Here is a 139,982-nt window from a genome sequence, read left to right on the forward strand (position 1 = left end):
ATTGGTTCATCGGAGAGCTGGTTGTTTAAAAGAGCCTGGCACCACCTCCTCCCTCTCTTGCTCCCTCTCTTGCCATGTGACACGCCTACACGCCCTTTGCCTTCTGCCTTGATTGGAAGTTCCCTTAAGCGCTCACCAGAAGCAGATGCTGGCACAGTGCTTCTTGCACAGTCTGCAGAATGGTAAGCCATATAAGACTCTTCTCTTTATAAATTACCCAGTCTCAGGTATTCCTTCATAGCAATGTGAAACGTGCTCACACAACAACCAGATAGCTGGTAAACATTATTTTTGGGTGTGTCTGTGAGGGTGTTTCTGGAAGAAGTTAGTATTTGAATTGTAGACCAAATAAGGAATATCTGCCCTTACCTGTGTGGGCAGGCTTCAATCCACTGAGGGCCTGACTAGATCAACAGGGTGGAGAAAGGGCGAATTTATTCCCCGTTTGAGCTGGGAAATCTGTCTTCTCCTAACCTCAGACATTGGTGCTCCTAGTTCTTTGGGACTTAGTCTTTGAACTGAATTATACCACCAGCCTTCCTGGTTCTCCAGCTTGCAGATGGCAAATTTTGGAACTTCTCAACTTCAATTGTGTGAGCCAATGCCTGTATTCAGAATCAATCTCTCTCTCTGTTTCTCTCTCAACAGTCATTCTTGGTATCCATGGGGGTTTTGTTTCAGGACCCTGTGGATACCAAAATCTGAGGATCCTCAAGTTCCTTATATAAAATGACATAATATTTGCATATAACCTATGCACATTCTCCTGTATACTTTAAATAATCTCTAGATTATTTATACTATCTAATACAATGTAAATGCTATGTAAATAGTTGTTATATTGTATGTATTAGGGAATAATGACAAGAAACAAGTCTGTACATTTTCAGAATTTTTTTTTTTGGAATATTTTCAACCCACAGTGGGTTAAATCCATGGATGTAGAGCTTACGGATACGGAAGACTGACTGTGTGTATTGGCTCTGTTTCATTGAAGAACCCTGACTGATAATAGTTCCTGGCCTACTTTTTAGGGTTGTGGTTGTAATAGCAATATAGATTTCAAAGCCTATGCAGAGCTATTCTGGACTTTGTTCACCTGGTACCCCTGAGGCTCCTGCTTGATTCTGCTGATCCTGCCTGCAGGGGTGGAGTGTACTTTCTCAGGCCTGGTCCTGCCAGTTGAAGTGTGGGAGATGCTAAGCCACGGGTCAGTGAGTGTTTCTGTACCCCTGCCCTCTGGGATGGCCAGTGCCAGCCAGGCTCTTGCTTGATCCTTACTGGTGTTGCTTGGTGGTGTGGGGAGGTGGAAGGTGCTTTTTGCACTCCCTAGTGCTAGGTGATGGGTGGAGAATGCTGGGCCCGTGGAATGGAGGGTGTTTCCCAGGGCCTGGTCTCTAGGTCATCTGGTGCCAGTGAGTTTCTTGTTGCATCTTGGCTAGTATTGCTGAGGAGGGAGGCATCTACCTGGACTGCCTTCTGCCACTGGTGTTGGAGGGGAAGAGTCAGGGAATAGTGGGCATGGGTCATCCTATGAGTCCGGAATCTGGGAATGGCTTAGCTGGATCTTCTGCCTCTGGATCTCCTGCCTCTGGATCTCTCACAAGGCTGTAATCAAGGTGTTGGCTGGCATTGAGGTGTCATCTGAAGACTCTCCTGGAAAAAGATCTGCTTCCACGCTCATTTATGTGGTTGGTAGCAGTATTCAGCTCCTTGAGGGTTATTGGACTGAAGGCCTCAGTTCCTTTCTGGCTATTGGCTGGAGGCTGCCCTCTGTTGCTTGCTGTGAGGACCTCTCCAACATGGCAACTTGCTACATCCAAGGCAGCAAGCAAGAAAGTATACTAGTAAGACAGAAGTCACAATCTTATGTAACCTAATCCTGAAAGTGACATCTCATCACCTCTGTCATATTCTCTTGGTTGGAAGCAAATCACTACATTCAGCTCACACTCAAGTTGAGGGGTTGGGGAGGCAGATTATGCAAGGACATGAATATCAGAATTGGATCATTAAGGGGCCATCATAGTCTGCCTCCTATAGTCATCATCAGTATTCCTTATAATTTTACTGTTTTCATGGTCAATAGTACTTATCATTTATAGAATACTTACTAAACCTCAGTTTTTTCTCCCACAAAAGGAGATTATAATAATAACTGTGATTTTAGAACCTCCAGTTCTTATAATTATGTTATAATATCTCACTAAATTTATGAAAACATAATCAATATGACTACATATTCTTATGAAGGTGGTTGTTCTTTTTCATGAACCACAATAGCATTTTAGCCATGTCTTCCTTGTGATTTTGAGCACTTTTAAAATTGCAAAAGAGGCCGGTCACGGTGGCTCACGCCTGTAATCCTAGCACTCTGGGAGGCTGAGGCGGGTGGATCGCTGGAGCTCAGGAGTTCGAGACCAGACTGAGCAAGAGCGAGACCCCGTCTCTACTAAAAATAGAAAGAAATTATATGGACAACTAAAAATACATATAGAAAAAATTAGCCGGGCATGGTGGTGCATGCCTGTAGTCCCAGCTACTTGGGAGGCTGAGGCAGGAGGATTGCTTGAGCCCAGGAGTTTGAGGTTGCTGTGAGCTAGGCTGATGCCGTGGCACTCTAGCCTGGGCAACAGAGTGAGACTCTGTCTCAAAAAAAAAAAAAAAAAAATTGCAAAAGAAATATTTGTGAATAATCTTATCTCCCTTGCTAGACTGTAGGCTCCTTGAGGACCAATTATGTTTTTAATATTTTTCCATTTCTGACTGCATCCAGAAGAGTCCATTTACCATGGAGTTCAGTAAATATCTATTTTTAAAAAATTCCCATACCATTTTAAAATATGAACTTAATATCTCTCTTTGTAACAATAAAAGTAAGATACATATTTGGTACAATATCTATTTTTAAAAAAACATTCCTATAGCATTTAAAAATATGAACTCACGGCCGGGCGTGGTGGCTCACGCCTGTAATCCTAGCACTCTGGGAGGCCGAGGTGGGCGGATCATTTGAGCTCAGGAGTTCGAGACCAGCCTGAGCAAGAGCGAGACCCCATCTCTACTAAAAATAGAAAGAAATTATATGGACAGCTAAAAATATATAGAAAAAAAAAAAATTAGCCGGGCATGGTGGTGCATGCCTGTAGTCCCAGCTACTCGGGAGGCTGAGACAGGAGGATCGCTTGAGCTCAGGAGTTTGAGGTTGCTGTGAGCCAGACTGACGCCACGGCACTCACTCTAGCCCGGGCAACAGAGTGAGACTCTGTCTCAAAAAAAAAAAAAAAAAATGAACTCACCATCTCTCTTTGTAACAATAAAAGTAAGATATACATTTGGTACAATGTAACAATAAAAGTAAGATACATATTTGGTACAGTGTCTCTAAATTCAATCATATACTAAACAGATTGAATACAAAGGAGGAAATTAATCACAAGCAATATATATCCCAACACTGGAAAATATAGTAAATGTCTGATGAGGAGTGAGTTGATGGATATTAAATTTTTTCCTTTACACATATCCCTTTGGCAGTGTATGTTTGTACATCTATCTATATTTTCTGAGCCACAGTCTGCATGTGTTTCTTCATAAAAAATCATTTTACGCCTCCAAAAGTATTTCCACATTATTTATAGTACATATATAATAACATCCCATTACATAAGCAACAAGATTAAATTATATCCATTTATTCTTTATCCAACATAGGTAGAATTAGATGGTTCAAAATTACAAAGAGAAAAATAATTTGGAAGATTTTACAATTTTGTAAGTTTCTAAGAAGCTCAAAATTTTATAAATTTTATGTTTGAGGAATTATTGTGATTCACTAGTTAATCCATAAACCTAATGGTATAACCATCAAATTCTTTCTGACTTCCATTCTATCTTAACATGTTGAATTTGTGAAGGGGTTCTAAACTTTGGATCCCAATTGTATTCTGGTGATAACAGCTTAGTGGGTTTATTGACAAAAAAATATTTGTTTAGGTGGCTTTCATATATGCTTTTAAGGTCATTTGTGTTGTCCTGAATAATTCCTTTTTGACATTCTTTAGTGAAGTTCAAAACCTCATCGGGTATGCCACCAAGAATTGCACCATGGTAATAGAAATCTCCCTGTCCAAAGGGGATGAAAGCTGCTGATGTAGATCTTCTCTCATAAGGGAAATCTTTAGAATTTTTAAAATACCACCATGCATGGAGTTGAGCTACAGAGCTGCCCAGGGTTTCTACTCCAAAGTCATTCTTGAAGATCTGGTTTACGGCCATAGTGAAGAGAAAGTCGACTTCATGCTGGATGTAGGCTAAGGTGTTCATATGTAAGTTCTTCATGTATAGGAGATGAAAGTCTTGATCGAAAGAGTTATATTGTTTGAATACAGCAAATATTTTACATGTTCGAAGGGGACCTAACTCCATGTAAGGTAGCTTGGTGAAGTCATCCACCATGATGTAAAAGATAACATTGTAGCCAATCATAAAGTGCTTATTAGCAGATTGTATGAACTGTTTCAGGTACTGATCTACAAATCTGTGAAACATGAAAAAAAAAAAACCAGAAAAAATTATTTTGCTAAAAACTGTCAGGAGAATGCATGCCATTTAAACATACTAACATATGTGTCAATAATGCTAAAGAAGGTAAGTGTAGAGAAGTTAAGTCTATAGCTTCAATTGTATTGGTTAGTGAAAGAGAATGTAGTAAGTTTGGGGACCTGAGAAAAACCATAAAGTTTGTTGCAAAAAAAGAGAAAAAGAGCTAAATGGATATTAATGAAAAGATTCCCAAGTAGTGTTAAGAACTTAGCCAAAACTGGAGAAAATAACCACTATAAATAATTATACAGGACAGCCAAAAGTAATGATTAGGGTTAATTATGAGTAGTTCTTTGAATGCTGAAAGTCCATGGGTGCTTATACATATTTTTCCAAAATAAAAAAGGGTGAGTATTAGTAACACCTACTTTCTGGTAGCAAATACAGCCAAGCCTATGGTAATGTTCAGCTTCTTGTAATATTTTTCCAGGGCCTGTCTATTGTAAGTTCCTTCCCATATGATTGGAGCAAGCCAGTTAGTTCTTGTTATAACATCAGGTCGTTTTCTGTTGAACAAATAAGAAAAAAATTAAGCAGATATCACTTTATTATGACAGCAGAAGTTGTTGTCCAAGTGATAATGGCTACTAATTATAGAGTACTTACTATGTGACAGGCACTGTGTTTAAGTGCTGATATAATTAATTTAATTCTGGCAATGTCCTATAAGGTAAGTACTATTATTATCCTTGTTTTTCATATGAAGAAACTTGGGCACAGATTGGTTGAGTAAATTGCTTCATATTACACAATTAATAAATGGCAGAGTCAGGATTCAAGATCCAACCAGTCTGGCTTCAGAGTACATGCTTTAGTCATCACACCATACTGTCTTTTGAGCCAGGGATTATTTTCTTTGAGCTCTGACTGCTGCTGAAACCTAGGTAGCCCAATATCTGAACATTTCTCTGATTATTGCCTAAAACTGATAGTATCAATGTCTTCTTATATGTTCTTGTTTTTTCCTCCTTCTCTTTTTTCTTTTTTTCTCTCCTCTTTTCCTGGAAGATCTAGAATACTACTTCCTTTTTACCTTTTCCCTAATGCTTTACCCATCGATGCAACCAGGATGAAAATATCAGTGCCAAAAGGGAGAAAAACATTAGATTTGCTTCTAATAATAACAACAAAATGTACAGCAGAAGTAGCAGCATTAATAATAATAAATGGTTTGGCTAGAATCAAAGCATTAAACTATTAAAGCAAATTAAGAACTTGATTTTGGAAGAAGTCGAATACAAAGTGATAAGCCATTTTGCTATTGGTGATTGCAAGTTTTAATTACAAATCCATATCCAGACAAGGGTAGGATTTGGCAACCCTTAATAGTATATTAATAATAGTCATAATAAAAGCAATATAAGAAGTCCTTCAAAATGTTCTCTCTTACTGTGTTAGGGATTCTTTAACTTACATATTTATTTATTTTTAATATAGTTATTTTAAAACCTTCTCTATACTTAGAATTTATAGTCGAACACTTCTATTTGACTCACAAATCTCAAAATCCATCCTAAAACTGACCAGATGTATTATTGTCACAGTAATGATGCTTATAAATTAGGCATGTTACAGATGCAAATCACTGTCTATTTGAGAAGATGAAAAGGTTTGAAGATTATCCCTCTTTCCTCATGAGATAAGATTAAAGGCTTTCTGCCAGAATGGAAGAAAAAGAGTCTCTGAAAGCAGAAGGCAATTTAAAACCTGTGTCTAGAAATTATTAAATAAAAGACAAAACAGAAGAGGAAAAAGTAAGAGAAGAGTTTAGATTTATATTGTGGACATGAAACTTTTCACCTGGGAGGTAAATACTGCCAGAGGGCATCCTCTACAAAGAAGGCTGTCAGTAATCAGGTGGACAGGATGACCTATCCTCTGGATGTCAGCCAGACACCTTCCCTAGTCACCTTGTTGCTGGTTTAGTGAGCGAGCCTATGCACAAAGTGGCCCCAGCTACAGGAATGGAGATTATGTATGAGCTCAGTAGCATGGTCATCCCTTTACTAAGGTTGAATTGTAGCCAGTGTTGAGTGCCCAACCTGTCAACAGCAGGAGCCAACTGTGAGCCCACAATATGACATGATTTCCCAGGGTGACCATCCATCCATCTAAAAACTGGTTTATGAAGGTGACAGCACCTTTTCCTCAGGGGAAATAGTTCCATGTTCTGAGTATGGATTTGCTTTCCTTGTCTACAAATCTGCCAGCTTTGTTGACTTGCAGAATATATTATTCATTGCCATGGTATCACACACAGCGTTGCCTCACCCAAGGTATGTACTTTATGGTGAAGGTAGTGTGGCAATTAGATCACTTCCATAAAGTTCTCTGGTCTTACTATGTGTCTCACTGTTCAGAAGCAGCTGGCCTGGTAGAAAGTGGAATGGCCAGCAAAAGTCTCCATTTCAATGCTAGTTCAGAGACAATTCCCTGAAAAGTTGAGGTACTGTCCTATAGAGTGCCATCCATTCTTTGAATCGGTGACCAATATGCAATACATTTTCTTACAAAGCTAAAACACACGGTCTATTAAAAGCAAGGTGGATGTGGGAATGTTCCTGTTCACTGTTGCATCTAATAACTCACTTATGGAATGTTTGCTTGCCATTGTTATGACCTTGGGTTCTGTGGGTTTGGAGTTCTTAGTTTCCAAGGGAGGAATCCTTCTTTTAGGGAATAAGATCATGGTTCTATGAAACTAATAGGTCCTTTGAGGTTCTCCATGCTGCTGAACTAATAGGCAGAAATAGTGTTACTGTATTGGCTGGGGCAGCTGGTCCTCATCACCAAGGAAACATTAGGTTTCTGCTACACAATGTTGGCAAAGAGGGCTACACGTAGAACCCAGGAAATTCTCTGGGGTGCTCCTTAGTACCCCCATTTACAGTAATAATGGTCAATGGGAAATGATGTCAATTCAATAAGGTAGGACCACTAAAGAACTCAGAGTCTTTAGGGATGGAGGTTTGGGTCACCCTACCAGATAGGGACTGTGGCCATCAAAGGTATTAGCAGAGGACAAGGAAACTATGAAACAGTGATTATTAACTACCTTCTTTTATTATCAACCTCCTGAACAGGTACAGAGATGGGGCTGTAGCAGTGATTTATTACATTATTTTCTCCCCTTTCCCTGCTACCTCACATGAAGAGTACTGGAGATGGCTAATGTTACAATTTAGGTTCCAGTGGGATTATAACTGAATTGTTGTCACCTCTTGATGACACAATAGATGATGGGACTTTGTGTTTCTCCTGTTTTGGAAACATGAGCTTCTTTATCTAAGTGAAGGTTGAGAAATGATGCTGAATGGGAAAAGAGGTGAATTGTGCTAGTTGTTCTCCATTTACTCCCCAATCTACCCTCAGCCCTTCTCTGCCAGGCTGTATATCCCTTGATCTATGGCTTCCAGTGGGTTCTGCTAATGGGAGGCACCAGCATATGATCAGAGGACAGAAAGATAGAAAGGTTGAATTATCTATTTTCCTCCTCTCCCTCTAGTTTTGTTGAGACCTTGACAGTGGCCGTGTCCTTCTATGACTACAACTTCTGTTGGGTGGCTCTTTCGTGGATCTAGCAATCTCTGTTCTCTGGTGATACCATTCCTTTCCCTGCCTCTTTAGGCCTAGGGGTGATCACAGCTTCCTACTGTTGCAAGCCCTGCAGTGCCTCCAAGGTCTCTAAACCTTGCCCAAATCTCTGCAAACAATACCATCATTGAAGCTACTGCATCTCACTTGAGTTGTTTTCTTACACTCCAACAGATTCAGTATCTCAGCAGGTTAGAAAATACCACACGAGACATGAGCAGTTGGTGTTCAGTAGGGTACAAGGTGACCTGATCATGAAGTATAATATTTGTAATGAAAGTTTCCAGAAAGAAAATATACAGATAAAATGCTAAGTTTCATAGTCCTGTACTATAGAATATCATAGATGTGATATAGAAAGAAGCATAATGATAAAGGAGGTAAATAGCATATATAGCCTAAGATATCCACATTCTTAGTAGAGAGAAAATGGTATTCAAATGAATTTGAAATTTCAATGCTAGAAAGTATTACTAAGATTTGATGATATGTGATTCATGATAAGGTGGGAGGGAATAATTTATTCAGAAAGTGTACCTGGAGAGAAAGAGTGGGGACTCCTCTTTTAAGTGAAGGCATATTTGCCTATATTTAGATCTAGGAAACTGAGCATAAATCTAAATGGCGAAGGAAACAGAAGTGATATGGGGGGAATATACCATGAACTGAAAGAATCATGATAGAATAATACTAGAAAATTGCCAGGGTGTATGTTCACATCTACTCTTGCTCTATCAGCATACAGTTTCTCCACCCTCTGTCTTCCTGGCTAGATCACCATTATTAGTAGCTTAGTTTGTGCCCTTTCTCTTTCTCCATATTTATGTGATTCTATAGGTAACATGTATACAATATGCGCATATATATAGATACATATTATACAGGCTTTTAAAATCATGTTTATTTTACAATTATGAGATAATATACACTTTTCTGTATCTTGCTTTTATCACTCAGTACTACTTTGTGGAAATCTCTCTAGGTTATCTGGAATAGTTCTTATGTATTCTTTTTAGTAGCTACATAATATTCCAAGATGTAGACAGTTTAGTCATTTTCTTACAAATGGGCATTCATTTTATCTCTGGAACTTTTGTCACTATGAAAACTGGTACAATAAACTTTCTTAATCTTATGTCCTTATGTTTTGGTGCTGTTATTTTTACTGGATAGTTCCAGCTCCAGGGGAGTGAGATTTCTGGGTCTAGGGGTATATGTATTTTTATTTTTAATAGATAACATCCAATTATTTTTTAAAAGGCTATAATACTTCACATTTCCACTAGTATTTTTCCTGTTCTATTAGGTTTTAGATTGTAAAATTTCTAGACTGATGGGTATAAATAGCAGCTCATCGTTGCATTATTTTATATTTCTTTGCTTTCTTTTTTTTTTTTTTAAGACTACTCAAGTGCAGTAGTGAGAAGGGGAGAAAGTAGTAGAACAAGGAGTTCGGTCTGTAACCGACTGTGAACAATCAAGTGAGAAAACTTACTGCCTTCGGACCAGCCTGTATTTCTCGCATTTCTAGTGAATTTGAGCACCTTTTCATAAGCTTTTTGGCCATCTCAGTGTGTTCTACTAAGAGTTTCATATTTTTCTATTGCATTGTTAATTTTTTCTCAGAAATTTATGAGTGTTCTGTATTTAGATAATTACTATGTTATTTGTATGATAAATATTTTTCCAGGTGGTTTTCTAATTTATTAAATTTTGAATTTTTTAACCAAATAAACATTTAAAATTTTTATATAGTCAAATACATCTTTTTAAATAGCTACTAGGTTTCCAATATTAATTAAGATCTCCTCCTTTCCTAGATTTTGCATATTGTCTTTTAGACTTTCTAAGAAAATATTTTATTGTTTTATTTTTTACAGTTGCCTTGAATTTTTATTTTTTATTTTTATTTATTTATTTATTTTTTTTTTGAGACAGAGTCTCACTCTGTTGCCCGGGCTAGAGTGAGTGCCGTGGCTTCAGCCTAGCTCACAGCAACCTCAAACTCCTGGGCTCAAGCGATCCTCCTGCCTCAGCCTCCCGAGTAGCTGGGACTACAGGCATGTGCCACCATGCCCGGCTAATTTTTTGTATATATATATTTTAGTTGTCCGTATAATTTCTTTCTATTTTTAGTAGAGACGGGGTCTCACTCTTGCTCAGGCTGGTCTCGAACTCCTGACCTCGAGCGATCCACCCGCCTCGGCCTCCCAGAGTGCTAGGATTACAGGCGTGAGCCACCGCGCCCGGCCTACAGTTGCCTTGAATAAATAAAATAAATTTATTTTATTAAGTAAAAAAAATTTAATAAATATTAAAATTAAATGAACCCACCAGGAATTTATTTTTGTGTATGGCATAAGATGGGGGCCAACTTCTTTTCCACTTGTATTGCCAGTAGTGACAGCATAACTTATTAAAGAATCCATCCTTTTCCCGCTGACTTTTAAAATACTATTTTTGTTATATGTCAGCTTTCATTCTTAATGTAATCTAATACTGGATTCACTATTCCTCTGATCTACTCCTTGTTGATTTGATTGCAGTAGTGTTATAGTATGTTCTGATATTTATTAAGACAAAATCCTCTTAACTTTCTTGTTTTTCACACTTTCCTTTTCTGAGATATTTATTTTTTCATGTTTACTTTAAGCTTACAGTTTTTTTCTTTTTAATAAGAATCAACAATGAAGATCTTTACTGACATCTAATATATTGAAGAAGTCATTTCATTTCTTCTCTGAATATATATCTTAAGCTAAAAGCCCATGTGATACTTAATAATAAAACACAAGCCTTCCGATTAAAGAATGCCTGCTACCACCACTATTATATTGTTATGAAATTGCTGTCATTGCAATTGAATAAGAGATTTTATTCATTTATTTATTCTACAAGTATTGAGCCACTATATGTCTGGGTACTTTTCTAGGTACATTCTAGTAAGGAGAGACAGATAATAAATGAATAAACAATCATATATATTGTATGTCAGATGTTGATGAGTACAGTGGAGAAAAATAGAGCTGGATAAGGGAGAAAGGGAATGGGGGGCTGTCATTTTATACAGGGTAGTTGGAGAAGGCTTCATTGCTCAAGTACCATTTGAGTGGATTCTTGAGGAAAGTGAAGGAATGAACCATTTTGCTATTTGGAGGATGAATGGTCCATACAAAAAAATAAAAGGTGCAAAGGCCTTTTGAGGTCAGAGCATGCTTCTCGTAGATCTGAGGAACATCAAGGAGTCCAGTGTGATTTGAGTAGCGTAAGGGAGTAAATAGTTGAAGATGAAGTCAGAGATAAACGTTGGACTATTTTATCTAGAATTGAGAGAAGACATTGATGATATTCATAGCTGACAAAGGATTAGTATCAAGAATATATTCTATAAATCAACAAAATACAAATAATTCAACAGAAATGGGCAAAATATAGGAACACATGTCACTCAAGAGGAAGCACATGTAACCAACAAACACATGAAGAAATGTTCCATTGTTTTAGTGATTAAAGAAATTCAAAAGACCACAAAAAGGCAAATGTTTATGCCAATTCTATCGGCATACCAAGTGTTAGCACACACACCAATAGGATCTATTCTTCTTTGCTTGTGGGAATGTAAACTGGTGTATCCACTTTGAAAAATAATATTGCCACTATCTCATAGGTTGAATGTTCATATACCTTACCAGTCAGGGGTTCTACTTCTACCCAAAGAGCCATGTGTAAGAATATTTATAGCAGCACTGTTCATAATAGAAAAAACCTAGAAACAATTCAAGGGCCCATAAACAGAGCAGTGAATAAATAAAGTGTGGTATATTTTCACAGGCAATTTTTGTGCAGCCATTAAAATGAATTATAGTGATATATAATTTCTGGATTAATTTTAGCAATCTAATATTAAGGAAAAAATAAGTCCCTGAAGATGCCATGCCACCTGATATCCTCTTTATAAAGTTATAAATAACTAAAGTTTACAAATGGACTTTCCTCCTAGAATACATATATAGGATATACATTTAAATCTAAAAAAAGAAAGCAAGGGGATGATGAACCAGGATTCAGGATAGTAGCTGTTTCAGGAGATCAAGTGAGGAAAGGCTGAGGGTATTGGAAAGAACACAAAGCTAGACGTTGAAGTTATGGAAGGTTGTGATTTTTGTGTTGTTAAAAATAAACAAGAAAGCAAACAAATAAATAATATATGGGTTTTCATAAACCGATGATGACATGTGTCATGAACGAAGGATTATTATTTATTGAATTCTGTGTACATGAAAATGTGAAAAAAATTCACAGAACATGAAATATATATGAATAATAAAAACAAAATGATGCTCAAATTCAATAATAATTAGAGAAATGAAAATTGAATGCAGATATTTTAACTAGCAATTTGCCAATAATAAAATATTTGATATTACTAGACTAATATTAAGTAAATAAATAAAATAAAATAAACAAAATATTACTAACATTTATCCACTGAAGATTAGAAAATAAATGGTACAATTATTAAAGGGCAATTTAGCAACCTGAACCAAAATTTAAAATCTATATCCTTTTAACTTATGGCTCTACTCTAGGAATTTATCTTACAGATAAATTCACACAATGATGTATAAAAACATATGTACAAGGATATTTATTGAAGCATTACTCATAACAGTCCCCACTTAGTACAAAGCCAATAAGTAATTGGCTAAATAAATTGATATATAACCATAAAACAAAATATTACATAACCATTAAAAGAAATGGGGTTCTTCCTTGAGTGTGGATGCCAAAATCAAGAGGAGTCACTAAGGATATTTTCAGGTTGCTTCTAAAGACATTTTTCTTTCTCCTAATAATATTGGGAGTGTTAAACCAGATAGAGTGGGACAGCTTCATCATTATTACCCTTCATTGCCTGATTCTTGATAAATAGACCCTAGGTTTATATGTGAAAACCTTCAAAGTAAAAACTCTAAGTCCTAGAAATTTCATAGGATAGCTACAGTTTGGTGATGGAAAAAAGGAAAAAAAAAAAACCTTTCTCAAATTGAATTATATTATTATTAATTTGTGAGCAGAATTTTTTGTTCTTACTTAAAATTAAACCATGTTGAGAGCTGAGGTTCTTCTACTTGATCAGTCCTAGGTACAAAAAGAAATCAAGTTAAGAGTAATCCACTCACTCAACAAAATATTTGTTGTCCCCCTATAATATGATAGGCACATTTTGGTGATTCTACAGCTGTGAACATTTAGATCTAACTCCCCCCCCTCAGGAACCTTATATAGACTAGCAGGAAAGACAATATTAAATATACAGTTCTAGTACAGAGTAGTAAGTGCTAATAAGGAAAAACAAAGCTCCATGGGAGCACATAAGTGGGCATCCAACATAAATTTGGGGTTAAGGGAAATGTGGAGAAGAAATATGTTCAATTGGGTCTGGAAGGGTACGGGCTAGTCCAGGTAAGAGGCACATGATAAAGAGTTCATAATCAACGGCAAGGAAGAGTATAGTTCTTGGGGAGGGGGATATATTTTAAAAGTTAACAGAACAGGCAGAATAATGTATATTCAGACAAAAATAAAGATTTAACTAATTCATTTATCAATCAGTAGCTTACTATGTGATCATTATTCTGTTATATGTTGAAATAATGGGGTCAGAGTGGGGGTCCCGACATTTGTCTTTGATTTTTATGTAAAGATAGGATCTACCTAAGGTTTTGTTGTACATTTAAGTTATTCAACTAACAATGTTATTAGGCAACTTCCTTTTTATAAACCTGGGATATTTTGCAAAATAAGAAGAATAACTTTAAAAAACTTGTGCTCCTAGAAAGATGTAGTAGTCCTAATTTTCCCTACTCCTCCCACTAAGTATAAATAAAAATCATGGACATTATATATAAAACAAACATAAGAAAATTCTGAAAGGTAAAAAGAAGAAGGCAGACCAGTTAGGGACCTAGGGATCTGAAGAGTATCTTCATGGCAAGTTCCCTGGGTTATTTTTCTGCAATATACATCCCAAAGTGGATATTGGAGAAGCCAACAATCCAGAAATGCCAATGGGCACAGACACAAAAAGAGCCCTAAGAAAAGGCTGCTCTTTATAATTAAAGAACCAGGAAAAGGGCAACCGAGCAAGACAGAAAACTTTTAGGCACCAACCATTCCACTCTAGCCAAATAACACACACAAAAATGTGACCTCTAACTCTATTCCCTCCAGCAAAAGTCAAGTAGAGAGTCTACACTTCCACCCTTGCCGGACTGTAATAAGGCTCCCCTCTCCTCCTCGCTGGTGCAGAGTCAGAGGAGGTTAGTGGAGGTTAGAACTTTGACCACTGCTCAGCAATTGAGGCCATCCCCATGCAGTGTCAGTAGAGACCATGTGAGGAGCCTGAGCTCCCATCTCCACTCATCAGTAACAAGGAGTTCCCAACTCCAAATCCCCACCCCTGGTTTCAGCGGAAGCAATGTGGAAAATCTGGAATTTCACCCCCAGCTGTTGGTAATGGCATCATCCCATTTTCCAGCTGGAGCAGTGACAGAGGACACTTGAGAAAACACAGGATTTAAATAAGATGTAGAGTCTTGTAACATACCCCCAATGTCCAGATTTCAATAAGAAAATCATTCATTGTACCAAGAACCAGGAAGATCTGAACTTGAATTAGAAAAGGCAATCTGCAGATGCCAAGATAACACAGATAATAGAATGATCTGACAAAGATTTTAAGGCAGCCATTGTAAAAATGTTTCAGTGAGCAGTTACAAACACACTTGCAACATGAAATAAAAGATTGAAGAAATAGAAAGTCTTACCAAAGATATACAGGATGTAAAGAAGTACCAAATGTAAACTTTTGAACTTAAAAATACAATAACTAAAATAAAAAATTCAATGGATAGGCTCAGCAACAAAATGGAGAGGGCAAAGGAATGAGTCAGTGAACTTGAAGATCAAATGATAGAAATAACGCAATCTGAACAACAGAGAGAAAAAAACTTAACAAAAAGAACAGAGCCTCACGGACATGGAGGACTAAAAGGTATACATATATTTGGAGTCTAAGAAGGAGAGGAAAAAGAAAGTGGGGCTGAAAAAAGTAATTTAAAAAAAATCTTGGCTAAAAATCCCTCCAATCTGGCAAAAGATAAACAGATTTAGAAGCTGAATGAACCCCAAACAGGATCAAACTGAAGAAATCCATGCCAAGGCATAAGATAGTCAAACTTCTGAAAACTAAAAATTAAAAATCTCAAAAGTAGTCAGGTAGAAGTGATTCCAATGTGAGTGGTGTTGTCATCAGAAACCATGGAGGCCAAAAGGAAGTGGCAAAATATTTTTCAGGTGCTATAAGAAAATAACTGTCATCAAAAATGTCCCTGGTTGGGCCAGGCGCAGTGGCTCATGCCTGTAATCCTAGCACTCTGGGAGGCTGAGGCGGGAGGATCGATTGAGCTCAGGAGTTCAAGACCAGCTGGAGCAAGAGCGAGACCCCGTCTCTACTAAAACTAGAAAAAATTAGACGGGTGTGATGGTGCCTGCCAGTAGTCCCAGCTACTTGGGAGGCTGAGGCAGAAGGATTGCTTGAGCCCAGGAGTTTGAGGTTGCTGTGAGCTAGGCTGACACCAATGGCACTCTAGCCTGGGCGACAGAGTGAGACACTGTCTCAAAAAAAAAAAAAAAAATGTCCCTGGTTAGATAAACTTTGATGCATCCATTCATGAAATACTACAGAGCAATAAAAAGGAGTAAACCACTGATGAACACAACAACTTGGTTGGATCTCAAGGGCATTACGCTGAGTGAAAAAAGCTCATCTCAACAGGTTATATACTGTATGATTCCATTTATGAAATATTCTCAAATGGCAAAATTATAGAGATAGAAAATAGGTTTGTAGTGGTACCAGAGGTTAAGGAGGGTCTGGGAGAGGGAGTTGCCTGTGAGTTTAAATGGGACATTTTGGTGGTGACGAAATACCAGTAGTTCTGTTACATGAATCTACACGTGTGATAAAATGACATAACTATACAGGCACTTCGTCTCAATGTTAATTTCCTGATTTTGATTATTACTACTACAATTATGTAAGATATAACTTTGTGGGAATTGAGTGAAAGGTAAACATGACTTCTATCTGCAATTTCCTATCAATCTATTATTATTTCAAAATAAAATGAAAAAAAAAACACCTTAAAGAGTATGTCCTTTATTATATTTTTTAAGGTGTCTTTAGCCAAAGATATTTCATTCTGAGATTCCCCAGGACTGGTGTTCTTTCAAAATCTAAATTGTCCATGCCTAAATTCATTAAAAATTATCCATGCCTAAATTCATTAAAAATTATCCATGCCTAAATTCATTAAAAATATATAGTGACAAATGGAGAAGTTTTAAAAAGTTCATTCTTTTGAGAGTTGGTTTCACTAATTTGGGGGTCCTACACAGTAGTCAATGGAAGAAAACATGGTCTACTAAAGGGGACAGAGATACTTAAATAATAGCAAATGTCAGAAGTTTGTCCGGTGTAAGCAGGTGAGTATATGCACACTTGGAGATGTTCACATACACACGTTCATGTAAACTCACATACACCTATATATGTATGTGCGTGGAATATTTATGAACTGACACTGAAGAAATTTATCAGTGATTATCTCTAGGGAATTCAGTCTAGTTTTCCGTTCTTTCTGCCTGCCATCACTATTAGAATACATTTGACTTCTGCCAGTTTGCCCTCAATAGTTTGTAGAATATTTATATTAATAGAATAGATTCTTACCAGCAGACATACATCTTCTGTAGGTGATTCTTTATTCTTTAGATAAATGAAAAAAGCCATTTTAGTTTTAAATTTGAACAAAGGTCTATTGCAATTAAAATGGCCAAAAAAATCTAGAATTCAAATTCATTCATTAACTCATCTGTTGGCCATATAATTACTAAATGCTTAGTATATACCAAGCATAATTCTACAGTTCTGGAATACATGGCAAAATCCAGGCCTGCCATTAGATTTGGTCTGTTATTTCCTTTTTGACTGAGATACCCCTTTATTATCCTCAAAAAGATGCTGTTACTATTGTAACTGGCCATGAATCCTTTCCATTAGGGTACAATGCCTATGGAGGACAAATAACATGTACAACACCAAATCAACAGTGTTGATTTTAAAATACATTAGCTCTCACAATACGGCTGCTTTTCAAATAGCATTCAGTAACGTTGCATGCGTATAAAGAAGGCCACAAGAGGAGGGCATGGAGGAAGTAAGAACTTGAATCTTAGTGAGAAAATTTTAGCAGGTTAAATAATTTGTTCCCCACTACAGCCATGTCTCTATATCAGGTTACTTTCAGTATTGTTCACATTAAATGGAACTTTGATGTAGTTTAAAATTTATCTAAAACAGCAGCCCCAAACTCTCCTCTTATCTTGCCTTATTTCTTTCTTCATAGCATTCTTATATAAAATATACCATCCCTGGCATTATATTATATATTTATTTGTTTATTGTCCGTCTTCTCCACCTAAAATGAGAAGCTCCATAAGAGCAGTGACTCTGGGTCACCTTGAACAGGGCCTGGCACCAAGAAAGTGGTCAATAAATAGTTACTGAATGTTGAAAAAAATGAAGCAATTAATGTGTATTTTCCCCAAAGAAGAGGTTATTTCTAGTTAATTTAGGAAGTGTTATTATTATCTTTTGGACAAAGCTCAGCATTTTAAATCAACTCTGCCAATCATTAAAGATAATGATTCATCAATATTTTATATTTACCTGAAATGATGCTCAATCAATGGCAGTGATAAAGCAAACAAAATCATTAACAGCATTTTTCTTTTCGAATTCATTCCTTCCTAGAAAAGGAGGATAAACAGAGATTTTGGGGGAAGTAAAAAACTACTTCCTTGGCATATTCTAACAATAAATTAATTTATGGAAATTTGGTCACCAGTCTAAGCGTCTGATTCTACAATGCTCAGCCTTAGGAAGAAGGCATCCTTGGGTCAGAGAAACCACCTGTTCTGTTTGAAGTGCCTGGAAATTACCCTTAGGATACTGACTGATTCTTTTTAGATTAGGTGCAAAGTGTCTATGACATTCCTTTTGTATTCCTTTATCAAAATCCACCCTGACTGAATAAAAGAAATTCAATAAAACTCTCTTCCTGTTTCATTTGTGCCTCTGTGAACATAAAATGAGGTAATTCTGAAGATGTCCTTGTTTACTGTGATCTATTCTGCCCCAAAGTTGATTTTTATGTATTTTTTTCTTCACAAAGATAGTGAGACCAATATTTTACTCAAAAACTATAGGGCTAGGAACCTAGAAATATATGAGCTCTCTCAAAGGTATATTCTTGTAAACAGTGATTAAAAGTCTAAATTAAAGGCAGTAAGCTCTAAAATGGAATCTTTGGTTCTAGCCAACACATTGAGCTTGTGTTCAAGGTGTTAGATTAAATGTCTGTTTACAAGCATAAACTGGTTTTTGGTGGGCATCATCCAAGAACAGGTCTTGCCTTTGGGATATTGTACTGGAGTAAAAGAGAGGTCTCTGATATTTAATTTTTAAACATTTATTTAATGAGCGAGATGTTTTAGACCTGTACCTTCCAATACAATCATCAATAGCCACATGTGGCTAGTGAGCACATGAAACATCGCTAGTCCAAACAGTGGAGTTTGAAGTCTTGGTATGAAAAAAAGAATCTAAGATGTCTCAATAACAATTTTTATATTGACTACCTATTGAAATGAAATTTTGGATAGAGTGGGTTAAGTAAAATATATTATTAAAAGGAATTTCATCTGTTTCTTTTTACCTTTTTGCAATATGGTTCCTGAGTATTTAAAGTGACAACTATGACTTGTATTATATTTCTATTAGAAAGTTCTTCTATAGATAATGCCATACTGGACAGGCTTAAATTGGACACAATTTTAGTGTCCCAGCAATGTGAAATGATCATCTTTTAAATTCAAGATCATTTGAAATAACATATGAATGAGGTAAGACTGCAGTCCATCTAGCCAGATTATTTTCTGACAGTGTGCCCTCAGTGACATTATTCTTAAAAGCCAGTAATATGTTAGTGTGTCACCTACTATTCTGTATGATATACTTTTTTTTGTTTGTTTTTTGAGACAGAGTCTCACTCTGTTGCCCTGGCTAGAGTGCCGTGGCGTCAGCCTAGCTCACAGCAACCTCAAACTCCTGGGCTCAAGCAATCCTCCTGCCTCAGCCTCCCGAGTAGCTGGGACTATCTGTATGATATACTTTTAGGGCCAATGTTTTGGGAAGATCCCAGCTATCATTTTTCCATGATCATCCAAACTTTTATACAGTCCCTTCCTAAGAGTCACTTTACCTTTAGTTTTGGTGATACACAGAGAAGTGCTAGGACAGACGTTTCTTTGAAAAAAAAAAATCACATATTATATACTACTCTCCTGCTGTTTGAGTCTTCTATTAATAGTGATGTCACCAGACTCTTTTAATGATGAAAGCATTAGAAAGTCGCTGTCATAATGATACATTTGGTAGCAAGTTCTCATTGTAACCAAGCAATAAAACTTTGTTTCATGTGAAAAATTAAAGGTTTAAAAATATTCTGTTTTTAGTTTCTTTGTTGTATTTCTTACCTTTCTTGATGACTGATCTTTTTTTTTTTTTTTTTTTTTTGAGACAGAGTCTCACTCTGTTGCCCGGGCTAGAGTGAGTGCCGTGGCGTCAGTCTGGCTCACAGCAACCTCAAACTCCTGGGCTTAAGCGATCCTACTGCCTCAGCCTCCCGAGTAGCTGGGACTACAGGCATGCGCCACCATGCCCGGCTACTTTTTGTATATATATATTTTAGTTGTCCATATAATTTCTTTCTATTTTTAGTAGAGACGGGGTCTCGCTCTTGCTCAGGCTGGTCTTGAACTCCTGACCTCGAGCGATCCGCCCACCTCAGCCTCCCAGAGTGCTAGGATTACAGGCGTGAGCCACCGCGCCTGGCCTTGATGACTGATCTTTACTTTGTATGGAAATATATTTCAAATGGTGTGGGGGATGTGTATGTGTATGAATAACAGAAAAAGTGCAACATCCTCTCTTTTCTTTTGCATCCTCTTTTAGATATTGTCCAGTTATCCCAGGCAGAGCTAATCCATTATTCTGTGTGTGTGTGTGTGTGTGTGTGTGTGTGTGTGACAGAGTCTCACTTTGTTGCCTGGGCTAGAGTACTGTGGCATCAGCCTAGCTCACAGCAACCTCAAACTTCTGGGCTCAAGCAATCCTTCTGCCTCAGCCTCTCGAGTAGCTGGGACTACAGGCATGCGCCACCATGCCCAACTAATTTTTTCTGTATATATTTTAGTTGTCCATATAATTTCTTTCTATTTTTAGTAAAGATGGGGTCTCGCTGTTGCTCGGGCTGGTCTCGAACTCCTGAGCTCTAATGATCCACCCGCCTCGGCCTCCCAGAGTGCTAGGATTACAGGCATGAGCCACCGTACCCGGCTTAATCCATTATTCTTTATTAGAATGTCTGGAAAGTACTTATTTTTCTAATTATAGAAATAACACATTTTCATGTTATTAATATAAAATTTGATAAGTGCATAAAATTACAAAGAAGAAAGTGATAATCAAATGTAATCACACTGTCTTAAGATAATCACTTATTTTTTATTGATATGTAATATTTTTACATATTTATGGGGTACATGTGGTATTTTGTTACATGCATACAATGTGTAATGATTAGTTTCAATCTTCTACATATGGATATCCAGTTTTCCCGACACCATTTATCTGTCCTTTTCTCACTGTATGTTCTTGGTGCCTTTGTCAAAAAGCAGGCTTTAAAAACATGGATTTATTTCTGGTTTCTCTATTATGTTCCATTGGTCTGTGTGTCTGTTTTTATACCAATACTGTGTTCTTTTGGTTAATGCAGCCTTGTAATATGTTTTGAAGTGAGGTGCTGTGATGCCCCCAGCTGTTTTCTTTGTGCTCAGGATTGCTTGGCCATTCCGGCTTTTTTTTTCCCTTTTCCATTCCATGTAAGTTTTAGAATTCTTTTTCTATATCTGTGAAGAATGTCTTTGGTATTTTGATAGTGATTACATTGAATCTGTAGATTGCTAGGGTAGTTTGGTCATTTTAATAATATTAATTTTTTCAATCTGTGAGTACGAGATGTCTTTCCATTTGTTTGTGTCCTCCTCAATTTCTTTCATCAGTATTTTGTAGTTTTCCTAGTAGAGATCTTTCACTCCCTTGGTTAAATTTATTCCTAGGTATCTTATTCCTTTTATAGCTATTGTAAATGGGATTGCTTTATTTCTTTTTCAGCTAGTTAATTATTGGTGTATAGAAATGCTACTGATTTTTTGTTGATTTTGTATTCTGTACCTTCACTGAATTTATCAGTCTAAGAGTTTTTTTGTGGAGTCTTTAGGTTTTTCTTTTTTTTAATTTCAGAATATTATGGGGGTACAAACGTTTTGGTTACATATAATGGCTTTGCCTCACCCAAGCCAGGGCTACAAGCTTGCCCTTCCCCCATACAGTGCGTACTGCATCCCTTAGTTGTGAGTTTACCCACTCCCACCACCCTCCTCCCACCTGACCAGCACCCAACGAATATCGCTACCATGTGAGTGTTGATCAGTTAGTACCAATTTGATGGGGAGTACGTGTGGTGCTTGTTTTTCCATTCTTGTGATACCTCACTTCAAAGGATGGGCTCAAGCTCTATCCAGGATTATATAAGAAGTACTAGTTCACCATTGTTTTTTGTAGTTGACTAGTATTCCATGGTATACATATACCACATTTTATTAATCCACTCATGTATTGATGGGCACTTGGGTTATTTCCACATCTTTGCAATTGTGAATTGTGCCGCCGTAAACATTCGAGTGCAGATGTCTTTATTATAGAATGTCTTTTTTTCTTTTGGGTAGAAGCCTAGTAGTGGGATTGCTGGATCAAATGGTATTTCTATTTTTAGCTCTTTGAGATATCTCCAAATTACTTTCCACAGAGATTGTACTAATTTGCAGTCCCACCAGCAGTGTAAGAGTGTTCCTATCTCTTCACATCCATGCCAGCATTTGTTGTTTTGAGACTTTTTGATAAAGGCCATTCTCCCTGGAGTTAGGTGATATCTCCTTGAGGTTTTTTTTTTTTTTTTTTTTTTTTTGTTGAGACAGAGTCTCACTTTGTTGCCCAGGCTAGAGTGAGTGCCGTGGCGTCAGCTTAGCTCACAGCAACCTCAGACTCCTCGGCTTAAGCGATCCTACTGCCTCAGCCTCCCGAGTAGCTGGGACTACAGGCATGCGCCACTATGCCCGGCTAATTTTTTTCTATATAGATTTTTAGTTGTCCATATAATGTCTTTCTATTTTTTTTTTTAGTAGAGACGGGGTCTCGCTCAGGCTGGTCTCGAACTCCTGACCTTGAGCAATCCACCCGCCTCGGCCTCCCAGAGTGCTAGGATTACAGGCGTGAGCCACCGCGCCCGGCCGAGGTTTTTTTTTTAATTTTTTTTTTTTTTTTTTTTGAGACAAAGTGTCACTCTGTTGCCTGGGCTAAAGTGCCATGGCATCAGCCTAGCTCACAGCAACCTCAAATTCCTGGGATCAAGCAATCCTCCTGCCTCAGCCTCCCGAGTAGCTGGGACTACAGGCTTGCGCCACCATGCCTGGCTAATTTTTTTCTATATATATTTTTAGCTGTCCATATAATTTCTTTCTATTTTTAGTAGAGATGGGGTCTCGCTCTTGCTCAGGCTGGTCTTGAACTCCTGAGCTCAAACGATCCACCTGCTTCGGCCTCCCAGAGTGCTAGGATTACAGGCGTGAGCCACAGCGCCTGGCCTCCTTGAGGTTTTGATTTGCGTTTCCCTAATGAGTAGAGATGTTGAGCTCTTTTTTATATGTTTGCTGGCCATTATTCTGTCTTCTTTTGAAAAGTTTCTGTTCTTGTCCTTTGCCCACTTTTTGATGGGGTTGTCTGATTTTTTTTCTTGTTGATTTTCTTAAGTTCTATATAGATTCTTGTTATCAGCCCTTTATTGGATGTGTAGCATGCAAATATTTTCTCCTATTCTGTAGGTTGTCTATTCACTCCAATGATAGTTTCCTTGGCTGTGCAGAAGCTTTAAATTTGATCGGGTCCCATTTATTTATTTTTGTTGCTGCTGTGATTGCTTTGGAGGTCTTCTTCATAAATTCTTTGCCTAGGCTGATTGTCTATAAGAGTTTTCCCAACATTTTCTTCTAGAATTATTAAGGTTTCATGCCTTAGGTTTAAGTCTGTTATCCATTGTGAGTTGATTTTTGTGAGAGATGAGAGGTGGGGATCCAGTTTCAATCTTTTGCATGTGGTTATCCAATTTTCCCAACACCATTTATTAAATATGGATTTTTTCCCCAAGGTATATTTTTGTCTGCTTTGTCAAAGATTATATGATAATATTAGGATGGTTTTATGTCTGGGTTCTCAGTCCTGTTCCTGTATCTCTGTTCCTGTGCCAGTACCATGCTGTTTTGGTTACTTTAGCCGTGTAGTAAAGCTTGAAGTCTGGTAGACTGATGCTTCCCAATTTGTTCTTTTTGCTTAAGATTGCTTTGGCTATACGAAGTCTTCTCTGATTCTATACGGAGCGTAGAATTATTTTCTCTAGATCTGTAAAGAATGATGATGGTATTTTGATAGTGATTGCATTAATTCTGTAGATCACTTTAGGTAGTATGGACATTTTAACAATATTGATTCTGCCAATGCATAAGCATGGTAGAGTTTTCCATCTATTTACATCTTCTACAGTTTCTTTTCTCAGTGTTTCATAGTTCTTCCTATCTAGGCCTCTCACCTCCTTTGTTAAATATATTCCTAAATATTTAATTTTCTTTGATGCTATTGTGAAAGGTGTTGCATCTTTGATTTGATTTTTGGCTTGACTATCATTGGCGTATATGAATGTCACTTATTTGTGTACATTAACTTTGTATCCTGAGACTTTACTGAATTCATTTATCAGTTCCAGGAGTTTCTTAGTTGAATCCTTGGGTTTTCTAGATATAACATATTGCCAGGAAAGGTGAGAATTTGAGCTCTTCTGTGCACATTTGGACACACTTAATTCCCCTCTATTGTCTGATAGCTCTGGCAAGGACTTCCAGAACTATGTTAAATAGAAGTGGAAATAGTGGGCAACCTTGTCTTGTTCCAGTTCTGAGTGGGAATGCTTTCCATTTTTCCCTATTCAGTATGATATTGGCTGTGGGTTTATCCTATATGGCTTTATAATTTTAAGATATGTCCCATCTATGCCTATTTTGTTAAGAGTTTTTATCATACAAGTGTGCTGGATTTGGTCAAATGCTTTTTCTGCATCTATTGAGAGAATCATATGGTCTTTGTTCTTGCTTTTATTTTTGTGGTGAATTACATTTATAGATTTATGTATGTTGAACCATCCTTGCATCTCTGGGATAAAGCCTACCTCGTTATGATGAATTATTTTCTTGGTGTGCTGTTGGATTCAGTTTGCTAAGATTTTGTTGAGGATTTTTGCATCTATATTCATGAGGGATATTGGTCTGAAGTTTTCTTTTTTTGTTGGGTCCTTTCCTGGCTTTGGTATCAAGGTGATATTGGCTTCATAGAATGAGTTGGGGAGGATACCATCCTTCTCAGTGTTGTGGAATAATTTATGCAGTATAGGTATGTGTTCTTCTTTGTAAGTTTGGTAAAATTCAGGTGCAAACCCATCTGGTCAGGGACTTTTATTTGTTGGAAGATTTTTAATTGCTGCTTCAATTTCTATGCTTGATATTGTTCTGTTCAGGAATTCTATTTCTTCCTGATTGAGCCTAGGGAGGTTGTGTGTTTCTAAGGATTTGTCCATTTCCTCCACGTTTTGTAGTTTTTTTGGCATGTAGATTTTTTTAGTATTCAAAGATAATGTTTTGTATTTCTGTGTTGTCTGTAGTAAACTCTCCTTTCAGGCATATAGATTTTTATAGTATTCAAAGGTAATGTTTTGTATGTTTGTATTGTCTGTAGTGACCTCTCCTTTTTCATTTCTAATTGAACTTATTAGAGTCTTTTCCTTTCTAGCTTTTGTCAGTCTAGCAAGAGGGCTATCAGTTTTGTTTATCTTTTTGAAAAACCAACTTTTGGTTTTATTAATTTTCTGTATAGTTCTTTTATTCTCAATTTCATTTAGTTCTGCTCTGATCTTAGTTCTTTCTTTTCTTCTGCTAAGTTTAGGATTGATTTGCTCTTCTTTTTCCAGTTCCTTGAGGTGGTTTATTAGTTTGTTGATTTGTGAGCTTTCTGTCTTTTAGATGTGAGCATTCAGTGCTATTAGTTTTCCTCAGGAATACTTTTGCTGTATTCCACAGGATTTTGATAACTTGTGTCCCTGTTATCATTTAGTTTGAAGAATCTTTTGATTTCCATCTGGATCTCCTCCTTGACCCAATAGTCATTCAGCAATAGATTGTTTAATTTCTATGACTTTGTGAAGTGGTGAGTGTTTCTGTTGGAATTGATCTCTCATTTTATACCACTGTGGTCTGAGAAGACACATGGTATAATTTCTATTTTGTTTTTAATTTGTTGAGATCCAATTTGTGGCCTAGGATGCGACTGATTTTAGAGAAGGTTCCATGAGCTGATGAGAAGAATGTATATTCAGCTTTATTTGGGTGGAATATTCTGTAGATTTCTGTTAGACCCATTTGTTCTAGAGCTCTGTTTAAGTCCGTTATTTCTTTGCTTATTTTCTGCTTGGAGGATCTGTCCAGTTCATTCAGTGGGGTATTGAAATCTCCAGCTACTGTGGCATTACTGTTTGTTATGTTATTTAGATCAGACAGGGTTTGCTTTATGTATCTGGGTGCTCCTGTGTTGGATGTACAAGTATTAAGAGTTGTTAAGTCTACTTGTTGGATTTTTCCCTCCACCATTATATAGTGACCATCTTTGTCTTTCTTTACTTTTGCTATTTTAAAGTTTATGTTATCTGTTATAAGAATAGCCACCCCAGCTTTCTTTTGGTTTCCATTTGCCTGGATGTTTGTTTTCCAACCCTTCACCTTGAGTCTGAAAGCGTCTTTATGGGTAAGATGTGTTTCCTGGAGTCAGCAGATACTTGGCTTGTGTTTTTTATCCACTCAGCCAGTCTATGTCTCTTCAGTGGACAATTTAAGCCATTCACATTTATTGAGAGAATTGATATTTGGGGTAGATTTCTGTTCATACTATTGGATAAATTCTTATTGTTTTGTTTTACCTCTCAAGCCATTGTGGAATCAGGGTTCTGGACTTTAACTCTTGAGTGATTTTACTTTGGTAGGTGTTTATTGCACTGTTCAGTGTATAATGCAGGTCTGAGTACTTCCTGCAGGGCAGGTCTGGTCTTCGCAAATTCCATCAATTATTACTTGTCTGGGAAAGTCTTTATTTCTCCCTCATAGATGAAGCTTAGTTTTGATGGGTAAAGAATTCGAGATTGGCCATTATTCTATTTTAGAAGATTGAGCATGTGTCCCCAGTTCCTTCTAGCTTATAAGGTTTCAGTTGAGAAGTATGTAGTTAGTCTGATAGGTTTTCCTTTATAGGTTATCTGGCATTTTTGTCTTACTGCTCGAAGGATTGCCTCTTTCATGTTTACTTTGGATAGCCTAATAACTACATGACATGGTGATTGTCTTTTCACATTGAGTCTTCCAGGAGTTTTGTGTGTTTCTTGTACTTGGATATCTTGATTTCTGGCCAGGCCACGTAAGTTTTCCTCCATTATTCCAAGAAATAGATTTTCCAGCCCTTGTGTATTTTCTTCTTCTCTCTCTGGGTTGCCTATAATTCTTAAGTTTGGTTTCTTTACATAATCCCACATTTCTTGTATGTTTTGTTCACGTCTTTTGCTTCTGTGTTCTTTATCTTCATCTGATTTGTTTAGCACATAGGCATTATCTTCAAACTCTGAGATTTTTTCCTCTGCATGATTCAGCCTATTTTTAAGGCTTTCCACTGTATTTTGTAGTTCCTTGAATGTCTCTTTCATTTCCAGTGTTTATGTCTGGTTCTTTTGTAAAACTTCAATTTCTTTAGAGAATTTTTCATTCATTTACTGTATTGTTGTTGTGGCTTCTTTGTGTTGGTCTATTTTCTCTTCAATTCCATTGAGTTTTCTTACAATCCATATTTGGAATTCTTCTTCTGACATTTTAATCATTTTGTTTAAGTTGGTATCCATTACTGAGGATCTAATGATTTCTTTTGAGGGTGACTTTTCTCTCTGATATTTCATGTTTCCTGAATTCTTTCACTGATTCTTTCTCATCAGGCTACTTGGTTCTAGGACTTGTTTATGGCCCTATCTCCGAGTTCCTGAGAGTGATTCCTTGACAGTGCTGGGGAGAGGCACGCTGGTCCTGTATTGCCTTAGGGGTATTTTAGCAAGTTGGGTTACCTCTGACCTGTTGTCTTCACCTCTTACCAATGGAGACTAGTGACTTTGGTCCCCCAGCTTAAGCTCCCAGCTGGTGGATCACACTTGTATGACTCCACTGCCCTCTAATAGCTTGAGACGGAAGGCACTGTGTTAAGCTATGAGGTTACTCTTTCTGTCATTGATTGTAGTTTGCATGGAGGAGCCAGTTATCAAGGTAATCTGATGTCTCTGTGGTAGTCACTGGTCTCCCAGATGAGGTATACGAATGCCCTGATCTTTGGGAGAGGCCATGCCACTCTGAGGGTTACTTGGACCCTGTTTCCCCTTAAGGTGGGGGTAAGGGCAAGACAGATCACAGCTGTTGCACACAAGCCGCGGTATGTGTCCTTCTATGGTTGCTTGATCTGCCGCTAGGGGGAGCCACTAATATGTTATTCAGGGCTCTTTCACTATACTTGGAAGGCTGCTCCTGCCAGGCATGGTGGCACATGCCTGTAGTCCCAGCTACTCGGGAGGCTGAGGCAGAAGGATTGCTTGAGCCTAGGGGTTTGAGGTTGCTGTGAGCTAGGCTTATGCCATGGAACTCTAGCCCGGGCAACAGAGTGAGATTCTGTCTCAAAAAAAAAAAAAAAAGAAGAAAAAAAGAAAAAAATTCTTTCAAATTTAAATTCCTTAGATATAAGTAGACAATCTTCTTTTTTTTTTTTTTTTTTTGAGACAGAGTCTCACTCTGTTGCCCAGGCTAGCGTGAGTGCCGTGGCGTTAGCCTAGCTCACAGCAACCTCAAACTCCTGAGCTCAAGCGATCCTCCTGTCTCAGCCTCCCGAGTAGCTGGGACTACAGGCATGCGCCACCATGCCCGGCTAATTTTTTCTATATATATTTTTAACTGTCCATATAACTTCTTTCTATTTTTAGTAGAGATGGGGTCTCACTCTTGCTCAGGCTGGTCTCGAACTCCTGAGCTCAAACGATCCGCCCACCTCGGCCTCCCAGAGTGCTAGGATTACAGGCGTGAGCCACCGCGCCCGGCCGACAATCTTCTTAAAAATAACAATTATCTTCAGAACTGTTAAGGGGTTGCCTATTAATTATGTACTTATTAGGGGAAATCAACTCAATACTTTTTTCTAATATGGACAGCTAAAAATATATATAGAAAAATTAGCTGGGCATGGTGGCGCATGCCTGTAGTCCCAGCTACTCGGGAGGATGAGACAGGAGGATCACTTGAGCCCAGGAGTTTGAGGTTGCTGTGAGCTAGGTTGATGCCACGGCACTCCAGCCTGGGCAACAGAGTGAGACTCTGTCTCAAAAAAAAAAAAAAAAAAAAAAAATTTAGATAGAAAGAATAAGATCTAGTGTTTGAAAGTACAGTAGGGTGACTATAGTTAACAATAATGTATAGTTCAAAATAGCTAGAAGAGAAGAATTGGAATGTTCCCAAAGTAAAGATAAATGTTTGGGGTGATGGATATTCCAATTACCCTGAAACACATAGTATGCATTTATCAAAATATCACATGTACCCCCAAAATATATACAACTATTATGTACCAATGAAAAAAAATCATGTTAGTATTCAGAGATAGGTATCTAGCAACCAGTGGAATATAGTAGGAAACAGCTAATTAAATTATCCCTGGGCTCACATGAATGAGGTACTCATTGAAACCAAAGACTTTTGGCATTCAGTGGTTTGAATGTGTCTCCCAAATTTCATGTGCTGGAAACTTAATCCCCAAATTCATATGTGGATGGCATTTGGAGGCAGGCCCTTTGGGAGGTAACTAGATTAGATAAGGTCATCAAGGTAAGGCCTCCATGATGAGACTGGTGGCTTTATAAGAAGGGGAAGAGAGACCAGAGCAGGCATTCCCTTGCCCTCTTGCCATGTGATATCCTCCACTATGTTATGAAGCAGCAAGAAGACCCTTACAAGATGCTGACCCCTCTACCTTGGACTTCTCGGCCCCCAGAACCATGAGCTAAATAAACCGCTATTCTTTATACATCACAGAAAGAAGTCAACAACCAAAAGACAGGTTAAATGGCTTCATCTAATGGCACTAGAGAGCTTAAAGAAAAAGCACAAAGCTGAAGTCAAGAGTTTCCTTTGTGGTTCTAGCTTCCATCAGACAGCCGCCTCTTCATGGCTTTTGGCCTTCCTGTGCTCCTCTTGCCCAAGGGATGGTTGCAGCTTCTCAGTTTCTTCACTATCCCATTTAGCTCCTTAGAAATTCCATCATCTGTATAACCAATTCTCTTATTAAAATCCTCATTTGAAATGCCCACATTTTCCTGATTGGACCCGGATTGAATATTTTTCTTAGTACTAGGAGTGATCTGGTATTAGTTAGCTTTTGCTGCATAGTAAAACACCCCAAACCTTAATGGGTTGAAGCAACAATGTTTTATTTTTGCTCATGAGTCTCTATGTCATTTGTATGGTTCTGCTGATCTGGGCCAGGCTTAGCTAACTTCAGCTAAGGAGCACTCATATATCTGCAATCACCTGGTAGGTTGGTTGGAGACTTGCTGGTCCATATTTGTACATATCTGGCTATTGGATAACTATCATCTAGGGGCAATGCAGAAGGCCAAGGATACAGAGAGTTGATAATAATTGCCATTTATGGGAATTATCTACCAAAGTTACTGAGAAACAGACTCTCACAATAACATTCTGGGATTGGGTTGCTCACCTATTGAGTTGGAGTACCATGAAACCTCCTTACAAGTAGAATGGGGTTACTAGAAATCTTTGGCATGTAGTAGCAACACAATTATTTAAATTATTTTATCACCTGTATTTGCTTGGGAGGAAGTGTCAGTTGAAGAGAAGACTTTGAGACATTAAGTAGCTGTTGTACTCTATTGCGGTTATAATGAATGACAAGGTCTGTGGGATGGGATTGCCGCTTCTGATTGTCCTAGAAAGCTTACAGAAATAAAATAACAAGTCTAGAAATTTAAACTCTCATTTCAAGGCATGGACACAGAACCAGGTGATGTTTATGATGCCATTTTGTTTGTGTGTGTGTGCATGTCCCTTTTTGCTCCTTAGTAGTCCCATGAGGAATTCCATGTGTAGCCATAAGGCATATATGGCTGAGGATAAAACCCAGAATATAATGGTGCAATGTACATAATTAGAATATAATTTAAATATACAATTTCTAAAAGTCTGTTGTGTTAAAATTTGAGAATTCGAAAGACTGGGACCCTTATATGTGTGATGAGAACACTGGCTGGATTCAGATGAATCTGACAACTTGAAATTCTAAATCCTCCTCACTCTCTCTTGTCAGTGGAAACAACTCCTTCTCATCTTTCTGAGGAAGTCTTTTCCTGCTTCTAGATGCTCTAATGACCCCACTTAAGATAGTTGATTTACAAGGCGATGCCTATTTTCATTACCTATGGACTTAATATTTAGAGTCAGATACAGCATACCTCATGTAGGGAATTTAAGGTCTGTTCCAATAGAAGACAACTACATTAAAGGAGTTTCAAGCCAGGCATAGTGGCACATGCCTGTAATCCAGCTACTAGGGAGGCTAAGGCAGGAAGATTGCTTGAGCCCAGGAGTTCAAAGCCAGCCTGGGCAACATCGTGAGACACCTGTCTCTAAAACATTTTTTTGAATTAAAAAAAAATAGAATGTCAAGCCCTTGCTAATTTGTATTAGTAGGGAAACATATGTGGGAATGGATTATAGGACTGTCAGACCAAGATGAATGGAATATAATATTGGATTGAGCTGAAGTTACTAAAATAGATACACTTCCCTGAGATTCTAAATTTAATATGTTATCTTAGTCAGCTGTAAGTGGTTCTAAGAATTTTCTTAGTTGTTAAACTAAAAGTTGAATTTAGTGGTAGCCTACAATTAATGAGGTTTAGATGTTATAACTTCCCTGGCATGAGGTAGAAGAAATCCAAAGGTTTAGGAAGACAGGGATGTTAGAGTGAATTTATTATGGTCAATCCATTCGCCTTACACCTGTGTTCCCTGGTGAGGGGTGGGACTTAGAGGACATTTTTTTTTTTTCACCAACACATTGAGAAATCAATCTGTGTGTGGAGATACTGAATAGACTCTTTGATTTTGGTAAGAATGATGCGTTACACATTACTGGAAAATCTCTAGGCCTGGTGAGCAGAAATGTGACCTACGTTGCCACAGTAAAAAGTCATGGTCTCTTAGTATGTTCCCAAACTGAAGTCAGTTTATAGACCTTGAGTCCCTTGATTGAGGGAAGTCTATGTCACTTTGAGGGAGGACTTGTGGTCATTTACTAGGACAACTATATCCTTGGGAGAAATGTAGAGTGGACACTAGCTCTGAATTGACAATAATTTCTAGGAGCTAGAAATGCCATTGTGGTCTTCTGAACAGAATGAAGACTTACTTATGGAGAATAGGGGATAAATTAAATTTTGCCCTGAATTTATCTCACAGTGATTCCAGTATATAAAAGAGCCACTCTATGTTTTTTTGCTGTAGCTCCTGAATTTATGGTTGGAACATTTATACTTAGCAACTGATATTTACATCAGTTCCTGACCCGTGGAGGAAAGGCTAATGTAGTATAAAGGTGAAATGGAAGCCAATGGAAAAGGCTCTCTTACTAAAATAACACCTCTTTGGAAATTGTGAAGATTAGTGCTACCATTAAAGACCTAGATATTGCAGGCTGTTGATTCCTATCACATCCTTGTTTAACTTGCTTCCTTGGTCAGTATACAAGACAGATGGATTTGGAGAATGCCTACAAATCACTGTAAAGTTAATTAAGTGCTAACTCCAATGACAACTACTTTTCCAGGTGTATCTTTATTGGAGCAAATCAGCACAGCCCCTGGTATTTGATATGCAGCTGACAAATATGTTTTTCCTAAATCTATCAGTAAGGATTACCAAAAGCAGCAGTTTGCTTTCACCTGGCGGAGACATCAATAAACCCCAAAGCTATGTGAATTCTCCTGCTTTGTCATAATACATTCCACAAGGTCCTTGATCATCCGGGCATCTCACAGGATACCATTGTTAGCAACATGCTGATTGGATCTTATGAGCAGGAAATGGCAAGAATCCCAGATGTTAGGTTAACACAAATGTATACCAGGAGGTGGAAGAAAAACCCCACAAAATTCAGGGCCCTGAGAATTGGTGCCATTTCTGAGGAGCATGTAGACATATCTGCTCTAGACAAGTTTCTGCACCTTGCACCGCTTTCAACTAAATGAGAGGCACAATGCTCAGTGAGACTATGAATATTGGAGGCAACATATACTGCATTTGGGTGTGCTACTCTGACCTATTTATTGAGGAACTGAGTTTTGAGTGAGACCAGGACAAAAGAAGGCTCTGTATTAAGTCCAGTCTGCAGAGCAAGGTCTATGCCACTTAGTAGATTCAAATGGCAAATACAGTCACTGGGTAAAGCATTTTTCATGGGTAGAGGATGAATGCTTAATACGTGAGAAATTTACTTGAGCTATGACCTCCCCTACCTACTATGAACTTAATGCTCTCTGATCCAACAAACTGAAAGTTTGGATGTATGCATCTGCAATCCATTATGAAATGGAAGTAGTTTATATAGAATTGGATTCGGGCAGATTGTAAGATTGGTGACAAAACAGTCTGAGGTCCTTCCTTTATGGGCTTCTGAAATAGGCACAGAGTATGAGGATATATGTGCCCCATGAAAATGCTCACCAAAGAGAAATCTCAGTAGAGGAGGTTCTCAGTAATCAAGTAGATGAGATAATCTATTCTGTGAGTTCATTTAGCCTCTTTCTGTAGCCACCACAGTACTTGCTCAACGGGCCTTTGTACAAAGTGGCCTTGGTGAAGGGATGGATGCTGTGCCCATACTCAGTAAGATAGACTTCCTTTCATCAGCGATGATCTGGCTATCTCCACTGGTAAATGCCCAGCCCACCAACAGCATAGGCCACCTGATTACCTCATATATGGTACCTTTCTTCTAAGGGACCATCTGGCTACTGATGGCATATTGGTTACCTTGGATTTTTCCATCAGATAAAGGAAGAAATTTGTCCCTGAACAAATATATTCTGGGTATAGATTTGCCTTCCTTTCTTATGGTTCTGCCGCCAGGGCCACCATTTATGGTTTTACAGAATTGCTTTATCCATTGACTTTGACTAGGAGACACATTTTATTGTAAAGTAAATGCAACAATAGGCTCATGTCCATGGAGTCCATTGGTCTGACCATGCAACTCATGACTGGAAGCAATTTACTTTATGAAATGGCCTGCTGAAAATTCAGTTATAATGCCGGCTATGAGACAACACTCTGTGAAGTTGGGGTTGTCCTAAAGCATGTGGGCTATGCCTTAAAATAGCGGCCACTATGTTACACCGTCTTCCCCATAACCAGAATGCATGAGGCAGAGGTCATGAGGCCCTTCTTTTAAAATTACACCAAATAGTCACTGGAGTAATTTTTGTTTCCATCTCTGCAAGCTTGGGTTCACTGGGTTTGAAGGTCTTAGTGTATAAGGAAAGAATATTCCTACAAAAAAACACAGTCGCAATCCTGTTGAATTCGAATTTGGGACTTCTCCTGATCATTTTGCATGCTCATGTTGAATCAGCAGCCAGAGAAGGGGTTCTCTTTACTGGATTGGGAGACTCATCACAATTATCAAGAAGAAAGTTGGTTGCTACTATACAATAATGGAATGGGGGCTATATTTAGAACTCAAGGTGTTCCCCGAGAGGCTCTTAATACTACCTTATCCAACAGCCCTTGTTAAGGGAAAACTGTGGCAATCTAATAAAGACAGACCCACCAAAGTCGAAGATTCCATAGGGAAAAGGTTTATACCATCCCACCAGGTGAAGAACCCTGTCTATCTGAGCTTCTAGCAGAAAGTAAGGAACATGCAAAGGAAGAAGTGGTAACTATGAATAAATATGAATTTGACCTTTTGACCAGTTAAAGAAATGAGGAATGCAGCAGGTATGCGTAGTCTTTTTTCTATATATTATAACTATAAATATATTATATATTTTGTATATAATAATATCTTTATATTAACCAATTATTTATTTTTCCTTTTTCCTTCTCCTATTATTTTTTAATGAGGAGTGTTAGTTGTTCTTGTGAAATCTGTCAGAATAAAAATGGAGTCACTTGTGTCAAATCCTAATGAAAAATAAATAAAGTCAAGGGGGCTGAGAAAGAAGGGCCTTCATGCACACATGCCCATGATAAGAACTATTACAAAGACTCTCTCAAAGGCTCTTACATACATATGCCTATAACAAGAACTTTTCCCAAAGACTTTCTAAACTATAGCTTGCTACATGAGTCACAAGGACAGCTAGCCGTATACACAAGAATACTTGCCTGGCACAGTCTCCAGTAATGAATTGGCATTAACTCCTGAGATAAGCCCCTGTAACCAATGTTCTCTTTGTTTCAACACAAATTGCTATACTTTCTCCTTTTTCCTTTAAAAGCATCCCCTTTCCTCAACCTCTTTGGATATACCTATGCTGCCCATAGCCTGCATATCCTAGATTTGTCAATCCCTGGTACACTCCCAAATAAATTCAATATGTTTGGAGAATTTCTCTGTGTTATTTAGATTGACATTCTTTTATTACTTTAGATCAGAGTTCACAAAACTGTGAGGAGGCACATGCAGTTCTGATGGAGAGGACCACATATCATTGGGGTTTCTCACATGGTGAGAGAAATTGTTGGGTGGTACTTTATGTTCCATCTTTTTGGGATTTTGAGAAGAGAATGATTGTTCATTTGTACAAAAGTTACTTGAATTATACTAGGTGGAAACATGACAGCATTTTATGAGAGTTAGCCAAATCAACCCTGGTGATCAATGGGGTGACAAATGTCACAGCCAGATCACCCTCACATCTGGTTTTATGACAATTAGGTATGGGTAGAAGGGTGAGAATGGGTGCTTTGTAGCAAAATGGGTGGACTGTAGTAGCCATTTGCCTGTTTATTTCCGAATCTATTTTTTTCATTTTTCCTGTGCTCTGCTCAATGTGGCAGAGACTTGTTCTCTGACTATTGCATAGCATCAGGCAATGAAAAATATTGACAAAAAAGCAGGTTAGGAAGAAAGGACAGACTGGATCTCTACCTGCCCCTACCCACACACACTCTGGTGTCATATCTAGCAGTAGCTGGAACTCTCTCTCTCTGTTGTCCCAGCTCATACAAGGTAACTTCTGCTAGGTTCTAGCTCTTTCTGGACATCCTACATTTTCTCTACAGCCCTCAGGGTGTTGCTGCCTTCATTTAAAAAAAATTATGGATTGTCTGATTCTTTCTTGTATCTACCCTCAGCTCTTTTATCACTTATATGTCCAATTCCCACTGTTTGAAATACCTAGAATAGTAGTTTCTGTTTTCCTAGCTAGACCTCAACTATTCATAAAATGTCTGTGTGCATGTGTATAATGTGTGTGTGATGTAAGTCAATTTGTATAAAATGTTATATAAGGACATGTGTGAGTATATGTGTGTGTATATATATATTCATGTGGTGGGTATATAAATGCATATAAAAGGAATATGGAAAGACAGGTTTTCAAAGATAAAGTAAAGGGGGGATTTCAATTTTCTCTCCCTATATTTTTATTTTCATAAGTTTTTACAACAAATAACTTTGTAAAGCATATAGTTATGCATGTATTATTAAAGCATATAGTTATTTTGCATGTATTATTAAAGCATATAGTTACTTTGCATGTATTATTAAAGCATATAGTTATTTTTTAATAACACAAAGATTCCTAACTAACTGCCCATCTGGTGGCAGCTTTAATGTTCTCAAAGTTTTACATATAGGGCATTTTAGTGTAGTTGCAGGAATCTTCCTTTCCCCACACCTCTAGACAACTCCTTTCCTTAAGCAATATGAAAAATGTGTATCTACTTGGATCAATTAAAATATTTCAAATTTTCTTGTAACAGAATCTATTTTATTCAATGTGATCTAACAAATACTATTTCCTCAACATGCTCATCCACATCTGATTTCAACAAACTCATTCTGCAACTACTGAATCCCATGTTATACGGTTCAAAATGAATGTGAGGATAAGTATGAATTTGCTGTGTGGCGGGCTTGCCATTTTGTTAGTGATTTTTCAGTGCTAAAATTTGTCAAGTGCTAATTTTCTAAGGAATAAGACAATTTTCTAAAGAATAAGACAAAACAATGCTCTTAAACTCAGAAATGTGAAGGAAGAGCTATAAAATTAAGCCGTCACTCTAAGAAGTTCATAATTCTTAATATCCCAAGAGAGTTTGACAGTTCTGATATCAGAATTCCTTTTATGACGGAAATCCCAGCAATATTCTGGTGATAAGATTTTAGTGGGTTTATGCAGAAAGAAATACTTGTTTAAGTGGCTTTCATCATGCCACATTGCTTCAATGTTATTTTTCTTGTCATTCATGATTCCTTTGGTGCATTCCCTGGCAATATTGAGAACCTGAATGGGAGTGCCACCAAAAACAGCAGCATGGTAATAAAAATCCCCCTGACCCATAGGTATATAAGCTTGTGATAACTGATTTCTCTCATAAGGTACCATCATAGGAGTTGCCTGATACCAATAACTATGTAACTGAGCTACTGACTCTCCTAGAGTCTCCAATCCATACTCTCTTTCAAATATTTGGTCCACATCCATACAGAAGAGGAAGTCAACTTCATATTGGATGTGATTGACAATGTGTTCACCAATGGTCTTCATGCGCATCATACTGATATCTTGCCATCTCCTCTCTCTCTTAATTTCAAAAACTTTGAATGTACGGAGAGGATTCAGAGGTATCCAAGGCATCTTGGAGAAGTTATCTACCATCACATAAATTATGACTTTCTGGTCAATCATAAAAAACTTATCAGCAGATAACAAAAACTTTTTCAAATAGAAATCAAGATATCTGTGAATAAATAAGAAGTGATTAAGTTCATTTTCTTATATTTTAGTGGAACACATGTTATTTAAATTACACTGACTTTAGCTTATCCAGCAATGCTGCTAGCAACCAAATATTATAAATGCTTCTTGAGTTGTATTTAAGTGATACAGAAAAAAGTGAAATTATCTACCTTTCCTTTCTCTGACAGGGTTCTACAGGTCATAGGATAGAAGAGTTCCTCATGAGAAGGAATGAAACTTGGTGAGATCAGAAAATTAGCAGAACCCAGCCTAAAATGAGAGCCAGAGTTTTTCAGGGTTATCAGAGCAATGAGCACCTGCTCTGGGGCTTATAGGCAGGAAAGGTATTGAGTCATTGTAGGGGGTGTTATCATTGTCTGTGTCTTGCTTTATGAATAGTTACTTATGCATACAAGATCAGAGGTGACATAGTCAATAATCCACCATCTGCATCATTTTTCTTATTTTTTCTTGTGTCCTTTATTAGGATGCTAAAATAGCTGGATTGAAAAACAAAACTTTCTCTTTTCTAGTCTCTCAAGCCAGTAAAAGAGTCTCAGAATAAACAGCCTTAGGTAAATGCAAAAAAGGAAAGGTGGCTCACCCTAAATAAGTGGCTCACCTTAAACAATGTTTAAAAATCCTTAAGAATAAATTGTGGATGTTGATTTAAGTTTTAAGAAATATAGCAGATTAAAGATCAGGAGAAAACTTGCTAGTTTAGAACATCTAAAATTATTAGGTAAATTATGAAAAGTGTCACTTAAAATATTCTACTGAGCTAGAAGCTAGCAACTCAAATCCAAAGAAGTCCAATTATTCATACTTCTTTTATGGTTAGTACTCTTGTGTTATGTTTCAGAAATCTTCGCCTCCTTAAGGTAATGAAAATATTCTACATTTTCTTCTAGTAGCGTTATTGTTTTAACATCTACATTTTAAGTCTATTACCCATTTGAATTAATTTTGTATATGGTGTAATATAGGGCAAATTTAATTTTTTTCAATTTTGAAAAATCTTTCTACTTTGAAACAATATTAAATTTCAGAAAAGTTGCAAATATATGATAGAGTGCCTATATATACATATATCAAATATATGATAGAGAGCTCCTTCATCTAGCTTCCCTTAACATTAACATCTTATGTGACCATTGTACATTTGTCAAAACTAGGAAATTATTAGTGTTAAAGTACTACTAACTAAATTACAGATTTTATTTTGATTTTACCACTTTTCCCCCAATGGCCTTTTTAGTTTCCATGATCCAATCCAGCACACACATTGCATTTAGTCCTCATGTCTCCTTAGTCTCCTCCTATCTGTGTCAGTTTCTCTTGTTATTCATAACCCTGACAGTTCTGAAGAGTCCTGATCAGATATTTTGTAAAATGTCCCTCAATTTTTTTTCAAAGGTTTGTCAATTTTGCTGATCTTTTTCTAAGAACAATTTTTGGCTTTAATGATTCTATTTTTAAAAAATTCTTTATTTCATTTATCTCTGCTCTAATCTTTATTGCTTCTTTTTTTTCTGCTTGCTTTAGGTTTTGTTTGCTCTTCTTTACCTAGTTCCTGAAGATTAGGCTATTGATATAAGATTTTTATTCTTTTTTAATGTTGCTATAAATTTCCCTCTGAGCAGCGCTTTTGCTGCATAATTTTGATATGTTGTATTTTTGTTCATTCATCTTATTTTCTAATTTTCCTTGTGATTTCTTCTTTGACCCATTGGATGTTTAAGGGTATGTTGTTTAATTTCCACATATTTGTGAATATTTCAGATTTTCTTCTGTAATTGATTTTTAATTTCATTCTGTTGTGGTCATAAAAGAAACGTGGTTTTATTTCAATTTTGAAAAATTTATTGAGACTTTTGAAGTCTAAAATATGGTCTGTCTTGAGAAATGTTCCATGTACACTTGGGAAAAATGTGTATTTGTTGGGTGGACTGTTCTATATACATTTGTTATAGCACTGAGTTCATACATTAGTAAAGAGGCTGTGTAGGCCGGGCGCGGTGGCTCACGCCTGTAATCCTAGCACTCTGGGAGGCCGAGGCGGGAGGATCGCTCAAGGTCAGGAGTTCGAGACCAGCCTGAGCAAGAGCGAGACCCCGTCTCTACTAAAAATAGAAAGAAACTATATGGACAACTAAAAATATATATATAGAAAAATTAGCCGGGCATGGTAGCGCATGCCTGTAGTCCCAGCTACTCGGGAGGCTGAGGCAGGAGGATCGCTTGAGCCCAGGAGTTTGAGGTTGCTGTGAGCTAGGCTGACGCCATGGCACTCACTCTAGCCTGGGCAACAAAGTGAGACTCTGTCTCAAAAAAAAAAAAAAAAAAAAAAAAAAAAAGAGGCTGTGTGAAGGAAAAAAGAGAGTGGCACTGCTTAGATATGATAATATTGAAAAATCATCTGACCTTGGGAAAACATAAATGTTATGAATAGATTTGTCTCCACTCAACCACAATGCCATCATGGTAAGGGATACCTGAATGGATACCATAATGGTCTATCTATGCCCCTATATCTCACCACTCTAGATAAGGGATGGTCAGTTATGTTTTTGGGAGATTGTTCAACCTATCTTGAACATTCAGTGCACACTATGAAGTTTGTAGATGTATACATCCAATTTAATGTCTTCTCCAATTTGGTCCAACTTTTAGAATTGGCATATAATCTTCAAAGTTAAATGTTTACTTTGAAATATTTCCTAGATTTATTGAACTTAAAGCTTTCTTCTTTTTATCTATATTTATTGTCTTCATAGAGTTTCAGAAGATAGGAGATCAATGCAATGGTGGTATTCATCCATCTTTAAATGACAATACTTCATTTTTTTTTTTTCAGAGTCTACTTTTTTTTCAGAGTCTATGGTTTTGATTTTCTATTTGGTTAGGAATTAAGAAGAAAGTGGCTTTTATTTTTAAATTACTGGATGATTTTATGTTCTCTTTTTATTTTTTGTATTATGATCAGTGGTCAGAAAATGTAGCAGGTAAAAATTCCTTTACAGACAATTGCAGTTACCTTGGCTTATTGTATATGGAACCAGTGTTCCTGTGAAAGATCCATAAGCACTCGTAAGTAAGTTTGTCTGAAAGTAGTTTATGACTTGGGTAAAGCATTTGGGGGAGCAAATTATTGAGTTGACTCAGTGTAAAGACAATGAAGAATGGCTATAACAGAGGCACAAACTTGTGAAGGAACAAAAGATATTTTAAATGTCTATTAAGAGACCCAGGAAATTAAGTTCATGTTGGGAGAGGATTTTAATATCAGATAACAGAAAGGGGTTTTGTTGGGGGTTTTTTGAGTGGACCAAGTAGATGATGATATTTAAAATGATGGCAGGAATTGACTTAGAGAAAATAATTATTAAATAAAATCATGAGGTGCTTCAGTATGTTACCTCCCATTTTCTACAATAAAAAGCCTGAATGTGCCCAGGTGTGGTGGCTCATGCCTGTAATCCTAGCATTTTGGGAGGCCAAGAGGGGAGGATTGCTTGAGCTCAGGAATTCGAGACCAGCCTGAGCAAGAGTGAGACCCTGCTTCTACTAAAAATGGAAAAATTAGCTAGGCACACACCTCTAGTCACAGCACCCAGGAGGCTGAGGGAGGAGGATCGCTGGAGTCCAGGAGTTTGAGATTGCAGTGAGCTATGAGGACACCACTGCACTCTACCTGGTGCAACAGAATGAGACTCTGTCTCAAAAAAAAGCCTGAATATAAGACATTTGACCTCATTACCTACCTTCCCACAGCAAACACAGTCAGCCCCACAGTAATTTTATGATTTTGATAATAATTTTCCAAGACTGACTCATTGTAAGTGCCATGCCACACAACTGGAGCTGACCATTCAGTAATAGTCAAGTTCGTGTATGCACTGTAAGAAAGACATAACATTTTGAACAAAATACATTATAAATACAAAATAAAACAGCAGGAGATAATATTAATTCATAAAGCCTGAGTCTGATTGCAGCATCTCCTTACACGTAACCCAAAGCCTTGATGGTTATGATAAACTGGAGAAACAATATATAAGAAATGGCCAGATCATTACAAAAGTACACTTGTAGATTATTTATATTGTGATTCCAAGATCTTTCAGGACACATAGTTGAAATGTGTCCCAAAGTCTAAAGTAATAATTTCTCTTATGTTTAGCGCAAACCTCTGGGTCTTAGGTTTTTTTATTTTATTTTCAAAGACTATATTTTTTAAAGTGAACTTCCCAGTTTTCATAATCTGAAATGCTGTCAGTGCTAATATTGCTGCATACTATCAGAATCAACTTTGTGAGAACTCTGGATAATAGTCAAAGGTTTAGAGCAACCAAGTAAAAATTAAATCAAGAAAAAGATGACTCAACATGGTAGGAATAGGAAAGCTTTGTGATATTTTAACTTAAATTTGACCCAACTCCCTCCCCAATGTGTCAGCAGTATTGAAGATAGCAGATCATGTTCCCAGTGTGAATATCTGGTTCTGGAGGGAGCAGAATGGACCTTATTCTCAAGAAACTGTGTTTGTCTGTTCTGACATGCCTGAGAGTTCCCTGAAGGACTGACACAAAGCACTTTCCGTTGTTTTAGCTAACTCAGACCTCTCTCGAGGTGGAAAAGTGGCCAGGCAGAGGGTATTCCTTGAACACATTTAAAAAAAAAAAACAAGTCCCTGCTACCCTACAAAAGGCTATAGATGAGGAAAACACTTAAGATGCTGAAAGCCTGGGAGGAAAACTTGGGAAGAGAGTTACTTTGGAAAATAAGGGATTCAACAACCTCTTATGTATAACGAGATATTTAGAAATCCATGCAAGTTCCAGGGCAGGATATGTGCTCAGAAAAGATGAGAGAAGACTCTAAGCTTTCACCTCTGGCTGACATTTAGGATCAGTGTAAGCAGGAAGTTAAGGCTAAGGCAGAGTTGTGAACAGCTGGCGGAAACATTGCAGGAGAGGCCGAAACACAGAGACAATCTGCAAAGACTGAGAGAGATTTTTGTTTTCTTCCTTCTTTCCTTCCTTTCTTGCTCTCTTGCTTTCTTTCTTTCTCTTCTTATTCTTTCTTCTTCTTTCTCTTTCTCTCTCTCTCTCTTCTCTCTTCTTGTTCAATAATAAATTATGAAGCATGAAAATAAACAAGAAAGTATGGCCCATTCACAGGAAAAAAATTAATAGAAACTGTCCTCAAGGAAGCCCAGACACTGTATTTACTAAACAAAAACTTTAAATTAATGGATTTAAATATGTTCAAAGAACTAAAGGAAACCATGAACAAAGAACTAAAGAAACCAGGAAAATAATGTTTCAAGCAATAGAGATTATCAATAAAGAGATAAAGATTAAGAGAGTGACATCAGCAAGATGGTTGACTAGAGATGCCTGGTGTTCATCCCTTCCCCCACAAGAAAGGACCAAGGCAATGAATAAACAGCTAAGATTTGACTAGAGTGTCAAAGGGAGAGTGCTGGAGTGCAGTAGGGGAGTGGAGATACACCTGTGGTAACTGGAAGTCCAGGAGGGCAGTGTGGAAGCACCTGGCCTCTGCAGCCCCATCTCCCCTGCCTGGATTGGATCTGCCTGGAGTCAGGAGGGACTTCCTATTGTGGGGAAAAGCCTAAGCCACTTGTGTGGCTTACAAACACCACTTGTGTGGATTACAAGGAGACTATACTACTGCATCCACCTAGAAACAAGGCCAATGCACCCCACCAAACTGATAGTCCAAGACCCATTCATATGAATAAGTCTTTCCCATTGAAACCTACTTCATAAAATTGGAAGAGGCAACTTTTCCATCAGATGCAAGAAATCAATGTAGGGACACCTCAAACATGAAAAAGCAAGAAAACATGATACCTCCAAAGGAAAACAATAATTCTCCAGTAACAGATCCCAATCATAAGGAAATATTAATATATGAAATGTCAGAAAAAGAACTGAAAATAATAATTGTAAGGAAAATCAGTGAGATACAAGAGAATACAAATAGACAATTCAACGAAATGAGGAAAACAATTCAAGATTGCATTGCTAGGGTGGGACTTATAGGAACAGGGAGCAGACAAGAAACTTATGGAAAACAGGAAAGAACAAGTTTCTTCTTCCTCCAGCCTTGTAATTTTCCTCCAGTGCCCTCTGTTAGCAGACCCTAACAGGATACCAGCTAGCAAAGGAGAAATGCAATGCTTCTTCACCTCAACAATAGCAATTCATTCCCAGAACAGCAGATGAATCTAGTTTTCAGTTTTTCAAACACTTAAAAAACCAGCCTCATTGTGCCTCTCCTTAGAGGTGTTGACCCCAGCTCCAGGAGGCCTCCATAGAGCTCAGAGACACCAGCACCAGTCGAGTGGCATCAGAGTTTAAGCTCCATGAGCTTCTTCTCTAAATTTCTTTTCTTTTTTTTTTTTTTTTTTTTTTGAGACAGAGTCTCGCTTTGTTGCCCAGGCTAGAGTGAGTGCCGTGGCGTCAGCCTAGCTCACAGCAACCTCAAACTCCTGGGCTTAAGCGATCCTACCGCCTCAGCCTCCCGAGTAGCTGGGACTACAGGCATGCGCCACCATGCCCGGCTAATTTTTTCTATATATATTTTAGTTGGCCAGATAATTTCTTTCTATTTTTAGTAGAGACGGGGTCTCGCTCTTGCTCAGGCTGGTCTCGAACTCCTGACCTTGAGCGATCCACCCGCCTCGGCCTCCCAGAGTGCTAGGATTACAGGCGTGAGCCACCGCGCCCGGCCTCTAAATTTCTAATGTTTAACAATTCCTACCTCTTCCTTTTGTTCTTCAGTCCTAGGAGGAATAATTAGTTCCCTAGTTGTTACTTTCATGATCCCTTAGGGTTCCCTTTTCAGTCTTTCCCTTACCTAGTTAACAACTTTATATTGGTTAACAATTCTCTGTTTAAATAATTGGTGTGCTTTCTGTGGCCTAGTTGGACTCTGACAAATGTTATGATATTATGAGATGAATCATGGACCATTATCCAGTCATGAACTGAACCTAGATGTCTCCTTTCAAAGTTTTAATTAGGGGAATTCCTTAAAGCCTATAGCATTGGGGTGAAAGATGGAGGGTGGAGGGAGAATATGGAAGCAGAGAGGAAGACTATTGGACTAAAAATAGGAAATGCATAGACAGCCCACCTATCCCCTTTGGGCTTCAGGTCTCTCACTGGTGAAGTGAGGAGAATGAACCAAATCATCTCAAATACCTTCTCACACTTTTAGCCTGCCGTCTTCCTGGGACTTTTGAGTTTATGCAGTTTAAACTCTTACTCATGGAGGATGTGGGTCCAAACGTCCAGTCCCATTGGGTCTTGGCCGCTGCTTATTTTTTGAAATATTGTAATCAAAGACCTATCTACTCTCCAACATTTGGAATACCAGTAGTGATATTGTTGCTGTCTATTAACTTCTATGGATTAATCTCACACGTGCAAGATTTGGATTCTTACATGGGATGAAACCAGTCTGACAGCTGTAATTCTGGTTGATTTTTCTGAGACCTATAAGGACAAAGAATGCAAATAGTCATGCTATGTCTGCTGGAGTTTGAAATAATTGAGTATCAAGTCATGGGCTGTATTAGAAGATACAAAATTAAAAATGAGTGCGGCAGTGAGAAAAATAATGAGGAACTTTTATGGTGGTGGCACAGAAAAGTCATGGTTTCCAAACTAAACTTACCTTTCTGTGCTGTCCAGAAATTTTGATGTGTTTCCATAGTTCTCATTCTCATTATTCTAATTCATGGAGAAGATAGCAGCCATCAGATGAAAGCTCCCTTAACTTTCTGCCACCTTTCCTCCAAATTTACCTATAGCACTAAGCTTTTTTCCTTCTTTCACAATGGAACTATATCCCTACTTTCTGTCTAAGGTTAGCCTTAAATATCCTATTTGCTCAGGAGCCTTGATTTGACATTTATTCTCAGAAGAGTTTCTCCTATCCCGTCTATTTTATCACATGACACTCTCTTCTGTCACATCCTGTGGCTTCAAATTTTTACATACAACTTAGACCTCTCCCACAAACTTAAGACTCGAATATAGAACTGTGTTCTGAGGTTCTCTCCTTGCATTTTGCAGATACCACAAAATGAAGACGTTTAATGTTAGTCATCATCTCTCCCCAAGATTATCTGCCCTTCAAATGGTGCATTATCTCACTGGGTCCACCTGGATGGCCAAGGCAGAAACATGAGAGTCTTTCTATACTCAGAGCGCTCCCTAAATCCTGACATCAAATCCATCATTAAATCCTGTTGGTTTTACCTCCAGAGAATCTCTCAAATCCATCACTTATCTCCCTTCCCTGCCACCACATGACTTCAAGTCACCATCATCTCTTGTCTGGGCTACTGCAATAGCCTCCTAATTGGTATCACTGTTTGTATGCTTTAAAAGAAGACTTTGAAGTATGAAAAATCTCAAAGGTACACAAATGTAAATAGACTAATATAATGAACCTCCATATTCCCATTCTCCAGAATTATTAATAGCAAGGTATTACCCTCTCTGCCTGACTTTGAATTGCCTCTTTTAAACCCATTCTTTGTATTTCAAGTCTGCTTCCAATATCATGTTTTTGAAGCTCCAGTTTTGCCATGTCATTATTCTGTTTAACAGTGTTCAGTGGCTTCCTGTTGTCCTGAGGATCATGTCCACATTTCTTATATGGCCACAGTGTTTTTCATGACCTGGCCCTTTACACTATTTTAGCTGCATCTCCTATCAAGCCCGTATTATTATGATTTTCCAGGCTCACTGGCCTTTTTTTATTTCCTTAAGCATGCCACAAGTTCCACCAGCTAATTCCTACATAGCCTTCAGATCTCATTTTAAATATCCCTTCCTAAGGGAGGAAGTGTTCCCTAATCTGCTAGATGAGGTTAGAGTCACTTCATTAATAGCTCATACTTACTGAATACTTTCCTAGGTATTACCTGAGTTAATCCACGTAGCACTTATGAGACTGATACTCTTATTATCCCTGTTCTACCAGATAAGGAAACTGAGGCACAAAGAACTTTCATTATCTTGTCCAGAGTCACACAGTAAGTGGAAAGACAGTTTTTCCTGAGTCCTTCCTCTTCCTCTTCACTATATACTAATAGCACTCTGGGTATAGAGCTAGGACACCTTTGGAGAGTTGGTCCTGGGCTGAGTTAATGAAGCGATTGGCAACTGTGGAGCTGAGTCATATGTCATGAGACTGTCTTTATCCTATTCACACAGATAGTAACTGCGATGTTAGGGGTATGACTAAGACATGGCATTCTACTCAAACAGCTACCACCATTGATAGCTGTGCCTTGGGATGATGAGTGTTAGTATGTTAAGGTTGTAGAATACTGATGCTAAGGAGAAATTAATAATAGAACTATTGTTTGAATGTATTACATTAAACATATTTGTCAGAAAACATTTTATTCTATTTATTCTCCCAGTTTCTGCTGCAGCAGACTTTTCCTTGAATGTTCTCATCTTTGCCTAGAGATTTTCCTGTTGATTTCAGGTAGTTGAAAGTTATTGTCCCCTGTTAGCCTTGGCTATATAGAGGGGAAACATACCTTATTCATATATTGTTTTCATGCATGGCATAGTTCACCCAGGTTCAACTAGGTACATAAGTCATGGTCTTAGTGGGGAATGTTGTAAATCAGAATCATCAGAGAGACAGGGCCCCTGCACACAACCAGCATCAGAAAAGAAAGCTGCTCTTCACTTCTCTATGTGGGTTCCCATGACTATAGGAAGAAATGGAAGAACATATTTTAATATTGAATCTTGCAAAATCTTTGCGAAAGTTTTCCTCCCAGGACACATTCTGATGGTATAATTTGTATATGGCATGTGGTCAATACAGTCTCCTGAGGGTCTTCCAGCCAAGTCTTTACTTCTGTGTGTTTGCCCAGAGCTTTAAAAGACCTAAGCTTCCTTGGGGCTGTGTTTTGGCTTCCGTGATATGTAATTCTGCAATATGTTTCAGAACAAGTTCCCACTTCTCTGTCAGAGATGGCCCTCTCCAGTCTACTCTGGCTTTGGTTCCTAGTCTGACCTTAGCGAGTTGTCTCCAACATATGTTTGTAAAATTGCTTTGGTTTACTCTGCCTGGAGGAATCGAGGACCCACAGGCACTCCATTCCCTCCAACCAGTTTTGTTCTCAAGGAAGAGGTCACAACATATTTGGAAATGAGGACTTACCAGCAGTGATACATCCGCTGTAGTGTCTTTGTGCTTAGGATAAAGGAAGATCATTATATTACTTTTAAAGGTATATAAAGGTTTTCCACATATAAGATGACTAGGGCTAGAATCCATCAATCCATTTATTTCCTAATATTACCAAATATTTACCAAACACGTACTACATGCCAGGTACATTGTTGGTTATAGAGATGCGTAATGTACATAAGAATCACTATAATTAAGAACTTCATATGCTATATCTTAAAAACAACAACATCCAAACCTAATTTTTTGAGACACAAAAGAGAAGCTTAATATCATTAGAACAGTGAAACTTGCTAATTGCCAATGAAGTCTTTCTATGTGCCTTAAATTTGGAGAGGGCAAATACTGTATGTAGTGTCTGAAGTCTTCAACATCAGGGATGTTTCTTAAAGAAGATGCCACCTATTTTAAAATGGTAGTTTCTCTGTAACATTTACTAATATTACACTGCCACAGTAACTAGTAGCTTTGTATAGCTTCTCCTCATACATATGGGTCTACAAAAATTATCTTTAGCCACAATCCCACTAGAAACAAAAGGATTTGGATGCTGAAGACTATGTTCATGCTGATATATTTGGATATCATTTAGGTGTATTTGGGTATATTTGGATTGAGATGTTCGGATGCTGATTTATTCAGGGGTTGAGCTTATCACCTTTTTGACATACCAGATCCTTACCAAACATCAGGAAAAAAATCATTAAGTTTTTATAGTTACCTGAAATAATACTTCCTACACAAGGCCCATAGAGACAATAAAATCAGTAACAACAGAATTATTTTTCTTTTGTATATCATTCTTTCCTGGGAGGAAAAATAAACAAAAGAAAGTAGATTAAATAAAGTACAGTATATACAGAATAAGCTGTGGTAAAGCCTGCTTCTCTGTGACTTAAACTAGATGTTTTAACAGATAGCGACTAGCAATTAAAATATTGCTACTCTTTGGCTATCTGTCTGTATGACAATAGAGTTCAGTCTGTAGAGACACTTGGTTTTATTTGAGCTAGCTGCAGAAAGTCTTAGACATTAGCTGGTCTTAGCTGGCCTTGATGCAAGAGATCTCATAACTTTCATTTGTCTTTTCTAAATTACAAAGGGTTTTACTTGCAGAAAAGAAATGTAGAAATGCCACTTCCCAGCCTAACTTCTGGGGCCGGGGGCTGTCAGTGAAAAGAGATACTTATGAAAATACTTACCTGCACTCTAAAGAGTTGTATATTTATGAAGGAAGTTGTTATTTTTAGTTACGTGATATTATGAAGTTGATCATTCCAAGAAACATGATAAGACTGACAGCAGCATAAAACATATGCCCATTATCAAAAGTATTTGAATATCAAATTGGTTCAGAGCACAGGCTGGAGTCTCGACTGTAATTTTTAGGTTATCTGTGCATTGACCTTGGATTTTTTGCCATCATAGTTACAAAACTCCTTTGTGTTATTTATGCACTATGAAATTATCTATGTGCAGAAAAGGAAGTACATATGGCTCAATTTGGTTGAAAGTAAGGACAATGTCTTACCTTTTGTTTTCCTAAAATCATGTAGGAATTTCAAACAGATTCTTCATTGGAGACTCTTAACGTTTATGGTATAGTAGTTTAAGAAGACATGTGGAGAATCTCAAGGGGGCAGTTTTTAGGCAGGACATTTTGAGACCCTTGAAAAATCATGAATCAGATACTAAGTAGATTCTATGACTCTCCAGTTTGTGTGTTTATGATTTCAGTCTTCTATGAATGATGATGTCATCAGATTCTCTTTTGATGATGAAATAAGTAGATAGTTGCAATCGTAACAATTCATATGCCAGTAACCTCTCTTTGTCATTACCAGGGGACTAGATTTTGTCCCATTTTTTAAAAAATGAAAGATCCTTTAAGCTCCTTTTGTTTTGGGGGGAGTTTTAAAAGCTTTGTAATAAATTTTAAGTTGAGGTATAATTTACATGAAATAAAACATAATTTAAGTGTACATTTCATTGAGTTTGTTGTACACATACATATGAGCATAACAGCCACCTAAATGAAGACACAGAACATATTCATGACCCCAGTAACTTTCCTTAGGCCCCTTTGAGTCAATACTCTCTCCCACCCAGGAAACCACTATAACCCAGATGTTGGAAGTGATAAATAAGAACTTTAAAGCAGCTATTATGAAAATGTTTAAGGATTTAATAGAAAATTTTATCAAAATGAAGGAATAATAGAAATTCTTAGCAAATCAATGAAAGCTATAAAAACAATGAATATTCTAGAACTTTGAAAGTACCATATTTGGAATAAAAATATAACTAGATGGATTTACAAGCAGATTGAACCCTGCAGAAGAACAGGTCAGTGAAATGAAAGGTAAATCAATGTTAATCATCCTGTGTGAAAAAGAAAGGAAAATGATTGATAAACAAAACCTCAGTGACCTAAGAGAAAATATCAATCAGTCTAACATGTATGCAATTGGATTCCCAGAAATACAGAAGAGAGAAAATGTAGCAGAAACAAAATTTTAAAAATTTCCAAAATTTGATTTAAAAGAAAGCTATAGGCCGGGTGTGGTGGCTCATGCCTGTAATCCTAGCACTCTGGGAGGCCCAAGTGGATGGGTCATTTGAGCTCAGGAGTTCAAGACCAGCCTGAGCAAGAGCAAGACCCCGTCTCTACTAAAAATAGGAAATTATATGGGCAACTAAAATATACATATAGAACAAATTAGCCGGGCATGGTGGCACATGCCTGTAGTCCCAGCTACTCGGGAGGCTGAGGCAGGAGTGTTGCTTGAGCCCAGGTGTTTGAGGTTGCTGTGAGCTAGGCTGACGCCATGGCACTCTAGCCCAGGCAACAGAGTGAGACTCTGCCTCAAAAAAGAAAAGAAAAAGAAAGCTAAAAACTTATAGTACCAAGAAGTTTAGCAAATCCCAAACAATAAAAATGCAAAGAAAATCCACCTAGGAAATCACAGGGCAAATTGCTGTATTTTATGCCAGTGGTTCTCAAAGTGTCTGCATACTAGAATCACCTGGGAAACTTGTAAACATCCCAATGTCCAGGCTTCACCTCATGCCAATTGAATTGGAATCTCTGGGTTGGACCCAGGCATCAATATTAGCTCCCTAGGAAATTCTAAGGTACAGCCAAGTTTGAGAACCAGTGCTTCATGTCTCCTACTACTAAGAAAGAGGACTAATTCCTGTGGGCTTCTTTGGATTTTGGAGGCAATGTCCCGCACGTGTGGCTGTCCAGCTGCCTTCCATTTACCTGATAAATATAAAAGCAGTGAGCTTCCAGTGGGACCCAGGTCAAGAGAAAGCTCTTCGACTGGTTCAGGTTGTAGGCAAGTTACCCTGCCACGACCCTTATAACCAGTCGTATCTTACATAGTTGAATGGGTCTGAAGTAGACTGGATGGTGGATAAAGATTGTGACTAGCCTTGATAGAAAATTTACAGCAGAGGCCCACTGAATTCCAGAGCAAGGGAATGCTGCTTGAGCAGGTAACCATCATTTCCCTCTTTTAAGTAGCACTTACTGTAATTTTTCCCCCTCTTTCTTTTTTGTCTTTCTGTATTGACTGTAGTGTGTTTGGGTGTGTGCTAAATTGACCATTTATTTCACAGATTGCAGAACAGTCAGATGAGCTGTCTAAGGGGCCAAAGGAGAAATGGTTAATACCTGGAGAAGTGGATTCTAAGAAGCCTGGCCCTATGATATTAACTGCGGATTCCGTGGTCTGCTACTAGGAGAGGGGGCTGTACTGGAGGAGTATATAACATTTTAGATCATGGGAGTATGTTAGATACATGGGAAGAAGTGATTGGCAGCCAGACAGCCATAGTGGAAAGTGGTAGACACTCTGAGAGTGTAGATACCCAGCTCCCAACGCTATATCCTCCTCTGAGAACTTCCCCATAGTGTAATCACCGTCCAGTAAATCTATGCTGAGGCACAGCAGCTGAGAGCAGGAGTGGCGCTGTGCCGTTTGGATGTTCTTTTCTAGGAATTTAGGGTTTTGAAGGAACAAACCCTGCGACTGGAGATAGTTGCAGCTGGGTTATATTAATGGCAGACTTCTAGGGGGAGTTCATAATTTTCAGCTGTTGAGGCCCTGAGCTTCCCTGGTTCTTGCTTATGGCATGGTTGTAGCGATATGCTGGTAAATTTTTAACAACTGACTCAAAAAAAAAAAAAAAAAAAAAAAAGAAAGAAAGAAAGAAAGGAAAAGAAAAAGAGCCCTAGTGTTTCTAGCGTTTGCTGATTCTGGTGTAAATACTCCCACTATGGTCTGTTTCAGGCTACTACAATGATGTCATTGAACAGGGATTTGAGAAGTACTGCTTGTAAGCTCTGACAAGCCAGTAGGAGCTGGCTTCAGCATGCCACTGCCTGCTCCTCAACTCTGCCTTGTATTCTCTCCAGTAGCCTCCCAAAAAACTCCTTTTGGGGTTTAGACAGCTCCTTGCAACCAAAATATCTTTAACTAAAACACCTGACCACCTCTTATTGTGAACAATTACATCCAATTCACTAAAAGTATGTTCTAATTTTGGCTGATTTTTCACAGCTACACCTTTTAAATATTTATAGCCATTTTCTCTTATATGCAAAATTAATATCTAATTCTACAAATGGGCATAGTCTTCACTAGTGCCAGAAAAAGATGTTTTAAATCACTGCGGTTGCTTAGGGTAACAGGGTTATCGTTGGAAATTCCTGCCCTCTGGTGTCCAGTAGCGGGAACTACTTTTGTGATAGCTGTGAATGTTAATGGAGGACGAGGAGGGGAGTTATGCAGTGGTCCCCAACCTTTTTGGCACCAGGGACCAGGTTCATGGAAGACAATTTTGCCATGAATGGGGAGGGGAGGGGGCAGGGAGGCGGAGCTCAGGCGGTGATGTGCGGCCTGGTTCCTAACAGGCCATGGACTGGTACTGAGCCAAGGCCGGGTTTGCCCGGGTGTTGGGAACCGCAGAGTTAGAGGCTCTTGACACCTGACAAGGGGCTGTTCCCAGGGTATAGACAAGCAGGTATTAAGCATATTGGTTCCCAATGTTTCTTTCTCAATGAAGTCTAGGAGGACTTTACACTGGGGTTTCTCAACCTCAATACTAATGACATTTTGAACAAAATAATACTCTGTTGTGGGGGTCTGTCCTGTGCATTGCAGGATGTTTGCAGCATACCTGGCATCTACCCAGTAGATGTTTATAACGCCATTCCACCAGTTGTGACAACCAAAAATGTCTCCAGACATTGCCATAGCCAAATGTCCCTGAGGAGAGAGGAGGGGAGCAATTCCCAGGCTGGGAACCACTGCTTCATGCTCATGAAGCAAATTTATTCCATGCGTCATTGACCTTGAAGCAGCACTGAACTTAGTACGTTATGGCACACCGAGTTAGAACCTAAGCCTGAAGCCTAGGCTACAACTCCTGAGTTCCCACTCTGTGTACTACAGGAGGAAAAGTTCCAGGTACCAGATATCAAAACATCAGCTTTTTAATAAACAGTTCACAATCAATTTTTTAAAATTAATTTCTTATGCGGCATGATGGGAGTGGATGTTGATGCATGCATTCATTCGTTTACTCAGTAAATATTTGGGAAGCAGGGCCTCTGAGTTAGGTGATGTGGTAGGTGCTGGAGCTGATGCAAAGGCAGATTACGGTCCTGCCTTTCAGGAGCTAGCAATCCTAGAGGGGTTCAGTGGGGATATTTTCAGTTACAAGTAGGAAAAAGCCCAATTCCAGCTGGTTTAATCTATAATGGGACTTGGCGCTTACACAGTTGAAAAGCCCACAGGCAGTGCAGACCAGGTAAGGCTGGATCGAGTGGCTCAAAGTTGTCACCAGGGACTTGGTTTCCTTCAGTGTCCCCGCTCTTCCTTTCCTATTGTCAATTTTATCCTAAGGCAGACAGACTTCTGTTGTCTAGCAGCCCCCAGTAATATACGCTTCCTCATGTCTACTAAAAGACCTGAAATTTACTTTGTTTAGACTAGTTTAGGCCACCTGCCTACCCCTGAGTCAATCGTTACCACCAGGGGGATGAAAAGTGCTGATTGGCTTAGCTTAGAGCACTTGCTTTGACCATGGCACCGGTTTCCATGGAAATTACACAGATTGCCAAAGGAAACCAGAGATTGTTGGGAAGGGAGAGAGCGCCACAGTACTGGGTGAATGTGGGGTGGTCAACCAGCCAAGGCCCTCGTGTGGTCTTTGCTTCTTGTCAACAGGCCCCGCCAGGTGATTTCATCCAGTCTCAAAGCCTCAGCACCATTTTTGCGGGTTTCCGTGAAAGTCTTATTGCAGCGCTCTGGGCTTCACAACTGCTGCTTCCCCCTTGGAAACCTCATTCCATCCACTCTTCACAGCGATCCCTTCTCTTCTTTCAAAGCTCAGTTCAGAGCCAGCCCCTCTGTGGCTACTTCTACCTCCTCAGACATCCTTCCTTCCTGCATACTCCCTTAGCCTTTGTACTCACCAGTACCTCATACCTGCTCAGGTTCCATGCTCTTGCTTCTCCAACTTTAGATCTACATTCTACCTTTGAAGAGTTTTTAGTCTACTAAATTCCCTCTCTTTAATGCCTAACAAAGGAATTGAGAGCTTTGATGGTGATTCCTTTGCTCAAAAATGAGATGGTTAAAGTGTGTGCATCTATATATATATGTGTGTGTGTGTGTGTGTGTGTGTGTGTAAAAAAGAGAGAGGCAGTCTGGAGAGATGGAAAGAGCGCAGGATTTAGTCAGACAATCCTGTGTTTAAATACTGGCTCTGCACCCTTTCAGATCTGAGACTTTGACCAATGGAGCCCCACTTGACCCTCTTCTCTCTTTAAAATGTATGCATGTTATGTTATATATTCACTCTATCACTTTTCTTATTTTTTATTTTATTTTTTGAGACAGAGTCTCACTCTGTTGCCCGGGCTAGAGTGCCATGGTGTCAGCTTCGCTCACAGCAACCTCAAACTCCTGGGCTCAAGCGATCCTTCTGCCTTAGCCTTCCGAGTAGCTGGGACTACAGGCATGTGCCACCGTGCCTGGCTAATTTTTTCTATATATATATTTTTTTTAGCTGTCCAGATCATTTCTTTCTATTTTTAGTAGAGACAGGGGTCTCGCTCTTGCTCAGGCTGGTCTCGAACTCCTGAACTCGAGCGATCCTCCTGCCTCAGCCTCCCAGAGTGCTAGGATTACAGGTGTGAGCCACCGTGCCCAGCCCACTCTATCACTTTTCTTTATTTTTTTATTAGGGTCTTGCTCTGTCGCCCAGGCTAGAGTGCAGTAACCCAATCATACTTCACTGTAACCTCAAATTCCTGGGCTCAAGCAATCACCTGGCTAATTTCTAAATTTTTTTGTAGAAACTGGGCCTTGCTGTGATACCCAGGCTGGTCTCAAACTCCTGGTCTCAAGCATTCCTCCCACCTTGGCCTCTCAAAGTGCTGGGATTACAGACATGAGGCGCTGCACCCAGCTTCTATGACTTTTCATGTTTGTGAGTATGCTATCATACCTATTAATTATTTATATAAGGCACATTTAATAAATACCTGTAATTATAAGTACTGCCATAGCTGACGTTCCCACATGGTAGTAACTTTGGCTAGGAGAGATAAAAGAAGGACAAAGAGAAATTCTTCAGGCCTTGAAAAAACTTTTCCCCTTCCAGCTGCTTGTGGTTCCCAGATGGAAGTGGAACGGAAGGCGGAGGCAAGGCTGTCCCTTCCACCCACTCCCTCTGCCTGATCACATCTTCCGTGGTGCAACAACTCGGTGCATGCCCGTGGTGCTCGCATCAGCCCTCCATGCACAGTGTAAAGAATGATAACCTAGGCTTTTATTTTTTTTACATGATGCATTTTAACTTATTTAATGCTTTAGGGGCAAGTTTGATGCATAAAAAGTGGGAGATGATACAGGCCTGGAAAGATACCGAGTTGTACTCTCCCTGACATGAAACATGGCCCTCCATATGTACCGTGTGAACACATCTGTCCTTGTGAGCTTCTCTGGTTTGAGCCTCAGTTCAGCCACTTACCAACTGGGTGGTTGAACCCTTCTGAACCTCACTTTCCTCACTCATAAAATGGGAGTAATTCTCTACTATGAGGGAATCATGGCCTGTTACATATGTTCAGTGCATCTCACTAGATCAAGCTGGTTTCCTTTTAATTTTTATGTTATAAATACACCTACTAGAAATCCAGACTTTCCACTGGCCAGATATATTCCCCAGAGTTCAGGACTAATAACCCCCGATATGGTTATATTATTGTTTTCCTCCTCTGCCCTGGTACCCCACCCTGGGCTTCAGGGATAAGCCTTTTCTCCTAATGATTCTTCTACTGGCAGTTAATTATTTCAGTGCATTGCTTTGGAAAGCTTTATAGAAGCATTTGTTACTTAAAAGTTTGAAACTCTCAAGCCTGTTCTATCTTTATAATAGTGGACACATTTCCAGAAGAGCATGAGAACTCTACTGAGTCTAAAAACTTAAAATTCTATAATTGATAATTTTGAACATCTTTAGGAGAAAATGTACAATCTATGACCAGACCCAAACATACTGAGAAAATAATTTATTTAATTGTAAATCAAGAACTTTATTTAAAAAAGAGTTTAATAACCATATATGCTATCGTAAATTTGTCCATTGGGGATTTAAATTTAAATGAATTTGAAAAATCAAGACAGTGCCTCAAAAGTAAACATCCACTCTTTTCTCTAAACTTACAGGATAGATCATTTCTTTGGTTCAGGACTTAAATCATTAAACTCTCCCTACTCCAAACTGGATGAAAAATAATTTGAGTAATAGGGAAGCAAGATTCTTAACTGATGTGTGGGCTACTTTTTTGTTTTCAAAGCTGAATTTAAGATTTTTGTTTGTTTTGTTGGATGTGAGATTTTTTGGCAAGAATTGAAGAGTAGGAGGCACAGTGAAAGGGTAGAGAAAAATGCAAGTTTCATTATATCAAAGAAGCCCATTGCACTGTACATCAAACTAGTGTAATGGTTTTTCAAATAAATTGCTTGAAAATGGAAACAAATGACCTAAACTGGAACACAAGCAAAATATAAATATTTGTACATATGTAAATTTTGCCTCCTGACTTGCATTTAAAAATATGTAGGATTTCATAGCTTCTCTTAGAGAAGGGAATTGAATGTTAAGCTGTTCAGTCCCGATTAGATCTCCCATTGCTATCCCTCATGCTTCTGTTATAAAATCAATTAACCATTTTGTCAAGTACATCTGATTATTACATTTCCATTGTGCAGACGGAACAGGGGAAAAGGAGAGGTTGCCTGACAGGAGGGCTTTTTCTCTAGTCCACTCCTTGATGTCAGCCCTCCTAGTGGGCATACGATGTGCTGAGGAACCCTGAGGTTTAGACTAGCTAAATGGTGGAACTGTCTGATGACTGATTGTCCTCTGATGAAGCCCAGGTCCTGGAAACAGAAATCCTTGCAAGCCTTTCCAATCCACTTCAGGCCTTTGGCTTCTCTGACATCATCTATATGCTCACCTCTATCATCCTCACCAAGGACTGAAGACACAAGTTGCAGAGTCTGGTAGACTGAATATGATTTGGACAAAACAAGAAGCATCTTCCATTCAAGTCCCTGTCCACACTGCCTCCTATTCAGTGCCTGCATCCGTGATGTATTTAAGCACCAACCCCATGCCCTGTGTCCCTCTAGGGTGGTACTGGCACTGCCCCACAGTGATCAGCCCTTCTCTTCCACTCTCTCTTTGTTATTTCATGGCAAACTCACACTGAGCACCCACTGGCTTCTTTGGGTTCCCTGGGGCTCCGTGATATCTACTGGGAACTGCCACCAATCTTTCACACATAAGCCAAACAAAACCATATCTTGATAAGAAAAGGACATAGACTACAAATGGCCTGAAGCAGTATGCTGTTGAGCCTTTTGAGGATGGCCAAGGTAAATGGTGTCCTTACCGAGAGTCCTCCTGCTGCAAAGCAATTTCATGTTGCTTTAGACCCATCAAAAACGGGAAGACACTGAAATCAAGGGGACAACTCCCCCAAACCATATCTTGTTGCCAAACACTTCCCTTAGCACCCTTTTCTCCAGCAATTATCTGGCAAATGTAGAGTTTTTCTGGCATTTTCTTTGCCTGTGCCAAGTTCTTTTTGATTCAGCCAATAGTATTTGCCCCAAACCCAGAATAGATCAGAAATCACTGGGAATTTACATCTGATTGCCATAAATTCATTCTCCCATATTACAAGGCTCAAAGTTACAAGGAGGAATAGTATGTGTTTGTCATCTTGGTTTTGTTAGTATTTTTTTAAAGTTAAAATTAAGTGTTACTTTTCTGAGAAAGTAGCCAGAATACTCTCTCAAATTCAGAAATCTACTGGCACAATTTGAAGTCAAACGTTATTTCTAACCAAATTATATTGTTTTGTCTGCCAAGATATCTTGACAATTTTAATATCTGAAGGCAGGCCTATATGAAAATCCCAGCAGTATTCTGGGGATAAGATTTTAGAGGGTTTGTTGAGAAGGAAATACTTATTTAGGTGGCTTTCATCATGCCACTCAGCTTCTATGTCATTTTTCTTGTCCTGCAGGATTCCCTTAAAGCACTCTCGAGTGATGTTGAGAACCTGAATGGGTGTTCCTCCAAAAATGGCCGCGTGGTAATAAAAATCTCCCTCTCCGAATGGAATGTATGCTGCTGACTCTTTACGCCTCTCGTAGGTAAACTCATCAGGATCTGCCTTGTACCACCAGGCCTGTAGCTGAGCCACTGACTGGCCCAGGGTCTCTACCCCAAAATTGTCTTGGAAGACCTGGTCCACGTCCATGCAGAAGAGGAAGTCAACCTCATGCTGGATGTGAGCCAAAATGTGCTCCCCAATGGTCTTCATGCGCATCATACTGATGTCCTGCCACCTCTTCTCAGGCTTGATCTCAAACACTTTGAAGGAACGCAGAGGACCCAGCTCTATCAAAGGCATCTTGGAGATGTCATCCAGCATGATGTAAAATATGACCTTGTGGCCAACCATGAAGTACCTATTAGCAGATGTTATGAACTCCTCCAAGTAATGCTCAATGTATCTGAAACAAAGAAGAAAGGGAAACATTTAACTTCTGGGATTCCTGCAGAAGAACACAGGCTATGGTAATCATCTTGTCTGTATTTTACGGTTAGGAGGGGGATGATTTCTTCCTATCCCAGATGTGTGTTTTCACGTGGAGGGACATCTGTTAGTGTAACACTCTGGGCTTCTCTTCACCAGTCACTCACTCATTCCTGGTGGAGGTGGAATGTCTTATCTGACTGCCAATTTTGGAACAGCAGCTGGACATATCCCTGTCCCTCCTATTCTCTTGCATGCCAGCCAGTCCAAGAGAGTAGGCGTTCTCAACTGCTTTGGGCCTTGCAGGAAGCCTAATGTTACAAGCTCTATTCCCACATCCTAAAGACCTGTAGTTCTAATGTTGTAGGTACCTGGGTGCCTAAGCCTTTCTAATTCTGTGGTTCAGTATTTAGGAGGTCCAGGGCCTGCAGATATAAGGCATATTCCCTACCAGCTTTACCTGTAACGAAGGTGATATTTACTGCCATCTGCTTTACTTACCCCTTTGTCTTGTTTATCAATTGGTTCAGACTCTGGACAGTCAAAGCAGGTGCTAATTTTTAAGCCTCCCTCAAAAACCCCGATATGTATCCCACTGTTGCTGCTGCCAGACCAGATGCAAGGGGGATGTGACCCTTGGGTCCACTGGGGATGCATTGAGCCCAAACAGCAGTGTTTTCTTAGCCTCCTCTGTGATACAGAGAATGGGTTATGGGACACAAATCTCCTTTCATGTTACATAGTCCTCCTTTCAGCCTCCCAACGGTCACCTAAAACACCAATCCATTGTCTACATACCATCATTATAAAATCCATGCAAACACCAGAGAAAACAACCTTTGATTTAATCTTACTTTAACTTTTTTCTTTGTCATAAAGACTTTTTTGTAAGAGAAGTTTTAGGTTCATAGCAAAATTGAGCCAAAAGTTCAGAGAGTTCCCATATACTTCCTGCCCCCACACTTGCACAGCCCCCCTGTCCCCCACCATCAACATCTGCACCAGAGTGGTACGTTTGTTACAGGTGATGAACATTGATATCTCACTATCAGCCAAAGTCCACAGTTTCCATTAGGGTTCACTCTTGGTGGTCTATGTTCTATGGGTTTTGATAAATGTATAATGGCATGTATCTACAATTATAGTATCATATAGAATAGTTTCAATGCCCTAAAAATCTCTGTGCTCTGCTTATTCATCCCTCCTTCCCCCACAAAACCCCTCACAACCGCTGATCTTTTACTGTCTCCACAGTTCTACCTTTTCTAGAATGTCATATAGTTAGAAACATAAAGTATGTAGCATTTTCAGTTTGGCTTCTTTTACTTAATCATGTGCATTTAAGATTTCTCCATGTCTTTTCATGGCTTGATAACTCATTTCTTTTTAGCAGTGAATAATATTCCATTGTCTGAATGTAACACAGTTTACTTTTTCATTCACCTACTGCAGGACATCTTGGTTGCTTCTAAGTGTTGGCAATTATGAATAATGCTTCTGTAAACATCTATGTGCAGATTTTTGTGTGGACATAAATTTTTAACTCATTTGGGTAAATACCAAGGAGCACGATCACTGGATCATGTGATAAGAATATGTTTAGTTTTGTAAGAAACTGTCTAATTGGCTGTTTTGTAAGAAAATGCAAAGTGGCTGTTACAATTTTGCATTCCTACCCGCAATGAATGAGGGTTCCTGTTGCTCCACATCCTTGTCAGCATTTGCTGTTGTCAGTGTTCTGAATTTTGGCCATTCTAATAGGTGTGTAGTAGCATTTTAACTATTTATTCATTTGAAAAGCATTATATTGATGTCTCTTCTGCAAGTCCAAATCACAGACTGTCTTGTGAAGCCATGCTATGGAGATTATAGGGAAGAGGAAGAACAACCCAGATGGCTTCATACAACTCATCCAAACCCAAAATTCTTGTTTTGGACGAAATTTAATTTGGTCAATTATGATGTTTTGTGAGTATTAACGACTGGTACTTCTTTTTACTTTTTGTTGATGCTTGGATTCCTTTTCTTTGCTACTAAAATAAAGTGTGCTTTTATTATAATATTGGCTTCTGGAAAGCTAAGGGTTTACAGTGTTGGCTCTTTAAGAGGAGAGAGTGTATCTGAACAATATAAAGAAGGACTTCGATATGACTATAGCCGGTGGTCAGAAAAATCCTTCAGTACTCTAGAAGTTCAAGAAAAATCTATTGTGCCCTGAAGCTTGGGAAACAATACTGGGGTGAGCGGGGGTGCTGAGGAGAGTCACTCTGAAGTTTCACATTGTTTAGAGATTAAAGCACTGTAGTTGGCTCCATGCATTGTTGCTTGAAAACAAAGCAAACATTACACCTCCTAAAAGTCCAAATCCACTTATCGGGATTTATTGCTGCTGAGTACAAACAGTCCTCTCTTGCCTCAGAGTTGAGGGCACAGGGCCCAGCGCTTTCACCAGGATGGGCAATTTGCAGTTAGTTCTGCAGAGTTGCAGCTGGATGGTTGAAGCTGTTGTGGGGCAGTGGGCAACATTTTGTTCTTTTTGGAAACACCAGGATCAAATCAATCTGCAACGTGGCTGGCTTATCCCCTTTTGTACCAAAGGATTAGGTGAGCAGAGCATTGGCTCCCAACCCACACAGTACAGACTCTTCTAGTAAAAATCTGAAAACTCCACAGTCACCCTTCACTATTAGAGATGCCAGGTTAGGCCCCTGGGATCGGCATATTCAGTGATGTTGGACCTTGATTAATATTAATGATAGCAGCGGTGATGACTCCTAGGCTCTGGGTTGGGGAAGGTTATCTTTGGAGAACTATCAGATCTTCACAGAGCTCTCTTTTAGGTCCTACCTTGACAAAGCTCAAGCTCAGATCAACGTGAGCCTTCAACTCTTTGTACAAGGCAAGGGAATCAACTTTCCATGTGGCTTTTTCAAAAGAGGTACAGGTAGAAAGGCCCAGAGGACAGGAAAAAAAAAAAAATAGGAAAACTGAATTTTTCGGTTTTGTTTTTGGGAAAAAAAAAAAATTGAAAAATTCTCCAAAAAAGGAAAATGGGTTCTATTTAACAACTAATATTACAGCTAGAACTTTCAAGTAAGAATGACTGCAGTTTTTTCTTTTCTTCATCAAATGTTCTGAAACAGGAGATGGAAGCTGAAACTGGAACCTCTCAAACCTTTGGAAGAGGAAGTTCTGAACAGCCAAATATCCCAGGGCCAAATCCTCCAGGAGGGATAAGGCAGAAGTGACCTGAAGAACCCATGGAAGAGTGGTCATCTGTGTTCCACCATGGAAAACCACTGTGCTTAGGTCACTCTGTACCTAGAAGCTGAAGTAAATCCTTCTTGTCCTTGGTCCTGGGCCTTGAGAGCGTAGCAGAAAGAAGATGCACTCTGGGCTGTCTAGTAGCTGGCACTTGTAGAATTTCCAGAGGAAGCCATGGAGATCAGGAAGTGGGTGGCTGTGGGTTCGCTGTTGACTCTGACCTCGGTGGATAGGGTGGACATTTCTGCCTGCAACTGGAGACCATCACTCTGAGGTGAGAATGGGTAGACTCACCTGCTATTGTTTTGCTCCCAGGCTTTTGGGGCTTCCGCTGAAAGGAGACTGAAATGTTCCGTCTTAAACGGTCTCCTGTCTAATAACTCAGACAAGCCTCCATGAGTCCTGGGGTTCCCTCACAAACATTTGGACAGTGGAACAACAAAAAAATCAAGGACAGTTTTATCAGTGACACCTACCTTCCGACAGCAAAAACTGTCAACCCCACAGTAATTTTCTGTTTGGCATAATAATTTTCTAAGATGGCTTTGTTGTAAGTGCCTTCCCACACAACTGGTGCCTTCCAGCTGGTCACTGTCACAACCTCTGGGCGTTTCCTGGTAATAAAACATAGAGCACCCTGAGTCAGAACAGCTTTGCTAGGCAGGGCAGAGACTGTCCAAGGAACGATGCGTCAGCTATTGTTGATCTGCAGTGACTGTCCTTGAATCCTGACTGTAGCTTAACCCCAAGCACTTGGCTAGGAGGTGTGACATTTGCAGGGGCAGCATCTTCTGGGTGAGGGATAGGACGCTTTGGCCCAGGTCCTCCCTCTGAGGGCTGTCTTGAGGGGACTTTTTTTTTTTTTTTTTAAGAGACAGGGTCTTGCTCTGTCGCCTGAGCTAGAATGTAGTGGCATCATCATAGCTCATTGCAACCTGAAACTCCTGGGCTCAAGCGATATTCCTGCCTCCGCCTCACAAGTAGCTGGGACTACAGGGGCATTCCACCATGCCCAGCTAAATTTTTTTTTTTTTTTTGGTATTTCTGTAGAGAAAGGGTCTCACTGTGTTGCTCAGGCTGGTCTTGAACTCCTGTCCTCAAGCAATCCTCCTGCCTTGGCCTCCCAAAGTCCTAGAATTATAAGCATGAGCTACCATGCCCAGCCCATGAGGATCTTACCTATATATCTCACACCTTCTTTCCTCTCCTCCTGCTTTTTTGGTTCTTCTCTTATTTCTATATCCTTTCCCCTGTCTCCCCAGCCTTTTCCTAAGCTGTCAGTGGCATCTTTGGGTATTTATCCCTGTGGGTGCCATCTGAGCCTAAAGACGACCCTAATCCTTGATACAGGGGGATGAGACAGTGACACTAAGCTGAAAGAGAGAAAGCTGTTTCAATTTGCCTTTTGCCAGACAGGGATTTCTGGGTAGGAACCTGGCTGTTGGCCAAAAAGGGCCCCAGACTAAGCTGATTCTGGTGTTACCGTTCATTTTACAAACAAGGAAACAAAGGCACCCGGAAAAGAAGGGACTTGATAAAGGCCCAACAAGGCCAAGGCTGGAACCCAGGGCTGGCTCTAGTAGAGATCCCAAGACCATCTCCCCAGAACATGCTGCCTCTTTCCTAGGAACATAAAAGTGTTGGGGATTGGGGGGGAGTAGGTTTTCTGCACTCAGAAAGCTTGAAAGGGACTTGGCAAGGTCAACACAAACGCAGGAAGCGACATAAGAGCAATGACAAAGCATAAAACCCTGAATGGTAAATTGCAAAGGCCAGAGCAGCAGTGGGGCTCAGCCTGCTGGTGGAGCTCCAGGCAGCTGGAGTGGTGGAGTCTCTGCTCAGGAAGTGGCTGCATTTCCCCCACTGGGAGGTGGAGACTGGCACGTGGTTGTTTAGATTCAGACTCCAATGGGCCTGGCACCCCGCATGCCATACTCTTGTATTTCACTGGGGGGAGCACCTCAGCTCAACAGCAGGTGACTGGGGCAAAGTCCTGGTGGTCCCTGCCAGGTTCCTGACTTCCTCCCAGCTGGAAAGCTGTGGCCCTGGTGAGGCTATGGGCAGAGGTTAGCAAATACTTGGGGCCAATGAGAACTTCCCCACCCCTTGTATAGCAGGTGGAGGGCTGGGTTTTCACAGAACTGCCCCTACCCATCAGCAAAGTGATGCTGACGGGCATGGCTGGGTCATCCCCTGCCTTGTCCAGCTGCAGCCCCAGCATGGAAAAGGAGACTCGGTAGACTCTCCTCCTGCCTCCAGTCTCTCGTTGCCAAACTCTGCACCCTGGAATTCTTGAGCTGGCTCTGCCCTCCCACCCCAGCCCCGGGGCACTGCTTCTGGCCTGCTTCCTAGGTACCCACACACAGGTGGCAGCGCCCCCAGATTGGTCCAGAAGGCGGAGTGGAGAAACACGCTCAGGCTGCTCTCAAGACCTGCCCTGTCTTGTCTGGAGGCTCAAACTCAGACTTGACTCTGCCCTCAGCACTCCAGGTGTGCCCGATACATGGAGGACACAGTTGCTGTCAGTTTCCTTCAATCACGAAAGAGGCTACCGGGCACTCTGCATCAATCTTTGCCTGGCACTGTCACATACACTTTCTCATTTAGTCCTTGCAACACCCCTGTGATGTATTACGTCCACTGTCTAGGTAAGAAAACCAAGGCTCAGAGAAGCTTATTTATTAACTTGTCCACACAGCTGGTTGCTGATAATGGCAACTGACACACACTGAGCACTTCTTGTGGGGCCAGGCACTGTGTGAAGGGTTCACCCCCTGAGGTGGGTGCTATTTTGATTCCCATTTTGGCAATGAAGAAACTAGCACAAAGAGGTTAAGTAACTTGTCTGAAGTCACACAGCTTATAAGGGCTACAGCTGGGATTTAGCCCTGAACCCAGATAGTCTGACTCTTGAGTATGTGCTCTGAGCTGCCACCTATATTGCTCCTAAATGGACATTTACTTGCTATGCTGATGAAGTGGGGGTTAAAACTCAGGTTTGCCCTGATCTAAAGGTAATAGTATTTCCATTTAACTTAGCTGCTTTGGCATTTTCATCAATGCAGACTGGAAAATGACGAGCATTTTTGTTCTTAGAAGGTTACATGGGCCGGGCGCAGTGGCTCACGCCTGTAATCCTAGCACTCTGGGAGGCCGAGGCGGAAGGATCACTCAAGGTCAGGAGTTCGAGACCAGCCTGAGCAAGAGCGAGACCCCATCTCTATTAAAAATAGAAAGAAATGATCTGGACAGCTAAAAATATATATATAAAAAAAAATTAGCCGGGCACAGTGGTGCATACCTGTAGTCCTAGCTACTTGGGAGGCTGAGGCAGGAGGATTGCTTGAGCCCAGGAGTTTGAGGTTGCTGTGAGCTAGGCTGATGCCATGGCACTCTAGCCCAGGCAACAGAGCGAGACTCTGTCTCATAAAAAAAAGAAAAGTTACATGGTGTTTTAATTTTATAAAACCCCCAGCTTTGTTGAATGACAGGATTTCAAACCAAAAAAAATAACAAAAAAAACCCATAAACACAAACACACACACACAACTTACACTTCTATAAACAATGTTTCTGAGCTTAACCTCTTTCATATATTGCCATCTCATTCATTGCAGTTTTAGTTTAACGCATCAAGGATCTTTTAGCACTAATAGTTCTAACCCAGCCCACTAGCTAAGTCTTATAAGCTGTGTATAAGCTAGGCATTTGGTAAGCAGGTAATATTTTTTTTTAAAAAGGAAAAGGAACACCTATTTAATACTTACTATGCACCAGGGGCTAAGTACTTGACTTCCATTCTCTCATTTAACCTTTACAACCACCCTCTGAAATGGGTACTATCATCATCCCCATTTTAAAAAGCAGGGGGTAGGAGAGAAGAAGGGAATGAAGTCCTTTGCCATTTAATTTATACAAAGGGCCAGATTAGGGGATTCAATCCTTTGATGAGCATTTCCCCTTCCCTGCCCTGCTCTGTACTGGGTTGTCCTGCTAAGCACTGACATCGCAGAAATGAGACCCAGTCCTGCCCCTTGGGGATCTCACAGTCCCAACAGGCAGTCAGCCCTCTACACACTCCTCCACTGCATGACCACTCACTCCATATCTTCTAGAAAGATTGAGTCAGAAAACTAATGTTCAGTTTGGTTACTTGGATGGGAAAGATTCCTTCAAGCAGGAAGAAAAATTAGCAAAATTAAAAATTAATGTTTAATTAAAAATTAAAATGTTCAATTTCCCAGCTGTTAATTATTCAATTCCACTGACAGTTCCAACATGTCAGTGCCCCTAGCTAAGAAGTCAGACAACAGCCTGAAAATGTAGGTAGTAGGGAGGGAGGCAGAATGAGACTGGTTCCTGGATGAACCTCTGCATCAAGGAGTCTTTTTTTTTTTTTGAGACAGAGTCTCGCTGTGTTGCCCTGGCTAGAGTGAGTACCGTGGCGTCAGTCTAGCTCACAGCAACCTCAAACTCCTGGGCTTAAGCGATCCTACTGCCTCAGCCTCCCGAGTAGCTGGGACTACAGGCATGTGCCACCATGCCCAGCTAATTTTTGCTATATATATATTTTTAGTTGGCCAGATAATTTCTATTTTTAGTAGAGACGGGGTCTTGCTCTTACTCAGGCTGGTCTCGAACTCCTGACCTTGAGCGATCCTCCCGCCTCGGCCTCCCAGAGTGCTAGGATTACGGGCGTGAGCCACCGCGCCCGCCCAGCTACATCAAGGAGTCTTAGTCATCAAAACCCACAAACCCCAAAAAGAAGTGACAGGGGTAGCCCACATATGAGCAAAAGCTAGTCTTTGACAATGTCAACTGCCAGAAAGGTACAAGACCACAAAGATGGGGCTCAAAAAGGAGGGGAAATCACCAGGAAAGAGCTGCTCAGATGCCTTCCTTTGAAACAGGGCATCCAACTGCGTGACGTCAGCACGCACAGTTCCACCAGCGAAGGCCGAAATCTTCCCGAAAACTAAAAGGGCCTCCTTAACCAAAGCACACACCTCCCTAGGTTATTGACAGCTTTTTACTTTTATGTATTTATTTATGGGTACATTGTGGTACCCAAGGGCTAGTTAGAGGAAGTATTAAAATTCTATGAATCATGCAGTAGGTGGGAAAAAAAAAAAAAAGACAAAGAAAATGTGAAATGCATACAACTCATTGCCTGAACTTCTAAGTGGCAGCATGCATGACCAGGATCCAGTGAAGAGCTGATAGTGACACGAACAGGGATGGTGGCTGTGGAGTGGAGAGAAGGGGATGATGTGGGAAGGATTTCAGAGGAGGAATTGGCAGAACGTACTAACGAATTAGATTGTAAAGGGGATAGAGGAAGAGGTCTGCTGGACTCTGGTTTGGACCATTTACTGAGATGGGAAATGAGAAGAATACGGGTGGGGTGGCCAGGCACAGTGGCCTTCAGGAGGCTGAAGCAGGAGGATCACATGAGTCCAGGAGTTTGAGACTAGCCTGGGCAATGTCTGGGCAACATAGTGAGACCCTGTTTCTAAAAAAAAAAAGAAAAAATCAGCTGCACATGGTGGTGGCATGTGCCTGTAGTCCCAGCAGCTCAAGAGGCTGAGGTGGATCACTTGAGCCCAGGAGTTTGAGGCTGCAGTGAGCTATGATCATGACACTGCACTCCAGCCTAGGTGACAAAGACAAAGAGCCTGTCTCACAAAACAAAAAAGAATAAGGGTGGGGTGGAATTGAGAAATCTACTTGGGTCACGTGAGACATGCAGAGATGTCAGATGTGCAGGCAGACACAAGTCAGGGCTCAGCGGAAACATCTGGGCGAAAGATATATTTGTGAAAATCATTCTCTCACCGATGGTATCTGATGCCATAAAAATGGATGAGAGCACATTGGGAAAATGCTGTATAAAGAAAAGAGAAGAGGCTGCTGGACTTCCCCCCGAGAACCTCTAATCCCTGATGGCTGGGAAGAGGGAGCCGCCCCTTTCAAGGAGACTGAGAAGGAGAATGAAGTAGGAGAGAAATGAGGATGTGGTGTCATGGAAACAAAGAGAATTTGATGTGGAAATACGTGTACAATATATTGTCGTGTTTTAGGAAATTTATAGAAAAGAATACATTTATAGAAAATATATTTTATTTGCTCATTCATTCTTTCCTCCAATAATTCATCTTTGCAAGAAATAGATTTTGGTGCCCTGAGAAGACTTAAATTTGATGCTGCTTCAAACCAATACTCTTTAAAAATCCACTCATCATTCATTTGAGGTGAAGCCATGCAGGGGGAGAGTGAAGAGAGTGATGGCTGATAGCGGTGGGGTCTCTCCGCTTTGCTCCCAGTAATTCAGCCCTGGCCCTGCTTTCCAAGTCCCACTCAGCAAAGCGCAAGTGCCACAATAAAACTACACCACTCTCCTTAGAAGGGCACTGGGGTGGCCATCTCTGGCTCATCCAGCCTGCCTCTCGGGGGGATCTCATTTCCCCATCTAAGTGGCTCATCAAAGCAACAATGTTTCCACCTTCTTACATTTGTGGTAGTGGTTTAGTGTTTCAGAGATGCCTATCCTGTGGTCCAGCTCATAGAACACCTGAGAGGTCGAAATTCCCATCCTTCCACACTGGTATGGATCCCCCATCCCAAAACAAGAAGAGAACTTGCCAGAACATATTCAATCTTTCCAGAGCCCAAGATACCTTATACCGGAAAAGATGCTATTCTCCTTATCCTCCTCCTATGATTGTTCCTGCACCTTTTAAGTCCAGCCCCTTAACTGCTGATGTCAGACAGGATTTAGTCCTAGTCCTCTCCCTGGGTGGCCTCATCCAGGCCCACAGATCCCACTGCTATCTATACTCTGATGCACACTCGCCCTGCATACCTCTGCCAAGCTCAAGGACACCCCGTGACTCTCTGTCCAGGTGACCCGGAGGCACCTGAATCCACACACATGCTCCTCGCCTCCCCAACTCCGAGCCTGCATTTCTTCCTCAAGTCCCTTTCCTGGGTACAGTTTCTCAGGTCTACGGTCACCCTGGACAGCTCCCATCTCCTCACTCCTCAAACCACACCCATCCTTCCACAGTTGAGTGGATCACGCTTCCTTATCAATCTTGGCAAAAACTAGTTTCACATCTACTGCCTTTATAAGACTGTGAACTTCTCAAATATAACCATATTGATTGATTTCTCTTATCTCCTGTGCCTGACACAATGCCTAGCACAGTGCTTTTGACCATAACTCATAGTGAGAAATACATTTTCCATCACAACCAAATTACAAGCACATACACATTTACACAAAACAAAAACAAGGATAAACAATGCTTACCCTTGCTTCACGCCATGCCTGTGATATTCTATTCTATGTCAATTTTTTTAAAAGCTGGTTTTGACCCATTAAGCTAGTTTCTGAACACATTAATGGATAGTGACTCGCAGTTTGAAAAACACTGGCCAGCACATCATCAGTTTTGATCAACATTTGTTGTATACTTGCTTAATCAATGAATTCATGGCCCCATGAGGTTTTTTTTATTATCATTCTCATTTTATAGATGAGTTAACTGAACCTCAGAGAGAATTTTCTCGCTCTGACTCCAGATCCTGTGACTTTCCCACAATACTCTGTGGCCTGTAAGACCCTTTCCAGCCCCAATATTCATCTGCTACCATTGGCCAATTGCTGTCAGAATCATTGTGTTGCTCAATCCATTTGGTTCAAAATATCCAGATCTCAGTTTCTTATGCAAAGTCTATTGTTAAAGGTCTAACATACAGAAATTCTTTCTCCCAAATCAGGGCTATTCTCAATGGGACTGTTGCCTACACTGCCTCTGCCACCTCCTGCTTAGTGATGGACTCACTGCACACGAAGCGACGCTTCTTTCCTTACTTTGGATTAAACCAGTCCCACAGCTGAAGCTCTTCTTCGTCATCTTCCTTCCTTTGTTCCTTTTCTCTTCTTTTTTCTTTGTCTATGTCTTCCTCTTCTTGATTACTGGGGGTCCTAAGTACAAAGGGAGAGCAAGCTGGGTAAGGCAGGGAAGGCGATCTCTGGTGGTGGGACAGTTGGTGACTATCTCAGGAAAATGTGTTCTGGGGCAGAAAATGCACGCACAAGATTACTCACTGGAGAAAGGCTCCAGACACTAGGTGTCTGTTCATAAAGGCATACTTTTGATAAACAGGTGCAGCATTCGCCTTGCTTATCACCCTCCCAGGTCAGCAGGGTTAGCCATTTAATGACTCCGTAGCCCTCAGGTTATTTCGGTGGTGGCGGGTCGGGAAACTTGATAACTGTTTTCCCAAGAACACTTTAGTTTATGATTGTCTTTCTTGGATCTAAACTTCAGCCCAAGCCTCAGCCCCAAGTTAACTAGACAAAACCAAAACAAAACTGAAATGTCCTAGTCCCGCCCGCAAAGCAGATTCCTGTATGATTTCAATCAGAAGGTGAGTGACTGAGAGGGTCATGGACGTGAAACCATTTTATGAGGACTCTCTGCCAGCATCGGGTGGGTGGGCAAACACAGACTGCCATCCGATTACCCATCGTGAAACCAGCTCGGAAACCACCAACCCTTCTGAGTGCTGCTGTCACCAACTTCAGGGTTTCTAAGAAACGAAAAAGATTACGAACACTTTTAGAAAATGAGGCAGTCGTCAAACTCTTTTTATGGTAGAGATCATTTAAAACAAAAGCAAAAACAAAATTTAAAACCGCCAGTTCATAACACAGACAGAAATGAAGCACTGTAGCTGAATGAGAGAGGGCAGAACTGAAGCTCCCTTGGCCTCCCCCTCCCTTGGGCAGCTGCCTGCCCTCAGCTCACCCTGCAAGCCCAGGCAGGGAGAGTAGGGGAAAAGGGGCAGGTGGCGGGGTGGCTGGGGTTAATATTAATACGTAAACCTGAGTCCTGGACCTGCCACTTATTAGTTGTGTGACTGCGATAGGACATTTTCCCTCTCTGAATTTTGACTTCCTCCTCTGAAAAAATGTAGTTAATAATAAGAAACCTACCATGAAAGAGTCTTAATGAAAAACCAGTGCACATTCCCAAGGATCATCTCTTTTGCTAAACTAGCAGAATTCAGGTTGCTACAAAGGTCAGCCTGGGAAAAATTCAAGTTGCCCACAGGTCAGCAGCAACAGCCTCAGGAAATCTGAGGGTCACTGAACAAGAAGTTCAGGAAACTAATTAGAAGCCACTTTAGCCACCCACTTGAGAAAGTTTCCACTCTCACTGGGAGAGTCTGCTCAAGTTGGGGGCCTTCTAGAGGAGTGGGGAAGAAAGGGAAGCCAGGGGACATGGTGCCTCCAGCTGGACAAATCAGGTGTTGAGGTAATTCGTGAACAGGCAGAATGGCATTAAGAAACCTGTTTCAAAGCCCATCTACTCTTGGAAGCATTTGAGATAGTTCATGAGACATAGGTACAATAAGTAGAACAACAACATGAGAATAAGAAACCCGAAGTGAACAGAAATATTGATTTAGTCACCCGGGCACGTATTTTCACATGATCTGGGCCATCCCAAATGAAGGTTTTACTTTATTTTCATTTTACAGCTGAGATATTGGCTGAGTGGGTTTGAGCAAGTTGCCAAGGTCCCATGGCATGTAGGCATAAAAGCCAGGATTTAACACCAGGGGACAGATTATATCAGAAACAAAGGCTGGGCAAGTACAAGCAGTTAAGTACAATACTTTGCTTTGAGCTTTCTGGCAACCAAGCCAAGAATAGGAAGATAAAGTTTACATGGCTCTCATTTTCTTTTCACAAAATAATAATTAAAAAAGATAAACACTAGTTTATCAAGGGACTCTGACTTTTTTCCTGATTCTTATTCTCAGAGCAATTTCTTGCATAGGTCTTTAGACAACATACACGGGGCAGAATAATGGACAGTATCTTCCCAGATTCTTTTCATCACCAAGACAGGAATGTTCCCCAAATGACACTACTTAAGGAGACCCTTGATGAGAACTGAGGGTAAAATACAAATCATGGCTCTATACAGACAATACTGGGGGCCAGAGAAATACAGCCCAGATCCCCCGTGATCCACCCTCTTCCCTCCAACTTGGACCTGAGCACCATCACTGGCTGCCGTGTGAACAGGCTGTAGCGGGTGCAAGAGTGGATGTGGGAGCCAGCCACCAGGATGCAAAGCACTTACTTTGAGTGATATATCCACAAGAAAGAGCCTTCTGGGCTAAAAGCAAAGGAAAAATAAAAACATATCATGTTACTTTTAATTCTGAGAAAGGCTGTTTTTTTAACCATTATCATTGAGCCCTGGGCTGCACTGAGAGCCTGGGTTTTAGCTACTTCCAGGTTTCCACTTTCCTTTGAGTCATAACCAATGATAGCAGGAGACTGGGAATTTCCACTTGCAGTAACTTCAGGATATCAAGGAGATGGGAGTCTCTGGAGGATCTCAAATTGTGTTCTGTTTTTTGGTTTTTTTTAAAAAAAGAAGACAGCTCTCCATTGCCCAGGGGTGGCATCACTGAGGGAGAGGCTCCATAGATGCGTCCTCTTTTACCACCTACTCAGGTGTCTGGTGATGAAGAAGGCCCTGGAGGGTGGAAACACCATGGTCCAGCCATCCCTTACCCAGGATTTATCTTCCCCCAGAAAATAAAGCCTCAGTTGCAGAGCCTAATGCCAGGTCCAGCTCAGAGCCTTCTACAGAGCAGAAGGCATTTCTTTAACTAACGAAGGCAGTGAGACTGTCCTAAAGCACCTACAAGAGCTGCAACCCAGCACTCAGAACCCCGCCTGGCACTCAGGGCACAAATTTGTAGATCCAGGTTTACCAACTTGTCATATCTCTTTAACCACCCCTCCCCTCCTTACCCACTTACCCTCCTCTCCTAGAATCCTTCACCATTGCAATAGTCTTGGCAATATCCACACTACAGTGGCATTTTAACATGTACTCATCCTTCAAGGCACAGCTCAAATGGCACCTCTTCTGTGCTCTCCTTGATACGATTCTAGCACAGTGCTGGCATAGTAGGGTGCCCAATAAATATTTGTGAATGAATGCAAAAAATGGATTCTCCTCCAACTCAAACACAGTCTTTGCTTCTTTGAACTCTCCCAGTCCTCTTCTCTGCCTCTGACATCCTTCATCTACTTTGTATCACTGGTTATTCATACACACATCTTATGCCCCAGCTAGATCATGACACCTTGAGGGGAGGAGTTCTATTTGGCTCACATTGTATCCCTCACAGCACTCAGATCAAGAAGGAGTCCAGGACAATGATTCAGAAGATCTGAATTCTAATGAAACACAGACATAAATTCACTATTAAGTTACTTCACCTATTGGGTCTCCATGTTGTCACTTTAAAATGGTAGCCACCCACTAAAGGAAAGGTGGTGCGGTGGGTGAGTCAGAGAATGAGCTGCCGTCAGATAGCCGGGCACCTAAATCTTCCTGAAAATATGACCTTGAGCATTAATGTTTTACATTTCTGAGACTCGGTGTTCTCATCTAGAAACGTGGGATAATACCCACTTTGCAGAGCTCTCATAAGAACTGGAGGTAACGCACAGCATAGGTCCTGGCACACGCAGACACTTAATAATTAGCAGCTGCCATTGTCGTAATCACCATTATTTCACTATAACTTTTAAGGTTTCCTCTAGCTCTAACAGCCTAAGATTTCTTTATTTACCCAGCCTCAAATCAAATGCTGTTCTGGATGACATTCTTTCAGGGTGCTTTACTGACAACGGTTCTATTTACTAACTATTAATAGTTGATGTGTTTGATTTAGTTATCTTTAAATCCTTTTTAGCTCAGTGCCGCCTGGCTAAGGTTCGTATCCTCAGCTCACCTCAAGCCATCATATGGTTAATTCGCAATGTGGCAAAAGATATCTCCTCCCTTTGAAGCCTCTTGCAGATGATCAGGTGGATTCTGCACATCAGAGAATAATGTGGCGGAGTCCAGGTGCCAGACTATGGCCCTGAAGAGCAGCTAGAACCTGCTCTGGCCACTGTGCAGAGAAAATATGCCCAGCACTGAAAAATAACCCTCTTTCTGAGAAGCCAGTGCCAATATGCACATCAGAGCCTTTGGCTCTCATATTTTAATTTTGTGAACCACCCAAATTATGGAAGTACAACTCTGGCTACAATTCAAAATGCCAAAGTTATCCAATCGAGTGTTCAGACTCAGAGCTTGAAGGTTATCCAAAAGAGCATTCGGACGCTCGGCAGGAACCGCAAAGGGCACTGGTTCTTCGGTTGGACTTTTCCAACTGCTAGAGCTCTTCCTTCTATTTGCCAAAATCCCCTGTCCTCTTTTGTCCTCTGGAGCAAATGATGACGGTGACGGTGATGATGATGACTCTTGTGGAGTGAATGTTTCTATCCCCCCCAAATTCATATGTTTAAGCCCTGCCCCCAGTGTGATGGTATTTGGAGGTGGGGCCTTTGGGAGGTGATTAGGTTTAGATGAGGTCATGGGGGTGGGCTGCTCATAATGGAATTAGTGTCCCCTGAGAAGAGGAAGAGACAGTAGCTCACTCTCTCTCCATCATGTGTGGATACAGGGAGGAGGTGGCCATCTGCCAGCCAGGAAGAGCCGTCCCTGGGGAACTGAGTTGGCTGGCACCTTGATCTCGGACTCCCTGGCCTCTAGAACTGCGAGAAATAAATTCCTGTTGTTTAAGCCACCTAGTCTGTGGTATTTTGTTATAGCAGCCTGAGCTGGTTGAGATGACAACGATAATGATGACGATGATAGTTAACATTTAGTGAGTGCTGATTGAGTCCATTGCCCCAAGTGCTTTATACACAAGAGCTTATTTAATCCTCTCAACAACCCCCTGAGGCAGGCACTATTATCATCCCCAGTTTTAAAGAGAGGGAAACTAAAGAACAGTGACTGGGTAACTTGCCCAAGGTCACAGAGGAGGTAAGTGGCAGCCCAGCTCCAGAGTCTGGCCAGGGTACTTCCCCAGCCTGCAAATGCCTAAGGAAGCCCCAGGGTCCCTGCACCCAGCTCTGAGTCATCTCTTCTTTGGATTAAATACCATCAGTTTCCTTAATTCAAAAGACCTAGTTTCCAGACTCTTTTAACTTGGTCACAGTCTAGCTTGTCGTGTTTTTCTTAAAATGAGTGCTTCAGAATGAAACAAGAAAACATTCCAGAAGTGGTTAGATTTGGCTCCAGTGTTCTGGAGATTCCTCTGTTTTTGATGTATCTAAACGTGCAGTTCCTTCTTTAATAGCCGAGATAGTCCTGCAGGCTCAACAAATTTTAGAATTTAAGAATTGAAAGAGAAATTCAAATGTTACTCCCGAACATCATCCTGAACTTGGGGGCCACTGAAACACTTCACCATGAAAATATTAACGGTGCCGGGACAGCTCTGTACAATTCAATTGTACAGCGGACTTTTTGAACCTGAAAGCTGAGCTTTTCCAGTGTCTTGAGTCAAAGGCATCACACATTTCTGTAGCTGCTTGTGGAGACTTCTGTCAGAAGCCTCTCCAGCTGGAATCTCCAAGGCATAGTAGTTTCAAAAAGCACAGAGGCAGCTCATATATTTGGGATGAATCCACAGATGAATTTGAAAACTCAGAAATCTTTCATTCATTTTGCTTTCCAGAGTTAAAAAAAAAAAAAAACAACATCCAGAAATTTTAGCCAGGCACAAATGAATCACCAGCAACTCAGTGTGTATTTTATAGCAAAAGTCAACAACTTGAATTGCTCCTTTAAACTCTGCAAATATTTTAGGATTGCAAAATTTAGGGTGGATTTTTCATGAAATTCCTATCTGAAATTTCTTAAGGTAATTTCTGTATCTGATTATACAAACTATTAAAAATTACATTTGGGGCTTAATTTGATCTTGCTCTGTCTGAATCTAGCCTACCAGTACAAAAACCAAGATATTAGGAACATGGCAGGAAGGAAGATAATTAGCCAAAAGTTATTTGGGAGATCTAATGATTTTAAAGATAGTCTAGGGCTCAGGGACTAGGACGGGTGGAATCCCTTATTTATGGTTTGAGTTAATCCTAATTTTAACTCAGCCTGGTGACTTGGCTGATACCAACAGAACAGGGTCAAAGCAATACTTTCATCAGCATCATTTCATCATGATTCATAATTACCTGTTGATATATTCCCAAAACACAACCATCACAGTTGAGACAACCAGCATTGACAGAATTACTTTTCCTTTGACATTCATTATTTTCTCCTAGGAAAAAAGAGGAAAAGTAGATTAAATAAATGAAACGCAGAGAAAAATGTGGTCCTAAATACTTCTACCCACGTTCTAAACGGATACATTTAGGAATATTTAACTAGAGCTGAGGAATGTGTTCCACCTTAAATTGCCTAGGCCTACAGTGGCAAATCAGACCAATTCAGTTAGCAGAGGAGGCTGCCTGGGAAGGAGGCTGAGGCCACGCTGGGGCTCAGAGGCAAAGTATCCAGATACACCACGGATGCAGGAGGGAGAGGGAGTAACTGTAAATGGTCCCAGGGACTCCAGTTGCCACCTGAGTCAGATGGCTCGATCTTTTGGCACGGGGATGTGGGGAGCCACTCTGTTCCCTGGCTCCACTTCCTTGGTATGCTAACTGCACACCCCTGCCCAGGGGGAAGATGACCCTGGGTCATCTAGGTCGATCTAGGCCTCTCGCCCTTCCCAGCTCTACCCAGTGTAGCCTCACCGCACTCACAAGCAAGCAAACAATTAGCGCACAGCCGGTGCACAGATACTCCCTGATCACTGCATGAAACTGTGACTGGAAGGGAAGGGGCGCTGCGTGGAGAGTAACAGGCCGGGAAATGCTTTCATGAGGGTGGTCAGAGAAGCCTCTCTGTGCAGGTAAAACTAAAGTCAAGTCCCAAGGCATGAAGACGGGCTGGAAAAGGTTGAAAAGCACCTTGAGAAGGGATGAGAATATTTCAGGAACAGCATTTCTAACAGGATGACGGGAGAAAACGCTCATATTTAAAAAACAAGAAAACCTGAACAAGAGAAAACACTGAAGTTCTCTCACCTCCGAGCGGCTGGATCACGGGAGGGTGGTGGTAGACAACAGGATACTGGGCAGGAAAGACAGAACCACAAAAGGCACAGAAGGGACAAGGAGGAGACACAAGAGCCTCAGAGGCTGGGGAATAACCGGACCCAGCTTCATTCAGAGACACCTGTCTGCGTGCTGGCGTGTGGGGGCAGATAAGAGTTCAACAGCAGAGCGTGGAGGCCAGTCAGCAGAACACTCTGATGGCCAGAAAGAGTGGGTGGCCGGTTGTATGTGTTGTGTGTGTGTATTTTATATACATATATATATATATATATTTTGAGACAGGGTCTTGCATCATTGCCCACGGTAGAGTGCAGTGGCATCATCATAGCTCACTGCAACCTCAAACTGCTGGGCTCAGGTGATCCTCCTGCCTTGGCCTCCCAAGTAGCTGGGACTACAGGTACATGCCACCACACCCAGCCTGTATATGTATATTTTTTTATTGGGCTATATATTATGATGTTTTGACATCTTTAAAAACTTTTCTGGCAGGGGAGAGACTATCCCCCCTGGAACTAGCCAGTTCTTAGAGATAGCAAGGGCTCAGCCAGTAGTAAGTATTTGATACATAAACAAACCAATCCAGAGCCGTACCTCTTCTGTCTGGCCCATGCACCCCAGGAGGCAATATGACTCGGCCTCAATCATCCTATCAGGACCAGGTACCAGACAACTAAGGACCACCCTGTAGCTTAAAGCCTGCCTGCTGAAATCATTCAAACTAGCCAATCCTAAACAATTTGCCCTGCCCTGCCTTGCCTTTCCCGTGGAAGTCCCAGTAAGGGCTCTGGCCTCAAGCTTCCCTTTGCTGCTATCTCCTGACCACCCTGGCATTTTTCCCACGTGGCCCTGAGAGGTGCTCTGTGCCTCCTGTCTTTAGGGCCTGTGAGTATAATACATTGTTTTTCCCGAGCCTCTCCTGTGTCTCCTCTTGTGGTCATACCTGACTGGCCATCGCAAAAAAGAACAGAGACGGAGAGTGGTAGATCAACTCAAAATACACTTTGGAAAGAGAATTGATAGGATTTGGTTGGTAATTTAGACATCAGGGACAAGGGAAAGGGAAGAAGAAAGTTTTCTGCCTAAGCAGGTGGACAACTGTAGCATTTCCTGAGATGGGTCAGGTGGGCTGGAGGAGAAGCAGGTGCAGGGGGTAAGAATCATGAGTTCCCACTTGGAATTTGTTAATTTTGAGGTGTCTGTAAATTCCTAAGTGGAGATGACTAGTAGGCAAGTGGACGTTTAAGTCTGGCATTGAACAGAGAGATGTGGGCGGGACATGCCATAGGGGGAGTTGTCCACGTAGGGAAGGTATTTAATGTGAAGAAATGAATGAGGTTCCTAGGGAGAGAATGTAGAGGGAGAAAAAGGGAGTAAAGTGGCCTTGGGCTTAAGCCTGAAAATGCCAACACGAAGAGGTAGGATAGAGGAGGAAAGGAGAGGGAGAGGCCTAGGAAGTAGGAAGAAAACCAAGAGTAGGGACATCTGGAAGCTAACAGGAGACGGTGGCCAGCCATGCATCAAATGTCATTGCTTTTGTAAAGCTACATCCCACCCCCACCCAACCACCAGCTGAGTCCCCTTCTCGCCTCACGCTCCTCCGTCACTCCTTTCACATTGCCACACATGTCGATTTTGGAGATGGCTCACACAGTAACACCCCATATGGCTCTGTCTCCTGTCCCGGTTAGTCTGTGAGCTTCCCGAAGGAAGGAGGTATGTCTTCTTATTCAACCCTCAATCCTCAGTGCCTCACATAGAGCAGACGAGGCCCTCAATAAATGTTTGGTGAATGAATGAAATAAAATGAGATTGACACTGAAACGTGTCCTTTCTGGGGACAGGTGATTTTCCAATTCTTTTCAGAGAAATTTCTTAGATGATTCCAGTCTCAGATCTCATCTGCTACATCACCTTTATTATTAAATTCAGTTAAAGAAGAGAAAGAACGGGATTTTCAGCCATGACACTCTCTTTCTCCTTGCTTAGAAAGTGAGCTTGTTTAGAAACAGAAAAGCCAGGGCTGAACTCAATGTCATAACCCGACCTCCAGCTTTTCATACAACTATGATGGTGCATACAGCAGAGACCCCTAAGAAGACAGACCTGTTGGGACACAGGTGAGCCTCAGTCTCAGGCTTCTTCCCTCTAAACCACGTGAGCTGGCACATACAGCCCCCGGTCCACGGCAAGGTCAAAACATGTAGATGGCTGCAGGCAACTCAGCCCCACTGCTGAAAAAAGTCACAAGAAGTCTGCATAAATGGCACTAGCACCGAGTGCTTGAAAAAGCCCAGGCTTTGGGTGCCAAGAGGTCTCAGTCTGAGGCTCTGGCCACCTCTCTGTACTGATGTCATCACTCCCAGAGAAGCATGGATAGTGGTGAGCCACAGGCTTTGGAGTGAGGTGGGAGATTCCAGTTTCAACTTTGGCACACGAATCTGGGTAACCCTGGGCAGTGGCTCTCATCCGTAACTCCAAAGAGCTCTGAAAAACAAACTTTTTTTTTTTTTTTTTTTTTTTTTTTTTTTTTTTTTTAGAGACAGGGTCTTGGTCTGTCGCCCAGACTGGAGTGCAATGGCACAATCATAGCTCACTGTAACCATGAACTCCTGGGCTCAAGCGATCCTCCCACCTCAACCTCCCCAGTAGCTCGGACTACAGGCATGTGCCACCATGCCCGGCTAATTTTTTTTTATTTTTTATAAAGACAGGAGCTCACTATGTTGCCCAGGCTGGTCTTGAACTCCTGGCTTCAAATGATCCTCCAGCCTTGGCCTCCCAAAGTGCTGGGATTAGAGGCATGAGCCATCACGCCTGGCCTCCAAATACCTTTTTGTTAATAATTGGCATCGTGGCCCTAACTGACATGAGGCCATTTGTATTTATAATCTTTGTCCCACTGAGTGAGACTGTTTCTTTGCATAAATACTGATGTATTTTATTATGGGGTGCTGCTGCACTGGGGATGCTGTGTAATATGTGGTATATAATCCACATCCAAACAATTCTGACCCAGGGTTTCAGATAAGGGACCGTGGACCTCTACTGGATCACATTAAATTGATTACCTCATCTTCAAAAATAGTGATGATTACAAGAGACGATGTCCATGAAATACTTAGCGTTGTGTCTGGCACAGTATAACTGCTCAAAAAAAAAAAAAAAATACTGCTAGTTCTTATAACTGGTATCCATAAAACGGGCTGTTGGGAGGATAGCACAGTGCCTGGTACTTAGCAAGTGCTCAAAACAGATTCGAAGGAAAGGAAGGAGGGATTTGGAATATAAGAACATGTTATACAATGAAGTGCAAATACATGCAAATGAGGGACTCTAGGGTTTACCCATCTGTTCTGTGCCACAGCCTGATTAAGAGCTCCTCAGAAGTGGGATGTGACTTTGATTTTCTCTGATCAAGCCCCAGGCGCTGCTACAACCCCCTGTGTATGCTGAGGAGACAGCAGTGCCGGCTGGCTGGCTGGCTCGTGTCCCAAGCTTTACCGACCCCACCTGCTGAGGAGCAAACGCAAATTGTAGAAGCGAAAACTCTTATGGCACTTAAGTCAGGAGAGCCCCAGGTCAGATACACTTCCTAATCCCCTCCCAGAATATGCAGGTGCTTGATTTTTCTTTTTAATTTCAGAAATTAGTGTCAGAGACAACTCTTAAAGCCCATTTCTTTCTGGACTTTGTAGATGGCTTGAATCTGCTTGTATTTTTGCTATAGTCACTCTTGTTTCAGACTTACAATTGGAAGCTGTCCGAATGATCCAATTTTGCATCCTTTAGCAAAGCACTAGAAATGGGTGGAGACGTCCTTCCTGGAATCTGGAATCCAAGTCTCCAGGGAAGGAAGGGTTGGCAGGGTGGCCAAGGGATCTTTTAAAACATTTTTATTTTTCTCTCTGGACAAAAAAAATGAGGCATTTGGCAGCCAATGTGATCTAGAAGTCCTTCTCTTATGTGTTTGTCTCAGAATTTTCAAAACTCTGAAATTCAGAAGATGGGTGGTTGACTGTCTCACCAGCCAGTAAGAAACGTGGGTTTGTTTCTAAATTCCCCCTTCAAGGAGTAGAGCCCAGAATGAGGACCTGCCAAGTATGAACACCCTGTCTCAAGTGGGAGAGTGGACCCTGACATCCCCTGGGCCCTACCCCTCAGAGGACTGGGAGAACTCAGCCAGCCTCAATTCCACAGCCCGTGATGGTTCAGAGACCTCCCGCCATCTCTCAGACCCTCTGCCTTAACGCTCTTGTAAGTTCTCCCTGAACCCATCCTACATCCCCACATGGGCTGCTCCCAGGCCACCTCCAGAACCCAGTTAACAAGATCTCAGCCCCTGCACCACTGCCCACATGCAACCACTCACACCTGGCACTCCTGGAACATGTGTAGATTGCACTAGAAATGTAGAGTCATTTTGAAAGGCAAGGTTATGCTGTAAAGCCTGTCCTTTCTCCACCTTCCTCACTCCACCCTCCCCTTCCCCCTCCCCCTTTTCTGCTTCTGTTTCCCTGGAGTGTCAGACATATTTTTCCATGTGGCCCATAAATTATTTCTTCCCTACCTACCCCCAACCCATCTCACGCAAAACAACTCACACATCCTCAGAGAATCTCATGGTTCCATCCCAGCTGGTCAAAGTCAAGGTATTCCTTCCAAACAGAATTCCTCTCCAAAAGCAATTCTAGTGGACCCTGTTTTCTCCATCTCACACCAGGGGAAAAGGGGAACCTCTCAGCTGAATAGCTGTATACTCAGAGGCTGATGATGGAAAAGCCATTATCGGGCAAGGGGAAAGCAGTGGCAGAGGAAACCAAACCTTGCTGCTGGCTAAAGAGTTCTCTCTGCCTGAGATCCCCCTGCCATGACCCTAGAACCCAATCCCCTCCCCCCAAGGACCTCTCCACCTACACTGGAGCATTAATCACTTTTGGGCTATTGAGATGGGTCCAGACTGGCACCAGTCCTGGCATCCAGCAGGTGCACCCAGAGTGTTTTGGGGTGAACAAATGAGTAAGGAGAGCCCTGAGGAGCCCTAATCATGCTCTGCCATAGATTCATCCCCAAATACGGAACTTGGCTACTGCACACCAGATGGTTTTTGGAACCGGAGATACTTCAGTGAATAAGACCACCATAGAGCTTCCACTCCAATGGGAGTCAAGAGACTCAACAGGGTATATAACGTCAGGCAGGGACAAGTGTTGCAAAGAGAAACAAAGAAGGTAAGGGGACAGAGAAAGGTGTAGGAACTAACTGGGTGTTAATGACCTTGGACAAGATTCCAGTCTATAGTCCTCTATAGCCTTGATTATCAACAAGAGTGTCTAGATCCAGCATTCCAGGTAAAAAATAGGCTAGTGCTAAGGACTCTTAAATCAGCAGAGTCATAGATGTATGGAGATTCAAACACCCTCCTCACAGGGTTCTTGAAAGGACAAAAGTAGACCATGTGCCCGACAGTCAGTAAATGCTCCACAAATGGCAGCTGTAATAATGATGATGCTTTCTAATGGGAGAGATTCAGAAACATGGTTCAGAGTTTGGTCCCGAAAGCAGAGCTGTGAGTTCACGTGAGAGAGGAATCTCCGTCCTCTATGGCAGCACCTTGCAGAACAGTCAGGCGCGAGCCCACAGCCCCACTGCACGTTGTGATCAAGTCAGCTCTGCTCTGCTCTGCCCTCTGGAAAAGGCCTGGCCATGCAGCCCTGACCAGCCGAGCTCCTTTTTGCCCCTGAGGGCGGCGCTAACACTGGGCAGGGGACGGGGCAGACAGAGGCTCGGCCTTATAGCAGCCCCGGGGTCAGCCCCAGCGTTCTAAACTAGGCTCACAAATTTCTCCAGCCTCAGTCTCTGTATCTAGAACACAGATTCTCTGGCCCTAACTTTCTCCAACAGGCTTTCCTGACTGGCCCGGGACGTGGATGAGAAATCTACCACAGGGCTGGAAACCACATTTTTCACGAGGGCGGTCGACTTAGCCACATGGAGCTCATCCTGCGGCAGCTCCCCACGTGGCTTCCTTGATGTGATGATCGAATGATAGGATTTACCGACCAATGTGCACTGAGTGCAGAGGCTGCCTTACCAGAGCTGATGAAGCTTAGGTGTCAGGGCCTCCTCTTGCCCAGCCCCCTTGCACGACTGGGCCTGACTTCCCTTAGGGGTGCGGGGAGAGAGTGTTGCCCCTGCCTGGAGAAATCCCTCGCTAGCCCTGGTGCCTGTCCTGGGGCTGCGGGCTGTGCTGGGGACGGACCCCTCGCCTGCACACCCACCTAGGGCCCAGCAACGACCCCAGGTGGACCTTGCTCCCTGCTCAGGGGTCACTAGGATCCAGGTCTCGCAACCGCCCGGTGCCTCCACCCTCCACCCCCATCCAGCACCCGGGCCCTGCTGCCCCACTGTGCCTGGCAAGGATCACAGGGCTGAGTTCTCCGGTGATCTGGCTGGGCCACCTGAGTGAGAGACTGTCAGAAGACTTACAGATGTGGCTTTGCCAAAACTGGCTGTGAAGCCGAAAGAAACTCTTCTAAACTCTCAATAATAAAAAGCAACCACTGACTAACCATGCTAGAGACAGAACTGATTTATCTTTCTTTTGTCTCTATTTAAAATGATACTGAAAAACTGGTGTCAGATAAGGTGACAGTCAAAAAGTCCGAAACCAAAATATGACAGGTGCATCAAGCAGCTGAGTGATACTAATCATTTTTGTATTATTTTTACGTCATTTTACTATGCTGTTTTTTGGATTTTGTCATATCTGGAGTATTTGTCAGTCTTTGTTACTTGTTGTGGTATCTCTTCTCATATCCTAAGGATTCACTTCCATATCTAATATTGTATTTGTAACTTTGCATTCTTTTTCTTAAAGAGAGCCCCTTAGATTGAATCAGTCTCAAGCCCTGCAATGCATGGATCCTCCCGGACTGAGCCAGGCCAGGCCCTGGCCTAAACCCTTTTTCAGCAGTCTCTCAGTTAAGCCTCACCACAACCCTGTGAAGTTACTCTATTATAATCCCCACTTTACAGATATGAAAACAGAGGCTCAGAAAGGTTAAGTAACTTGCCCCGTGTCACACAGCATAAAGTGGTAGAGCTAGGATTCTACCTCTGGTACCCTCTCTTTTAACCACTCTGTTGCTTTAAGAAACAGGAAGGCTCGTGCACAGGCTAACCACTGTGGGGTTAGGTTTTCCTTGGACCAGCTGGTGAGCACTGGCTCAGTTCTTTCCAGGTGCCTCCTGTATGCCTGGGGTGGGGTGTCCTCAGCTCACTAACAGTCAGTGTGGTGGCCTTAGCTTGGCTCTTTAGCCGAGAAAACAGAGCTTTAGCAAAGGGAAGTAGCTTGCCTGAGATCACTGGGCGCACCCAGAAGTGGTGGTGCCAGATTTTAAACGCAGACCCTCTGGCTCCCTGGCCCAGGCCTTGGCGCTGGGACGGTGCTGGCAGCAAGGAGGGCGAGGGCCTTCTCCTGAAACCCCGCTAGACTGGGGGCGTCCCAGGGAAATGCTCCCCGAGGGAGGAAATGTGGTATGATTCACGGGGGGAGAAGCGCATGGAAGGCTGTCTCCAGTTATGTTTCTCATTATACGGGTCAGAGTAAACACAGACGCAGGAAAGTAAGACACAGGTCTCAGACTAAATAGACGGCAGCCTGTCTCTCCGGCCATCACAAATGGAACGGCCCGATGGCCTGAGGTACGTCTTGCAGTGCCTTTTCTCGAATCCCCTTTCCGGAAATCTAAAGCCCAGATCCAGCCAGCTTTTCCTGGCTGCCTGGCTCACAAATCACCATGCGAGGGTTTTCCCAAGGGAACCAAAGCAAGATAAATGGTAGATGCTGCCCTGTCCCGGGAGGGCTCTGCATCCGCCCACAGCTTCACCCCAGGGACCAAGACTCAGCCCCTGCCCCTGCATTGTCACCTTAAATCCTTCAGAGAAAACTCCAGGCCACAGCTGCGGCCCTCTGAGGTCCTGCCAACAGAGTGAAATAAAGCAGAACTTACAGCGGAGTCCCTGAGCCAGCATCCTGCCAGCTCCTGCTTCCAGATCCACTGCTGGGGAGAGGAGGACTTTGTCCTCCTCCAGAACTACTGAGGGGACCAGCAAGAGGCTAAGGGGACCGTGAGGCTCCTCCCCCAGGGCGGGGGCGGGGACCGACACCGCAGCCTGCTGAGGCTGAGTTTCCCCAGTGACCCCGACAAGGCCGAAGCAAATCATCTCAACGGTTCACATACCTCATCGTCTGCTTCGTTCACCCCAGAGTAAAAGGCAAAACAACAAAGTTCTATTGAGCTCCCTTGTGCAGGAGGCAGAGCTCAGAGGAAGGGCAGGTGCTGCGTTCCAACTCCTGTCAGAAGAATAAACAGCTGTTTCCGGAAGAGGGGGGCAGATCCCCGCAGCAGCCAGGGGCTTTGTTCCTCGCAGGCCCCGGGAAATGGGCTGTTTATCAGGTCTGTTGACTCAGAGCTACAGGCCAAGGCAGAAATGTTCCTCCCTGGGCCCGTGAACAGCCAGCCTCCTCGCCAAGGGAAACCACAGTCCAAACCGGGCCTGGGGATGGAGGAGGAAGGGCCACCACCCACCCTTGAGCGGGACACACAGTCTGCCCAAGTCACCCACTGCTGGGCAAAAATGGGAACCGTCCTAGACCCAAACAACCTCAAGTGACTGCTCCTAGGAACAGCCAATGGGGAATAACACACACACACACACACACACACACACGCACACACACACACACACACACACGAGCGCGGCAGGTAAAGGGCTCTTGAGAGTCCTCGAGACTTGTGGAAATTCTACTTAAACGTTCCTCAAAGTTAAGCCCTTCCTCTGTCTACATCCTTTAGGCTTCGGAAGTTGCTGTTTGGTTTGAACATTGTATTTTTATAGAATGTTATGAGATCTCCCGCACTGCAAACCACACTGCAAGAACTTTAAAAGGTCAGTGAGGCTCAACTCTGCTCTTTGGCTGAATAATGCTTAACCCTTCCCACACCCATCTCCTGCTCCAAAAATAGAATCTTCCAGCTGGAAAGGACCTTAGGTCAGTGGATTTTCAAACATCAAAACAGCTGAAACTTTTTCAAAAGGCAAATGAAGTCATTCTCAGAACCCCCCACGATGCACCGCATAAAACGGAGCACACACACTGCTTTGGCCGAAGCTGGGGAACAATGCTCCAAGCCCCCTCCTCACCCTCCCAGGAGACTGAGACCCCTCCAGGGAGTAGTCTGGAAACCTTAGGCTAAGGAAAGGGGACCAACCCTGGATAGGAAGGAATCAAGGCCTGGCGCCTGGATCGATGCCTAATCCAGCCTCTTCCTCCTGTTCCCCAGAAGGAGACATCACAGCTTCCTCCTGTGCATGAGTTGCTTGGCCACAACATTTAGGGGCTGGAAGTTCTTCCTAACACTTTTTTTTTTTTTTCTTTTTTTGAGACAGAGTCTCGCTTTGTTGCCCAGGCTGGAGTGAGTGCCGTGACATCAGCCTAGCTCACAGCAACCTCAAACTCGTCGGCTTAAGCAATCCTTCTGCCTCAGCCTCCCGAGTAGCTGGGACTACAGGCATGCGCCACCATGCCCGGCTAATTTTTTCTATATGTATTTTTGGTTGGCCAGATAATTTCTTTCTATTTTTAGTAGAAACGGGGTCTCACTCTTGCCCAGGCTGGTCTCGAACTCCTGACCTCGAGCAATCCACCTGCCTCGGCCTCCCAGAGTGCTAGGATTACAGGCGTGAGCCACCACGCCCGGCCAGCTAACACCTTTTTAAATCCTTCCTGCTGGTATCTACTCAAGCTGAACAAATGCATACCTTATGACCCTGTCATTCTGCTCCTAGTTCCATACCCCAAAGAAAGTGTGTGTTCACCAAGAGATGTGCACTAGCACGTTCAGAGCACACTCCTAGCTGGTCGCTCTCCCAGGGCCCAACCCCAGAACAGGTGGGTTGTCACCTGGTCCCACAGAGGGATTCTATCTACAGCAATAAGAATGAAGGAGCTGCAGCTGCTCGTGTCAGCAAGGACGGATCTCACACACAAAAGAAAACGTGGCACCATCAAATTGGTTTCACTGATCATCACCTAAGAGCACATTTAGGAATAACATTAATCAGGTGTCGGGCAGATATGTCGGGGGGAGGCGATGGGTGTATACATACATAATGAGTGCGACGCGCACCGTCTAGGGATGGACACGCTTGAAGCTCTGACTCAGAGGGGTGGCAGGGAAAGGGCAATATACGTAACCTAAACTTTTGTACCCCCACAATATGTTGAAATAAAAAAAAAAAAAAAAAAGAAAATGTGGCATAAGAGGATACACCCTGGATGATCTCATTTATTGGTTTAAAAACAAGCAAAACTAACTTGTGGTGGTGGAAGTCAGGATGGTGGCTTCCCTGGGATGGGGCTACAGTGAAGGGGCCCAGGACATGGGGGGCTGCTCATGTTCAGTTTCTCGAGCAGGGTGGTGGTTACACAAGTGTGTCCACTTTTTGAAAATGCATCACAAATGTGCCTCTTCCATATGTATGTTGAGAACAAAGAGTAACAGAAACCCTCCTGCTGGAAGCTGCGCTCCCTCTGTCCTCCCCCACCAGGGCCACAGGACCACGACAGGCCCTGCCTTTTGCTCCACGTGGGCTCCCCTCCCCAGTCCCAGGCACCACAGAGCACCTCAGGAAGGGCTCAGGGATGATCTTTTGCATTAAACCATCCAGAAATCTGGGCCTATGGTCAATGGGGAAGGGAAAGAAAACAGAGTTCGAAATCGGGAAAAGCTGGGCGAAGATAAACTGGTCCTCTCGAGGAGCAAGCACTGATCACGGGTCACACGGGGCTCCCACTTTACAGTTTACAAAGCAGCCCCTCTCCTTTATCTCAGTGGAGCCTCACAATCACCCACGGGGTGGCTGGGAAGGGCCCTGTGCCGTTTTCACAGATGAAATAGAGGCTCTGAGAGTCTCAGTGACTCGTTCAAAGTCACTTTCTCTGGCGGGTCCTCTGCTGCTCTTCCGACCTAGGTGCCTCCAGGGAACACGCTAGAGATAGACGGAAGAACAAGGCTCCAGGCTGGTTCGCCACAGCCTGGCAGAGTGTGTGCACACCTGGAAGGCAGGCAATTCAACATCTAGAGAAGTCAAGCACGACCTTCCTCCTTCCCTGACACGCGTTCACCCTCTAACTCTCAACACAAAGCAGCACACCTTTGTGGTCATTCCTTAATTGAGAGGCAGAGAACCGTTGCAGATGAGCCTCAGGCTTCTGAGCCTTGCTGATCAAAGCTGTCCAGAGGCTGCCCAGGTAAGAACTTGGCAAGGTGCCCAGCCCAGAGCTGACGAATCTCATCATTCCAGCCCTAGCAGCGCACGGATCTGTCGGCCAGCAGCCAGCATTCAGTACTTGACCTTCTGAGTCAGAGACTTAGAGGGCCTCGGTGTTGTGATAGAGGTGGCTGCAGCCCAGGTGTAGGGAGCCCTGGTTTCATAGCCCAGATCACTTCCTGCTGGGAAACATAAAGGTCAAGATCCCCACCCTGAGCTGGGCACAGTGGCCTGTAGTCCCAGCTACTCAGGAGGCTGAGGCAGGAAGATTTCTTGAGCCCAAGAGTTCAAATCCAACCTGGGAAATGTAGTGAGACCCAGTTCTAAAAAAACAAACAAAAAAACTCCACAAAAGTTCCTCACCCTGCTTACCTCCGTGCAGGTGTGAGGATTAAGTGTTCTTGGCAAAGAACACTACAGACACAAAGTTTGCAGATTGCCATTATTTGTTTAATCCTAAACATGTTTCGGGCAGTTGCAAAAGACATGCCTGCCAAAGCTTGCGAGTAAGAGAGCAGTTTGGCTGGCTTCATGCTCTGTGTAACGGGGCTAATCATAACCCCCACCTCTCAGGGTGGCCGAGGGGCTGCAGAGCATAGACCCTGGGGCCCAGCTGCCTGGGTATGAGTCCTGGCTCTGCCCCTTATGCTGTGCAATTCTGGGCAACTGACTGAACTTCTCTGTGCCTCCGTTTCTACATCTGTACAATGGGAATAATAGCACTCGATGATAGCTGGCACATGGTAAGTGCTATATACACGATGTGCATTACTGTAAGAATTAAAGGAGTACTCCCTGAAAAGGACTCTCAGCATAGTGTCTCGAGTTGCTCAATAATTGTTTGCCTCTGATGTTCAATTAACCCAGTGTTGGCATTCACTCAATTGTACATTTGTGTATCAAATATACATTTTGACCATATCAGTCCTGGAGGGGTGGGAAGGGAGGAAGACGGGGAGGTTTCTAGCATGACGTTTCCACAACCGCTAAGAATTGCCACAGACCCATGAGTATCAGCTGAAATGATCTCGGTGAAGGCTTATCTGGTAAGTCACTGTATGTAGTCAGAAGAATTTGTACCTGTAAGTCTGCCCCCTTGAGAGGGCTAGAAAAATGGAGTCCCTGTGACTCTTTCCAAGCAACACATAGCAAAGCATCTCTAGAGCTTCCTGCGTCCCATCCAACTCCAGGACAGACCACCCCGGAGCTACGCTAGACAACTGCCTCTGCAGCAGGGAGACTCCCCCAAGCCCTCTCCCTCACACAAGGACGTCCCTCTCTCATACAAGGACATCTAGACTCTTCTAGACAAGGAAGCAGCTCGGTAGGTTAGACTCTTTCTAGACCAGGATGAAGCTGGCTTTGTTGATACCTCAGGAGGTAGAAGAAGCTCCCACCACGGCACGAGGCCCCAGGTACTCTTGGGTTGAGGATTTTCCAACCAAGGAACATCTGCTCTCCTCCTCCCTCCTCCCACTTCCTCAGGCTGATGACCCCAGATGGAGGGGAGAAAGATGTACCTGGATTCTCTGATGACAGTCTAATCTAGAGGGCTGCCCTCGCCCCTCCCCTGGGCTGAGAGAGTCTGGAGAAGCCATGAAGGCCAGCCCCCTGCCTCAGAGCACAGCTGCGTCTTACACTGGTGAGAAGCTCGGTTCCCTCAGGGTCACACTCGTGCCCTGTTTAGAGCCTGCTGCCGTCTGCAAAGCCCTATTTGACTTTCATACCACCCTAGCAGGTAAGTAGGGCAGAGATTATCATCTCAAATTACAGGAAAGCCACTGAAGATCAGGTAAGAATCTTAGAGTTTTGTGGTTTGAGTCACCAACCCTGAAATGGAAGACAAGTGTGGGGTCTCCCCATGACCCCATCTCACCCCAACCTCTTCACCACCCCTGGTGGTGGTGAAGCCAGACCAAACTGGGATGTGAATGGGCATGGAGGACAAGGCAGGGGCTGCCAACGTCACTGGGACACAAACTATCCCAGCAGGGACCTGTCTTGCTGTCTCGTCCACTGCTGGGTTTTCCCAGTACCTAGAACGGTACCTGACACCCATTAGATGCTCAACAGATATTTGCTGAATGAATGTTGAGTACGAGGTTACAGGGGCGAGGCAGGCCGCAGAAGTGTGTGAATTTGACCAGGTATACGGCAAGGAGGAATGATGGGGTCTGTAGTAAACTGGGGAACTTCTGCCAAAATCAGGACTTTTTAGAGCTTTAAATTATTTGTTAAGATATAGTTCTGAAAATTAATGAGTTAGATAACCAACTTTATATATTAGAAAAAGAATAGAATAAACCTAAAGGACAGAGGAACATGTCATTCCAATTTTAGACAAATTCTCAGACAGAAAGAATACAGCTGGCTCATTTTCGGAAGCCAGGATATCTACCCAAGCACAGGAGCAAAGAAACTTACAGGCCATTTTCATTTATGAACATGCATAAAATCAGATTTTAAAAGAAAACAACTGTGCCCAAACATCACTTCTCTGATTATAGAATGTGGTACGTTGGCCATAGGGGGCTTCTCCTTTAGGGGAAATAGGTTTGTACTGGAAGCTAGAAGCACCATGATTGCACCCTCCTCTGCTTCTGCCGGCCTGTGGCATGTAGGGATGTCCCCTCCCCTTCTCTGGGTCTCCGTTTTCTCCATCAGTGAAGTGTGAGGTCCCTTCTGGCTCCACTGCCCTGCCTGGGCCTGGGCCTGGGCCTGGGCCTGATCCTGCAATACAGCTGTGAATCAGGCTCCTTTAGAAATCTGACTAGGGGAATCTCGGAAGGCTTCATGGAGGAGGTGACATGCCTGGACCTTTACAGATGGGCTTTCCTAAGCCTTGTCCTTCCAGTCTGTACAGGCTGTCACTTCTCTTTCCCTTCTTGTCACATACTTCCTGAAGATAAGCTGGAAAATTACCCTGCAGGGGGCGGTGAGGCAACCCCACCCTTCGGGATTTATAAATAGTCTTCCGCTCAGGCCTGGCCTCCAGGTGGTCCTTTGGGGTCTCCTTATGAACTTACCAGCTTTGGATTTCCATGGGGTGCAGAATGCCCCAGACCAGCCAGCTCACTCAGAAGCCCCATGGAGCCCTCCCAGGGGAAGTCCCGGGCCCACCAGTGAGAAGGGAGGAAACACCAATTCTAGCACCGAAAGAGAGGCAGCCAGCCAAGCCAAGAGAGGGAAACCCGGCTTCCTGAGACACGGGACTCGGGGTCTGGGGGGGCCCACGGAGAACCCTCCCCTGACCCTGGGTCCCAGCAGAGGCCAGGGCGAGGACCCAGCCACTGACGATTAACCTCAGACTGACAGACCTGCGGGGCCCCTCGCACCGGCTTAGCAGGAAGCGTTTCTTTTCCTGGCCAAAGAGCCTGCAACCGGGGCTAGTTTGCAGTGAAGAAATTTTTTTTTTAAATGTTAAATCAATACTAATAACACAACTAGAAAAATAAAGTAAAAAAAAATGCTTTACAAACCCACTGACACAGATCCCCAGGCCAGATGGCTTCAGCGCTCCCATCCCGCACTAATGAAGTTGAAGCAGAATATTCCCAAGATCCCCAAGACGCCTCAGGTTCTTTGATTTGTTTTGCAAGTGGCGAGGACTTGGTGGGGACCCACAAGGTGGCTACGAAGGGCCTATTCTCACTTGCTCTGCAAACCTGGCTGATGAATGCAATGCGCAGCCTTCGAAGTTCAAAAGCCACCTCTGCAGCGATCCCGTCCCCAGCTGGAACTACCTCTCCCCCTGAACTCCCACAGCCCCTGTACAGGGATCGTCTCGGAATGCCGTGCACACACCAGTGTGCCCTCCGGTGGAAGTTCTCCAAGGCAGCAGCAGTGCCCCTGCTGGGCCTACGCCGGGCCGGTACAGAGGAGGTGCTGAGCAATGCAGACGGGTCCACGGAAGGACCGACGGACGGTGGATTGGTTTCCTAAGGCTAGTAATGCAACAAATCACCCCAAACTGGGTGGACACGTAGTTGAAAGCACAGGGGAGGAAAGAGGTTGTTCCGGAGAAAGAGGAAAGTGGATGGAGTCCTTAGAGCATCTCTCTTTGACCAGGATTTTCCGGAGAAAGATTCAAGAGGAGGGGAGAGTGTGAAACAGGAAGAAGAGAGACAGACGCCTCGTCTGGGACAGACTGCACTAGGCGCTGTGCGCCGTCCGAGAGCGATGCTGCTGCTGACGGCCACGCTCAGCGCCCGGCACCACCAACATGGGAGTGGAGGAGACCGCCCCGGCCAGGGCAGGGTGTGGAGAGAAGACAGGGCCCCCGGGACGGCTGGCACCAGGGAACTCGATGGAAGCACGGAGCCAAACGCTACATTGCAGTGGTGGAGGAAAGAATGTCAGGTGAGGGAGGGACATTTCCACAACCGCTAAGAATTGCCACAGACCCATGAGTATCAGCTGCAACCGGGGCCGGTTTGCAGTGAAGAAAAAAAAAAATTTATGATGAAAAAAAATATATGATGAACTAATACCTCTTGTATCACCCTGGATGGAACTGGAGACCATTCTCCTAAGTGAAGTATCACAAGAATGGAGAAACAAACACCACGTGTGCTCACCATTAAATTGGAACTAATCGGTCAACACTTACGCGCACATATGGAAATAACTAACATTCATCAGAAATCAAGCGGGTGGGAGGAGGGCGGAGGGGATGGGTAAATGCACACCTGACAGGTACTGAGCACACTATCTGGGGGGTGGGCACACTTGTAACCTTGACCTAAACAGTACAAAAGCAATGCAACCAAAACGTTTGTACCCTCGTAATATTCTGAAATTTAAAAAAAAAAAGCAGCAGCTTGTCTGGGAAGAGTTGGAGCCCGGGTGTCAGCTACAGAGACTGGAGAAAGAGGATGTGCTCTCAGAGTAGACGGCAGACGAGGCCCACCCGGGCAGAGAAGGAGCCGGCAGCTCAGAGGGGAAGACAGTTGTTGCAGGGCACCCCTGCGGGGGCAGGTGGGCGTGCTCCAGGCATGGAGGGGTGCCCCTAGGACAGGCAGAAGGGAAGGAGCCCGGGATGGGTGGGTTGGTGCTAAGTTTGGGGCAAAGAGGAAGTTGAAAGGTTCTAACCCAGAACAGCTGCGGTGCGGAGGGGTGGGGAGGTGGGAGAAGATGGAGGGCCAGGCAGAATCGCATCAGGAACCTGCATTTCCACCTGAAGGTGTTGGGAATCCTTGAGTGGGTAGGCAAAGGGCATGACACGATTTCTTTTTCAGAAAACTCACTCAGCTGCAGGGTGAGGGTGGGTGGGAGAAGGAAAGTCTCCAGCCAGGGAGACCAGCCAGGGGGCTGCGGCTGAGGTCCAAGTGAAAGAGGAAAGACCAATGGAATGAGCTGGAAGACAAGAAAGCAGCAATGGTTTGAGAGAAATGAAGGAAGTGGCATCTTGTGACTTTAGGTTACATGAAATAAATTCTCTTTCAACTTTTGCTTTAATGTCACCTTCTTGGTGAGACCTTCCAGGATGTAAAATTACTTAATAACCTTTCGTAATTCACTTATTTATCTTTTAAATTTCTTTCTCTACCAGAATGTCAACTTCTGGGGCATTTGTACCAATGCAAAAGTACCTTGTGTGTTCTGTACCAATGCAAAAGTAACTTGCACTCAGTAAATCTCAGCAGGCCATAAAACATGCCTATTTCCGGGCTTGGCACCTAAACATTCAATAAATGTTAACTACTTTAAAATGCATGGCAGTAATAACAATGACAGTGAGCGGGGGAGGAAGGGAAAGACGGGGAGACTCTAGCACGTGACTCAAAGTGTGGATGGCGAACGGCCCACGCTGTCGGCACCACCCGGAGCTGGCAGAAATGCAGCCCGACTGAGTTAGAAAGTCTCGGTGGGGCCTAGGACCCCGCTGAGGAGCCAGATCTCCAGGAGGTCCGGACGCCCACAAAAGCTTGCAAAGCTCCTCTCTGCTCTCTGACCACCTCTGGCCCAACTTACCTCTGGAAGGCAGAAGAAAGCCACAGACACCTGCCTGGGCGAAGGGGTGACGGAGCCACACGGCTGTCTGAGAGTCCCAAGGGGTGCCAGCAAACGGAGGAGCAGCATGAATCCTGCACTGCACGGGAACGGGCCCTGCAGGGCTGGGAACCAGGACCCCGAATTCTGTTTCCAACTCTGCCGCCAGCTCCAGGCAGCTCCCTGGGTGTGCCCGGTTAATTCCACCCTCTCTATCGGATGAGAGTCTGCACTAGCGTCTCTCACTCCGCAATTGTAGCCCAGCTCTGGGGGCTCATGGCAACCCTCATGCCCACTCGGGCTCCGGCGAAGACTCCCTGTGTCGCAGCAGCAGGCACGTGACGAAGCTCGAGAGACCTGAGTCGGGAGGCAGGTGTGCAGCCCGGGTGAGGAGAGGAACTCTGGGAGGGGAGGCAGGAACCAGCAGGTGCGCCTAATCCTCGTCTTTATCTGGCTGCCGTCACAAGTGCTGAGAATCAGGTTCTAAAGACGCCTTCTCTCTCCCTCAGCTAAGTTGGAAGGCCCCAGCTACAACAAGGAGGCGTTTCACGTGGAGAGAAGTGAAATATTTAAGGCTGGCCTCTGCCTGTTTCCTGTCCTGCCTCCCAGAAGCAGATACCATCTCTCGAGGGGCCAACTCCCAGTCCCAGCCTTGTCACCCCTGTGCGGGCCCCTGGCTGGCTGCCAGCACAGTCTTCCTTGAGAGGAGTCAAGAAGTCACTGTCATCCTCACGCTTTTATGCCAGGAGCAATCCACCAACTCTCCCAGGGTCCAGCTAGCCCAGCCTGTCTCCCACAGGTGGTTACCCCATTTACAGCATCCGTGCCAGGCAGCCTCTGCTTGGAGTCTTCTAGCAACAGGGAACTCATCACCTCCCCAGGCAGCCTATGTCATCTCTGGACTATTCGGATAGTAAAACACATCTTTTCAGTGTGGAGCTGAGCTCAGCCTTCCAGGACGTTATTAATAATAATAAAGTCTACCATTCGTGCACATGCACAGTCTCACTGAATCTAAAGTCAGTGAACACCCTCCCCATTTCCCAGACAGAGAAATCGAGGCTCAGAGGTGCAGCAACACAGACAAGATCAGAGAGACAATGAGCTCTCCGTGTCCGCGTCAGCGTTGCCCTTCCCGTTGAACATGACAGCTCCTCAGAGATAGGGCTCCCGGAGCGTCTCCTCTCCAAGCAAAATAATATCTTCCCTGGAACGTTTCAGGAAAGCCTTGCCCACTAGCACTTACTGCGTCAGTGCACATCTGAAGGGCATTTACCCAGGACCTGGGACGGTGCCTGGGAATGGGACAAGCACAGAAATGAATCAGACCCACTCCCTGTACTTTTCCAGTCGGGTCTGGTGACGGGAACATGTGTGCACACAGATGCCAGACGTATCCGCAGACCTAGTGCCTGCCGACGTGCACCCAGCCTGACTTGGCACGAGGCGGGCACTCCACGGATGCCCACTGGTGGGAGTCACTGCTCCTCTCCGCCTGAGCCCCATCTCCTGTTGCTTTGCTTTGTTTTGCTTTTTCACCACTCTCCTGTTTTTGCTTTTTGCCTCTTCCCAGCAACCCTTCCTGGTGGGGGTAGTTTCTTCTCCCACTTTCCATGTCTGGAGAGTGGGGCTCAGGAAACGCCTGTAAAATCAGGGTGATCGTACGAAATGCTTTCCCAGGACAGTTCTGGTTTACACCTGCTATGGATCAGCTAACGGGTTAATTATTTTAGTCCTCCTTTAACTCTCAAAAGGGTGCTGATCTGGAGAATAAATCACAGTGGCATCCTGTGTAAAAGTGGCCAATAAAATAGAGTTCAATGAAGTCCTCTTCAAGAACGCTTCCAGCCTGGACCCTCCAGGATTCAGGGCTTGTTTTTAATCCTACTGGTCCCTTAGGTTACCCCTCTCCAGCATCTGGAGTCCTTCCTGTGACAGCTCAGAGGTGGCACAAGCTCAGTTCCTACTGATGCCCTCCTGCCCTTACTTCACCTTCCCCCCCCCCCCAGCCCCCGTGGCCCCTGTGGCTGTGAAGGCTCCACTGTCCCCTCCCTCCCTGCAGGCTCCATCCTGCCGGCTCCCACCCACCCCTAAGCAGCTCCACAATAGTGTCTTGCTCCTCTCAGTTGCAATCACTCCAAATTGGTTTGCTGCCTGATTCACTGCTCCAAGAGGGTGATAAACGAAGTTGTTGCATGGAAGTTGTTGCATGGCCAGGGGAGTATTCCGAGCCTGAAACTTTACTGGAAAATTCTGAGCGTTTTTTTTTTCCTTCCATTAGATTTTCCTGGGTCTCATGTAATAAATTGACTTGAGTGTAAAAGGCCTTCCAAGAATTAATCTCTAATGATGAGATTCCAGAAACCCTAGCAGGAAGCTTAAAAAAACCAAAACCAACCAAACAAAAAACTTCTTAATTCAGGCCACCATGGAGATGGCTTTTTCCCTACCTGTTCTTGGAATGAGACAGCCCTGGATTCAAATCCCAGCTCCCCAGATTTCTTTTCTTTTCTTTTTTGTTTTTTTAAATAGAGACAGGGTCTCACTCTGTCACCCACGCTGAAGTGCAGTGGCATGGTCATAGCTCACTGCAGCCTTGAGCTCCTGGGTTCAAGCGATCCTCCTGCCTCAGCCTCCTGAGTAACTTGAACCACAGGCGTGCACCAGCGTACCCGGCATAGCTCCACTAATTTCTTGCTGTGTCACGCTGGGTTCAACCACTTCACCTTCTCTGAGCCTCAGTTTATGTATCTGTAAAATAGACATAATGATTCTGTACTTCTTGGACTGTCAAAAGCATCAACAATAACATCTATAAGGTTCCTGCTATCTGCTAGGTACTTAGGAAAAGGCAACGTGTATTATTATCACTGGGGCCTAAGAGACAAGCACTGTCTCCACCTCCCCGTGGGGCCAGGAGTGACAGCCTGCATTTCGGTGAGACAGACCTGGACAGTCACTAACTGCATGACCTTGGGCCAGTCGCTTAAAATGAGCATAACAGTGCCTCTCTTTTTGCCCATCGTAAATGACATGGTGCACGTAAAGTGCTAGGCATAGGGCCTGGTGTCATAGCAAGTGCCCAATCGTGCCCCACAAATGGTAGCTATTCAATTCCCATTAACGATGATTCCAAAACTCTCCACCACATAGACTCTGGTGCCACCTGCCCTGTGTACCCAAAGAGTCCACCTCCTTCCTGTGTACTGGAAACAGCCAACCCCTCATTTGCATGGGGCTTGGAAGTTTCCAGAACATTTCTGAACCTCTGTTCCACTGGAGGCTCCACCACCGCCCGTGAGACAGGGTCGTGCTGCTCCCTCTCCACTTGCAGAGAGGAGGCTGACGCCAAGGGGTCTGGTGACTTGCCCGCGAGGTGACTCAGCTGGGACTAGGAGCCGGATTTAGGTGACGTCTAAGGATTCTCTCTGATCTCCTCATGCCCTATAAGAAGTCTGCAAGTCACCGATTCCGTCAAAGTTAGAGGGAGTTATGTGTTCATTTGTTTATTCGTGCATCAGATAAAAATTTGTTTGTCACCAATATTAGCGCCCACCACGCGCCATGTACGGTTCAGGCTGCCAGCTCTGCAATGGTAACAAAATATGGCCGCTTTCATACAGCACACTGTCTAGCGGGAAGCTGAGCCCAGAATGCAACCGTCACGCTACCAAACGCATTATTCAGCTGAGGTGAGTGCCCTGGGACGGCGATGACAAAGGACCTTCCCCCACATTCAGTCAGCCCTTCACTCTGAGCTCCCTGGACTTCTGGAGGCCTCAGAGAGCAACCCCACATGGCACAGTGATGTGCGGCTGGGGGAACCCCCCACTGTCCCGGTCACTCTCCTCTCAAGTGTGTCCCCTCTCAAGCGTGTCTTCTGAGCTGCCCGATTTTACAGATTAGAGAACTGAGGCACCGAGGAGGGGAAATAACTGACCCAGGGCCACTTGGCAATGAAGTGGCTCCCGGGCGTCCAACATCTCTCTGGGACAAGGGGAGTCTTAACCACAGCACAAGAGACGGAAGAGCTCAGGGAAGGCGCTGGGGGACTGTTACCAGCTGTCCTCTTCCTGAGTTCCCTCATCTGTGCTGGAGAAAACCCTGGAGACCTCTGCCACAGATGTCCCCGTCACCGCCCTTCCCTCCACCGCTGCTCTTGATGCCCCCACGGTGGGCTTTCTGACATGGGCACAGAAACGCCACTGCAAAAAGGGGAGTATCAGGGGTGGACCCAAGAGGAGTGAGACATTAAATTCAGAAAGAACATCCCTCACTCAAGCATAAACACAAAATAGCTCAGAAACATAGCAAAAGCACCTAAAATGAGCTCCACTTACAAAGCGTCACAAGGACCTGTTGTGCAGAGCACAGTTTGAAAACCCCTGGTTCCACCCCATTGCTTCTGCCCTTCCCGAGTGTTTAGCACCTTAATTCGCCTCAAGCTCTTAGCAGGCAGCAGGCAGCCTGTGTGGTGTTATTTCCTTCTTCAACAGCATCGGCAGCTCAGCTCTCGGGGCTGACGAGTGGCTTTGGGGTTTTCTTCTCTGGGTGTGGTTTCCTAGCATTCACAATGAGAAGCCCACAGGCTGCTCTGTCCCAGGCCAGGTGCCTCAGCTTGCCGAGGGGATGTCAGCAAGCTGGGCACAAAAGGGGACGTCCAACCTGGGGTACTTAGTTGTGTTGTTCTATCACATATTTCCTGCTGTCCACCTTCATGTGGGATTCCATTTCCTGGCCCCCTGGGGTCGGTTGGGTAGGGCCATGTGAGTAGTCCAAGCAAAAAGATGGGAGTGGGCCCAGGCATTTCACTGTCAATGCAAGACTTTCTGGGGCTCTCTTTCTCTGTGCCATGGACTATATTCACAGAAGGTGATGGCTCCATCAGCCTGGCTCCTTGAACAAGGAGCAGAGCCCCCAGCTGACCCAAGATGCTCATGTAAATTGGAGTAAGACGTGAACCTTTGTGGGTTTGGCCCCTAAGACCAGGGGTTGTTTGTTGCCGCAGCACAACCCCACCCAATCCTGACTGATACACCGCCCACCTCACCGAGAGGAGGAGGGTATCTGGGTGTTAGCCTGCACCCTCGACTATAAATCCTTTACCCCTTTCTTCCATGAGAGTGCTGTGTGAGTTAGGAAAAGTGAAGTCGAGGCAAGAACATTTCTCCAAGGTACTGTGGAAATTTTCTCCTCCTTAAGTCTCAAAGATTCAGCTGGATTGGAAAGGAGGTGTAAGGAAGTTCAAAGTATTCCTCTCTCTAGTCCCCCTTTCCTGGGAAACAGGAAGATGAGTCATTGCTCAGAGCAAGTGGGACAGAAGCTTGAGGGACCCCGGGTTAGGAGCAGAAGCCAGGAGCACTGGGAGAGGACACTGACCAGGGATGGGGACACAGGTGCCGAGCAGGAAATGGAAGAGCTCAGGGAAGGGGCTGGGGACTCTCCCCAAACCACCCTTCCCTGCTGGTTCCAGTTACCAGCCCAGGGACAGTGGCAGAGATAGCAACTCGCTGGATGCATCCACAATTTGGGACTGACTGGTCAGGTGGGTGGACCAAAAATACAAGGAGGACAAGGCCTGTAGTCCCAGCACTTTGGGAGGCTGAGGCAGGAGGATCACTTGAGCCAGTGAGCTATGATGACACCACTGCACTCCAGCCTGTGCAACAGAGCAAATCCCTATCTTTAAGAAAAAAAAAGAGAGAGAGAAGCTGGTTAAAAGCACAGATGGATGCGTGATTTGACTGGCTGACTGTGGGAGGGAAGGGGGAGAAGCTTACAGCATCCTGTGAAGTAGATTCTACAATTATCCCCACTTTACAGAGAGATGACATCTCTTGCCCAAGCTCAGATGGCTAAGGGTCAAAACCAGAACCAGTCCCAGTCTGGCTGGCACAAAAGCTTAACCACTATGTTCTACTCTTCCAGCCAGAAGCAACTTCACTCTTTCTAAACTTTCCTTTGCCCTCTACTGGGTTTCTCTTCACATCCTCTACCTTTATCTTTAATCACTATCATTTCTATACGTCCTTCCTCCCATTCCAGGTTGTAAACATCTTCAGAGCAGGGGTCAGTACGATAACATAACACTACCAATTGTGATACAGCAGCAGCAGCAGATGCTCCTACTCACTGAGGGCCACGACGTGCCAGGCCAGGTTCTCAGCACGTTGTGCTCAGCAGCCCATCCGACGTTCCCGATGCTCTGTGGGGCAGGTCCCAGCATCATCTCCATTTTACAGCTGAGGACACGGCTCAGTTTGGCCGAGGTGAGATTCACCCCCTAATACGAATACTTTAATGACTACAGTTCAATGTACCTCGATTCCCCTATAGTCTTTTTATTTTATATTTCACATTTGAAAACATTCTCAGGGCTGGGTGTGGTGGCTCACACCTATCATCCTAGCACTTTGGGAGGCTGAGGCAAGGGGATCACTTGAGGCCAGGAGTTTGAGACCAGCCTGGGCAACATAGCAAGCCCCCCTCGCTACAAAAAAAATGTTTAAAAATTAGCCAGGCGTGCAATGTGAGCCTGGAGTCCCAGCTACTCCGGAGGCTGAGGCGGGAAGATCACGTGAGCCCGGGAGTTTGAGGTTGCAGTGAGCTGTGATCATGCCACTGCACTCTAGCCTGCCTCAAAAAGAAGTATATAAATAATAAATAATAATAAATAACAAACACTCTCAGAAGGGGTCTACAGGCTTCCCCAGACACCAGAAGGGTCCATGGCACAAGAAGAGTTGAGAACCTCGGTGGAAGCAGGGCAGGATTCCAGAAGCAGGGTTCTGTCTCCCAGAGAATCCAGAGTTCCTGGCTGGTCCAGGGTGAAGGATTCTTCTGCCGTCTCTGTGCAAGCGTGGGAAGTGATTAACAGCTACTTGAGCCCATGCGCGCACATCATTACTACATTTGATTTCAGCAGTGTGAGCCTACTGCAACATCCATCATGATAATTAACAAGTCCCTCATTTCCCCAATTAAAACCAAAATCAAATCAAGTTTTAGCATCCTGTGTGCTAATTGGAAAAGTATCAGTGGTTGATCACAAAACGGGGTGACAGGGGGCTGGTAGCAGCCGCCCGGGACACTATGCCGGCTGACTCCCAGCCAGAGCCGGCTTCGCTGAGGTCGCGCTGGCTCACCGGCCCCCACCAGGTGCTTTCTCAGCATCTGCGCACTGGCTCGACCTCTCAGCTGCCCCCACACGATATTTCATGCTGCACACACTGGTGTTTTACGAAGTCAATGACAGGCATCCCAGCAGGTACAAATCACAAACCTGGCAGCTCTCTCTGGAATTCAGCAAACCCCCGGGCTGGGGACAGGCTACTGTAGGACTCGGGGACGAGGTATCTGGGCACAGTGCTCCCAGCCAGATCACCCTGATGGCCAGTGCCCAGGGCTGAGCCGCGGGCCCCTCAGGCACCTGATGGGCTGTACGACCTTCCACATGTTGCTACCGCTCTCTGGACCCCAGTTTTCTTGTCCTCCCAATATGGGGATGGTACTAAATCCAACTCCAGCCAGTGAACAATTACAAAGCACCTACTGTGCGCCTGGCACTGTGTGGAATGCGGAGATGCTACAAACCCCTAATCTCTCCCCTCAAGACACTTACATTCTAATGGGGGGTCTAGGCCAGGTATATAGACCTGTGATAACAAACTGTTACATGGAACTGAAAGAAGTAAACGTGAATAGAGACAGAAGTCCCACGTTCTGAGGCTGCAGAGGAAGGAGTAAGCCATCCCGCGTGCGGCTGTGCACACGGGCTTCAAAGAGGAAGTGCGACACTTGAGCGGAGTCACACCAGGGGGCTGGGGGCACCTCTCAGGGCCGGTGTGGACTGGGGTTTCCAGGCCTGGTCCCGCCTACACCTACGGCTTTGGCATCCACAAGGAAGAGTCCCGGACACCTGCAAGTGTAACAAGTTCCCTAAGTGATTCTGATACGTAGGTGTGGTGCTATGTGTAGACAAAAATGAATGAATGAATAAAAAAATGAACTTGATCTCAGGCAAGTTCCTTTCTCCCTCAAGATCTCCACCCCTTCTTTAATAGAAGGCGCTGGGCCAGACTGGAGGTTTTCAAAGTGTGTCCCAGAGAACCCCAAACCTCCCTGAAGTCCCTCAGAGACCACCACGAGGAGACGGGAAGCCCAGGGAGCAGGATTCTAATCTCCCACCCACCCCTCTTTACAGCACCTCACCGTTCATCTCTGTTATTATGTACTCTGTGTTTACATGCTGTTTTGTTTGGCATAAGGGTCCCTTGGCTAAAAATAACTTTTTTAAATTTGTATTTATTTATTTATTTATTTTTGAGACAGAGTCTCGCTCTGTTGCCCGGGCTAGAGTGCTGTGGCGTCAGCCTAGCTCACAGCAACCTCAAACTCTTGGGCTCAAGTGATCCTCCTGCCTCAACCTTCCAAGTACTTGGGACTAGGCCGGGCGTGGTGGCTCACGCCTGTAATCCTAGCACTCTGGGAGGCCGAGGCAGGTGGATTGCTCGAGGTCAGGAGTTCGAGACCAGCCTGAGCAAGAGTGAGACCCCCGTCTCTACTAAAAAATAGAAAGAAATGATCTGGACAGCTAAAAATATACAGAAAAAATTAGCCGGGCATGGTGGCGCATGCCTGTAGTCCCAGCTGCTCGGGAGGCTGAGGTAGGAGAATTGTTTGAGCCCAGGAGTTTGAGGTTGCTGTGAGCTAGGCTGACGCTACGGCACTCTAGCCTGGGCAACAGAGCGAGACTCTGTCTCAAAAAAAAAAAAAAAAAAAAAAAAAGTAGTTGGGACTACAGGCATGCACCACCATGCCTGGCTAATTTTTTGTTTCTAATTTTAGTTGCCAGGCTAATTTTTTCTATTTTTAGTAGACACCCCAGCTCAGGCTGGTCTCAAACTCCTGACCTCAGGTGATCCTCCTGCCTTGCTCTCCCTGAGTGCTAGGATTACAGGCGTGAGCCACCTCTCCTGGCCTATGTATGTATGTATTTATTTATTCAGAGGCAGGGTCTTACTCTATTGCCCAGGGTAGAGTGCAGCGGCATCATTGGGGCTCACTGCAACCTCCAACACCTGGATTCAAGCAATCCTCCTGCCCCAGCCTCCCAAGTAGCTGGGACTACAGGTGCATGCCACCACACCTAGCTAATTTTTGTATTTTTTGTAGAAATGGGGTCTCACTATGTAGTTCAGGCTGGTCTCAAACTCCTGGCCTCAAGTGATTCTCCTGTCTCAGCTTCCCAAAGTGCTAAGATCACAGGCACAAGCCACTGCACCCAGCCTAAAAAGACTTTTAAAATCACTGAATTGGATGATCTTCAAGAATCCTCAAGGAGAAATTAAAAGAACTCCTTGAAGGCAGCAACTTATCCTTGTTAAGTATTTCGCAAATGAGCACGAGGCTATTTACCAAAAGCAACTTATTTTATCATTATAATTTAAAATCTTTTGCTATGGTCCCAAAACCAATAAGTGGAGGAAAAAATATGGTATGGCAACACAGTAGAATATTATATACCCTTTAAAAAACAGTGTTTTTGGAGAATAGTTATTAAAATGAAAAATTAAGTGAGAAAGATATAAAATTGTACATTGACCTCAACTATGGAATCTGTACATCAAAAATACTGGACAAGTATAGCAGTTCCTCAAAAAAATTATACATAGAATTACCATATGATCGAACAATCTTACTTCTAGTTATATTCCCAAAAGAGTTGAAAGCAGAGACTCAAAGAGATATTTGTACATGAATGTTTAAGCAGCGTTATTCACAGTAGCCCAAAAGGTAGAAATAACTCAGATGTCCATCGATAGATGGATGGATAACAAAACGTGGTATTAATATATGCATACAATGGAATATTACTCAGCCATAAAAAGGAAGGAAATTCTGACACATGCTACAACATAGATGAACCTTAAAGATACTATGCTAAGTGAAATAAGCCAGACACAAAAAATGACGAATACTGCATGACTCCACTTATATGAGGAGCCTGGAACAGTCAACCTCATAGAGACTGAGAGTGGAATCGCGGTCACTGGGCAATGGGGCAAGGGAGGATGGGAAGGTATTGCTTAACTGGTGTAGGGTTTCTGTTTGGAATGATGGAAAATTCTGGAGATGGATAGTGGCGAAGGTCGCACAACGTTGTAAATGTACTTAACGTTACTGTATTGTATGCTCAAAAAGGGTTAAGATGGTAAATTTTATGTTGTGTGTGTTTTAGCACAATTAAAAAAAATATTGGCCAGAACTAGATTCATGCGGCAATAACAGTGAAGTCTAAGCAAGGAGGTGGTGGGATAGTGGTCTGTTTATCCTTCCTACCTCTCTGCATTTTTCCAATGTTCTACAATGAGAATATATTACTTTTGTAACCAGACAGAAAGTGATTTAAGTAAATAAATCTGGTGGTTCCCTAACACTCTCCAAAAATGCATTGTTGCTTTTATGTAAGTGTAAGTGATACTTTCTGTACTCAATAAAAGGAGTCAAGTTCAAGGATGCCAAGTAAAGTATACACCACGCCGCTCAGTCAAAATAAATGACACGCAGAGTTGTCTCCCTTCTAAGACTAGATGTTCTCGTCTGTATTTAAGTAAATTTCAAATACAAACGGAACCAAAATAAATTCTCAAGTCAGCCTCCCCAGAAGCCATTTGGCTTGGAAAAGCTCAAATGAAAACTGAAGAAAAAAAGGAACTACAGAAAAGCGGGAACAGCCAGTGTTTTTTCAGGACATCAACTCACTGCAGCTGGGAAAGTAACCTTGTCAGTGAATTTCTGTTCCTTCTGCTTCTGGAAGACATTCTTGCGTAGAACGGAATTTTGAATCCAGAAGAGGCCCACCGCTTGTATTTATTGCAAATCCATTTCCTCTCACACTCCCCACCCCAGATAACTGGTGGACAAATATTAAAAGAATATTGGTTTGAAAGGCAGCCAACGTGTCTGCCTGCCAGGCTGTCCTTGGTCCCAGTCCACATGAGTCCACCTTCGCTGGCTCCCCCTGCCCTCTGCTCAGGGCGGCTCAAAGGCAGACAGGCCAGAAAGGAGCCCCCAGGAAGGGTCCGAGGAGCTGGGACAGGCCCCCTGGGAAGGCCCCCACTGACCATGAGACAGTGTCCTCAGGCAGTCTCCTTCAGAGCTTCAGGCGTCCCCAACGAACCAGCAGGAAGAAGGACACGCCTTGTCCTTCTTGCAGGGTGGTCGTGCACGTGAGACGCTGTCCCATGTGTAAAGTGTCTGGTGTCATATGAAATATGTGTCCTCACGGGGTGGCTGTGTGAGAGGCGGTGGGGGGGTTGCCAAAAGGTAGTTAGTGCCAGGGGCAGGTTACGGGACGACAGGAAAGCAGTGGGCAGACACAAGGACCCTCAGACCTGGGGCTCAGGGTGGGCAGGGGCGCAGGGGCCCTCCCCTCTGCTCCCCACCTCCAGCCCCCACCCTGGGCAGCACACAAAGACCTTTGACGGAGTCTGTGTGGGCTCGTTTTACAGCTGAAGACACAGGGCCTCAAAGAGGTTAACCGTCTTGTTCAAGGTCACAGTTAGGAAATCGCCAACTTTAGGGGTTTCTAAAACGACTCCCTTGGTGTGAGGGAGGAGAGCGTGCTGGATTCCAGCTCTGCCACTAACTGCTTTGTTCAGTCAGTTGATTACCTCTTGCCTCTTTCCTGAAAAAACAGAAAAGGGAAGAAGAGGCAAGATTCTTTGAGGCACTAAACCAGACAGCTTTCCAGTTTCCGGCCTCAGTTTTCTCATCTATAAAATGAGTGAGCAACAAGGTTTGTTCTGGGGCCCTTCTCTCTTCCCCTTCCCCTCCTCCCTACCCTCAGGCTTCGGCTAAAAGGTCACTTCCTGAATGAGGCCTTCCCGGGTTACAGCACCGAGTTCTATTCCTCTGGGGCACTGGCCGCTCTTCAGACTCCTGCGTGATTATGTGGCTGATACAGGCCCCACACCAGACCGCAAACTCCTCGCTCAGGGGCATCAGTCCGGTGTCGATTCAAAACAGGGTTCTCAGGGCTCTCCCCAGCTCTGGGCTCTTAAGAAAGTCCCCTCCCCAGATTCTCATCTATGGAACATGGGAGGTGGCCCAGGGAACGTCTTAGACTTCAGCCAGTTCACCCTTTCTAGGATTTTATCAATCTCAGGAAAAAAAAAAAAACCCCACCAAAAACTATTGCGATTCTGGGGCACTAGATGAACTAGGACAGGTTCTTACATTCCCTGGGCCTCAGTTTCCCCGTCCTCGATGACTGCGATTCCTAAGGAAGGCGCTGCCAACCCGCCCCCTCGCCTTTCACCTAAAGCCCTGCTTGGGGCCCGGGCACAAACAGGAAATGTGACACAGGGGCGGATAAGCAGCCCAGCTCTCCGTGGCATGGGCGGGCTGACAGGAGAACAAAGAGTTTCTGAACTTTGCAGGGAAAGCCAGGACTGGGCGCCCCAAGACCTTTCTCACAGGGTGTGGGAGGAGGACATTGTTCCAATCAGGCTGGGCCTCCCACGCCGCCCCCAGCCTGGTCTATTCATAGGACGTCCCACAGCACAGACTGAGCAGAGTCGCAGTCTCGGCAAGTGACATAGTGACCGAGGACGGGAGAGCCCCAGGTGGGGCGCAGAGAGCACTGAGCGGGACTCAGGTCTCCTGGGCTCCAGTCCGGCCCATGTGACCTCAGGGAAGCCCCCCCCCCCCCCCCCCCCCGGGCCGGGGTTTCCCATCTGTTGAGTGAGGGGCTGCCCTGATGACAGGCAGCGCGGCCTCCTTGCCTGTGTCTCAGTCCCCAGATCGCTCCCTTACCACGTGGCCCTAGGAAATTTCTTAATCTTTCTATGCCTCAGTTTCCTCATTTGTAAAACTGGAACAACAACAATCCCTGCCACCTGGGGTTTCTGGATGAAGAAAAGGCAAGGCTCCTAGCAAGCACCTAGAACAGTCACTGGAATGAGTAAAAAATGCCCAGGAAGCCTGAGCTATCGTTGTCTTCTTATTTGTTTACTCTGCTTTCGGGGTCGCTTCTCTGTCCCAGTTTTACCCGTCTGTGAAGGAGCAAGCAGAACCCAGAGGGCCCTGTGAGCCCCGCAGACTACGATCAAGCCCCACCACTCAGAGAAAGCAACTCTCATCAACCCTCTGAGCCGATCACAGCAGGAAAAGGAAACTCCAGGGGGAAAGGCAGGAAATCCTACAATGCTGCAGGAATGAAGCAGATGGATGGGGAGCTGGCGGGTACAGAGCAGGCCTGGGCTGCACCCAGATTCGGCAGCAGAGGAGAGGCCCCGCCCATTCTCAGTGTCCCCCGGGGACGATGGAGAACAATGAGATGCCGAGATGTTAGGCCTGGGTTTGCCCCTGTTCCAACTTCTGCCCCTGAACCTCATGCGTGAAAGAGGAGGCTGGACTCAGTCATCTCAGGTCCGAGAACAAGGAGAGACTCAGCCGGGCCTGCGGCTCGTCACTCACCTCCCAGGCATGGGAGGCGTGGGTGGTGCCGCCTCCCTCTGCTGCCCTAAGGGAGTGTCCCGAACCCTGCCTGGGCCTCTTGTGTTCTCACCTGCGGAGTGAGGATCCTCAGATACCTGCTTGTCCAGCAGCTGCGGGAACGAAAAGCAGCCAAGGCAGCTGGCAAGGTCTCCCAGGGCAGTGGCTCTCCCGGCGGGGCCCGCAGACGATGCTGTTTGTTCCTCCGTGAAAGGCTCAGAAATTGAGAGTAATTCATTTTCACTGTATTTTACCCAATTCCACCCTGCACGTGGAGCCCCCTGCACGTCCACCTGCAGGATGGAATTGTAGGTCTCTATCTGGTTGGAACGCCTCACCCAGGCAGACTTTCCTCCTTGACCCTGAAACATTTCACCCAGCAGCAATGGGCCTGCAATATCCGCTGGCACCGAGGGATGGGCCTGTCTGTGTGGGAAGAGGACTGGCTCCCGCAGAACAACCGTGGCGCCCGAGAGAAGCCATGTTGAACTCAGTGTTTAAAAAGCTGTCCACAGAGGAGAAGGGTAAGACCGCCGGTCCTAGGAGCCCGCGGGTGCTAGCTCCCACCTCGCAGGCACTCAGTTGAGGATCTCTGCTTGGCCAGGCTGTGTCTTTATCAGGCATAGACTTGGCTTTTCTTTGTTCTCTTTTTGTTCTTTTAATAGATTTAGGGGCTGCAAATTGAATTCTGTCCCATGTATATATTGTACAGTGGTGAGGTCTAGGCTTTTAGTGTACCCGAAGAGTGTACATTGTACCCCATAAGTAGGTACAGACTTTTCATAGCTAAGGGGAACCTTGGGAGTCTCTGCTCAAACCCTTTTCTTTCACAGATAAAGAAACAGAGGCTCAAGGAAAGAGGCACCTTATAGCAGAGGCAGGATGTGAACCCTCGAAGGCTCCTTGCCCCGCCTCCATTCACTCCATCGATCGTGTTATCAAAGACCCCTCAGCGCTGCCTAAGCACTCGGGATCCAGTGCTGAATCCAGCGCAAGCACTCTGGGAGCTCACATTCCTGCTGGTAAGCAAATCAAGGAAATAATTTCAGGTGGCAAAAAGGGTTATAAAGCAAATGAAAGATGTTGACATGTTAGAAAGTGGGGGGGGGGGGCACCGTTCGGGGATGGCCGCTCTCTGGGGGCCCCATGCCAACAGCGTGCTGGAGTTGGCTCTCGCTGGCTTGCACAAGCCAATTGTTAACTTCTCAACAATTTGGCAACCCAGTTGTTAAACACAGCTCTTATTTAAAATTAAATTAGATAAACTTACAATTAAATGAATTGTTTCAGGCACAAAGGTAATAATAAAAACTCATCACTGCCTAATTATTTTACTACATTTTAATTATACTCCTGAGGTTACTTACATCTATAGTATCTAAGCGTAGTGGAAAATACCACACGACACTGTGCTACTGCACGTCTACTCCCAGTTCCCCGAGTGGTAACGTCAAACTGGCCGTGGTGGGAACAGCTACACTATGAAAATACCACATACTAGGGCTTTCAGTTCTCAAAGAGCTGGTCATGAAACATTTACTAGCACATCACCACCTCCAGGCCGTCAGTGTTCGTGGGAGGCTATGTTCTTCCGGTGGGAGGGGAGAGGAGGAGAGTGTGGTGTGTATCCAACTCTCCAGGAACATGTGTGTGTGTGTGTGTAGAGGGGGTGCCCCCAGCCATGTGAGTGTGACCATTTCTCTTCCTCTGTTAAGGCTTCAGCAGTGAAGCAAATCTAGGATTTCTACGTACATCTGTCTGCTCCTGCAAAAGAACCACTTTCTTCGACAGTATTTATCAAGGGTCTAAAAGATGGTGGCTCGTTCATTTGTTTGTTTACTTATTTTTGGTAAATTAATCCCTTAAGTATCCTGAGGAAGTAAACATTTTCAAGGAGCCTTGGCCGGGCACCATGGCTCACACCTGTAATCCCAGCACTTTGGGAGGCCGAGATGGGAGGATGGCTTGATGCCAGGAGTTTGAGACTGCAGTGAGCTATGATTGCACCACTGCACTGCAGCCTGGGCAATAGAGTGAGAACTTGTCTCAAAAAAAAAAATAATAATAACAATAGATTTAAAAAGATAAAGGAACCTTGTGGTGGAGTAATAGAAGAAAAACAATAAAATAAAGGAACCTTGCGGAGAACCTCTTTGTATACATGTGTCAGCTGGGCACGGAGGCTTGCACCTGTAATCCCAGTACTTTGGGAGGCCAAGGCAGAAGGATTGCTTGAGGCCAGGAGTTGGAGGTTGCAGTGAGCTGTTATTGCACCACTGCACTCCAGCCTGGGTGACAGAATGAGATTCTGTCTCTTAAAAAAAATGTGCATAGTCACTTCTGAATTTCTCTAGATTACGCTGGGTCTCCTTCCGTTGAGGACATAACCATTGTGATAACAGAGAGTGAAGTTCCTATCACTTCTACTACTGATAGTGATAACAGCACTGCCGTTCAGCAGCACCGCATGCCAGGCAGTAAGCACTATCTCTAAAGTCCACACCAACCCATTTTGCATGTGAGGATGCTGAGGTTCAATAACTTGCTCAAGGCCAGGCTGCTCCTCTGAAAGTTCCCCAAAAGACATTTTCCATCCCTCAGCTGTGGCTCCGTGATCCTCCTTACACCAGCAAAATTCAGTGGCACTACAAGGTCCCCATCTCTGGTGGCATTGGTGGACCTGTGGCTGCCCACTTTTGTATCAGCAACACCCCACCACCACCGCCACCACCACCAGCACCAGAGCAGAATGGGCCAGATCCTCCCCCAAGTCCATGCATCCACACCTGGAATGCAGGTGAGTGACCTGGGCCTGGCCAGTTCGTGGCTTTGCATCCCAAGGAAGCCGCAGGAAGGCAGATGCTGGAGAAACGCTGCTCACAGCAGCTCCGGCTGCAGAAGAGCTAGCATTAGCTCCTATGCAAGACCCTAACTGTGGTTATTGCCCAACCTTCACTCGTTCTGGCCAGTTTGGTTTTCGAGCTTTCTCAGGGATGACAATAATTTGTCAGCAACAAAAACGTCCTTCCAAGACATGCCTCTTCTGCCTCACTGAGCTGGGATCTCTGTCTGTTGCTTACAACCATATCTCTGACCTGTTCACCTTCTCATGTGCTACTCAATATATCAGCCCCAGACATTTATCGAGCACTTCCCATGTTGAATTTTCATGCCATGGAATGAATTCTTAAGCACTCAATTAAATTTGCACATAGAAATATTAATTCTTGCTTCCTCTGCTTGGCTCCAGCTAACATGAAAATAGAGTTTACTACACAAAATGCCAGTCCATAGACAGCCAGAGATTTAGGCAGCCACAAGCAAACCCAGACCCCATCCTTGCTCTGGGGGAGCCCAGTCCTCCTTAAAAGAAACCCTGCCTGTGATTTTGAAAGTGTCTTGCCTTTTCCCACGGATGCCAGGCAAATTCCTCTTGGGGACAGCTGGCCTGCCACTCAAGGACTCATGGTTTCTCTGCAGCTGCTTCTGTGCAGCAGACATTGCCAACCCTAACGTCACCCTTGCCCCGGGCTTGCTCCCTTCTCTGTGCCCCTGCAGCCACCGGCGCTGTCTGGATTCTGGAACAGCTGGAGGGACAGCAGAATGATGGGTTCTCGTTGCTTCTTCCCTCTGCCTGAAACACTCCTCCCGCTTCAGCTTCTAACTCCTGCAGGGCCCAGCTTGAAGGTCGTGTCCTTAGGGAAGCCTTCCTTGCCGCCTCCCCAGACAGGATCAGACTCCTGTGGCGCACACCCTGTGCTTCTCCCTTGTGGCTCTCACTGTGCAATGAGTTGTTTAACGACTGTCTCCCAAGCTAAATTATGGCCCCTGCACAGGCAGGGATTGTGTCTGTCTTGTTCGCTGCCATCTCAGGTATCTAGCCCAGCACTTAGTAGGTGCTCAATAAATTCCAGATGAATTAATGAATGAATGGATTTACAGTGGCTCTGTGAATATACTGAATGAATAAATGATTCACAGCACAAGTCTCTGGAACAGGTGTACTTCTAGAACCTCAGTTTCTGGTGCCAAAACTGGCAAGAGGAAGCTGAAAACTTGGGATTCCTTTGGGGACAGCAGCTGCATCTCCCTTACAGGTTTTAGGTTTGAGCATCCATTTCCCATGGGCTTAGACTTTTTTCTGTTTTTTGCTTAAAAGCAGGTATTGCTCTGGGAGGTTTGCTACACTTGTGTCTTGTGCCATTTGGTTGACAGGGAAACTGAGGCTCCCCAGCAACCACAGCTAGCAGCACCAGCACCTGGTGGGACAAGACCACCTCACTTTCAGCCCAGAGCCCTTTTCAGTACCCCAGCCCTAAGGGGAGCCAAGTCCAGGGCATTACAAGCAAGGCTCTGAAGACGAGAGCACCCAGACTGAGATGGATTGAAAGATTCTTATTAAGAACTGATTGTGGCCAGGCGCAGTGGCTCACACCTGTAATCCTAGCACTCTGGGATGCCAAGGCAGGAGGATTGCTTGAGCTCAGGAGTTCAAGACCAGCTTGAGCAAGAATGAGACCCTGCCCCATCTCTACTAAAAGTAGAATAAGCTGGGCATCGTGGCACGCACATGTAGTCCCAGCTACCAGGGAGGCTGAGGCAGGAGGATGGCTTGAGCCCAGGAGTTGGAGGTTGCAGGGAGCTGTGATGATGTCACTGCACCTGGGGCAACAGAGCGAGACTGTCTCAAAAAAAAAAAAAAAAGCTGATCATGAGACCTGGCCTCTCTCTCCCCAGCCTCTTCCAGCTGCTGCTTTTCACTCTCTCTGGCTGGTTTCAGTCCGAACAATGCCAGGGAGGAGACTTTCCCTGCACCTCAGCCAAGGTCACAGTGGCCACCACCTTCCGAGCCACCGTCATCCCCTTGCCGGCACCTACGGGAGGCTCCATGCCACGCTATGCTGGGAATCAGGACCCGGCTTTCATGCTTCAGTTCTGCCACTAAATTCTTGAGAGGTTTTGTTCAAGAAATTAAAACTCTAAGCCTCAGTTTCCCCACACACAAAATGGGAAATAATTGCTGTTCTACCAACTTCACAGGGCTTTTGTGAGACTCACGTGAAATGAGTACATGGTCTCACTTCTCAAACTGTGGACCAGTCTAAGGAACTCTTTTTTTTTTTTCCCCCAGAGATGGGGCCTTGCTATGTTGCCCAGGCTGGTCTTGCACTCCTGGCCTCAAGCAATCCTCCTGCCTTGGCCCTCAGCCTCCCAAAGTGCTGGGATTACAGGCATGAGCCACTGTGCCTGGCCTCAGTGTAGAGAACTCTAATCGTAATAATTCCTTAATTATTTTTCCACTTTCCCCAGGGTCTTGCTGTCAACCTACAGGAGCTGATCTCTTCCAGGGCCCTTCTCTCTGGGTGACCTCTCTGCACCATTCAACCCGCTTGGCCACGTCTTCCTGGGAACCCTCTCCTTCAGCTTCCTAGGCTCACTCTCTCCAGAACCTCCTCCTCCTTCCCAGATCACTTGCTCTCTGAGCTATACCCTGGCCCAGATGGCAGCTCCATGCTCGTTCCTGCCATTCACATTTGCCAACTGCACGTGGCTTTGGAGAGGAACCACAGGAAGCACATGCCCACCACCAAAGTCCCTTGTCAAAGTCTGCGTGGGGTTTCCCTATGGCACAAAAATGTGAGCATGGGACATTGGATCCCCAGGGCACTGCCGTCACCGCCACTGCTTTATGAGACTCTGTGCAGCCGTGAAAATTAGCATAATGGCTGCGGAAGCCCAAGTCTGGGAAACTCCCATGGCCGGGTCTGGATGCACGTCATGGGGTTCTGTGGCTTGGACAAACTGAGATGGACTCTTTGGCTGGAGATTCGGATGATATATTTTTACTTCCTCTTTGTAGAATTGAAAGGACTTTTAGAAATAATTCTGAATGAAGTGTGCTAAATGATGACCTCTTTGCCTTCAGTCCACAGACCAAATCTACATCGTTCTTTGACTTCCCAAACTAGCCCGACTGGCCTCCTCCTGAGGAGCAAATGTCAGGCGCCCATCAGTAGACCCTGGGTGCCCTTAGGATGCAGACGGAGGCCGCACTTCACTCCCAGAGTGAAAGAGCATTATGGTCGTGAGAACAGTGTGCTGTGCTGTCTGGCTCCAGCAGGTCACAGTGGAGGAGGGAAGAAATTATGACATGTGGCAGAAGGTAGCTGCAGGGGGAAGGAGCGAGTGTCTGGTCCATCAGAGGCAGGTGGAAGGGATTGGCTTCACAGAGAGGGTGGTGCCTGAGCTGAGTCTTAGAGGAAAAGGAGGGATCTGCAGGTTGATTTGGGAGGGAGGGAGGAGGATGGTCCAAGCAGAGGGAGCAGCGAGGGAAGCAGCCCAGGGGCATAAAACCAAGAGAGAGTGTGAGGACCGCAGTGGTTCCCTGAGGCTGGAGCAGAGGTTCTGAGGGCCAGGGTGAGGAGGGTGAGAAGTGTTCTGGCAGGACCTTGGCTGTCACACCAAGGAGTATGTACTTCATCCTGAGGTCAGTGGGGAGCCTTAGAAAGATCAAAAAACCCCATCAGTTTGGTGTCTGGGAAGAAGACTTTCACTGTGGGGACAGAAGGAACTGGATTGAAGGCATGAACTGGAGGGGACAAGACTGGAGCAGACACCAGGGAGGGCATAACCAGATAGAAGCAGCTTGGGTCCAGGAATTGAGAATACGCCAGAGAAACCTTAGGTCTGGCTGGCACCTAGAGCAGAGCCACAAAACCATGCAGCCACAACTTCCCTGCAGCGGACATGTTATGTGAATAATAAATAAAACTTTGTGGTCAAAAGCTAAGATTTGGGGGTTGTTTGTTGCACAGCATGGCTACAGCAAAAGCTACCTGATACGCATGATAGACGGGAGATGAGAAGTGCGGAGTGTGAAGAACCTTAGATTGTTTTAATTGATGAATCTTCTCACCTTTAATCACTCACGTCCTAAGTCAGAAGTGGAGTCATTCATACTTCTTTCAAGATCACTCCTCCCCACTGCCTCCTGTTCCTCCTAGCAACTTGTTCTATCCACCACTCCCATCCTCTCCTGGACGAATCCTTCCCTGAACCTATACATCACTAGTCTTTTTCTTCCTAAAACCCCTTCCTTCACCCTGTCTCCCTACAGCTACAATTCAGTCTCTCTCCCTACAGCTACAGTTCAGTCTATCTCCCAACCTTCTCAAATAAACTTCTGAAAAGAGCTGACGATACTCGCCGTATCCATTTCTCCCTCTCACCCATAGGCAATCCAGCTTCTTTCCTCCACTCCACCAAAACTGCTCTCAGTATATTTCAGTAATCTCCTAATTGCCCAGTGCAATTGCCGATCCTTACCTTCCTGGAATGCTCTGCACCATTTGGCAGGGAACCAAGTTCACTATCTCTCCCCACCCTAAACATTTCTCCTTTCTTATCCTCTCAGCTAGTGGAACCATCTTTTATTCGGCGATCCAAGACAGAAAGCCACCATGAGATAATTCTGGTCTGGACTTACTGAGTTTGCAGTGCCTTTGAGATGTCCAAAAAGAGATGCCCAGTGGGCAGTTAAATATGTGGATTGGGAGCCCCAAATTGGAGATAAGGTGAGTGCGATAGAAGTGGCATTTACAGCCTTGAACATGGATGAATTTGCTCAGCTTATGGAATACAAGCTCCAGCTCTTTAAATCCCAGCTGGTCCACGGAGAACCCCCTATTCCTAAAGTCACTATTACAACCACCATTTGGTTCTTTCCTTCCCAAGTCATGGCCCATCGCGGTCTCCACATCACCATTTTATTTCATATTCTGCCCCCACTCATGTTGTCTTCTCCAAAAACTCTTAAAATTCCATCATAAAAAATAGAAAGTAAAAATCACAATAAGATACCACTCCACAGTCACAAAAATGGCTAAAAGCAAAAAGACTGACAATACCACATATTGTCAAGGATGGGGAGAAATCCTAATTCTCACACATTGCTGTGGGAGTGTAAAATGCTACACCCTACAACCCAGCAATCTCCCTCCTGGGTGGAAACAACTGTCCACAAAAGACTTGTATAGGAATGTTCACATAACAGCCCGAAACTGGAAATAACCCAAATGTTCACCACCAAGAGGAGAGAAACAAATTGTGGCACATCCGTACAATGGAATGTGACTCGGCAATAGCAAAGAACAAATTACTCACACACAGAACAACACAGACGAATCTCAAAAACATTACAGATGAAATAAACCAGCCATGAAAGAGTACATACGGTGTGATTCCATTCACATGAAGTCCACAAATAGACAAAATTAATCAGTGACGATAAAATCAGAAAATGGTTGCCTGGAAGGGTAGAAGGAAAATTAATCAGAAATGGGAACTTTGTAGGGTTATGCAAATAGTTTATATTTCATTTGGGGGTGGGGTGGTTACAAAGGTATAAACAACTGTCAAACCTCAATGAACCAAACACGTAAGATTTGTGGATTATAGTATATGTAAATTGTACTTTAAAAATTAGAAAAATAAAATAATTTTTAGATGTCTGTAAAACAAATCTAAAATAGAAAGTACAGGGCAGAAACCACATTCATTTCAAATAAAATTGTATGTGTATAATATTAAGAATGCACCTATTCGAATGCTCAGCCTCCACCTAATGCCGCCCCTACTTCAGCTGTTCTCCGCTCACCTCTGCCTCGTCTCCATGACATCTGTCCATTACCTATTTTCTAGCCCTCCTGAGAGATAATGTAATGGAAAGAGCACAAGCCTTAGAGCCAGAAAGGAGAGCATTTAAATCCCAGCTGCCATTTAATAGCTGAGTGCCCATGAGTGAGTTACTTGGCCTCTCTGAGCTTTCATTTCCTTAACTATAAAATGGGCTAGTGATACATAGCCTACCCAGGAGGGTGGGGAACCTAAGTCATTTTGACCTAAATCTGTAAAACTAAGTCATGTAAATTGTCCCACTCAAGGCCCGGAAGTGCTCAGAAGATTGCTCACAGGCTGCAGGTAAGAAGGCAGCCCTGGGGCCCTGGAGTTAGGGTGTAGGCGAGCAGGTGCTAAGATCTGGGGAAATGGCTGCTCAGAGCCACCACAGCCAGAGAAGGGCCACTCCTGGCCTGGGACTTAGGAGGCAGGTGTCCTGGTAAGCTTTGGCCACCGGAGGACCTTGCCCAAATCCCTGTGCACACCTCTTGACCTCAGTTACTCTGCTGAAAATGACCAGATCAGACTGCATCTGGGGAATTTGTCACCAAAAACACCCTCTGGGGTTTCCCAATAGGTAGAGGAGATAAAGACAGAACTGAACTGGTTCCGTCTGAAATAAGGTAGGGAGGGGCCAGACCCTGTCTTCTCAGTTCCCCTCCCCAACCTTAGGCCTTCCAGGACACAGTTGGAAATCGCAGGGCCCAGGTTATCCCTAGGGACGCTTTCAGCTCTGCCTTAGTTCAGTTCATTGAGCACCTGTTACTTGTAACAGAGAGAACCTGGATCTGCAGCCTGCCGGGCATCTGGCAGGGGACGGAAAGTACACCTATAAATAACTCCGAACAAAGCCAAAAGTGCTTCGTGTAGCCAAAGCAGCACAGAAGTGCAACAGAATAACCGTATCCTCTACACCGCAGCCCCCCAGAGCCCCTCACCATGCGCAAGGCACTTTGCACTTCCTTACTGGGAGCCTGGACGCGCCGTCTCCAGCAGCATTCTGTCTGACAGCCGTCGAGGAAACTGAGACTCCGCCTGGGAAAGTGTCTCCTAGCTGGGAAGCGGCCAGGCCGGGGCTCCACCCTGCATCTCCTGCCTCCAGGGACACACCTAGTCCCGGGTGAATGAAGGAGGCAGCGGGGCCTGCTCCGGAGCCAGAAGGAGTGCAAACTACAAGCAATGCCACAGAAACGGCGGCCTGGGCCTCGGTTCCTTCCTGGAGGGAGGAGCGGCGGTGACACTCTCCGTGCCTCGCCCCTCCCTCGCGGCTGCCACCGCGGGGACATGGGGACTCAGTCGCTCTGCCTGCTCTCTCTCTCTCTCCGCGCGCTGACATTTTTTTCCCCTTTACTGTTTCTTGGACGCTTTTCAAGAGTTTGTGCAATCATTCTGTTTAGCTGTTTTCGTACCGTTTTCAAACGCGGGTGGCGTCCCTCTCAAGTGGGGGCGAGGTGGTTTGAAGAGCTGGTGAAGGAACCCTTTTGCCTCCCATCACCCCAAGGCGGCAGGCACGTTGGCTGCCAAAGTTACAGTGTCTGAAACTTTCCCCGCGCTGGGTTCCCGGCTTGTTCCTCAGCTCCGGGGCATCCTCATATACCCTGCTCCCCACGGTTCCTGCGCCCCAACTTTAACCCTCCCCGGCCAGCTCCCCATTCCCAGAGGCACCCCCTTCCCATCCTGTCCTGGGCGTGAGCCATCCCTCTGTCCTGCCCACAGACAGGGACAGACCCCTCACTCCTTGCGAGACTTGCTCGGTCGCACCCTGTGCCCCTTGAGTCTACCCTCTCCTCCCTACCCCACTCCCGAGAACCCCGTGGGGGGACCTCGGCCCGCAGACCCTCGGGCTCCAGTCTGGAAGGCTGGACAGAGGCAGCGACGGGTACAGGAGGCGGACAGAGACTGGGTCAGCTCTGGACACAGAGGTAGCGACAAGAACAAAAGCCGTGACACAGGCGGGGCAGAAACAGGGCCGGGCCGGAGCAGGGGCCCGCCCCGCTACCCCCGCCATCCCCACCCCCGCGCCGAGCCCCGGGCCCCGCCGCCCCGCGCCCGTCCCGCAGTCTTGGCGGGGCTCGGCCAGCGCCCCGCGGGACCCACCTGATCCGCAGAACGCGGGCGCCAAGGGCGGGCGCGCGGCGAGTGGCGCCGGGGCAGGACCGCGCCTAGCTCCCGGCCCCCGCGGCGCCCTCCGCGGCGGATCCGCCGCCGCGCTGCCTCCGCCCGGGCCGGGCCGGGCGTGCCGGGGCGGGGTGTGCCCGCTGCCCTCCCGCCCGTGGGCCGGCGGCCGGGCGTCCGCTCCGGGGCCGCGGGCTGCGCGCAGCGGGCAGGGGCGCGAGGGAGCCGGCGAGCGCTGGACAGCGGGCGGCGCGCTCCCCCTCGGCCGGCCCGCGCTGTCGGTGCCAAGCCGGTCCCCGCCCCGGACACAGACAGCTGGGAGGCCTGCCGCGCGGGTGCGTGAGTGAGAGTGCGAGTGTGTGCGCCGGGGGAGGGAGGGGGACATTTGTTTCATTTTCACTCAGGCAGAAAAAAGCCTGAAACCAGCAAAAATAGAAAATAAAATCCCTGGTGAGGTTGCTGGGCCTCTTTTGCCTTCTCCGGCCTGCACGTGGTGGTGGTGCTGGTGGCGGCGGTGGAGGAGGGACAGGGGCATTCGAGGGTGGGCTGGGGTCTGTCACCCTGTGCTGCAGGGAGGGGCCTCGGTGCCCTGGCACACGGCCAAGCACGGGGAAAGCCGAGAGTCTGGGAGGTCTGATCCACCCTTTGTTTCCCTGAAGGAAGAGGAAAAATGTAGACAGCGACAGGCCGGCGGGCTCTGGCTGGAGGCCCCCGGGTCCCGAGCTCCGGAAAGGAGGGGCTTGCCATCAGGCACCCGGTACGGGGCCTGCCCTGGGTCTGTTCACTGACTTAGTGATCTCTGAGCGCAGTTTCACAAATGGGGCTCTACACAGCCCTGGGCTGTGCAGTAATTCTCTACTGGAATTAATTAGAGGGGAACCCAAGAATTTCTATTTCCGTGTTTGCACTTCCGTGCCTACTGTGACAGCGATTACTCCTGATGAGCTGCACCTGGGCAGCCTCAGTCTGCTCATCCTGCACTAGTTACCATGAGGCGCATCTCATTCCGGCCCTCGGGCTCATAAGGATCTACTTCAGGGTGGAAAAGTCAAAACTACCTTTTGCCAGGATCATTTGCCATAGAGTGTCATTTTCATACACTAAGAAATTAGCTTCTTAAATAATTGAATATATTGGAACTGTCATTTGACATCCTGAAAATGGCACGGAGCACAGACATGATATATAATTCTAATTGTCTCATGCTAATGAGAAAGGAACAGTGGCCTGATTTAATACTGGAAGGACTGGCACAGGTGAGCCAGGTGACCTCATGGAATGTGGGAGAATGGAGTTTCCCTGTGGGTTCAGGGGCATAAAGTGGTGGGAGAAGCGAAGCCAGCCCCACACTCAGGAATGAGACTCTCCACCGCAGCCAGCACAATGGGCCCTTTGCTAGAGGATAAATTGGGCCATTATCGTCTTCTGTGAACACACTTGCAGTAGTTCATTAGTGGTGAGCACCACAGCAAATACGCAATGGGTGATGTTATACTAAATGCATTATTTCCCACTTTTCTTTATTGCATGAAGAGAATGGGAATGCATTGTTTAAACTGCTTGGCCCATCAAACTCTATTATAAATTCTTTTTCTTTTTTTAAGAAAACAATAGTGAATATGATGGTGGCTCAAATGATGACCAAAACCAAACGAAGATGACTTACCGCTGTAAAGACCCTATAAAGAAAAAAAAAAAAAAAAGGGAAAAAAGAAGATGACATACACAGGAAACAAGAAAACACCCCAAGACACTACTCTGGGCCGGGTGCGGTGGCTCACGCCTGTAATCCTAGCACTCTGGGAGGCCGAGGCAGGAGGATTGCTTGAGGTCAGGAGTTCAAGACCAGCCTGAGCAAGAGCGAGACTCCCGTCTCTACTAAAAATAGAAAGAAATTAGTTGGACAACTAAAATATATATAGAAAAATTAGCCGGGCGTGGTGGCGCATACCTGTAGTCCCAGCTACTGGGGAGGCTGAGGCAGAAGGATCACTTGAGCCCAGGAGTTTGAGGTTGCTGTGAGCTAGGCTGATGCCACAGCACTCTAGCCCGGGGAACAGTGCGAGACTGTCTCCAAAACAACAACAACAACAACAACAAAAAAACACTACTCTGCCACCATTAAACCCAATATCAGAAGTTTAATCTGTCATTTGATTTAATGTTGTTAATTTGAATTATTTCATTGGTTTTGTGGTTGTATTTGTATTTAATTTAAAGATTTGTTGTGGTTTTATGGTTGGTTTCTAGAGCAATGAGCATAAGAAGTTCAGGCTTAATCTTAGGTTTATACTTGTCTGTTTCAGTAAAAATAAAATAAAAGTAATGTAAATCAACATTGTGGGCCTGTTAGATTTTTTTTTTCCCCTTCTGAGAGGAGCCATACAGTTCTCAAAGTCGAACTAGCAATTCTGCTAACTGAATGTCTGAGTGGGAAAACACTTTAAAGATTCTATGCCTTGGGTTTGGGGTTAGAAATTCGAGATGTGAGGCCTTAGATGAGTCATTCTTCCCCTCTGAGACTCATTTGCCTCATCTGCAAAATGGAGGTAAGATGAGTAGCTCATAGAAGTCAAGTCAAAATGAGATAACTTCAGGAAAGGGCTTTGGAGTCATCAGAGAATTACAGGAATGTGAGGCTGGAAACTTTACGGAGAGGAGGTGTGGGGCAGGTGCACCCTTAGGTAGCTCTGACTGCCGGACAGACTTTGCTCCAAGCACTTCTCACATGGGAACCCGCTTCATCCTCAGAGCCCTGTGAGGTAGACACTAATCACCTCTCTGTTTTGCAGGGGAAAAGTAGAGGCACAGGGAAGAAGTTAAGTGACTTATTTGCCATCCTTCTGCATGTGGCCAAATGCCCTAGGGCAGAAGAGCTTCCTCTTGTGTCTCCATTCTTGCGACAGACATTGATCAAGACCCTGCTATCCGTCAGCCGGTGTCCTACATGTGGACGCCAAGATGAACAAGTTAAGCATCATCGTAGCCTCTGAGGAGCTTGCAGCCTAGTGGGAGGCAGATAGTAAACTGAGAACTACTGAGTTCTCATAATTTCAGGGCGATCGTGCTCAAGCTCTGAGGGAGAGACACGGGGTGCAGAGGGCCCTGCCGCTGGGAGGACTGAGCCCGGAGCAGGGAATTGAGGAGGCAGAGAGTTGGGGGAGAGTGGCCCACGCAGAGTCAGGTGCAAATGTCCTGAGGTGGGAGGGACAAGGCTTGTGAGTGTGCAGGGAAACCGTCAACATCACAAAGATGGCAGTTCTCCTCAAACCAACTACAAATTCAAAAAAAAATCCCCAAAAAATTTTTGTGGAACTCGATGAGCTGCTCCTAAAATTCACATGGAAGAGCAAAGGGCCATGTTTAACCAAGACGGTTTTGACAAGACAGGCAGGGGAGGATTGGGCACTTGCTCAACCAACCATGAAGGCTGAGCGCCGTGGCTCATACCTGTAGGGCCCAGGAGGCTGAGGCAGAAGGGTCACTTGAGCCCAGGAGTTTGAGGTTACAGGGAGCTATGCCTGCACCACTACACTCCAGCCTGGGCGGCAGAGCGAGAGATCTTGTCTCCAAAAAAAAAAAAAAAAAAAAAAAACAACAAAAAGATGTATCATGAAGCTGTAACAATGAAAGCAGTGTCGTGTTGGTGCCAGGGTGGATTCTTAGACCAATGGATCAGAATAAGGAAGCTAGAAGGAGACCCATGTGTGTGGGAGCTCAGCGTGTGACAGAGGAGGAACCACAGATTAGTGGGTGATAAAGCAGACTGTTTACAAATGTCACTGGTCCTCAAAGAATGGAAAGGAAGTGTGCAAACAAAAACATGCACGAGAATGTTCATGGCGTCACTATCCACAATAGCCGACAAGTGGAAACAGCCCGAATGTCTGTCAGTTGAGGAGTAGAAAAACAAAATGTGGTGTGTCATACAATGAAACATCAGCCAACCTCAGAAGGGGTGGTACTGATTCGTGCTGCAACATGGATGAGGCTTGAAGACATTGTGCTAAATGAGAGGAGCCAGACACAAGGGGCCGTATATTGCATGATTCCATTTATGTAAAATATCCAAATAGGCAAGTTCATAGAGACAGAAATCAGATAAGTGATCGCCAGGGGCTGGGGTGAGGTGGAGCGGGAGAGACTGCTCAGTGGGTATGGGGTTTCCTTTCGAGGTGATGGGCAATGCTCTGGAACCAGATGGTGATGGTCACACGACATTGTGAATGCTCTAAATGCCACTGATCTGTACACTTTAAAATGGCTGAACCATTTTAAATGTGAATTTTATGTTATATGAATTTTACTGCAATTTTAACAAATGTTGCTGGTCAGTGGGCCATCCGTACAAAAAAAAAATAAAATTACATTCCTAGTACACACACACACACACCCCCCATATAATAGATGGATCAAAGACCTAAAGGAAAAGAGAAACCTTAAAACATTTAGAGGAAAACATCTTTATACCCCAGAATAGGTAAGGGTGTATTTAAACACACACACAGAGCAATGACTATAAAAAAACACACAGATAAATTTGACTACATTAAAATGCTAAACATACAGAAAAGACACCTCAACAAATGAATAGATAAACTCAGAGGCTGAGAGAAGATAATTGCAGCCTAGGTAACCAAGCAAAGATTGGTATCCAGGATGTATAAGGGGCTCCTGCAAATACACAGGGGAAAACAAATATTCCTCCCCATTTTTGCACCTGACTAAAGTCCTGGATGAAATGGCACTGAGTCAGGGTCCCTGTATGTCCCCTTCATGGCACTTGTTACAAGACTTTTTATTTGGCAGCATGCCCCACAAGTCACGGGTGCCCACATCTGAGCCGGCATTCCCAGGACAAAGCATGTGCCCAGCACACAAGAGAAATGAAATAATCGTGCGCTGACGGGCTAGAGGGAGGGGTGCGAGGATGAATGAAGGCCACATAGTGAGATTCTTTCCATGCCTGCCTCATCTAGATGGGGCGCCCCTGTGGACAGAGTCTTGTCTGGTTCTTTCCATTTAGCCCACCCTGGGCTTGCTACAGCAGGGTGGACCGCCCACCCCCCCAACACGCTGATTTGGATAAACACCTCTTGCATTTCCACGTGCCCTGGGCATTCTGCAGCCAGCCTCCAGTCTCCCTCGTCCTGGCCTCCCTTCTCTGAACAAGGTCCCTTTCTTCCTCAGATTCTCCATGTCAGAAACACTGAGGTGAGCTGGCCCTGGCAGGCAGGGTTTGGAATGCACATGCAGAAGGTTCTTGGCAGAGAAAATTGTCTCCTTGCAACCTTGGTGGGGAAGAGAAATGTCAATGTCCCCAGAGTGAGATAAGCCTTTTTCCCAGAGATACTGGATGAAGGGAATGCAAAACTTCCACAGAACCAGGGAAACACACAGCTCTGAAGCCCCAAGGGACAGCCAGTCCCAGCCTCCCACCCTCACTTTACAGATGAGGAAATGAGATCCAGATGGGGGAGTGACTTCCAGGAAATCGCAGGCTGGGAGTTTGCAGAGCTGGCGTGCATTCCCAGAGTTCTCTCACGGGCTCCTCAGCCCCAGGCAGGTGGCGAAACTCCCAGTCCAGAGGGGAAGGTGTGTCACCGAAGCTACCGGGAGTGGGGCGGGCAGCCAGGAAAAGCAGAAGGGAGTGTGAGAGCAAAGTCTTGGAGGAAGGGAGATGAGCAGAAGGCACTTGGAGAGGGGTGCCCGGCAGGGAGCAGCGCCTGTGCCAAGGCGTGGGAGGGCGGTGGGGTCCCTGCAGGAGGGCACTGGGCAGGCACATGGCCGGGCAAGAGGGCCCAGTTGCGGAGTCGGGGCAGAGAGGCTCGGAAGAGGAAAACCAGGATTAGCATGTCATCCCTTCCCTACAGAGCAGCCTCTGGAGGGTCCCTGGGAAGGGAGAGTGACATGGTGGGTTGTGTCTGAGATATTCCTCACCCTACCATCGGAGTCACCACTGGAAAATGAAGTCAAAAGGGATGGCAATAAAGAAGGGAGGAGAGGGCCCAGCACAGTGGCTCACGCCTTGTAACCCTAGCACTCTGGGAGGCCGAGGCCGGAGGATGGCTTGAGCTCAAGAGTTCAAGACCAGCCTGAGCATCTCTACTAAAAATAGAAAAATTAGCCAGGCACAGTGGCCTGCGCCTGTAGTCCCAGCTCCTCGGGAGGCTGAGGAAGGAGGATGGCTTGAGCCCAGGAGTTGAGTGAGCGGTGATGACGCCACGGCACTCCAGCTGGGTGACAGGGCAAGACTCTGTCTCAAAAAAAAAAAATCCAGTGAAAAAGAAGGGAGGAGAGGAGAGAGATAGAAAGAAGGAAGGAAAGTGGGGGAAGAAGCAGGGAGGGAAGAAAAAAAGAAAGAAAGAAAAGAGCAAGAGAAAGACAGGCTTTCTGACTCGGGACTGACATCAGATGTTGCTTTTCTTCTGGCCTGACAATATAGAAGATGAGGGATTGACTAGCCCGTCAACTTCTTTGTCTTTTATTGGCCCCAACCAAATGCTGTTAAAATCATTATTTTCAGGGGAAGAAATATCCTATCTTTTTACTTGGTTATGTACTTGGAAGTCCTTTGTTTTCTAGAGGTGGATATTAAATTCCACCTCTGGCATTTACATGTATCTAATTTTAAAAGGCACAAACAGGAAGAAAGCCAAGTATTTTTATGCTTTTGGGCTCATTTTTTAAAAACTGACAGTGCTCCCAGGGCCAAAGAATTCTACCAGCTGAAGTAAAAATTTTACCTACACAACCAAAATTTATAAAGTTGCATTCCACAAGTTTTAAAAGTATGTTCCTCCAACCTTTAAAAAAAAAAGTCATTAGAAAGAAATAATCCATTTGAGTGGGGAGGGAAGTTCTTGCTGTAAACTCTTTTATACTTTTGGATTGTTCCATCAGAATGTCTTATCCTATTTTTTAAACTAAGTACATAAACAAAATTTAAAAGCACAAATTAAAAAAGCTAATGTACTGGGTCTTCTCAAGAGTTTGAATGCTGTCCTCTGGGCCTTAAAAATAAAATTTGTATCTGGTAGAACAAGGCTGGGATCAGCTTGTCCTTGGAATTCCACTGCTATGTGACCTTGGAAGGGAAAAAAAAAAATCACTTAACATCTCTGAGCCTTAGTTATCTTATCTGTAAAATGGGGATAATTATTTCTACCTCCCAGGGATCTGTAAAGATAAAAATAAGATGATGTGTTGTCTTGCAAAAGGGACTCTAAATACAATAAGCCTTTGAATAAATGTGAGCTCCTATCACTTCCTATCATCAATTATATAAATAGATTCTTTGAATTCTTCAGTCACTGAACCCTGCAGGTATGAGTATGTCTCTCTCCCCCCAGCAGTCGGGTAGCTTTTTCTCTCCATTCAGGTCCCTGCACAAAGGCCATGTTGCAGCACTTCGCCTCCCCAGACCACCCCATTTAAGCGACACCCCAGCTCTATCACATTCTCTGTTCCTTAACCTACCTGGCTTTATTTCTCGCCACAGTGCTCAGGGTCACTGACATTCCGCTATATATTTATGTGTCTATTGTCTCTCTCCAGGAGGGGAGGGACTTCTCATTGTTCACCCTCAGCTCTCTGGCACTCAATAAATATTTGTTAAAATAACCACTGGACAAATGAAGCCCTCACTTCCACCTCAAGACAGGGCTTTGGACCGTCTTTCTGGCGTGGTCCGATCTCCCTCTTAGATGCTTTCATGTGTCTGTGAACAAATGAGCAAATGAGTGAGGATGTGAGGCTTGAAGCCACAGTGGCCGTCCTGTGACAATGAAGATGACAGAGAAGGATGGACAACCTTGACTCAGAGGGATGTTGGTGAGCCGCTGAATTAACTACCCCAGGAAGCAGCCCACTTCTGACTCCTGCAAGTCTAAGCCATTTTGAATTAGGTCTTCGGTTCCCTGTAGCGCACACACTCCCACAGATATCTGTGTTCTGGACAGAAATACAGGTCCTGCCCAGCCTTGGATCTCACCGTGGCAGTGGATGCTAATGCTGGCCTGGCCCAGCCTCCTGGGCTCAGAACAACAGCTCCTGTTACCTGAGCACTTACTTGGAGCCGGTTCATGGTCATTTGTCTCTGACATTAGCCAGACCTTCAGGCGCCTTAGGTCAGTGCCAAAATAGAAGTTGCTTGAATACCACCCCACCCCTGGCATTTGTGTGACAGAAGTATTGTACAGAGCCAGGCTTGGTCCAAGGCGATTATGCCAGAAGGTAAGAAGAGGCTGGTGCCTTTGAGCAGGGGTAGAAAGGGAGGGAGAACCGGGGGGTGGGGTGAGAGGGAGTCCTCAAGACTCACCAGAATCTGGGGTTCTGGGAGCAGTGGAGACAGGTACTCTGTTCCATTGCAATGCCCTGGGAGGTGGCAGGACTTTCCTGGTGTCCCTAGGAGGCTGGACAAGACATCAGGGCTCCCAGTCTCAGCCTTAGCAGCCACCACCACAACTTTGCCGAATAGCAACTGAGAGTTTCCCATCAGCCTTTGGAAGAACAGGACAGCTGAGCAGAGGGTGGAGCTACCACGTGCATCAGTCACCTCCGTCTTACGGGTACAGACACTGAGCCTCGGAGAGGTTAAGCCCAAGGTCACCCAGCTCCTGAAGGTCAGAGCTGGGACTTGAAGTGAGGGTTGTTGCACCATTATTTTTTATTACAAATTGACAGTGTATAATTGTATACATTTGTGGGTTACAAAATGATGTTATGATTCATAAATACATTCTGAAATAATTAAATCAAGCTAGTTAGCATATCCGTCACTTCAAATACTTAACATTTTTGTGATGAGAACATTTGAAGTTGACTCTCTTAGCAATTTTGAAATGTGCAGTATTTTATTACTAACTGTATTCACCACACTGCACAGTAGAACTCAAAGAAAGCCACATATTCCTCTCGTCTAATTGAGATTTTGTACCCTTTGACCATTGTCTACCCACTCCCTCCACCCCCAGCCTCCGTAGGCACCATTCTACTCTCCGCTTCTGTGAGTTCCATTGTTTGGGACTCCACAGTCCATTGCATGGGTGACAACATGCAGTATCTGCCTTTCTGTGCCTGGCGTATTTCCCTTAGCATAGCGTCCTCCAATTCCATCCATGTTGTCACAAGTAACGGAATGTTCTTCTTTTCTAAGGCTGAATAGTACTCTATTGTATATATGTATATATACAACATTTTCTTTCTTTTTTTTTTTTTTTTTTAAGATACAGGGTCTCACTTTGTCACCTGGGCCAGAGTGCTGTGGCGTGATCACAGCACGGCAAACTCTAACTCCTGGGCCCGAGTGATCCTCCCGCCTCGGCCTCCCAGAGTGCTAGGATCACAGGCGTGAGCCACCGCGCCCGGCCAATGTGCCCCCTCGACTCAAGCCAGATTTCGTTTTATGTTTAAATGGAGCCACATGATGTTTCTTGCACCTGAGAGCAAAGTCACACCCACCGCTATACCTTATAGTCCTGGGGACACACCCTGTGAAGTGGGTCTAACTATTGTCACTTCACAGAGGAGGAAACTGAGGTCCAAAGAAAAGTGATTTTCCAGTGTTGTACAGCCCTAAGTGCCAGCACCGGCTTCAGCCAGGCCTGCACGACCCCGAAGCCACAAAGCAGCGGCAGCAGCCTGCCTCAGGCCATGCCCACGCTGCCCGTCCTCTCTCATTCTGGGAGTTTGGTGAGGGCCCTCCACCCAGATCATTTGGAGCTTCGGGTCCCAGCCAGCCAGGTGTTGTTTTCTGCACAATGGCCTGGTGTCATGGTGACAGGGCCATATGTTGCCACAGCATGCTCCTGGACAGTGGGGAGGTACCCTGGTTGGGTGGAGGAGGAGGCTGGGCAGAGCATTAGCCAGTAGATGTCGAGTGACACTGGCCACTCAGAGGCAGGTGTTGGGGCACCTTCCACGTTGGCCTCCAGGTTGGCCTCCAGGCCTGGGCCCAGACATCCCCAAGCAACGTAAGGGTAAAAATAGTGAACTTTGGCACCAATCAAGCTTTTCTCCGGGAAATATCACCTATGGTGCATATTACCTGGGCCCCAGCCCAATGCCACTGAACCAGAACCTTCTGGTGTGAGGCCCAAGCATTTACAAATTTTTAACTTACTGAGTAATTCTGGTCCATACTAATTCGTCATACAGTCTCAGGGTTGAACAGAGCCTTGATACATCCTCTATTTTCTCCCCAATCTGATACTTGAATCCTTTCTATGGGATTCCTAGAACATGGTTCCCATATCCATTTACATACAGTTTACACACTTACTGCCACCCCTGAACTGTCTATTCCCTCTCAGGCAGCGCTGACATTTTTCAGGTTCTACCCTAGTGTCATGCACTCTTAGTGGGCATGTGACATCAGTTAAATATTTTCAAAGCACAATTTGGGAGTCTCTGTTAAAATTATAAATGCTTGTGGCCTTTGTCCCAGCTATGCCACTTCTACTGCTCTACCCTGAGACAGAGAGAAGGGAGGAGAGGGGAGGGCAGAGAAGGGAAGGGAAGAAGGATGTGGCAGGCAGGCTGCAGGAAGAGGCCACCAAGACCTCTCTAGGAACAATGTTTCACCTTGATTACTGAGAGGTCAAACTGAGTGTGTGCCTGGAGGGCAGTCATGCCAACTGGTCTCTGTGTGTGTGTGCATAGGTGTGTTTGGGACTGTGTGCATGCTTGAGTGTTCTCTGTGTGTGCAGATACGTTTCAATGTAATATAATGCAATTGAATGAATGTGTGCAGGGATATGTGTGTGTGTGTGCTTGAAGAAATCTGCATATTTATGCACCTATGTGGCTGTGTGTGCATTCTCATATGTTCACCTGAACGTGCCTGTTTGCGCCTTGTGGTGGGAGTGGAGCATGGATGGACGTGTGTTGTGTGTGTCTGTGCACACAGGTGTGCTGGTGCTGGGAGCCCGAGTGCATGTGTCAATGTGTGTGGCCATGTGGCTGAGTGCGAGGGCACGGGCGCTCGTGTGCATCTGGGGGCTTGTCTGCAAGGGCAGTACGTGAGCATGTCTCTGGGTGCGTGGCTGAGTGTGTGTGTGCATGTGTGCTTCACGCATGTGCGCTGTGAGGGTACGAGTGCCTGGGCACCTGCATGTACAGGAAGCAGGGTGGCCCTGAGTTCGTTTTCCCTGCCCCAATTTCAGGAAATGCCTGTGGTTTGTACGATCTGCCAGTTTCCCTTTCACTTCAGTGGGTGCTCTAAGGATTGCTGGCAGCCTCAACCATTCTCACCCACCCTGTTATTTCTGCTTCCTTTGCGGGAACCAGAGGGACACGTTTGCAAGAGCTCAACTGAAGCTTGTCCACGTGCCCTGATGCTGAAGGATGGAGGAAAATACTGCAGCTGTGGCTCCAAGGAGGGAGCCCCTGTTCTGTCCCCAACCACTGCACTCCCAGGTCCCCTGCTGTGCAGCCGGGCAAGGCCCCTTCCCCAGCCAGGGGGGCCTCAGCCCCTGCAGGAGGAACGGTCAGGGCAAGAGATTGTGCAAGAAATGCAACCTGGGTCCAAGTCCCTGCCCTTGGCCAGACTAAGAGGGTTTGGACAAGTCCCTAAATGAGACTCCTGCTGTCGACGTTGACCCCACTCAACTCCAGTGAGCCTGAACTAAGACCACAAACAGGTGTAGTGGGTGCTGTCAGGGTGCACCTGTCTCCAGCCTCTGTGAGTATTCACTTCCGAGGTCACAGCTGCCCCCTTCTTTAGGGAATGTCCTTATCTGGATGGAAGTTGCTTTGCCTGGGAGGTCATGTTCACCCCAGGGCACCCAGCCACCAGTGAGTACTGACTGCTGTGGGCTGTGGAAAGTCACCGCTCTTGTCTCAAGGTGGAACCAACTCCGTGGTACGATTCACAGTGGAGAGCGCCCCGTGGTGTCAGGTGAAGCTAATACCAGCCGAGACCACGCTGCCTCAGCTTTCCTGCCCTGTCCCACCCCGCATCCCTCAGCTTCTCGTCCAGAGAACACACCCCTAATCACTCACTTTCACAAGAAGCGCTTCTCAGGCCCTGCCTCTAGGAACCCAGCCTACGGTGACAGGAAAGCACTCGTACCAGCCTCCTCTTGCTTCATACCCACAATAGCTCCATGCGTTGGGGTACGAGTTCGTATTATCACCCCATGTTTTGAGAAAATGGACACCAGTGGAGGACAAAATGAAAAAACGGAGAATACAGTGAATTATTAATAAGAGCCCAAACATCAGTTTGAGCCTCTCAGACAATTTGAGCCTCTCAGGGCTGCTTCTGGAGTTTTCCTCAGCCCTCCAGCTTCTTGGGGTCTCAGGGAATCTGAGGCCAGGCACCGCCACTCATACCTGTAATCCTCGTGCTTTGAGAGGCCGAGGTGGGAGGACTGCATGAGGCCAGGAGTTTGAGACCAGCCTGGGTAACACAGGGAGACCCTGTTTCCACAAAAAAAAAAAAAAAAAAAAAAAAAAAATTTTAATTAGCTGGGTGTGGTGGCAATGGCTGAAGGTCCCAGTGACTCGGGAGGCTGAGGTGGGCGGATCGCATGAGCACAGGAGTTCGAGGCTGCAGTGAGCTCTGATGTATGACAGGCACCACTGTACTCTAGCCTGGGTGACAGAGTGAGACTTTGTCTCTTACAAAGCAAAAGAACCTGAAGTCTCCCATGGGGCATCCATCTGAGACATCTCTCCCCTCTAGACAAACATTCCCTCCAGGCAAATGTCCAGTTTGTATTTTGATGCTTCTCAGTGATGGAGGGCTCACTCCCTCCAAAGAAGCGCCTTCTACTTTTAGACAGTGTAACCACTGGTCTCCTTTCGCTCATTTAGCAAATATTCTTTAAGCACCTATTGTGTGCCAGGCGCTAGCTAAGCTCTGAGGATGCCAGGCAGGTGGGAGAGATAACCGACAGGAAACACCAGAGAAATAAAAATCGCCACCCTGAGGAGTGTTGAGCGGGAGGCACAGGATGCCCTGACCTTCGGGGTGGGGGAATCTAGACTGGCTTAGGGAGGACAGGGAAGCTTTCCCGAGGACCTGACGACTGAGCTGCCACCTGAAGTACGAGCAGAGGGGAAAGTGTTAAGGACAGAGGGAACGGCGTGTGCAAAGGCCCGTGGGCAGCGCGTGTGCGGCGCTGACAGGAAGACCACGGAGGGCTCAGGAGACAGGCGGGGGAGAACTGTCTGGGAGGTGGCTGGGGGGGCGGGGCAGGGCCCAAACTGCGGTTACCCCCAGAGCAGTGGTTGCCCGAGAGGGTTCCAGGCAGGGGCCTCCTCACTGCAGATCATCAGAGTCTCATATTATAATTTTTCTCATGACAAAATGACTCCTCCTCACCTGGTTGCAACATTTTCTTTTCCATGTGGATTCTTCTACGTGCTCCGGCAGGCCCCCTGCAGCTCTCGTCAGCACCCCAAATGACTCAGAATACAGGCGTTTGAGTCTCAAGGAGGCACACCTAGAAGCGACTGTGGTCACCACAAGCTGCATCAATGCCCAGGGTCTCATCCACAGCCTGGAGGTGACAGGGTGGCACAGGGCCCTGGAACAGAAAGGCCAGTTTCCAGGAGTCAGAAGAACCCACCCGAGGAACCTGGGGGTTCCCCTCTTGGGCACCCTGGCTGCCTCCCCACTTCCCACCTCCCACTTCACCCACGGCGTGGCCCACCCTGGCACTGCTCTGGGGTTTCCGGTTTTTCTGAGCAGGAGGAGGAAGAGGCAGCTGCAGAGGCTGACGGGAAAGGAGGCCCTTTGGAAGCAAACGGGTCTGCGGAGGGCTGGCCGGGAAACCCCACGTCGGCTCCCCTGCTCTGCCTTCTCCCTGCTGCCCACTTCCTGCCCAGGGCCCCTGCTCTCCCAGCATGCCTTGCAACCAAACCTGCAGGACAATGACTTTTTGGCTGATGACTAAGGTGTCATAACTTCTCAGACTGTATGGTCTGTTCCAAACACTTTATACACATGCACTACAGATGCACGCACAGAGACAAACACGGATGCCACACGTAGTCGCACTCAGACCATGCCACAAACACAGGTGCCCACGTGTGCACCCACAGAGACTCCTAGAATTGTTCTGTTACCAAACCTGATCAAACTTCACCATCAGAATCACAAAAGCCTGAGAAATGCAGATTCCTAGGCCACAGATATTGAGTCAGCCCACACGCAAAGCGGGGCCAGAAAATCAGCATTGCAAGAAGGTGTGGAAGAGTAATGGCTTAATCCCCGGAACCTGTGAGTACATTATGCTACATGCCAAAGGGGAATTGAAGTGGTAGATGGAATTAAGGTTGCTAGTTAGCTGACCTTAAAAAGAAAATGTAAAAGTTCTGGATTATCCAGATACAGTGGCCTGAAAGTGTGTATGCCCCTAAAAGTCATAGGATGAAACTTTAAGCTCCGATGTGAAGGTATTATGAGGTGGGGCCTTTGGAAAGTGATTAGGTCATGAGGGTGGGGCCCTTGAGAATGGGATTAGAGCCCTTATAAAAGGGACCCCAGAGAGCTCTCTAGCCCTCTTTCCACCATGTGAGGACACAGGAGAAGTCAGCAGTCCCAAACCGGAAGGGACAGCTTCCCAGAGCCTGGCTGTGCTGTCACTGCGATCTCAGACTTCCGGCCTCCAGAACTGGAAGAAATGGATTTCTGTTGTTCGTAAGACACCCAGACTGTAGCACTTTGTGGTAGCAGCCTGGACGGGCTAAGGCACTGGGTGAGCCCGAGACAAGAGTGTTTAAACATGAAGATGGGAGCAGAGGAGCAGAGGAGGAGCGAGAGTCTGAGAAGGAAGCGGCGGTTGCGGTGATGTGACACGAGCACGCAGCCCATTGTTCCCAGCTTTGCAGATGGAAGGAGGACACAAGACAAGGGACGCCGGCAGCTTCCAGAAGCTGGAAAAGGCAAGGAAGCAGATTCGCCCCTGGATCTTCCAGAGAGGAATATAGCCCTGCTGACACTTTGATCTTAGCCCAGGGAGACCCATGGCAGACTTCTGACTTCAGAACTCGGACTGCAGATGATAAATTTGTGCACTTCAAGCCGCTAAGTGTTTGGTCACTGTCACAGCAGTAAGAGGAAACTAAAACACAAGGCCCTGGTAATTCTGGTGCAGCAGTCCTGGAACCACTGGGCTCCCCTGGCCAGACAGGCTCTGCTGTAATAACGGGCCTCTGCAGCCCAGGGGGGCAGGCACTGGGGAAAAAGGCCTCCGGTTTTGAAGACACTCCTCTAGGGGCCCCTGAATGGACGCAGATACTGCCCAGGACTGCCTGCCTTCTGATAGGGCACTGTCCACACCAGCTAATGCTGGTAGCTATTGATGAGGGCCTTCCCTGAAGCTTCCAGGGCCATGATAATGAATGAGCAGTATAGGCAGGAGAGACAGGTGTGGGAACAAGTTAGGAATCAAAAACAATCAAGATCCAGAATAAGGAAGCCCTAATGGCAGGACATCAGGCAGTGGCACTGAATGAACAAGAGACCTCCCTGGTTTGTCATAAACCACATGGCCTGCTTGGAACAGGATGATCTGGAGGGCAGCTACGACCCAGGCAGCTGCTTCCCTTCCTGGGGCTGGGATTCCCCACGTCAAAAAGGACGTCTCCCACTTTCAGTCCTCTTCCTTCAGCTGCTAAGCCTGGGGACATAGGAGACAGATGGGGCTGTCCTGTCAGTTACTCATGCACACGCATCTCTAAGCACCTACTATGTGCTGTCCCCCGGCTGCAGTTGTCACACACACATTTTCAATTATTCCGCAAACACCCTCAAGCAGTTAAGTGAAAGAGGCCAGACGTAGAGGACTGATACCTATGATTCCGCTTATGTGAGGTTCCTAGAATAGGCAAATTCATAGAGATAAAGAGTGGCATAGTGGATGCTGGGGTGGGGGCTGGGGAGTTAGTGTTTAACAGGTGCAGTTTCTGTCTGTGATGATGAAAAGGTTCTAGAGCTGGTGGTGGTGGTTGCACAATAATGTGAATGGACTTCATGCTACAGAATTTACCACTTTAAAATGATTAAAGTGGTAAATTATGTTATGTATATTTTACCACAATAAAAGAATGTTAAAGCACCTTAAAGCAAAGATGATTCACCCTATTTTACAGTTGAGGAAACTGAGGGTCAAAGAGATTAATTGGTATACCCAACATCTCCCAGCAGAGAATAGAGGAGTTAGAATTTGAATCCAGGTTTGACTCTAAATCCAGGTTCTGCTTTTGCCCATATCTTTCCTCTATTCTTTCCAAAGGCCCGTAGGAGGGTCTCCTCGGGAGGAGACCCCACGCCAGGCGCGGTGGAGGGTGGTGGAGACACGAGGTGAGCAGTTCTCAGGGGAGCACTTCTGAGACCACAGGAGCAGGCTTGGCTCTGAGGTCATGAGCAGGCCAGCAGGGGAGGCTGGGCCCCAGCCTCTCACCCCCACCCCCACGACTCGGTTGCTTCTCTGGGTTTCCCTTGACAACCTTTGCTTTCCATGATGACATTGGAAACAGCTGGCCCAGGAGACCCGCAAACCAGAGCCCCTTTCCAGGCAGGAAAGACGTCCATCTGCTCTCTGTTTGTAGCAACAGTCACTAGAGAGCTCGCAGCCTCCCTGGCAATCCTGCCACCCAGAGGGAGGGAGCCGGAGGGAGGTCAAATGGCCACACAGAGTTACACAGCGAGCCAGCAGAGGTTTCCAGAACTAGCGCCCTTCAGGACCCAATGCCGCCAGGCTGTCACCCTCCTTCCGGGTGTCAGAGGCTGGCACAGAGAGAAGCCCTCAGAGACCTGGTGGGGTAGACAGGTTCTGCCCCTGCCCCAGAATAGCCTAGAATGCAGAGGGACAGGTGGCTGGAGAAGAGCCCTCCTGACCACAGGCAAAGCAGGAAACAGGAGCCAGGGAGGGTGTGACCGCTCCCAGGGGCCCTCAGGGTTGGTGAGGGAGAGGCTAGATGTCTATTGCTATGCAAGAGATCACCCCAAAACTTAGCGATGTACAACAACAACTGTGAGTTATCTCATCGTTTCTGGGGTCAGAAATCCAGGTTCAGCTTAGCTGGGTGTTTCTGGCCCACGGTGTGGGCTGGAGCCGCAGTCTCCCCTAAGGGACCCATTCTCCGGGGTCACTGGTAGGATTCAGTTCCTCCCGGGCTGAAGGGCTTAGTTCCTCCCCTGTGGCAGGTCAGAGGCCTGGCTCTGCCCCTCACCCCACAGGCCCATCCACAGAGCAGCTCCCGGCATGGCAACCGGCTGCCCTCAGTCCGAGCAGATGAGAGACCGAGCTGGAAGCCACAGTCTTCTTGCAACCTCGCAGGTCACATCCACCACTTTTGCCATGTTCTCCTTGTTAGAAACGAGTTGCTAGGTCCGGCTCACGCTCAGAAAGGGGGGCTACGTGAGAGCAGGGATGCAGTGGGGGTGATTGGGGGCTGTCTAGAGGCTTCCTGCCACAGCCACCTAGTAGCTGCTCCCGAAGCCTTCACTCAGGGCAGAGCTGGGACAGTGGTCGTCAGGAAGGCAGCAGCTGGCTCACCGGGAACATCCCCTTCGCCCCCTTGGAAGGGGACAGGGAAGCCCAGCTCCTTGGGGTGCTGGTGTTTGGGCAGATGGCAGTTCCTCCTTTGAGAGGCTTCTCTGTCCCGGACATGCTGAGGCCAGTAGCTGAGGCCACTGGCGTCTAGCCTTGGTCAGAGCCCACTCTTATACTTTCATTGTGCAGCTGGGGAAACTGAGGCCCAGAGAGGGCAAGCAACTTGTCCAGGCTTACTCCCATCATGGTGGCAGAGCCAGACAAGACCAAGAGCTCCGAGCTCTTTTTTTTTTTTTTTTTGAGACAGAGTCTCACTCTGTTGCCCAGGCTAGAGTGAGTGCCGTGGCATCAGCCTAAATCACAGCAACCTCAAAATCCTGGGCTCAAGCGATCCTTCTGCCTCAGCCTCCCGAGTAGCTGGGACTACAGACATGTGCCACCATGCTCAGCTAATTTTTTCTATATATATTTTTAGCTGTCCAGATCATTTCTTTCTATTTTTAGTAGAGACAGGGGTCTCGCTCTTGCTCAGGCTGGTCTCGAACTCCTGACCTTGAGCTCTCCTCCCGCCTCGGCCTCCCAGAGTGCTAGGATTACAGGCGTGAGCCACCGCGCCTGGCCGAGCTCCGAGCTCTTGACCTCTGTCTTACGGAGCAGCTCGGGCTGTCCGTCCCAAGCTGTGTTCCTGACTCCCTTTCTTTAATAAAGTAGCCATCCCGCGGATCCAGCCACCCCTAGATAACACGGTATTTGGTTCTGCTTAATGTTTGGAAACTTTTCTACATATAATGTCTCTTCGTCTGTGCCCTTTCCTCTTGGTGTCGTGTTTCTAAGGTTCATCTGCGCTTGTTTCTGGTTTCGGTTCCTTCTAGTCACTGCTGTATAATAATCTCCCATCTGAACAGGAACTGGGGGCATAAATTGTGATATATTCTTTTAGTTTTTTTCCCTTGGTACATACACTATTGATAAATCCCTCTTGGGAAGGGCTACGTGTATGTTCTTCCTCTGTTTGGTGTTAAACTTATGCTGGTACCTAGATAACTTTCGTAATTGATTGACTGATTGATTGATTACTGGTCCATGAGGCTGAGAGCCTGGAGTCCGCGGGTCTGCAGCAATGCTACGACTTAGTCGCCCCCTCTGCTGGCTGTCCTGTGGGGCCGGTGCTCGCTGTGTCCCAGAGGGCTCTGGCGGTGAGCAAGCGCTTCCTTGGGTTGAGGAGGAAGCTGCCTCTTTGCGTCTTTCTCTCATGGGTCCCCATTCCTTCTCCCTGATGCTGTGGGACATGTGTGCACGGTGACAGACTGCAGCAGAGGGCAATGGTTCTCTCCCACCTCAGCACCACGTCCTCCCCCTGCACAAGACAAGGGTTCCAGTTCTCCACCTACCCCATTGCTGTCCCTACACCAGCTCGTCTTCCTTTGGGTGTGACCCAGGTCTTGCCAACTGTGGATATAGACAATGTCCCGCTGGCAGTTAGCTCTCAACACCTTCCACCTGCTCCCGCAGGAGCCTTAGTGTCAAGGAGTATGATACAGTCGTGGCCACGGCCGGGGCTCTCGGTGGCGGCATTGCTGCGGGCTGAGCAGGAGACATCATCTGAGATGGCCGTCCCCTCTGCCCCTCCGGGATTCTGCCACCAAGATTCAGCCTGTAGAGCTGCCACCTCCACTCGCAGACCTCACAGTGCTGCCACAGCTTGGCAGGCAGCTGCAAAAGGGAAGGTTCAGTGCTTGAACCTCACTCAATCCTCCCAGGAAGCTCCTCAGGCCCCACGTAAATCAGCAGGTACCCACAGCACGGGGCCGGGTGAAGAGCGTCCCCTAACCGGACACACGTACCAAGGTGTCCGAATTCCAGCTATGATCAGCCAGGACCCCCAGGACACAGGGATGATGGGCTCCCAGCTCCTGTTCCCTGCTAATACACAGATCCACCCACACTTTTAGGTGAATGAAGACAAGAGAAGAAAAAATGATTTTGAAATCTTTGTTTGCTTAGTATAAGCCTCTAAGAGCTTTTTGTCCTCTTATGATACAGAGGGAGGCAGCATTTTCAAGTCAATTCAGGAGCAACTGCTGTATACTAAGCCCTGGGTGAGGAAGTAGAGAAGAAACATGGTTTAAGAAAGTCATAGTCACCAAGGAAATATATTAATATAATAATACTATTTTTCCAGCTCTCTTATGGCTCTGAACGCCTTCTGCTTGGAGTTTCTTCGTGTAAGAGGCATAACTCACATGCCCACTGAGCCCCTGGGGACCCAGCCCAGGACTTGGCTCATAAAAAACACATAATCATAGAAACCAAGAATTAGGGCTGGGTGTGGTGGCTCATGCCTGTAATCCTAGCACTCTGGGAGGCCGAGGTGGGAGGATTGCTTGAGCTCAGGAGTTTGAGACCAGCCTGAGCAAGAGCCAGACCCTGTCTCTACTAAAATAGAAAAAATTAACTGGGCATGGTGGCGTGTGACTATAGTCCCAGCTACTCGGGAGGCTAAGGCAGGAGGATTGCTTGAGTTTGAGGTGGCTGTGAGCTAGGCTGATGCCACGGCACTCTAGCCTGGGCAACAGAGTGAGACTCTGTCTCAAAAAAAAAAAAAAAAAGGAAACCAAGAATTAGAGGGAAAGTTGGGACCGGACTGTGTCACTGCCCTGCTCAACAACCTTTAATGGCTCCCCATTATCTGCCCCCAGGCCCAGCCCCACCTCACTTTCTTTTCTCTTCTCTTCTCTTTCTTTCTTTCTTTCTTCATCTTTCAGGCTGGAGTGCAGCGGTGCAATCATAGCTCACTGCAGCCTCGAACTCCTGGGCTCAAGTGATCCCAAGTATCTGAGGCTACAGGTGCCACCACCAGGGCTGGCTAATTTTTTATTTAATTTTTGCTAGAGATGGGGTCTCACTATGTTGCCCAGGCTTATCCTCATTTCTTGTCGTGCACCCCCATGTCCCTGGTTCTCCAGCCCCCAGGCACACAGGACTCAGTGTTTCAGTTGGGGAAGCAGAACCATCAGGAGTGAGAGAGACTCGGGGTGCATCATAGGCAGTTGACCGTGTGCGATATAGGAGCTTACACAGCTGTGGCTTCTGCAGCCCGTGCTGGGTCTGAGGCCAGCAGGGCAGGCAGCTGGACACAAGTGGAGGAGAGTGAGGATGGCTGGAACCCACGGGAACAAACTGGGACCCACAGTGGTCTCTTGTGTCCGAGCCTGCGGCTTCCACCGTGGGGGTTGACCTGCAGGAGAGACTGGAGCCTTTGTTGAAGAAAGTGGCCCAAGAGATGCAGAAACTGAAGGAGAAGATCCAGTGGGAGCTGGAACTGACGTGGGCCCAGCTGCCACGTCACGCCCAGACCAGTGAGCCCGCGGGTCCATGGCAGCGCGTGTGAGCCGCATCGGTGTCTCCCCCGAACTCGGCATAAACGTGTTGGGTGCTTCACTTCCACTGCTCAAATCTCACACAGATTTGTC

General features: G+C 44.8%; 2 protein-coding genes across 2 annotated transcripts; both read right to left on the minus strand.

Annotated features, from left to right (window-relative positions):
- Positions 1–36,965: 36,965 nt before the first annotated feature.
- Positions 36,966–59,709, minus strand: LOC138386002 (N-acetyllactosaminide alpha-1,3-galactosyltransferase-like). The gene is made up of 4 exons (XM_069472157.1): positions 59,513–59,709; positions 58,478–59,029; positions 41,423–41,557; positions 36,966–37,659 (listed from the first exon to the last, which is right to left on the minus strand). Exons 1-4 carry the CDS (start codon positions 59,707–59,709, stop codon positions 36,966–36,968), a joined length of 1,578 nt encoding a protein of 525 aa, XP_069328258.1.
- A 3,149-nt stretch (positions 59,710–62,858) lies between these two features.
- GGTA1 (glycoprotein alpha-galactosyltransferase 1 (inactive)) lies at positions 62,859–116,495 on the minus strand. Its single transcript, XM_069474608.1, is given in 7 exon segments — positions 62,859–62,930; positions 70,193–70,250; positions 70,252–70,306; positions 70,849–70,914; positions 72,480–72,515; positions 76,448–76,536; positions 116,442–116,495. Coding segments are annotated over 6 exon segments (315 nt in total). The 5' UTR covers positions 76,528–76,536; positions 116,442–116,495; the 3' UTR covers positions 62,859–62,910.
- Positions 116,496–139,982: the final 23,487 nt, after the last annotated feature.

This window comes from Eulemur rufifrons, chromosome 7, assembly GCF_041146395.1.
Source record: "Eulemur rufifrons isolate Redbay chromosome 7, OSU_ERuf_1, whole genome shotgun sequence".
In the NCBI taxonomy this organism is placed as follows: domain Eukaryota; kingdom Metazoa; phylum Chordata; class Mammalia; order Primates; family Lemuridae; genus Eulemur; species Eulemur rufifrons.

Coding starts and splice junctions, on each gene's coding strand:
- LOC138386002 (XM_069472157.1), bottom strand. CDS start 59,709: ATGCATCCCCAGTGGACCCAAGGGTCACATCCCCCTTGCATCTGGTCT. Junction 41,558..58,477: donor GATGAAAGCCACCTAAATAA/GTATTTCCTTCT, acceptor TCTTTCTTACAG/TGCATACACGAACTTGACTA. Junction 37,660..41,422: donor ACTGTGTTTGCTGTGGGAAG/GTAGGTAATGAG, acceptor ATTTATTCACAG/ATATCTTGATTTCTATTTGA.